At 42.2% G+C, this 121,930-nt stretch overlaps 1 protein-coding gene across 1 annotated transcript; it reads left to right on the top strand.

Annotated features, from left to right (window-relative positions):
* Positions 1 to 24,917: 24,917 nt before the first annotated feature.
* On the top strand, positions 24,918 to 113,747 carry LOC126101006 (alpha-tocopherol transfer protein-like). The gene is made up of 7 exons (XM_049911672.1): positions 24,918 to 25,018; positions 60,412 to 60,550; positions 65,977 to 66,136; positions 76,285 to 76,543; positions 82,313 to 82,423; positions 94,568 to 94,670; positions 112,669 to 113,747. Exons 2-7 carry the CDS (start codon positions 60,412 to 60,414, stop codon positions 112,818 to 112,820), a joined length of 924 nt encoding a protein of 307 aa, XP_049767629.1. The 5' UTR covers positions 24,918 to 25,018; the 3' UTR covers positions 112,821 to 113,747.
* The last annotated feature ends 8,183 nt before the right edge of the window (positions 113,748 to 121,930 follow it).

The following is a 121,930-nucleotide window of genomic DNA, read 5'->3' as shown; positions in this document are numbered from 1 at the left end:
GCAACATGCGGTCGCGCATTATCCTACTGAAATGTAGGGTTTCACAGGGATCGAATGAAGGGTAGAGCCACGGGTCGTAACACATGTGAAATGTAACGTCCACTGTTCAAAGTGCCGTCATTGCGAACAAGAGGTGATCGAGATGTGTAACCAATGGCACCCCATACCATCACGCCGGGTGATATGCCAGTATGGCGATGACGAATACACACCTGCAATGTGCGTTCACCGCGATGTCGCCAAACACGGATGCGACCATCATGATGCTGTAAACAGAACCTGGATTCATCCGAAATATAACGTTTTGCCTTTCGTGCACCCAGGTTCGTCGTTGAGTACACCATCGCAGGCGCTCCTGTATGTGATGCAGCGTCAAGGGTAACCGTAGCCATGGTCTCCGAGGTGACAGTCCATGCTGCTGCAAACGTCGTCGAACTGTTCGTGCAGATGGTTGTTGTCTTGCAAACGTCCCCATCTGTTGACTAAGGGATCGAGACGTGGCTGCACGGTCCATTATAGCCATGCGGGTAAGATGCCTGTCATCTCGACTGCTAGTGGCACGAGGCCGTTGGGATCCAGCACGGCATTCCGTATTACCCTCCTGAACCCACCGATTCCATATTCTGCTATCAGTCATTGGATCTCGACCAACGCGAGCAGCAATGTAGCGATACGATAAACCGCAATCGCGATAGGTTACAATCCGACCTTTATCAAAGTCGGATACGTGATGGTACGCATTTCTCCTCCTTACACGAGGCATTACAATAACGTTTCATCAGGCAACGTCGGTCAGCTGCTGTTTATGAGAAATCGGTTGGAAACTTTCCTCATGTCAGCCAGTTGTAGGTGTCGCCACCGGCGCCAATCTTGTGTGAATGCTCTGAAAAGCTAATCATTTGCATACCACAGCATCTTCTTTCTGTCGGTTTAATTTCGCGTCTGTAGAACGTCATCTTCGTGGTGTAGCAATTTTAATGGCCAGTAGTGTTTTTGGCAGTGCCCTGTTGATTCAACATTTACGCAGGATGAACCGGAAGTCCCCGAGAAAATAAGGGACCAGCCGTTTCCTATAGCTCGTTATAACTGTGATTTATTTCATTTGTTCCGCCAGCCACTTTTGTTTCTTAAAAATACCTTCATAAAAGTGATAAATGCTATAACATGTGATCACCAAACTGTACAATAGGAAAACGTAGAGTGATGCGTCTATGTACAGATTCAAGACTGCTGCGATGTGTTTGACGGCACTGGATTTTGGGTTCACTCCCTTTCCCTGTATACTATTCAAGTATGCCATCAGTGAGTTGCGAAGCCGCATCTCGGGGAATGCAGACTTTCTCAGCCTTTTAGTTTGCGTCCTACACTGGCATGTAAACCTGAATAATCAATGTATCCACAAACTGACACTCTAATGCGGAGGTCATCCATTACAGACGGGAGCAGAAGCTCAGATTTACGGAGAACGAAGTAAGGAATAGGCCGTGACCTTTCCAAAGGAATCATTCTAATGAAGCGATTTAGGGAAGCCATGGAAAATCTACATCAAGACAGCTAGACAGTGATCAGATCCATCGCTGTGTGGAATACGAGTCTGTTATATCACGATTCCGCCACATCGGCCTGTTCCATGCTACGTAATTTTCTGCGCCCTGTGCGTGTCTGGAGATTTTCTATCCAGCCTCAAAATCTAGCTAATATTCCACAGAACGTATTTTTTTTAAGATGTTGACGCGATGTTGCATTAAACGTCTAGTCTTAATACCGATTAAGACTTGTTTTTCAATCCGTGACATTGAGGATATCACGTGCGAAGGGGGCGGCTTAAGTTTTTCGTGATCGATATTTTAGAAATTCCTATCGATTTCCAGAAATGTAATATTATTCCAAGTATGACGCAATTTTTCATCTATGAATATGTTCCACAAGTCTGCTAGAAATAGATGTGAATTATATACGATGATAGTTCTGTGGATCAGTTTTAGATCTTTTTCTTTTTAGTAAAAATGTGTGATCTGTGTTCTCTATTTCAATCACGGGCAGCACATCTGTGCTCTAGCGGAGTGTGACAGAATCCTTCACTGGACTATGTTCACAAATATCCACAGACATAGCGTAGGCTACTCCAGGAAAAGAACTTGTGTATCGTCAGAAAACCACAAACAAAACTGAACGCACACGGTGTGGAGTAAGGGTTTTTGACCAGCGGTCAGTGCCAATGCTCTGCTTGAGGCGATGTGGTTTTCCCGGCGGCGAACGGTTCACCTTCACCGAGCTCAGCGCTGCGGGCTGCAATTAGCTCCGGGTTAAAAAACTTTCTGTCCGGGATCTGCTTGCTCACGTAATGGTCGCTTCCCGCCGTTACAGGCTCGCAGGTGCGTCACCTTCAGAGAGATCAACATTAGACGTTACGCAAGTTCAACAAGAAGTTGGCCTTGTTGGTCGTCCATATATTACGGTAGACGTTCTTTCTTCAACCTATAAGGATGTCATTGTTTGATTATCTGTAGGAAACTATGAGGGGTCATATGCTAGGCATACCCACGTTCCCAAGTAGCGCTAAGGTACGGTAATTACTGTTTATAGACATACACACGTAAGCAAAAAATTAAAGACCTCTATCGACGCTTGTTAATGTTGTCGCTGCCGCGCTTGCGTTTGTGATGGTCTTCTCTCCGAAGACCGCTTTAATGCAGCTCTACACGATAGCCTACCAAGAGCAGGCCTTTTCATATGTGCATAACAGCTGCAATCTATATCCACTTGAACTTCTTACTGTATTCGAGCATAACCTCCCTCCACAATTTTACCCCCACACTTTTTCCATTACCAAACTGCAAACGATATGATGCCTCAGAATGTATCCTGTCAACCAGTCATTCCCTTTAAGAAAGCATTGCCACAAATTTCTTTTATTCTCCAATTTATTTGGTACGTCATCATTAGTTATTCGATCTACCTATCTAATTCTCGGTATTCTTCTGTACAAACACATGGTGAAGGCTATGAGTCAAAGGAAATAGGTACCACCCTTTTAAAGGAACTATCCCGGCATTTGCACATAGTGATTTAGGGAAACCACAATAAAGCTAATTATGGATACGTGGACGCGGATCTGAACCATCGTCTTTCCGAATATGTGTCCAATGACATTCTAAAGTGTTGTCTGCAAAAAGACAGAACAAAGATGCAGAAAGTTTATGTTGGCTTATTGACGTACAAAAAACATCTGTAAAATGACCAATGTAAAATTCGTAACTACAGGTGTCATCATAAATGCATACAGTAGTTGTGAAGGCGAGCAAAATGTGCACTGAATACAGTAGCAGTCGTCATAGAAACTATTGACTTTTTAAGGACCCTATTTCTTATTTGAAAGCCAACTGTCAGCTCTGTCCGCACGGGAAACCAACAGAACAAAGTATACCCACTCAACCCAAGGAATTTAGTATGCGATTTTATCGGGTCAGGTTGTGAATCTGAGATAATGTTCACTGAAACATAATTCATTTGCTACCTTGTGAAGATTATTGCTACGGGTTTTTCTGTCGTTTCTAATCCATCGGGAGAGAGCCAGCCACTTGTGCACGTAATTGCCTTATCTATTTTCCACTACCGTGTGATGCAAGTCCTCCCTTCAGGAATATATACAGATGCCGTTCGCATATTATAGTATTTTCGTGGGCGGAAGAATAACAGTTTCGAGAAGTAGTGTATAAATTATAGCAACTAGGAACTGATCCCTGTGATAAAACAATATTAAATAATGTCAGACTAACTATTTTTGTCTTTGAATCTGACTGCAAATTCCTTTTATCAACTTTGCTAGCATTTCAGGCGTATCCCGTTTTGGGTTCAAAATGGCTCTAAGCACTATCGGACTTTAACATCTGAGGTCATCAGTCCCGAGGCAGGATTCGAGCCTGCGACGGTAGCAGCAGCGCGGTTCCAGACTAAAGCGGCTAGAATCGCTCGGTCACAGCGGACGGCTCCCGTTTTGGAGATAATTTGCTTATCTGCACACAGTCATATGCTTGATGAGTATCCAAGAATGCAGCAAATAATCTTTCTTCAAAAACTTTAAGTACGCCAGTAGACAACAGGGTTAAGTTATCTACTGTCGCCGGCCGGAGTGGCCGAGTGGTCCTAGGCGCTACAGTCTGGAACCACGCGACCGCTACGGTCGCAGGTTCGAATCCTGTTTAGTTAGGTTTAAGTAGTTCTAAGTTCTAGGGCTCCGGCCGGCTCCCGTTTTGGAGATAATTTGTTTATCTGCACACAGTCATATGCTTGATGAGTATCCAAGAATGCAGCAAATAATCTTTCTTCAAAAACTTTAAGTACGCCAGTAGACAACAGGGTTAAGTTATCTACTGTCGCCGGCCGGAGTGGCCGAGTGGTCCTAGGCGCTACAGTCTGGAACCACGCGACCGCTACGGTCGCAGGTTCGAATCCTGTTTAGTTAGGTTTAAGTAGTTCTAAGTTCTAGGGGACTGATGACCTCAGAAGTTAATTCCCATAGTGCTCAGAGCCATTTTTTTTATCTACTGTCGCTTTGCCTTTCCTGCAATCAAACTGAGACTGGAAGAGTGTTCTTGACTCCAGCCACCATACTGGAATATCCTTTACTAATCGTTCCAAGGTTTTCCATTCACAAAATGATAGTGCTATTGGTCTAGAAGATTCTGCAATTGAAGACTCTTCATTGGCATTCAGTATAGGAATAACAACATGTGTTTTTCAGTCTGTAATCAGCTCATCCTGGCAACGTAGTTGATTCACTATTTGCAATAAGACAGTTGGAGCTTTCAGAGGCACCTTCCTGTCCATTGAATAGTGTACGTTGTCAACACAAGTCGTTTTTTTTGGAATATGCATGCATTTCTGGTTCACCTAGCACACTTCGTGGCGCTGTTTTACCTACAAATGTTTCTAACACGAAATATCATCTGTTATTACAGCTATTCTTAGTTGTTTACAGCGAAAAGCTTATACTTTCTTCCATACGTCCGTCATACGAGATCTCTTAACAAGCCAAGAACAGTAAACTATACAGGATGCTCTCTTTAAAAAAACGCTTAATTTCGGCATCAATGCGTTTTTGCTTCAAGTGATTATCCAACGTCTGATGTTTCTCGCACTCCGCTGATTCTAGACGCCTTCAAGCTATTAGTCTTCAACGTCCTGATTCCACCGAACCGTTGGGAGCTGGTTAGTTCTTATTTTTTCCTATATTCTGTGGAATGAAATATGTTGCAGCACTATTTATAATATCCAGGAATGAATAATATTTTTTTCTGAAATTTTTTGTCTTACGTCCACCCGGTGTAATACTTTTTTTTGTTATTAAAGTACATTACGATCAACATCCTTTTTCAGATTCGATATGTCTCTGCGTTGTTGCACTACTGAACTACTAAAATTTTACAGAAAATACCCAGTTTCAGTTCAGTCGATGAGTGACCTGAGCCCAGGGTATGAATTTTCACGCTACAGTAGTTGACAAATGAAAAACGCAGAGCCGGCCGAAGTGGCCGTGCGGTTAAAGGCGCTGCAGTCTGGAACCGCAAGACCGCTACGGTCGCAGGTTCGAATCCTGCCTCGGGCATGGATGTTTGTGATGTCCTTAGGTTAGTTAGGTTTAACTAGTTCTAAGTTCTAGGGGACTAATGACCTCAGCAGTTGAGTCCCATAGTGCTCAGAGCCATTTGAACCATTTGAAAAACGCAGCGCGGAGTGGCGGCGCGATTTGAGGCTCCATGTCACGGATTGCGTGGCCACTCCCGCCGGAGAGTCGAGTCCTCCCTCGGGCATGGGTGTGTGTGTGTTGTTCTTGGCATAAGTTAGTTTAAGTAGTGTGTAAGTCTAGAGACCGATGACGTCAGCAGTTTGACCCCTTAGGAATTCACACACATTTAAAATGAAAAACAAGGCGACCGTAATGTAATATCAACAACTGAACATTTTCATAGCGGTAAATCAATTATTGTTACCGATAGACTATCCAGTATTATTCAATTGTTGCCGTCTATGTTTCCTAATAGTTCGGTTCCACGTGTGTCATTCATTTCATACACTCACAAATGTTGATGTGCGTTATTGCCACGTAGCAAGAATGGAAGTCACAACTGTCTGAAGAGATTATTCCACAAAGATGTGCTTCTTCTTCTACAAGGAGGTCGACGGAATGCAATTGTCCTGCTCTTGTTTTTATTACCGCAGCAATTCGCTCGATGAGAACTGGAGGAAGACTTCATGAAAGCGAATCTGTTACAAAGGCGAGCCCTCCTCCTCCATCTTCTCGATCCTTTCTTAAAATCTCATGTTCTCGAAAGTAAATATTTAGCAGTATTTACATCGGTGCCTTCATATATTGATACATGTGTTGCAGATGTATATGTGACATTACTATATAACGACTGGCATGTCAGAGGTTCTAAATTGATGCTGAAGCTACTAATGCGCCTGCAATGTGTGGTAATATCAAGGACAAGGAGAAGGAAAATTCTATATTGTATTCGGATGCAAAATAATTAAAATATACAACTTCGAGAGTTATTTCACGCGGATAAAATAACAAAACAAGACAATATGTACACATTAATTTAATAACAATGACAGCAGTAAAAAGGCAAGGTAAAAAGTTATAAAAGTTGTTTGCAATAACAGAGAAACGACGTGGTGCAAAAATTTACACAATTACACAATATGTAATGAAACGATGGACAGTTTATAACCTTGTATCATAGACGACAGGTGGTCTAACGTAAAAATATGCTACCAGCGGTTAAAACGACGCCACATGATGAATCGAGTAATAGTATGTACGACAGAGTACCTCATAAAATAGCTAAATTTATGAAGCTTGTGAACAGAAGCAGTTTGTTGCAGCAATGAGGTGACAGGGTGCAAGATTTATGTACACATCAAAAAAAGTTATGCACCACCCTTGTTCCCAGAACTCCCGAAGATAGACGCTGACTGTGGATATTGTATGACAGACACACTTCCTTTGACTGTTCTGAAATGTCACTAAACCCGCTCAAAGATATAAATAACCATGCATGAGCAGTGCCTATTAGACGGAGGAGTCCGACAGCCGATCAGTTCTAGTCATTCCACCATGAAGGAGGTATATGGTTCGTGTTGTCTGTAGTTCAACCATGCCCACTCGGTCAATACCGCGGTTCGCTCGCGTCCGCATTGTTACTTTGTACCAGGAAGGGCTCTCAAGAAGGGAAGTTTCCAGGCGTCTCGGAGCGATGTTGTTCGGACATGCAGGAGATACACTGAGAGAGGAACTGTCGATGACATGCCTCGCTCAGAGTTACTACTGCAGTGGATGACCGCTACCTACGGATTATGGCTCGCAGGAACCCTGACCGGAACGCCACTATGTTGAATAATGATTACGTGCGGCCACAGGACGTCGTGTTATGACTCAAACTGTGCGCAATAGGCTGCATGATGCGTATCTTCACTACCGACGTCCATGGTGAGGTCCATCTTTACAGCCACGACACCATGCAGTGCGGTACAGATGGGCCCAACAACACGCCGAATGGACTGCTCAGGATTGGCATCACGTTCTCTTCACCGATGAGTGTCGCATATGCCTTCAACCGGACAATCGTCGGAGATGTGTTAGGAGGCAACCCGGTCAGGCTGAACGCCTTAGACACTGTCCAGCGAGTGCAGCAATGTGGAGGTTCCCTGCTTTTTGTGACGGCATTATGCGGGGCTGATTTACGCCGCTAGTGGTCATGGAAGGCGCCGTAAAGGCTGTACGATGCATGTATACCATCCTCCGGCCGATAACGCAACCATATCGGCAGCATATTGGCGAGGCATTCGTCTTCATGGTCGACGATTCGCGCCCCCATCGTGCACATTTTGTGAATGACTTCCTTCAGAATAACGACATCGCTCGATTAGAGTGGCCAGCACCTTCTCCAGATATGAACTCTATCGAAAATCCCTGGGATAGATTGAAAATGGCTGTTTATGGACGACATGACCCACCATCCACTCTGAGGGATCTACGTCGATTCGCCGTTTGGAATGGAACAATCTGGGCCAACAGCGCCTTGATGAACTTGTGGATAGTATGCCACGACGAATACAGGCGTGCATCAATGCAAGAGGACGTGCTACTGGGTGTTAGAGGTACCGATGCGTACAGCAATCTGGACTACCACCTTTGCAGGTCTCGCTGTATTGTGGTACAACATGCAATGTATGATATTCACGAGCAATAAAAAGGGCAGAAATGATGTTTATGTAGATCTTATTCGCATTTTCTGTACTGGTTCCGGAACTCTCGGAACCGAGGTGATGCAAAACTTTTTGATGGGTGTATAACGATCAGTACAGAGTGTTCGGAAACACCTCTTTACAAACTCATAGGTTTTGTAGAGAGGAGTGAGTACAGAATATTTTAAATAGGCATACATGTCCGGAAACATACCGTTTCCGTACTACGGCCATTTGAAAACATGTTTGCTAGGTAGGTAGGCAACAGGGTAGTGATGTGGTGGTGTGGGGGGATGGGAGGCGCTTACGTCGGATTGTCTGATATCATTTGACGTCTATCGTACCTGTCTCACCTGGTTCGAACCTCATTCGCGTTCCTGGGGGTGGTAGAGCAACATGATTGACAACACATTTGCAGGATACACCGACATGATCCTTGTGTACGGCGAAGAGGATGGTAATGGAAAAACTGCTCGTCGCCTTTGTGAATGTTGTTATGCACAACGTCCGACTCCGTCGCATACCCTTTTCGCCACAGTTACGCAACGGCTTCGAGAAAGGTGTACCTTCACCGTAAGCAGGCGTGCCTGCAGTGCTCCAAGGAAAAGTTGCACACCCGAACTGGAAAGACCCGTGGTGCACCACGCTTCCTTTTTGTTTCTATGGTTATTACTGAGTGGAGCTGTAAGGCAAATGATGTGCTTGCGTCACGCCTAATGAATTACTCGAAAAAGCGGTCGTGTTGCCATCATGTTTTCAGAATGGTTGTAGCACGGAAACGGTACATTTCCGAACATGCTTCCAGTTCGCAATATTACCTGAAGTCCTAACAGTTTGTAAGGAATTCCCGAAGACCCTGTATACAATCAAACGATGGTCTGGTTACAATCTAGTATCATGGCCTGAGGTCGTCCAACGTAAAATGTTCCTTCGGTGGCTTAAAAAGCAAGGGGATAGCTGCATAGTCCACTCAGTTTAAAATGGTTAAAAGTTAACACATACGTGATTTTACTAGGTATTAAAATGTAAAGATAGGTTATTCAGCTGATGAAAACATATTCAAAATCTTCATGACCATATTCCATATTAATATGTTTTGGTTGCTATTATCAAACCCTAGTTAATTTTAAAGTACTTATAACCTAAAAAGTTACAAAAACTAAGAAAGACATATGGCATAGTGGACCTGAAAAACCATGTTAAGCGACAAGACGAATCTTAACCAGTGGATTTGGTTCAGACAGCAATAACAATCTAGGTTTATAATCACCTCTCCGTCCATCCTATTTCCACTTTAGTATGTTTGGTGCAATTGGCTCTTACATTTTGTAATTTGTATTACAGTCACAGAAACTGGTGCACAAATGAGCCAAAACAAGTGGGTATTGCATTATCAACCTATCCCTCATGAACGTGCACAAATCTGTAAAAACACAAACTTTCAATAAAAGCACATTGCGTTGGGAGACCTACCTCACCATCATATTGTTCACATTTCCTCATCGGTCGGTCTAAATAGGCATAATTAGGCATAATTTGTCTCGTAATTTAATTATAGTTATTTTTCAGGTTCAAAAAGTGGTTCAAATGGCTCTGAGCACTATGGGACTTAACTTCTGAGGTCATCAGTCCCCTAGAACTTAGAACTACTTAAACCTAACCAAGCTAAGGACATCACACACATCCATGTCCGAGGCAGGATTCGAACCTGCGACCGTAGAGGTCGCGCGGTTCCAAACTGTAGCGCCTAGAACCTCTCGGCCACACCGGCCAGAGCATTATAAATGTTGTCGCATGATGTTAGGCCACTATTTTTTTCCGATTTAATGGAATATAATCCTATATACTTTGAATACTGCACGGACACAGGTGTAGAATGTTGTGCAGAATGAATGGAGTGTTCCAAAGATAGTCTACGTCATTTGTATGGCAATATACCCGCATTCCTGTCACAGCCATCTATTCCCGTATTTGCTTATGTAGCCACATTACAGAGCAACTGTGCAGAGGCCGACTGGTAAGTGAAAAGCTACTGGCTACTGCTTGGTGTAGCGACAACAAGAACGCGCCTGACAGTTTGTTCTTCATGAGAACTTACGATTTTACTTTCCCAAATAGGACTGTCGAATCAGCCGATGTTCTTTTTCGTTGGCGTATTTTATCTTTCACACACACACACACACACACATTTATTTACTGGACAGTGTTAGCAAAGACAAATGTTGAGAACTTGGACGTATCATAGTAGGATATATATAGGTATAACGAATGCTGATTCAGCGCAATGCACTTTTAAAGTATTTTCTGGAACACGTTGAATACTATAGGAGAGCGACGTTACTAACACTCGTCATTTATTTTTTTATTATTCCAACACACATCCGTATCACTGCAACAAATCGTCTTTCTTGGGAAAGGAAATATTCAAGCACGCATTGAAAAATTACCGCACTGAAGTAATTTCGGATGGTATCCGTCGTAAAAGAATGACAAATCTACTGCGGAGTTGCACCAATCGCATTTCTGAATGCCACATTTTATTTCTAACACAGACGGAAAACAAAAAACCGCAACAGCAACAAGGAGTTGTGCGACATAAACGAAATTTGGTAGGCGTGTCTCTACATCTGAAAGATGATGTCTGTTCAAATTTCGCACAGATTGCATAAGTGGGGCCTATTACCGTCACTATGAGGATGCGAATCAGGTTTGATTTAAATACACACTGTAACGGTCCTGATCGTTAGTTGCCTTCGATACTGGATATAACGAACTGATATTACTCAAGAATTCTACATCTACATTTATACTCCGCAAGCCACCCAACGGTGTGTGGTGGAGGGTATTTTAAGTGCCTCTGTCATTACCTCCCTTTCCTGTTCCAGTCGCGTATGGTTTGCGGGAAGAACGACTGCTGGAAAGCCTCCGTGCGCGCTCAAGTCTCTCTAATTTTACATTCGTGATCTCCTCGGGAGGTATAAGTAGGGGGAAACAATATATTCGGTACTTCATCCAGAAAGGCACCCTCTCGAAACCTGGACAGCAAGCTACACCGCGATGCAGAGCGCCTCTCTTGCAGAGTCTGCCACTTGAGTTTGCTAAACATCTCCTTAACGCTATCACGGTTACCAAATAACCCTGTGACGAAACGCGCCGCTCTTCTTTGGAACTTCTCTGTCTCCTATGTCAACCCGACCTGGTACAGTTCCCACACTGAGGACCAATACTAAAGTATACGTCGAACGAGTGTTTTGTAAGCCACCTCCTTTGTTGATGGACTACATTTTCTAAGAACTCTCCCAATGAATCTCAACCTGGCACGCGCCTTACTAACAATTAATTTTATATGATCATTCCACTTCAGCTCGTCCCGTACGCATACTCCCAGATATTTTTCGGAAGTAACTGCTACCTGTGTTTGTTCCGTTATCATACACTCCTGGAAATTGAAATAAGAACACCGTGAATTCATTGTCCCAGGAAGGGGAAACTTTATTGACACATCCCTGGGGTCAGATACATCACATGATCACACTGACAGAACCACAGGCACATACACACAGGCAACAGAGCATGCACAATGTCGGCACTAGTACAGTGTATATCCACCTTTCGCAGCAATGCAGGCTGCTATTCTCCCATGGAGACGATCGTAGAGATGCTGGATGTAGTCCTGTGAAACGGCTTGCCATGCCATTTCCACCTGGCGCCTCAGTTGGACCAGCGTTCGTGCTGGACGTGCAGACCGCGTGAGACGACGCTTCATCCACTCCCAAACATGCTCAATGGGGGACAGATCCGGAGATCTTGCTGGCCAGGGTAGTGGACTTACACCTTCTAGAGCACGTTGGGTGGCACGGGATACATGCGGACGTGCATTGTCCTGTTGGAACAGCAAGTTCCCTTGCCGGTCTAGGAATGGTAGAACGATGGGTTCGATGACGGTTTGGATGTACCGTGCACTATTCAGTGTCCCCTCGACGATCACCAGTGGTGTACGGCCAGTGTAGGAGATCGCTCCCCACACCATGATGCCGGGTGTTGGCCCTGTGTGCCTCGGTCGTATGCAGTCCTGATTGTGGCGCTCACCTGCACAGCGCCAAACACGCATATGACCATCATTGGCACCAAGGCAGAAGCGACTCTCATCGCTGAAGACGACACGTCTCCATTCGTCCCTCCATTCACGCCTGTCGCGACACCACTGGAGGCGGGCTGCACGATGTTGGGGCGTGAGCGGAAGACGGCCTAACGGTGCGCGGGACCGTAGCCCAGCTTCATGGAGACGGTTGCGAATGGTCCTCGCCGATACCCCAGGAGCAACAGTGTCCCTAATTTGCTGGGAAGTGGCGGTGCGGTTCCCTACGGCACTGCGTAGGAGCCTACGGTCTTGGCGTGCATCCGTGCGTCGCTGCGGTCCGGTCCCAGGTCGACGGGCACGTGCACCTTCCGCCGACCACTGGCGACAACATCGATGTACTGTGGAGACCTCACGCCCCACGTGTTGAGCAATTCGGCGGTACGTCCACCCGTCCTCCCGCATGCCCACTATACGCCCTCGCTCAAATTCCGTCAACTGCACATACGGTTCACGTCCACGCTGTCGCGGCATGCTACCAGTGTTAAAGACTGCGATGGAGCTCCGTATGCCACGGCAAACTGGCTGACACTGACGGCGGCGGTGCACAAATGCTGCGCAGCTAGCGCCATTCGACGGCCAACACCGCGGTTCCTGGTGTGTCCGCTGCGCCGTGCGTGTGATCATTGCTTGTACAGCCCTCTCGCAGTGTCCGGAGCAAGTATGGTGGGTCTGACACACCGGTGTCAATGTGTTCTTTTTTCCATTTCCAGGAGTGTATAATCACACAAAAAAGGATCCCTCTTTCTATGTATTCGCAATACATTACATTTGTCCATGTTAAGGGTCAGTTTCCACACCCTGCACCAAGTGCCTATCCGCTGCAGAACTTCCTGCATTTCGCTGCAATTTTCTAATGCTGCAACCTCTCTGTATACTACAGCATCATCCGCGAAAAGCCGCATGGAACTTCCGACACTATCTACTGGGTCATTTATATATATTGTGAAAAGCAATGGCCCCATAACACTCCCCTGTGGCACGCCAGAGGTTACTTTAACGTCTGTAGACGTCTCTCCATTGAGAACAACATGCTGTGTTCTGTTTGCTAAAAACTCTTCAACCCAGCCACACAGCGGGTCTGATATTCCGTAGGGTCTTACTTTGTTTATCAGGCGACAGTGCGGAACTGTATCGAACGCCTTCCGGAAGTCAAGGAAAATGGCATCTACCTGGGAGCCTGTATCTAATATTTTCTGGGTCTCAAGAACAAATAAAGCGAGTTGGGTCTCACACGATCGCTTCCTGTAAGGCGACAAAGACGTCATTATCAACTTCTCACTGACTTTGAACGAGGTCGTGTTATAGGTCGTGTTATGGGGCCATGTATGCCCCCTGCGATACTGCAGAAAGGCTTAACAGAGATGTAGCCACTATACGTGGTTGTTGGCAGTGGTGGTTAGGCGTGGTCACCCGAAGACCGGGCTCCGGACGGCCACGTGCACTACCGGAGGGAAGAGCGTCGTGTACGGCATATGGCTCTGGCGCACTGTACTACATCTTCAGCAGCAATTTGAGCATCATTTGGCACCACGGTGACACAACGAACTGTTACAAATCTGCTACTTCAAGGACAGCTCCGATCCAGACGTCTTGAAGCGTGCATACCACTGACCCCAAACCACCCATGGTGTCAAGCGAGACATCACTGGGATGTAGGGTAGAGGTCTAGTGTCGACAAGATTACTTGGCCAGCTCGATCGCCAGACCTGTCTCCAGTCGAGCACATTTTGGATGTCATCGGACAACTCCAGCGTCATCCACAACCAGCATTAACTGTCCATGTATTGGCCGACCGAGTGCAACAGACATGAAACTCCAGCCCAAAAACTGACATCCGGGCCCCGCTCAAGACAATGTATGCTCGTTTGCCGGCGGCGGTAGCCGGGCGGTTCTAGGCGCTTCAGCCCGGAACCGCGCGACTGCTACGGTCGCAGGTTCGCATCCTGCCTCGGGCATGGATGTGTGTGATTTCCTTAGGTTAGTTAGGTTTCAGTAGTTCTAAGTTCCAGGGGACTGATGACCTCACATGTTAAGTGCCATAGTGCTCAGAGCCATTTGAACCATTTTTATGCCCATTTACATGACTGCATTCAACATTCTAACGGTTAAATCGGTTACTCATATACCAGCATTTCACATTTACAATGGCCAGTCTCGCGATTACATTAACCTGTGATCTTGCAGTATTATTCACTTAAATATGTAACCTAGCTAATGCATTTTCGAAATTTCGCTACTCCACATTAATAATTTTTTTTGTGTTGCGATTTATTTTTCCGTCAGCGTACTAATATCGTCACATCACTACATTTAAAAAGAATGGTCTTTTCCGAAGAAATACCATTCGTTATAGCGACGTTTTTTGGGTGACAACGAAAACAAAATGACAAGGCTCAAACGCAGGACGATAATTACTTCAACTCTGCTACTACACGCGGTTGCGCTAACGTAGCTGATCGAACACTGGCGCTCTCGTATGGTTTCCGCAGCTCGTGGTCCTTTGGCTAGTGTTGCAGCCTCTGGATCACGGGGTCCTGGGTTCGATTTCCGGCCGGGTTGGGGATTTTCTCCGCTCGGGGACTGGGTGTTTGCGTTGTACGCACCATTTCATCATCACTCGTGAAAGTGGCGTGACTGGACTGTGTAAAGATTAGGAATTTGTACGGGCGCTGATAACCGCGCAGTTGAGCGCCCACAAGCCAAATATCATCATCATCATCTCGTATGGTGTTCAATGGCCATGTAAAATTTTAAATCTTCTTTTCTTGAAATTGCTTAAAAATGGACTCTTATTAGATCAGCGTACGTTACAAGTATGTATTAAAATCATGCGAAATACGAGCAAAATTGGTGACCGGGTGAACGTTCGCTGTCTGCCCAAGAACTTCCGAGACTGAGTTTGTTCCTGGTGTCCAAGCGACAGCAGCACATAACTGAAGTTGCATTTGGAACTGACAACAGTAAACAACAGATGTGCGTTCGACCAGTCAATTGTGAGTAAACAACAGATGTGGGTCCGATGAGTCATCTGTGAGGAGGTGTTAAGTAATGGACGTGCGGCTGTGCGGCGTCAGCGTTGCTGTGTCATAAATCGCAATAGACCCACATCTCTAAATCAAGAGTTCAAGACATTCTCCCGAAAATTTTGAAGAACGAAAAGTATTTGCAAAGTTCGGTCCTCACACATTGACTTCAGAACAAAAATAACTATGCGTTGACGCCAGGTGTTATTTATTTGAAATGTAAAATGCGGACAGTTATTCTTTGGACAAAATCATTACTGCCGACAAGACTTCGTGTTAGCGATATGAACCTAGCACAGAAGACAAAGTGCAGCAACTCACACGAAGTGTCAACGCTTGGACATTACAAATGACATTCAAGGCAGTGTGACGAGTGAGTAGAAAACATCACAAATAAGACCCTTCCTGACAGTTTCATGTGGCTATATGAACGTTAAATGTATTGCACTAAGGTAGGGGGGACTCCGAACCCCTGGAGGATTAAACCAACCATATTAACTTTTCTCTGTTTTTTTGTTAACAAAATCTCGAACCTTTTTGGACAGAGGGGGTATGCTTCCATTATCAGTCTCATAATTTGGTACTGTATGGCTGGAACCGGGGTACCGCAGCAATACACGGCCTGACAAGGGGACCGCGCCTACACGTTATCCCCGATTTCGTCCAAATTTATGGTATACGCAGGGCGTAGGCTGAAATGAAAGTGACAGAAATGCAAGCTCCAGAGCGCCGAGGGCTTAGAAAAAAAAAATACATCGTTTTTGGCCCCTACTGGGCGTGGCATGAGCCATATACCCTGAGGTGACCAAAAGTTACGGGATAGCAATATGCACATATTGTATACAGATGAAGGCATAATGACTTAAACAAGCTACAAAAGGGTGGTGAATTGGTGGAGCTGTTATTTTTACTTAGGTGATTCATGTGAAAAGGTGTCTGACATTATTATGCCCGCACGACGGGAATTAACAGACTTTGAATAAGGAATGGCAGCTGGAGCTAGACGCATGATTCATTTCCTTTTGGAAATCGTTAGGAAATTCAATATTCCGAGATCCACAGTGCAAAGACCGTGCCGAAATACAAAATTTCAGACATTACCTTCCACCACGGGTAATACAGTGGCCAATGGCCTTCATTTAACCACGGGAAGCAGCAGTGTTTGGGTAGATTTGTCTGTGTTAAGTCAAGGAAAACTACGTGAAATAGCCGCATTAATCAATGAGGGACGTACGAGAAAACGTATCCGTTAGCATAGTATGGCGAAATTTGGCTGGAAAACCATCACCTGATCAGATGAGTCGCGATTTCATTTGGTAGGAGCTGATGGTAGGGTTAGAGTGTGGCGCAAACCTCACGAAGCCGTGGACGCAAGTAGTCAAGAAGGCACTGTGCAGCTGGCGGTGGCTCCGTAATGATGTGGGCTATATTTGCATGTAATTGACTGGACCCTCCGGTCCAGCTGAACCGAACGTTGACAGGAAATGTTTATGGTCGGCTAATTCTAAACCATGTACAGCCGTTCATAGGCTTCCTGTTCCCAAACAACGATGGAAATTTTATCGATGATAATTGTTCGCGATTGGTTTGAAGAACATTCTGGACAACTCGAGTGAGTGACTTGACCACACGGATGCCATCGAATATTGTTGTTGTTGTTGTTGTTGTTGTGGTCTTCAGTCCTGAGACTGGTTTGATGCAGCTCTCGATGTTACCCTATCCTGTGCAAGCTGCTTCATCTCCCAGTACCTACAAATTGGTGATCCCTTGATGCCTCAGAACATGTCCTACCAACCGATCCCTTCTTCTGGTCAAGTTGTGCCACAAACTCCTCTTCTCCCCAATCCTATTCAATACTTCCTCATTAGTTATGTGATCTACCCATCTAATCTTCAGCATTCTTCTGTAGCACCACATTTCGAAAGCTTCTATTCTCTTCTTGTCCAAACTATTTATCGTCCATGTTTCACTTCCATACATAGCTACACTCCATACAAATACTTTCAGAAACGACTTCCTGACACTTAAATCTATACTCGATGTTAACAAATTTCTCTTCTTCAGAAACGCTTTCCTTGCCATTGCCAGTCTACATTTAATATCCTCTCCACTTCGACCATCATCAGTTATTTTGCTCCCCAAATAGCAAAACTCCTTTACTACTTTAAGGGTCTCATTTCCTAATCTAATTCCCTCAGCATCACCCGACTTAATTCGACTACATTCCATTACCCCCATTACCCTCGTTTTGCTTTTGTTGATGTTCATCTTATATCCTCCTTTCAAGACACTGTCCATTCCATTCAACTGCTCTTCCAAGTCCTTTGCTGTCTCTGACAGAATTACAATGTCATCGGCGAACCTCAAAGTTTTTATTTCTTCTACATGGATTTTAATACCTACTCCGAATTTTTCTTTTGTTTGCTTTAATGCTTGCTCAATATAGAGATTGAATAACATCGGGAAGAGGCTACAACCCTGTCTTACTCCCTTCCCAACCACTGCTTCCCTTTCATGTCCCTCGACTCTTATAACTGCCATCTGGTTTCTGTACAAATTGTAAAAAGCCTTTCGCTCCCTGTATTTTACCCCTGCCACCTTCAGAATTTGAAAGAGAGTATTCCAGTCAACATTGTCAAAAGCTTTCTGTAAGTCTAGAAATGCTAGAAACGTACATTTGCCTTTCCTTAATCTTTCTTCTAAGGTAAGTCGTAAGGTCAGTATTGCCTCACGTGTTCCCATATTTCTACGGAATCCAAACTGATCTTCCCCGAGGTCGGCTTCTATTAGTTTTTCCATTCGTCTATAAAGAATTCGTGTTAGTATTTTGCAGCTGTGGCTTATTAAACTGATTGTTCGGTAATTTTCACATCTGTCAACACCTGCTTTCTTTGGGATTGGAATTATTATATTCTTCTTGAAGTCTGAGGGTATTTCGCCTGTTTCATACATCTTGCTCACCAGATGGTAGAGTTTTGTCAGGACTGGCTCTCCCAAGGCCGTCAGTAGTTCCAATGGAATGTTGTCTATTCCGGGGGCCTTGTTCCGACTAAGGTCTTTCAGTGCTCTGTCAAACTCTTCACGCAGTATCGTATCCCCCATTTCATCTTCATCTACATCCTCTTCCATTTCCATAATATTGTCCTCAAGTACATCGCCCTTGTATAGACCCTCTATATACTCCTTCCACCTTTCTGCTTTCCCTTCTTTGCTCATCGAATATTTCCGGGACATAATCGAGAGGTCAGTTCGTGCCCAAAATTCTGCACCGCCGACACATTCGCATTTACGGATGCCTGTAGACATCTCGGCTCATTATTTCTGCAGGGGACTTCCAACGACTTGTTGAGTCCATTCCACGTCGAGTTGCTGCACTACGCCGGGTAAAAGCAGGTCCGTTACTATTTTAGGAGGTATGCCATGACTTTTGTATCCCCCGTCTATGTTGACGCGATTCCCAGGCAGCGGTTGGCGCAGCGGAAAGAGCAATTCGCAAGTCGTAGGGTCGAGTGTCTATAGGAATACTTCTTCATTTTCAAGTTTTACGTTATTTATAGTGCAAATAAACCGATGTGTACCGTATTTATTAATACCTTCCTAAATTGAATGAAAACGATAGGCAAAGGTAATTTAGGGATTGCAAATAAATTTCCAGGAAGCGATTGTAACTCATAGGTCAGAACTTTTTAAATAAAATTAGATACTTTTATTATTCTGCAGTTTATGATTAACACGTTCTGAAATGATATTAATTGTGAAAACAGGGGAAGCAGTAATTTTCTCGGCATCTTGCAATGTTTTAAAGGGCCATTTTTCGTAGTTACATAATTGTTTTAGAGTTCCAATTCGAAAACTGACTTCGTTAACATTCATAAAAGGTTCTTCCTCATTGAACAGTTTGACAGCAAACCGCGATTAACAAACTCCTGTACGGTCGAATTATATTCCTCACTTGGAAAGTTATTTCCCGGGTACTCTTGAGTGCTGTAGGTACAATTCTTTCCTGGATACTGATTTGCAATCGCAACTTTCCTTCGCCTTTCCATTTCAAGCCTTTTTTTGAAAATATAAATAAATAGAATACACTGAGCATTATGGTTTGTATGCAGCATATGTAACGTAAGAACTGAAAATTTTTAAAAAATGGTAGTTTCGCTTACGGAGACGACTGCATGGCCGTCGTTCCGGACTCTTTCCGCTGCGTCAGCCGCTGTCTGGAACTTACGCCAAAATAAATGGCAAGATACGCGCCGAAAATCTTATTTAGAAAAAGCTATTGGTCATCTGGCGCTACCACTTCTGTCACTTTCTGGTCAAGTCCTGCATTTATCATAAATTTGTACGTAATGTTTGATACGTGGGATCGGTCCCCAGGAAGGCCAAGGAAGACCTGGAGAGACATTCAACCCAAGTCATCATGATGCCATCCAGGCTAGAGAACATACTCTGCAGACGGAGCGAAGATAATTGAGATCGGCGAACACCGATTGAAATACTGTCCCGAGAATCTACATTGCGTAGTTGCAAGTGAACATGGAAGTGTATGTAGGCTTTAAGAAGTAACAGTGATGTGTGGAATGACCTGCTTAAGCGGAAACGTTGCTGACGTACTGCCGGACTCCAAAGGAATCCACCAGACTATGGCTGTTGACCGGAATACAATGAGGGCGATTACAGGTGTGGATTTCTTTTCTTTATTGTTATTTAACACCTTACATAAGGTGGGCTGGCAGCAGCATACTACGCTGCTCTTCAGCCACAAGTTTTACAAAAGAAAAACAATGGAGACACAGAATATACAGAACAAAGTGGGGGGCAAAAAACAGTAGACACAGTAACGAAAAACACGTAGCCGTTCACACGCGAAGGCAACTAAAGAAACTGTTGGCACTGCACACGGACACTGATGATGGAGACGACACGTGAACGATGGAGCGTGGGCGGCGAGAAACACTGAGGCACAAACACGACGGCACACACACTAAAACGATCGCAATGATCTCCGGCGCGCGAATGTCCACTTAACGTGTGTGTGTCCGGGGACCTGCCAAGAGGGGAAGAAGGTGGCGGGGGAGGGAGAGGGGAGAGCAGAGATCCCAATGGCAGAGGAGATGGTGGGGGAGTGTAGGTATGGGGGCAGGGGAAGCCTGGGGGAGGAGGAGGGAGAAAGGGAGGAGCGAGGGAAGGGGGACAGAAGGGAGAGAGGGTGCCCATAGGAACAAATACAGGAAGTGGGAGGGGAGTATAAAAGTTGGTAGGAGGGGTAGATGGAGGGGAGGAGGGCATCATCAGGGAGGGGGAGCTGGTGGAAGCCACCTTTGGAGAGAGTAAGGAGAGAAATGGAGAGCAGGTGGGCCCGCAGCAGCAGGTGGGTGCAGGAGAGGATAGGAGAGACAAGTGGATGAGGAGAATCGAGTTCATGGGAGGTGTAGAGGATCCGTATCCATTTGAGGAAAAGGAGTAGGTGGGGGAACGGACTAAGGTCGTACAGGATCCGCATTGGGAGGGGAGATGGATGCGATAGGCGAGGTGAAGAGCATGGCGTTAAAGAATCTGAAGGGATTTGTAAAAGGTAGGAGGAGCGGAGAACCAGGCAGGGTGGGCGTAGCAGAGGGTAGGGCAGATGAGGGATTTATAGGTGTGGAGGATGGTGGAGGGGTCCAGACCTCATGTACGGCCAGAAAGGAGCTTGAGGAGATGGAGTCGGGAGCGTGCCTTGGCTTTGATTGTCCAGAGGTGGAGGGTCCAGGAGAAGCAATGGTCAAGGGTGACGCAAAGGTACTTAAGGGTGGGGGTGAGGGCGATAGGACGTTCATAGATGGTGATATAGAAGTTGAGGAGGCTGAAGGAAGGGGTTGTTTTGCCTACAAAGATCGCCTGGGTTGTGGAAGGATTGACATTAAGCAACCACGGGTTACACCAAGTGGTGAATCGGTCAAGATGGGACTGGAGAAGGTGTTGGGAGCCCTGCAGGGTGGGGGCGAGGGCAAGGAAGGCGGTGTCATCGGCGTACTGGAGAAGATGGATGGGAGGTGAAGGCGGCAGCATGTCAGCCATATAGAAAAGGTATAGAAGAGGGGAGAGGACGGAACCTTGGGGCACACCGGCGGAGTGGTAGAAGGTGTAGGAATCTTTGTTATGGATGGTGACATAGAGAGGACGTTGGGAAAGAAAGGACCCGATCAGACGGACGTAGTTAATAGGAAGGGCAAAGGTTTGGAACTTGAACAGGAGACCGGCATGCCACTTACAGTCATAGGCGGAGCGACGGGAATTAAAGTGTTCGGAGAGGGGATGAGTGAGGTGAAGGAGAAGGTCAGCGGTAGAGAAGGACGGCCGAAAGTAACGGGAAGGAGGCGGTGCTGGCGGAGACGCTGGTGGATGGGTCGGGTAAGGATGGATACAGGGGTGGAGACAACCATCTACAATTAAATGCACAAAAATAAAAGAACAAACGGAGAACAAATTCTGTAGTGTCTGAAGTAGATTAGCAGCTGGGTAAGGATTTAACTTAGGTTTGTAGTAGTATATGCAGGGTGGTCCATTGATCGTGACTGGGGCAAATTTCTCACGAAATATACGTCAAAAGAAAAAACTACAAGGAACGAAACTTGTCTAGCTTGAAGAGGAAAACCAGATGGCGCTATGGTTGGCCCGCTAGATGGCGCTGCCATAGGTCAAATGGATATCAACTGCGTTTTTTTTTAAATACAGCCCCCCATTTTTTATTACATATTCGTGTAGTAGGTAAAGAAATATATTAATGTTTTAGTTGGACCACTTTTTTCGCTTTGTGATAAATGCCGCTGTAATAGTCACAAACATATGCCTCACAATTTTAGATGAACAGTTGGTCACAGTTAGGTTTTTTTTAATTAAAATACAGAACGTATGTACATTTGAACCCCCCTCCTTTCCTCCATCCTTTCCTGGGCTCCCTCTTCCCCCCCTTCCATCCTGTTTTCTCCCCACCAAACCTGTTCCATCTCCCCTCCCGAGTTCTTTTGTATTCCCCTCCTCTGCCTTAACCACTCCCTGTCGCATCTGCCCTCTTATGGGTCCTCATCCTCCATCAGCTCCTTTCCTGCCTCTGCCCCTTCGCTTTTCCTCTCCTTCCCCCCTTTTTTATTTTCCCATCATCTGTCCAGTTCCCCCCCCCCCCCCCCCCACCTGCTCTCGGCTGTGGTATGTCACATTTGCCGACTTTTTCGTGCAGTGTTCCAGTGACTGTTCAGTGTTGTTCGTCTTTCTCATGTGCGAACAGAAACCATGCTGTCGCTAGGTGTGAATTTTATGTCTTTTGCGAACGGAAACCAGACTGTCGCCGTGTTTTTTAATTGTCTGTCTATTGTTTCGTATGTATTTTATTAGCGTCATCATCCCTCTGTTCATTGTTTTAAGTTCCACGATTTTTTTCGCCATGTTACTCTTTAAGTCTCCGATTTTATCGCCTGTTTTTTTATTATTTATTCTCTTCATCTTTTTAACAAAGTCTGTAGGCTGAAGAGCGGCATACTAAGCTGTTGCCAGCCCGCCCCCCCCCCCTTAGGGTGGAATTGAAATTAAAGAAAAAAAAATACGTTTGAACATTTTATTTCGGTTGTTCCAATGTGATATATGTACCTTTGTGAACTTATCATTTCTGAGAACGCATGCTGTTACAGCGTGATTACCTGTAAATACCACATTAATGCAATAAATGCTCGAAATGATGTCCGTAAACGTAAATGCATTTGGAAATATGTGTAACGACATTCCTCTCAACAGCGAGTAGTTCGCCTTCCGTATTGTTCGCACATGAATTGTCAATGCGCTGACGCATGTTGTCAGGTGTTGTCGGTGGATCACGATAGCAAATATTCTTCAATATTTCCCACAGAAAGAAATCCGGGGACGTCAGATCCGGTGAACGTGCGGGCCATGGTATGGTGCTTCGACGACCAATCCACCTGTCATGAAATTGCTATTCAATATCGCTTCAACCGCACACGAGCTATGTGCCGGACATCCATCATGTTGGAAGTACTTCGCCATTCTGTCATGCAGTGAAACATCTTGTAGTAACGTCGGTAGAACATTACATAAGAAATCAGCATACATTGCACCATTTAGATTGCCATCGATAAAGTGGGGGCCATTTATCCTTCCTTCCATAATGCCGCACCATACATTAACCCACCAAGGTCGCTGATGTTCCACTTGTCGCAGCCATCGTGGATTTTCCGTTGCCCAATAGCGCATATTATGCCGGGTTACGTCACCGCTGTGGGTGAATGACGCTTCGTCGCTAAATAGAACGCGTGCAAAAAATCTGTCATCATTACGTAATTTCTCTTGTGCACAGTAGCAGAACTGTACACGACGTTCAAAGTCGTCGCCATGCAATTCCTGGTGCATAGAAACATTGTACGGGTGCAATCGATGTTTATGTATCATTCTCAACACCGACGTTTTTGAGATTCCCGATTCTGGCGCAATTTGTCTGCTACTGATGTGCGGATTAGCCGCGACAGCAGCTAAAACACCTACTTGATCATCATGATTTGTTGCAGGTCGTGGTTGACTTTTCACGTGTGCTGAACACTTCGTGTTTCCTTAAATAACGTAACTATCCGGCGAACGGTCTGGACACTTGGATGATGTCGTCCAGGATACCGAGCAGCATACATAGCACACGCCCGTTGGGCATTTTGATCACAATAGCCATACATCAACACGATATCGACCTTTTCCAGAATTGGTAAACGGTCCATTTTAACACGGGTGATGTATGACGAAGCAAATACCGTCCGCACTCTCGGAACGTTACGTGATACCACGTACTTATACGTTTGTGACTATTACAGCGCCATCTATCACAAAGCGACTAAAGTGGTACAACTAAAACATTCATATTTATTTACGTATTAACACGAATACGTAATAAAAATGGGGGGTTCCTATTTTAAAAAACGCAGTTGATATCCGTTTGACCTATGGCAGCGGCATCTAGCGGGCCAACCATAGCGCCATCTGGTTTCCCCCTTCAAGCTAGACGAGTTCCGTTCTTTGTAGTTTCATCGTTATTTGCTTATTTCGTGAGATATTTGGCCCGGTCACTATCAATATATATAATTTATTATCTTCCAAGTAAATGTGATTTGTGTGGTCTATTTTAGATTTTCAGATAATAGGCTGTAATTGTGAAGAATAAAGAAATAAATAAAAATAGGCGCCGTCCCTTTATGAGCTGTGCAGTGTCTGCATGGAGAATTGGAAACTGCACGGGGGTCGGCAACACTGTAATTGCGAGCACTGCGTGGCACCCTGGGTTACTGCAGTGTAGTTAACGCACAACTACCGCAAATCATTTCCGGTCCGCCCTCTTGCCCAGGTCGAATGCCGGTATCGGTCACATGGCCAGCAGCAGCACCCATTACGTGCCGGAGATAAGGCGCGGTCGCCTATCGATATGTAGTCATCTTCACTTCTCTGTGCGATAACGCTGGCTCCACTCGAGCTCTTAGGAAGACTGTCTTCAGGTGTGTTTCTGGAGATAGCCTCTGCAGCAAACGCAGGACGTATCACTCAGGACACGCTACAGAAACAGAGAGTGCTTAAGGTGAGTTGCGACTTGTACAATTTGCTTCATAATGACACAGACGACTAGATGTTCACGTCTAGTAATGCTTCATGAGATTTTGGTCATGAAACGATCTTCAGTCTCATGTAGCTAGTGATCTCTGCCACACCTGGAAGTCTAGGACCAGCAGTCTGAGTATGTCGGTAAAGGTTCTCGTACTTCTCCTAATTTTAACGTGGCGGACTCGAAGGGAAACGTAAAACATAATAGCTGCAACTCTGCTTCTACATTAGGCTAGTACATGGGATGTTACAAATTTCAGGAGAACATCGAAATGAACTGTTGCAAAACTAGTGTGAAAAAGGTAGCAGCCCCACAACGTCAATTCTTTCATAATATTGTCAACATCTAAAGGAAAATGATGATACCAATCGGTATGTTGAATGAAAAACACCGTTTGAATCACTAGTTATCTTTTATTAATAATGAGTGGTTTTCATCTGATTATCATATCATCTACAGATCTAAACTGGGAAAAGAAAAAAATGAGGTGTGACAATATAAACATTACATATGTGTAACACTACAAATAACACAGATCATCCAAAAGACGCCACAGAATCAGTGAGAGCTCAAGGTGAGTTGCGACTTGCATACTAAGTTTGATCCTAACGTTTAGATGTTTACTTCCAGTAAATATGTAAATAACATATTCGTACTATCGGTATGTAGATTATACTTACTGATAATAAATGGAGATAACAAGGATACATAAACAATTCACCAACTATTAAACAGTTTCCACCCAAAAATAAAATTCACAATCGAAACAGAAGACAACAAATTCGTCATTTTCTTACACCTAAAATGGACAATGATAATAACCAATATATATCTGAAATTTTCAGAAAACCTACTAGAGACATTATCTTCAGTAAACATTCATGCCACACCAGGCTGCATAAATGTGCAAACAATAACACTTATCGCTGGAAGAATAAGCAATACAAAATGAAATTACAATATTACAATACACAGCAACGACAAAAAGTCCATCCAAACGTAGTACTCAAAAGCTACAAAGACCATATTCAACGTAAATCAGATAACATACATGAAGACGAAATATTGAAAAGAAATGAAAAAACTACATCCAAATTGACATATGTACCAGCAACATACGTGGGGAACATATCACACAAAATAAACAGCTTCTTAACGAATACGAAAATACAACTAGCATTTCACACTACTAGTACCTTACCAACGAAGTAGGTATCACGAAAAAGCGATGGCCCTATCTTTTCTAATTCGGGTATTTACGATATTACCTACGATGACTGCTACAGTTTTTAGATCGGACGAACAGTTTTAGTATCAAATTTAAACAATACACTAGAGATTACGAAAGCAACCAGTAAAGTTTATGCCTACACTTAAAAAATGAAAATCATCGACTTGACATAACAGAAAACGCTCTGAAAATTCTACATAGGATAAAGGTCAAACCATGAACATTTTGGAAGAACTGGAAATCTATGCACAGACAAAGATATATCTGAACGACATCCTAAACGGACAGACAGAACTCGACCAAAAAATTACATGGAAAACGTTATTGACATTACAAAAAAAGGAAAGGGATAAACACAACACGATAAACAAAAGACAACAGACAACATTAATATCGCACATCCACATTATGCACAATACTTCTGACAAAAACTGTCTTTGACTGCCTAAGATAAAATTTACTTGTAAACATAAAACGCCATTAAAATGATCTGTCATTTTACAACTGACAAAAAATACCACGAAATTTCACCGTTATTCCATTATTCTTCTACATAAAGTAAATACGTGTCCTATTAAGAAGATTGTACATAAAGAACTTACGTTGCAAGATGATTTTTGGACCCCAATACTTCTAGATATAAGTGTAGTATTATAAGATAAAATCTCAGAGTACTATTGTAATAGGCGTAGAATAAAATGACGTATAACCGTAATGTCAACAGGAATATTTGATAATAGAATATATGCCGCAACAAGCTAGTCATGAACTTACGTAATCAACAAGAAATAAGGAATTTGCAGAGAATTTTGTCAAAAGTATAAAGAAGAAAATACCGACAATGGTACTATAAATAACATCAACACATTATCAACTTAATCATACCTAGAGTTGGAAGGGACCGTTTGTCAGTAGTGGTAAGAACATGACATAAAACTAAGTAATAACAAGCACAGGATGCGATGCACAAGTCAGTCACCAGTACATTGATAGAGAGTAAAAAAGATTCTTTCAGCTTAAAATAATGTGAATTGTCTAAAAAATAGAGAGAATTATTAAAATAAAGAATATGTCAGCAAAATAAATTTCAGCATATATAATGTGAAACAAGATAAAAGTAGAAATACAAATCTAGGAAAAGAACTTAACAGTGAACTGGACAATTTACGTTTTCTGTTTCGTAAAATAGAATGTGCTAACTTATGAAACATCTAATTCGCATTATTTGAGTCCTCCGTCTTTTAAAACGCAACTTGCACTTGTGTTTATTTAAGAAAACCAAAATACTCAGGAATCTTAATTTAGTCTAAGATAAAACTGACACAATGACTCGGGTCATAAAAGCAATTATGAATTTTTGCAAACAGTAATACTAAAAATTCGCAAAGAAGCTGCAAGATAGAGGTGTGGGGAAACAGTGTGGCCCCTAGGGTGCACCACACTTGACTTTCGAGCGAGGCCTTAATATGTTTATGCGTGTCGCAGCCACAATCTGCGTCAGCCACAGACCATCTGTGAAACCCGTCCATGTTAGTGTAACGAAGGAGCACTCCAGGCATTGTATATTTACTGGAGAACGACATCGGTAAACGTTTATCTACCCACAACCATACAATCACTGGTATCGACAACAAGTGACGATATCTTGATGTGCTTGGAGAGTTTAAATTTTATACTGACAAAAGAAAGGAATCATAGAAGAATGTTAATGAGCAAAATGAATTTTCCCGCAGCACTTATTTTAATATTTGCAGTATATCCACTATAAATCGATAAAATAGGTACTGTATTAGCCATACCTTAAACTACGGTTCCTATAATTCGTAATATCAAATGTGTCGTAAGCGTTGCAGCCGTCTCTTGAACATACTCCATGTGATCAAAAGTATCATGACACTTGGCAGAAAATTGCTTACAAGTTCGTGGTGTCCTCCATCGGTAACGCTGGTATTCAGTATGGAGTTGGCAAACCCTTAGCCTTGATGACAACTTCCACTCTCGCAGGCATACGTTCAAACAGATGTTGTAAGGATTCTTGGGGAATGGCAGCCCTTTATTTTCGGAGTGCTGCACTGAGGAGAGGTACCAATGTCTATCGGTGAGGACTGGTACAAAGTTGTTGTTTTTGGTCATCAGTCTACTGACTGGTTTGATGCGGCCCGCCACGAATTCCTTTCCTGTGCTAACCTCTTCATCTCAGAGTAGCACTTGCAACCTACGTCCTCAATTATTTGCTTGACGTATTCCAATCTCTGTCTTCCTCTACAGTTTTTGCCCTCTACAGCTCCCTCTAGTACCATGGAAGTCATTCCCTCATGTCTTAGCAGATGTCCTATCATCCTGTCCCTTCTCCTTATCAGTGTTTTCCACATATTCCTTTCCTCTCCGATTCTGCATAGAACCTCCTCATTCCTTACCTTATCAGTCCACCTAATTTTCAACATTCGGCTATAGCACCACATCTCAAATGCTTCGATTCTCTTCTGTTCCGGTTTTCCCACAGTCCATGTTTCACTACCATACAATGCTGTACTCCAGATGTACATCCTCAGAAATTTCTTCCTCAAATTAAGGCCGGTATTTGATATTAGTAGACTTCTCTTGGCCAGAAATGCCTTTTTTGCCATAGCGAGTCTGCTTTTGATGTCCTCCTTGCTCCGTCCGTCATTGGTTATTTTACTGCCTAGGTAGCAGAATTCCTTAACTTCATTGACTTCGTGACCATCAATCCTGATGTTAAGTTTCTCGCTGTTCTCATTTCTACTATTTCTCATTACCTTTGTCTTTCTCCGATTTACTCTCAAACCATACTGTGTACTCATTAGACTGTTCATTCCGTTCAGCAGATCATTTAATTCTTCTTCACTTTCACTCAGGATAGCAATGTCATCAGCGAATCGTATCATTGATATCCTTTCACCTTGTATTTTAATTCCACTCCTGAACCTTTCTTTTATTTCCATCATTGCTTCCTCGATGTACAGATTGAAGAGTAGGGGCGAAAAGCTACAGCCTTGTCTTACACCCTTCTTAATACGAGCACTTCGTTCTTGATCGTCCACTCTTATTATTCCCTCTTGGTTGTTGTACATATTGTATATGACCCGTCTCTCCCTATAGCTTACCCCTACTTTTTTCAGAATCTCGAACAGCTTGCACCATTTTATATTGTCGAACGCTTTTGCAGGTCGACAAATCCTATGAAAGTGTCTTGATTTTTCTTTAGCCTTGCTTCCATTATTAGCCGTAACGTCAGAATTGCCTCTCTCGTCCCTTTACTTTTCCTAAGGCCAAACTGATTGTCACCTAGCGCATTCTCAATTTTCTTTTCCATTCTTCTGTATATTATTCTTGTAAGCAGCGTCGATGCATGAGCTGTTAAGCTGATTGTGCGATAATTCTCGCACTTGTCAGCTCTTGCCGTCTTCGGAATTGTGTGGATGATGCTTTTCCGAAAGTCAGATGGTATATCGCCAGACTCATATATTCTACACACCAACGTGAATAGTCGTTTTGTTGCCACTTCCCCCAATGATTTTAGAAATTCTGATGGAATGTTATCTATCCCTTCTGCCTTATTTGACAGTAAGTCCTCCAAAGCTCTTTTAAATTCCGATTATAATACTGGATCCCCTATCTCTTCTAAATCGAGTCCTGTTTCTTCTTCTATCACATCAGACAAATTGTCACCCTCATAGAGGCTTTCAATGTATTCTTTCCATCTATCTGCTCTCTCCTCTGCAGTTAACAGTGGAATTCCCGTTGCACTCTTAATGTTACCACCGTTGCTTTTAATGTCACCAAAGGTTGTTTTGACTTTCCTGGCTGCTGAGTCTGTCCTTCCGACAATCATATCTTTTTCGATGTCTTCACATTTTTCCTGCAGCCATTTCGTCTTAGCTTCCCTCCACTTCCTATTTATTTCATTCCTCAGCGACTTGTATTTCTGTATTCCTGATTTTCCCAGAACATGTTTGTACTTCCTCCTTTCATCAATCAACTGAAGTATTTCTTCTGTTACCCATGGTTTCTTCGCAGCTACCTTCTTTGTACCTATGTTTTTCTTCCCAACTTCTGTGATGGCCCTTTTCAGAGATGTCCATTCCTCTTCAACTGTACTGCCTACTGCGCTATTCCTTATTGCTGTATCTATAGCGTTAGAGAACTTCAAACGTATCTCGTCATTCCTTAGTACTTCCGTATCCCATTTCTTTGCGTATTGATTCTTCCTGACTAATGTCTTGAACTTCAGCCTACTCTTCATCACTACTATATTGTGATGCGAGTCTATATCTGCTCCTGGGTACGCCTTACAATCCCTTATCTGATTTCAGAATCTCTGTCTGACCATGATGTAATCTAATTGAAATCTTCCCGTATCCCCGGCCTTTTCCAAGTATACCTCCTCCTCTTGTGATTCTTGAACAGGGTATTCGCTATTACTAGCTGAAACTTGTTACAGAACTTAATTAGTCTTTCTCCTCTTTCATTCCTTGTCCCAAGCCCATATTCTCCTGTAACCTTTTCTTCTACTCCTTCCCCTACAACTGCATTCCAGTCGCCCATTACTATTAGATTTTCGTCCCCCTTCACAGACTGCTTTACCCTTTCAGTATCCTCATACACTTTCTCTATCTGTTCATCTTCAGCTTGCGACGTTGGCATGTATACCTGAACTATCGTTGTCGGTGTTGGTCTGCTTTCGATTCTGATTGATACAAACAACCCGGTCACTGAACTGTTCACAGTAACACACCCTCTGCTCTACCTTCCTATTCATCTACATCTACATCTACATCTACATCCATACTCCGCAAGCCACCTGACGGTGTGTGGCGGAGGGTACCTTCAGTACCTCTATCGGTTCTCCCTTCTATTCCAGTCTCGTATTGTTCGTGGAAAGAAGGATTGTCGGTATGCCTCTGTGTGGGCTCTAATCTCTCTGATTTTATCCTCATGGTCTCTTCGCGAGATATACGTAGGAGGGAGCAATATACTGCTTGACTCTTCGGTGAAGGTATGTTCTCGAAACTTCAATAAAAGCCCGTACCGAGCTACTGAGCGTCTCTCCACTGGAGTTTATCTATCATCTCCGTAACGCTTTCGCGATTACTAAATGATCCTGTAACGAAGCGCGCTGCTCCCCGTTGGATCTTCTCTATCTCTTCCATCAACCCCATCTAGTACGGATCCCACACTGCTGAGCAGTATTCAAGCAGTGGGCGAACAAGCGTACTGTAACCTACTTCCTTTGTATTCGGATTGCATTTCCTTAGGATTCTTCCAATGAATCTCAGTCTGGCATCTGCTTTACCGACAATCAACATTATATGATCATTCCATTTTAAATCACTCCTAATGCGTACTCCCAGATAATTTATGGTATTAACTGCTTCCAGTTGCTGACCTGCTATTTTGTAGCTAAATGATAAAGGATCTATCTTTCTGTATATTCGCAGCACATTAAACTTGTCTACATTGAGATTCAATTGCCATTCCCTGCACCATGCGTCAATTCGCTGCAGATCCTCCTGCATTTCAGTACAATTTTCCATTGTTACAACCTCTCGGTACACCACAGCATCATCTGCAAAAAGCCTCAGTGAAATTCCGATGTCATCCACCAGGTCATTTATGTATATTGTGAATAGCAACGGTCCTATGACACTCCCCTGCGGCACACCTGAAATCACTCTTACTTCGGAAGACTTCTCTCCATTGAGAATAACATGCTGCGTCCTGTTATCTAGGAACTCCTCAATCCAATCACACAATTGGTCTGATAGTCCATATGCTCTTACTTTGTTCATTAAACGACTGTGGGGAACTGTATCGAACGCCTTGCGGAAGTCAAGAAACACGGCATCTACCTGTGAACCCGTGTCTATGGCCCTCTGAGTCTCGTGGACGAATAGCGCGAGCTGGGTTTCACATGACCGTCTTTTTCGAAACCCATGCTGATTCCTACAGAGTAGATTTCTAGTCTCCAGAAAAGTCATTATACTCGAACACAATACGTATTCCAAAATTCTAGAACTGATCGACGTTAGAGATATAGGTCTATAGTTCTGCACATCTGTTCGACGTCCCTTCTTGAAAACGGGGATGACCTGTCCCCTTTTCCAATCCTTTGGAACGCTACGCTCTTCTAGAGACCTTCATAACGAATCCTACACCTGTTATACCATTTTCTGCTGCTTTTGATATTACCCGATACTCATCTGACCAGAAATCCTTGTCTTCCTTCCACTTCACTTCACCGACCCCTACTATATCTAGATTGAGCTTCTGCATTTCCCTTTTCAGATATTCTAGTTTCCCTACCACGTTCAAGCTTCTGACATTCCACGCCCCGACTCGTAGAACGTTATCCTTTCGTTGATTATCCAATCTTTTTCTCATGGTAACCTCCCCCTTGGCAGTCCCCTCCCGGAGATCCGAATGGGGGACTATTCCGGAATCTTTTGCCAATGGAGAGATCATCATGACACTTCTTCAATTACAGGCCACATGTCCTGTGGATACACGTTACGTGTCTTTAATGCAGTGGTTTCCATTGCCTTCTGCATCCTCATGTCGTTGATCACTGCTGATTCTTCCGCCTTTAGGGGCAATTTCCCACCCCTAGGACACAAAGTAGCTGTTCCAAAACATCCCAAAAGTGTCCCGTAGGAATCACGTCAGGACTCCGTGCAGGCCAGTCCATTAGAGGGATGTTATTGCCATGTAACCACTCCTCCACAAGCCGTGCATTATGAACAGGTGCACGATGATGTTGAAAGACGCAATCCCTATCCCCGAATTGCTGTTCAAAAGCGGGAAGCAAGAAGGTGCATAAAACATCAGTGTAGACCTGTGCCGTGATAGTTCCACGCAAAACAAGGGGTGCCAGACAACTCCATGAAAAACACGACCACACCATAGCACCACCGCCTCCGAATTTTACTGTTGGCACTACACACGCTGGCAGATGACGTTCACAGGGAATTCGCTATACCCACACACTGCCATCATATCACCACATTGTGTGCCATGATTCGTCACTCCACACAACGTTTTTCCACTGTTCAAGCGTCCAGTGTTTACGCTCTTTACACCAAGCGAGGCATCGTTTGGCATTTAGCGGCGTCGTGTGTGGCTTATGAGCAGCCGCTCGACCATGAAATCCAAATTTTCTCACCTCCCGCCTGTCTGTCATAGTACTTGCAGTGGATCCTGATGCAGTTTGGAATTCCTGTGTGATGGTCTGGATAGATGTCTGCCTATTACACATTAAGACCCTCTTCAACTGTCGGCGGTCTCTGTCAGTCAACAGACGAGGTCGGCCTGTACGCTTTTGTGATGTACGTGTCCCTTCACGTTTCCAGTTCACTATCATATCGGAAACAATAGACCCAGGGATGTTGAGGAGTGTGAACTCCCGCGTGCAGACGTGTGACACAAGTGACACCTAATCACCTCCCATTCTGCTCTCTCACGATGCTTAATGACTACTGAGGTCGCCGATATAAAGCACCTGGCAGTAGGTGGCTGCACAATGTACCTATTATGAAAAACATATGTCTTTGGGGGATGTCCGGATACTTTTGATCACATAGTGTACATGGCTACATGCCAGACAGGTACCTTCAGGGGACACTGCCTAACACTTAAGTCCATATTCGAAGAACAAATGTCTCTTCTTCAGAAACGCTTTTCTTGCATTGTCAGTTTACAGTTTATATCCTCTCTGTTTCTGCTATAGTTATTAATTTGTTATATGTCCCACAGACCAGTTGAACATTTCTTTTATGGAAGTGATGTGGAACGAGTTAGTTCTAATTAGAAATTCGTGTATTAGATATGGAACATTGTCCCATATAAATGATTTTGTGTTAGATTTAAAACTTATCTTGCTACATATCAGACATTTTAGCTCATAATGCGAATGATCAAAACTTGTTGTTTCTTCATGCTGAACTCCTTTATGAGCTACTGTTAGTTTTAATAATGGATAATAAAGCTCATTATTTTCTCTCGTGTTGTAGGTGTGGGCATCACTACTTCATTAAAACTGTGGCGGATTATTTATGACAAATTTCATTAGCGATTATATGTATTATGATGGTTCAGTTGAAATGCCTAACTCCTTGAAGAGTTACCTACAAGATGACTGGGCATGAACACCACACATTACTCTTACTGCTTTGTGCAATCAGTACTTACTTTCTAAGTTAGTATTTACACCAAAAACTTGTTTCATAAGACATTATTGAGTCGGAATATGCAAAATATGCAGGAGATTCATTCGTTAGTTTCCAAGACTAGTCATTATTCCAAGAGCAAATTTAGCTGAACTGAATGGTTTGGAGTCCGCAATACGCTTCTTCCAGTTCGAGTTTTCATCAGTATGTACACCCAAAAATTTGGAGCATTCTAATCTACTTACTGCATCCTGCTCATGTGCTACAGCAGTTGTTGCTATGATTCAGTTAGTTGTACAGAGCTGAACGTAGCGTGTTTCCTAAGACTTAAGTAAAAGTCCATATTCAGAGAAACACTTAATAATTCTTCGAAAAACTTCATGAACTATCTCTTCTGGTGCTTTCTCTATAAACGGATTTATTATAACACGAGTACCGTCTCCAAAAAGTATCGATTGTGCTTGTTGAATGTTAAGTGGAAGCTCGTTCACGCATATAAGGAATAAGAGTGGATTCAAAATTGAACCATGTGGGACTCTCTTTGTAATTTCTCTAAAAAATTTTCCCTTTCAAACATTGTTTGAATTATTCAACACAACTTTTTGCTCTACGTCTTTTAAGTATGATACAAACCAGTTGTGTGTACAGCCATCAATTCCATAAAACTTGAGTTTTTCTAAAAGTACGACATAAACTAGTTGCCTTGGAAAGATCACAAAAATACGAATTGGCGATATCATTGTGCTTAAGGCTTTTAATATTTGGTGGGTGAATGCAAAGCCAACGACCTTGCCGCATTGGTAGTACCGATTCCCGTCAAATCCCCGAAGTTAAGCGCTAACGGTCTGGGCTAGCAGTTGGATGGACGACCATCCGGTCTGGAAAATGGGGTGCACTCAGCCCTTGTGAGGCTAACTGAGGAGCTACTTGACTGAGAAGTAGCAGCTCCGATCTCGTAAACTAACATATGGCCGAGAGAGCGGTGTGCTGACCACATCCAGAGACGCCTGTGGGCTGAGGATGACGCGGCGGCCGGTCGGTACCGTTGGGCCTTCATGTCCTGTTCGGGTGGAGTTTAGCTTAGCTTTTAGGGTGAATGTACAAACATCGTTCTCTGTAGAGCTGTCCTTCTGGAATTCAAACAGTGATATGCTAAGTAAATTGTTTCTACTTAAATGTGAGACTACTATTCAATACATTACTTTCGCAAATATTTTGCGAAAAGACGTCACTAAGGAATCTGGACGATCATTGTTTAAAACTGTCGGCATATTTTAATGGTTCAAATGGCTCTGAGCACTATGGGACTTAACATATGAGGTCATCAGTCCCCTAGAACTTAGAATCACTTAAACCTAACTAACCTAAAGACATCACGCACAACCATGCCCGAGGCAGGATTCGAACCTGCGACCGTAGCAGTCGCGCGGTTCCAGACTGAAGCGTCCAGAACCGCTCGGTCACACCGGCTGGCCATATTTTAATCTATCTGAGAAAATTCCCTGCGCCAGAGATGCATTACATATATCACTGAGGATATTACGTATTAAGATGGAGCAACTTTTCAGAATTCGGTTTCAGATTCCATCAACATCACATGAGATTTTGTTTTTTAGAATTTTTTACATTTCATTATTTTCAGCGAAGAATATGGATGCTACTTCTAGTTACTTCATGTTTTGTGGAATGACCATTCTAATACATTCTTTTGCTTCTCCAAACAAACCATGTAACCTTATTTTTATTTTTATACTCAGGAAGTGATTTTTGAGAGTACTCGCTACTTGTGAATTATCAGTCACATTTTGTCGTTTAGTTTTACTTTTATGGTATATTCTTCACTGACTATGCTGTCTCCCGTTTGACAATATCCTATATACTATTCAGGGACGCTCGTGAAATGGTAGTATGGGAAAATCTCCACTTCATCGCTACTTCGGAGATGTTGTGTCCCATCGCTCGTGCGCCAACTATAACACCACGTTCAAACTCACTTAAATCTTGATAATCTGCCATTGTAGCAGCAGTAACCGAACTAACAACAGCGCCAGAGACTTGTTGTCATATATAAGCGACTGCAACGCCATATTCTGCCTGTTTAAGTATCTCTGTATTTGAATACGCATGCCTATACCAGTTTCTTTGGTGATTCAGTGTATGTTTTATCTTATTATCCGCATTATCGATTTCTGTAAGGACGTGCATACTTCTGCACGTTTTAATGACGTTCCTTATAATAATACGGTATTTTTGTAATACGCAAATAATGTCGGATCTTGGCTTATTCTTGCCTTCATATAAATTTCACCCTTCCTATTATAAGGTATTTTAATTCGTTTTGTTATCCATGGCTCACTTGTTTTTTAATGAATTTTTTTGATTAATTTTTAAGAAAGCTACTGTCAAATATTGGCAAAAACTCACTGTGAAATAAAATGAATTTGACTATAGCATTTCTTTCTGTATATACCTCATCCCACACCATCACGTTTACCATATTTTTAAAACGCTAGACCCTGTTCTCATTAATAAGCCTCACCGCTTGTAAGAATTTGGGTCAGGGCTGTAAGACGCCACATTGTCTATTTCCTTTACTTGTGGCATCCACATAGCAGAACTTTGTATTTACTCCACATCCGTTGCCATATCATCCTAGTACGGATCTGTAACAGTAGACTAGTCTAGACACAGACGTTCATATGCATTTTATGAGGAAACATGTATCTTAACCAAAATGCAGTTCTCCTGTACCCTACCAAAATCCGAAATCTGACATATGTACTCAGTCGTTATAATTGAAATCTGAGGTCTAGTGTGGCCTCCAATTATCGTATGGCAGCAAAACTGTGTAGATATGTTAATGCGTTAATGGGAAACCGATTTGTGCTGGAAAATAAATTTCGTCCCCTAGTGGCCACCACGTGCAAATCTGACGCTGTACGCTGTTTGTCCGACGGTATGGCATCCACGCTGTCAGCTGACAAGCCGCAACTCAGGTGAACAGTATTGGTAGCGAGAAGAGAGACCGAGAACGGATAGTGAATCTCTTTTATGTGAACAGCAGAAACTATGGTGTTGCATTGAGAGCATCGCGATCTGAAAGGTCTGAGGAGAGGTCCGGCGTCATTAAATGATTCAAATAAGATGACAAAGAAATTCGAAAACACGGCTGAGCTTGGTGTGGCACCTGGAAGAGGAATTGTTCTATTCCGCTGGATGTTATTCACGAGGTTGTTGCTGTAATTGACCATGCAACTCGTGCCACGCTAGTGCTAGTTCTCATGAAATATCACGAGAATTGTCCATCCCATCGTCAATAGCACAGAAAGTTTTGCGGTCTATTTTACGCCGATACCCGTACAAGATCCAGACGGTACAAAAAATGAAACCCCATGATCCGCAGCAACGTCCTGAATTTGCTCTTCGGTTTCTGGCACGAATCGAAATTGATAAGTGGCAGTGGAGTGACGAGGCACGTTTTACACTACAGTGTGCAGTGAATACATGGAACTACCGGATTTGGAGAACTGTTAAACCGCGTAATTTGCACGAAGAGTCTCTGCACTCGCCGTATGTTGTGGTGTAGTGTGGATTCACAAGCATCTTTATTCTCGTTCCGTTCTTCTTTGAAGATGAACTTCGTCAAAGCTGAACTGGGAACGTATATGATGTTTGCCCTGTGTCGAATGTTTTCTCGCTACCTTGAATTCTTCGTGCTGTAACTCTACGTAAGTAGTTTTATTATTCAGCAGGTTACAAAAGTGACACTCGTCGCGCTTTTGTTTGGCAACACATGCCCAGAAAAATTAAAATATTTTTTATATTTGATACGCAATCGCATCCACCCACTTCCGCAGTGCCCAGTACGTAGCAAAAAGCCAACCGTTCTGAGATTAGTACAGCTGAGATTACTTTAACTATTATTACGTAATTCGGCTAGACTTTAGCGACTGACAGCGACTTGAAGAGTCAATAACACCCACGGTTTACGTGTAAACACAAGGCACCAGCATTATTACTTTCAAACCACGTATACGTAACAGCTTCAATTACGTATCGTATTATCAAAACTACTGCTTTATTGGCAATTCTATTATTCGCAAAGACTCTCAAAAACCTTTTTACTTCTTATAGCTAATCTATTCTCTGTAAGAAATCACTGTAATTAATACAAAATAGTACCTTAAATTTAATTAATCAAGTAAAATGTTAAGGGCTCGTCGGATTATTCTTATATACTATTACTGATTGCCGAATATATTGAGACCATTGTTAATATAACTCGGATTAAATTGCTTTAATACATTTTGTATGTAATTATTTTTTGAGTCCTGTACTGTAGCGTAAAAATATATATTTTCTTTTGTTGACTCAAATATATAATAAACTTTCTCATTCAGATGCCACTATTACGTAAATAGCGCCTCTGGTCTAGAATTCCTAGTACTAAAGTATTAACGATAATTTCATTTAACTTTATTTTTTATCTCGCTTTGGATTTACTTCCTATTAAATCTGGCCCTTTTTCGCGTTAGTTTGACGTAACACAAAGAATAATTATTACCTTTGATTCAAAATTCTGTTACACATCACGCGTACTCGCAGATAGTTTCTCATATGTAAATCACTTTCAAATAGCTAGAAACTGTACGTGGAATTTGGTCGTATTGATATATTTCATCAAAAAAAAGTTTCCAAATAACACGATGAATATCCACACCATTTAAAATCTTTTGCTTCTCATAGCATACGTTAATATACTTGGTTGGGTGGTTTGGGGGATTAAAGGGACCAGACGTTAATATACTCTCACTACGAAACTAGGAGACAGGTTTTTGAGTTTTACTTCCTTTACTAGTCTCACCTATCTTTCTTTCTATTTGATAACAGCTCAGTTATCATTTACACACTTCGCACACACGTGCGATCGAGTGACAAGACAACTACGTCAGGTCCAACGGAATCAAATTAACAAAAATCCAAAAAAATCTACGTGTCACCAGCACTATAAATACTGCAATTGAATGGTAACTCGAAATTCAACCATTTCAGGCGTTGACAATGTGTGGTCCCACTACTTCAAACAAATTACGGAAGTCACTCGTCAGTATCTCTTCAATAGTCTTAAAATGGTTACACAGTGCCTCGTAATATGGTTCGAACTTTTCTGTTTTCTGACCTTCAATTCCCTTTATTTACACGTTGGCGTGGATGACAAACTTCACATAGCAAGCTGCGTGCAGTAGCAAAATAAGACAAAGTTCCCAACCTATTAGCCGTTAGCGATTGCCAAACAAAATATGAATTACATCGACACCTCCGCTCGGAAATCACAATAAACCTACAACCAACAACCACCAAATAATCACGAACTCTACCACCTCAGATTCGGCCGGCTGATTTGCTAATACCCTTTCTCGGAACTGTAGAACGAACCCCTAAAGTCCAAATAAACTAAATACCAGAGGAAATATTCAGCCTCACAAATACACAGCTTTTCTGCACCAGTTTCTAACTCAAGTAGGCGACCTCCCTAATTCATGTAAATGCATTCGTGACTTAATCAATCAAATTCTAAAATGCGGAGTTTCTCAGTTAGGAACGCTACTAAATTTCGCAGATCGTACAAATTTCGGAGCGAGCTAACTCCCACATCTCTCAACAGTTACACTTACCGATGCGGGCAAACTATTTCCCAATATTATCTCCCGTCGGACAATCTGCTGCGTCGTGTGACAAAACGGGGACTCAGCTAACTGTCTGACAGTGTCAGAATCTCCAGGAACCGTATCACAAACAAAATGCAACAGTTTTTTGACTTCACAATAATTTTCACATTGTAGAAAATGGATCTCTCGGCATCGTATAGCAGGTAGATATCTGCGATGGTGGACATCTCTGGACTCTGCCGTTCCCGCTGCCCGGTCTCTGGTTTACTGCACATCTAATGGGTTTTGCAGCTATTTGTCGATCTGGATATCTACAACATACATAGAAAAATGCTGAGACAACAATTACGTCATGATTACATTAAAACCATTCGTATTTCTTCCCTATAACTCACATGACATAGCACACATGTGGAGGCGGGAAACGTCTTCCAATGTATGTCAAATTTGACGCCGTACAAGAAGGAGTACACCCAGAGGTCCTCCCATGTGTAACGTGACGTCTGCGTGTTATCGAGGCTTCCTTGTACAGTATGTGATTTCCGCTTTGGAAGAGCGTAGCTGCATGGAAACCACTGTTTCCATGCAAGATAGGCAACATCTCATGTCACTCGCCCAGTGAAAGATCTGCATAATGCAACTTTCCACGAACTTGTTATCACTAGAGGTTTTCCAGATGCATGGCCCACGAGATCACCCGATCTGAATCCAAGTGACTTCTGGTTGTGGGGATATCGAAAATAACGCGTTCACCAGGGACACGTTCGGTCTCTACCTGATCTGAAGGCCAGTACACAGGAACACGTCGTCTTACGACTGTACTACCTCGTCGACGTCTCCGATGGTCATAGTGAACGAATTGTATCAGCAACGATTAATGATAATATTAACATTATGCCTTTCTCACTTGTTTGAACTTCTTCGCCCACGTCCCGTTCCTAATTCATTACACATGCTAACATTTCTATACGTCTTTCTTGCAATCGCAGCTCCAGATTTTCACCTGGTGACCAAAATTGGACTTAGTTTTTTTTCCAGCGTACATCGTTTTCCCATTAATGCATTAGAATATATACTGAGTTTCGCTGCCGTACGACAATTGCAGCCCACACTGGACTCTGTGAGTTGATGCACTTCAATTATAACCACCCGGTATTAACTTCGACTGAGCCTGTGCGATTATTGTGCTTCATATATATTTACGGTTGTAAAACTTGGACAATTGGAAGAGAAGAGAGAAGACGGCTAGAGGCCCTGGAGATGTGGTGCTATAGATGGATGATAAAGTTCAGCTGGAGAGCCAAAGTAACAAATGAAGAGGTGCTTAAAAGAGTACAGGAAACCAGATCTCTGTGGAGGCACATCCGAACAAGAAGAGACAAACTCGTAGGGCACATCCTACGACACAACATCATTGGGACAATAACAGACAGAGCTACTGAGGGAAGTAATCGGCGGGGACGACCAAGGATATCATACATGCAACAGATCGTAAATGACGTTGGATGTAACACATATGTGGAAATGAAGAGGAAGGCAGAGAGAAGAGAGAAATGGCGCTCTGCTGCAAACCAACCTCAAGTTTGAACACTAAAAGAAAAAGAAGAATATATTTACTGCCCGCTGCTGAGGTCGAGCGGTTCTAGGCGCTTCAGTCCGGAACCACGCTGCTGCTGCGGTCGCAGGTTCGAATCCTGCCTCGGGCATGGCTGTGTGTGATGTCCTTAGGTTAGTTAGGTTTAAGTAGTTCTAAGTCTAGGAGACTGATGACTTCAGATGTTAAGTCCCATAGTGCTTAGAGCCATTTTAACCATATATTTACTACAAAGTATTCAGATGCAAACTAATTACTGTTGTGAGTACGTCACCATGTATTCGAAAGCTACATCTGACGTGAACATTCCTTTAGATTGGCTAATTTGTGTAAAACGAAACTGTATTGAAGAGAAATTAGTGCGAGCTGGGAATACGAACTTTAAGAACTCGTGGGCTACGGATATTTTGAAATGTGGCTTTAACTTTTCTACAAAGGAGGTAACTGCCTTGTCACGAGATGAGGCACACTATATCGTGCGACAGGAGACTTATCTGCTGAAGTCCAGTGCAGATACGTGGCCGTCGCCTCGCCCTTCGTGCTACGTCCTCCGCTGTTATTGTTATATAACTTCTTCTTATCGACCGGCGGGGAAAATCATTAAGAGCCTGACTCAGCAAACAACTGAGTACTCCTGGCCGACGTAGTGCAAGGCTGACACCTGAGTGACTGCTACTTGCTTCTCCGTAGGGGATACTAGTAACCCACATACGAAAGTATGTAAAATTTAATTTTTTTGAAGCCATCAAAGGTGTTCCTTCCGTGTAACATTTGTATGAAATGGCCTATAATATAAAAACGGTCAGTAACGAACTCCTATCACGGCCGTCTGTTCAGGATACGAAATGTCGTTGAACTGCATGCACTCTCTCTCATAAGCACTGTCGTTGAACACAACACTATGGTTTCAAGATACGCAATACACAATCTCTACGGCATCGACACCCCGTGACATCGAGAGAGCAATGTATGATGTCCTACGCAGAAAAGTGGGATCCTAAATTTCTCGTTTGGCGCGCTGAAGTGTTTCTTGAGCAACCAGAGTAACAGGCAGCTATGCATTGCCTGTGATGAAAAGTCATATTGAAAGCTATTTCTCTGAAGACTGTCGAATATCTTACTTACATTACATTTCTGTTCGCTTGTCAGTATTATCTCGATGGTTCTGACCTTCCTGAATCAACATTGGCCAACTACTGATCACGTGAATAACTCCTTATAATTCCGTTCTCTTTGTTTCTGCTTGGTTTCTCTCGCCCCCTCTCCTAATTGTTTCTAATAGAGTAATGTATCTGCTTTCTAAAATACATGGTGTTCGGAAATTGCCGTTACAGTCATCTAGTACTTGTAGAAGGGAGTGAGTACATAATATTTTGAATAAGAATCCATGTCCGGAAACGTCGTTCAATGACGCTACAGAGCGTCAAAGTTGTAGGCACCGGCGCATGTAAACGTATCTATATACAGTGTGATTCTGTCATGATGTCACAGACTTTCTAGGATGATGGATAACTGTATCAATTTGAGATAAGGGTCCCTGGACCAGAAACGAAAGAGTCGAAAATTATAAGCGAAAATCGTTCTGATACCTCTGACTGTGGAATACATGAACAGGAACTGTTGTTGCTAGGAGTGTCAGATATTCAACTTTCAGAGGTGCTAGTATGTATCAAAACAAGAAAAAAATGTTCAGTAAACATGGGCTCTAAAATGCATACCTGGGGGCTATTGCTGCAGATTTCAATGTTGGGCCATCAGCAAGTGTCATTGTGCGAACCATTCAATGAAACATCATCGACATGGGCTTTCGGAGCCGAAGGCTGTGTACCCTTGATGACTGCACGACACAAAGCTTTATGCCTCGCCTGGACCCGTCAACACCGACATTGTACTTTTGATGAATGGAAACACATTACCTCGTCGGACTAGTCTCGTTTCAAGTTGTATCGAGCAGATGGACGTGTACGGGTATGGAGACAACCTCATGAATCCATGGATCCTGCAGGTCATCAGGGGACTGTTAAAGCTGGTGGAGACTCTTTAATGGTGTGGGGAGTGTGCAGTTGGAGAGATATAGCGGAAGACACAGAAGTGAGCTACAACCGGATCGAATACGAGCAGCAGTTATGCAGGCGTACCACAAATAAAATATTTATTATCATTATTATTTTGTTACGATATGTGCAACCAAACACCTGTCAAATTAACATAGTTAGAGGTATTTTCAGAAAAGAATGTGTGACCAGAACTCCTGCTGAATGTGGTTTCGCAGCGAAACTGCTGGCAAAGCACGGAGTGTTAACTTTCCTATTGTACTCTGCCAAACAGTTCTTATTATTACTCACCCAGTGTCCAACTCCACATGTACAGCACATCCAGTTGGTACTATTGGAGTATTCAACTGTGCTAAACAACGCATGTTTCCATGCAGGCGAATGTGCTGCTTCATTTTCACTTTTAGCTCATGGAACGTGCGATCTATAACAACTTATGTGTAGTGCTTTATTTATTCTAGCGAACACATCGATACCCTGATAAGCTATTCAGTGACAGCAACTTCAAACGATTTCAACTCATTCTATCTACTGCATTAATTTCGCTGAAAATTATTAACGTCGCAGTGTGTGGTGCAACCACATCGCTTTCCTTGTCGCTGTGGACTTCTGATCACTTGACGATTCATCCAGTCGCCAATGTAATGAGATCATCAGCTCGCAGATTCCACGATTTCATTGCCGAAAAGAGGGAGAGACACGACTCTTACGAGTCTGTGATAACAGAATGAAACCATGCATGATTATCTTGTTCAGATCGAAAGTTGAATCGTAGCAATGACGAGCAGCGTGTAAAAGTTAATTTTAAAGACGAATATTCAGTTTTTCGTCAACAGTCACAAAGTAGTAAAATTTAAACTCCTTGACAGCAAAAATTCTACTGTCATTTTCTATCCTATACTGCCTACAAGTTTATGAACACTATCTAATCAAAAGTATCCGGATACCTGGCCGAAAATGACTTATACGTTCGTGGGGCCCTCCATCAGTAATGCTGGAATTCAATATGGTGTTAGCCCACCCTTAGCCTTGATGACAATTTCCACTCCCGCAGGCATACGTTCAATCAGGTGTTAGAAGGTTTCTTGGGGATTGGTAGCCCTTTCTTCACGGAGTGCTGCACGGAGGAGAGGTATCGATGTCGGTCGGTGATGTCTGGCACCAAGTTGGTGTTCCAAAACACCTTAGAAGTGTTCTATAGGATTCAGGTTAGGACTTTGTGCAGGCCAGTCCATTACAGGGATGTTATTGTCGTGTAACCACTCCGGCACAGGCAGTGCACTATGACAGGTGCTCGATAGTGTTGAAAGATGCAATCGCCATCTCCGAATTACTCTTCAACAGTGGGAAGCAAGAAGGTGCTTAAAACATCAATGTAGGCCTGTGCTGTGATAGTGAAAAACAACAAGGGGTACAAGCCCCCTCAATGAAAAACACGACCACACCACAACACCACCGCCTCCGAATTTTACTGTTGGCACTACACACGCTAGCAGATGATGTTCACCGGGCATTCGCAATATCCACGCCCTGCCATCGGATCGCCACATTGTGTAATGTGATTCGTCACTCCACGCAACGTTTTTCCAATGTTCAATTGTCTAATGTTTACGCTTCTTACACCAAGCGAGGCGTGATGTGTGGCTTATGAGCAGCCGCTCTACCATGAAATCCAAGTTTTCTAACCTCCTACCTAACTGTCACAGTACTTGCAGTGGATCCCGATGCAGTTGGGAATTCCTGTGTGATGGTCTGCCTATTAAACATTAAGACCCTCTTCAACTGTCGGCGGTCTCTGTCAGTCAACAGACGAGGTCAGCCTGTACGCTTTTGTGCTGTACGTGTCCCTTCACGTTTCCACCTCACTATCACATCGGGAACAGTGGACCTAGGGATGTTTAGGAGTGCGGAAATCTCGCGTACAGGCGTATGACACAAGTGACACCCAATCACCTGACCACGTTCGAAGTCCGTGAGTTCCACAGAGCGCCCCATTCTTCTGTCTCACGATGTCTAATGACTACTGAGGTCGCTGATATGGAGTACCTGGCAGTAGGTGGCTGCACAGTGTACAGTCGTGGACAAAACGAGCGAGACCTCTAGCCTTTTCGTTATGCTGATCCGCACAGCTTTAAAGTCTGCTACACAGCATAACAGGCAAGGCGACGAAGTGCTACCAACATACTATGCAAGTTCGCTCAGATGAGGTGCTGAGATAGCTAGCACTGGAGAAACTCGCGCTTCGAAGACGCCACAACATCGTCTGCCACCACTTCGTGAAAAACGAAATACCTCAAGTATAAGCCAATGTGTTGTATTAGCATATATGTGACTATGACTTGGATCTAAAGTGTGGTTATGGATAGTATGTATACTCAGATTGCGAATCTAACATCATGAATAAAGACAAGGGGAAATGAATTAGGCGTCCTTCCTCTTCCGTAACATCAAATATATTTTAGTTATTCTTTCTTAAATGAAATTCGCAGAAAATCATGCACCAGAAGTGAATAACTTTTTAGTAGCACCAGCTTGCCGGCGCGGGTTAGCCGTGCGTCATAGCGCGGACCGCGCGCCTCCTTGCGCCATCAGTTGAATCCTTCCCCGGGCAAGGATGTGTGTTAGGTTTGGTAGGTTGAAGTAGTTCTAGATCTCGGGGACTGGTGACCTAGCCAGTTTGGTGGCATAGTTCTTAGAGTAATTTTTTGACCTTTCGCGTAAATTTGCTTTACATAAACGGCCGTATCTTTAGATTGCGCTGACATAGCTCACATTTTTACACCACCAAGGGACTGTATACTGCAGGAAGTGCGATACATTTCCGCTTACTATGTCCACCCGTACTCGAGGTAATCGGGTTTTAAGGGTTGGGTAGACAGATAGACGATCAAGAAAGCGAGACTAGTAGGGTTCCATTTTTACCGATTTACGTGACGCAATCCTAACAACGAAAATAGCTACCACAGTTACTGAAGATGACGGCCGCATAATAATATCCCCCACTCTTTATTCGAAATGTTCCAGTTGCAGTCGATACATGAGCATATTAATCGTAGCTACGCTTTCGATCCAAATCACGTTTACAGGAATGCAAATAAAATCCATTTGCCTATACACATGGTAATTCAGATCCCACTATTATTGTCACCGCGTTGTAGATGTGGGAGCATTCCCATTACTAGCTTCCTTAAGGAACACTTCGGCTAATGAACGTTTTCTGGCTGTGGCACGTCTAATGGTGAATTCGAAACATTGTAGAATACGTTTGGCAGCTATGTCGCCGTTTATTTCTTGGGGTGGTGCAGAATTATCCTACTAAATTTACTCGCTAATAACAGTTTTCGTGCCGGCCGTGGTGGTCTCGCGGTTCTAGGCGCGCAGTCCGGAACCGCGCGACTGCTACGGTCGCAGGTTCGAATCCTGCCTCAGGCATGGATGTGTGTGATGTCCTTAGGTTAGTTAGGTTTAAGTAGTTCTAAGTTCTAGGAGACTGATGACCACAGCTGTTAAGTCCCATAGTGCTCAGAGCCATTTGAACCAACAGTTTTTGTTATTTCGATAAACATCCCGAATGATTGTACATAAGCGGTGACAAAAAGGTACACAATTCATGTTTTTGAGTCCAGAAAGCTCTGTGCAACAGAAACTGCAGATCATTTTGCCATTTTCATTGCGGAATTGCCGGTTTATTCATGTCTGGGGTAGGCTAATAATTGAGGGCTGTTTGCCTGGGCTGTCTGCTAGCGTAGTGAAAGGTGTTTGCTACTGCATGGAAGGTCTGGTTTGTTTTCGGTTCTAATCTCGATGGAGGCAGCTAGACTATCAGTAAAGCAATTTTACGAATTTCTCGCGCCCCCAATACGTTGTTTTTCTACCTTTATTCTGTTCCGGCGCCCTAGTATGTCAATGTGAAACTCTTGAAGAAATTCATACTTGTTACTGCCTACTTTTTCCGCTTCTGTCAACAATTGAATTGACTTAAGTGTGGCACTGAATGATTTTTAACTGAATTTCGTTATGAATCTTCACTCATTGCTAAATTGGCACACTTTCATGGTAGGTCGACAACGGTAATCCAGTACGACTGGTCTACGTTGACACAGACCATTTCGCGGCCGAATGCGCATAATATTTTGCTAATTCGTAACGATCTGGGATACTATGTCTTACTAAAACAGTTATGTTATCTCGATAAGCTGCAATTCATTTTTATTGGTACAGTTCATACTAATTAGCGTTTCTTCTTTCATTTATATTTTATAGTTAGGTGTTGTGGTTAAGACACTAATCAGCATTGATATAGTCTTACACACGGTTGCTGGGTGTTGTGTGATGTCCTTAGGTTAGTTAGGTTTAAGTAGTTCTAAGTTCTAGGGGACTGATGACCATAGATGTTAAGTCCCATAGTGCTCAGAGCCATTTGAACCATTTTACACATGATTGAAAACAGTCTGACAAATTTCGGATAGTTTCTCAATTTCACGCCTGTGCATAGTATGTTGGTAGCACTTCGTCGCCTTGCCTGTTATGCTGTGTAACAGACTTTAAAGCTGTGCGGATCAGCATAACGAAAAGGCGAGGGGTCTCACTCGTTTTGTCCTCGACTGTACCTAATACGAAAAATGTATGTTTTTGGGGGTGTCCGGATACTTTTGATCACGTAGTTAACATTGCCTCAGTAATATAGACACATGTGAAGATATCATATACACTGTCCAGACACATCAATTAGATCACCTGTCAGATGTCTGAAGAACCACCTTTTGCAGCCCGAACCGGTGCGAGACGTGCAGGTTAGAGAGCCAGTGAGGTTCTGGAAGGTACGACCGAGATGTGGAGCCATGCCGACTCCAATGCCTTGGCCAGCTGCGCAAGGTGTCTCCGTAGAGGATTCATGGCGTGAACAGCTCGCCTGAGGTGGTCCCACAGATTCTCCTGGGAGTTTGCTGGTCAGGGGAGTACAGTGAACTCATTCTGGTGCTTTTCGAACCATGCACGTACACTACGAACTGTGTGACATGTTTCATTGTCCTTCTTGTAGATGTCATGGTGTCGAGCAAAGTAAACTTCACATAGGGATAGACATGGTCTGCTTATCCACTGTACCTCCGGAATGACGAGATCACCAGGTAATGCCACGGAAAACTATTGCAGGATGTTTGCTTTCAGACATTTCAAGACGTACACGTCAACTGCTGTCTGTCCCGTGGAGCATAAAATCTTATTCATCTGAAAAGGCCAGCTGTTGCCAATCAGTGGACGTCAATTTGCAATACTGGCGTGTAAATTCAAGCCTTCGAAGCTGATGAACAGAAGTCAGCAAAGGTACGTTAACCGCGCGTCTACTGTGGAGGTTTATGCTCTGAAACTTTCACTGAATGGTCGTTCAGGAGTCGCTGCTTGTAGCCCCTAGGTTTATCTGGGTGGTCAGTTGCTCACCAGCAACACATTTATTCGTCCATACACAGCTCCGCAGTCGTCGTTTCCCCTGGTCATCTGTGGCCCGTACTGCATCACAGTTGCCTCGACACCATTTTTCCATGCACTGTCTACGTAACCACAGTGACTCGCGAACAGTTTAGAATCTTAGCTGTTTCGAATTGCTTCAACCCTTGACCCGTAAGCCAATGGTCATGGCCGGCCGCTGTGGTCGAGCGGTTCTAGGCACTTCAGTCCTGAACCGCGCTGCTGCTGCGGTCGCAGGTTCGAATCCTGCCTCGGGTATGGACGTGTGTGATGTCCTTAGGTTAGTTACGTTTAAGTAGTTCTAAGTCTAGGGTACTGATGACCTCAGATGTTAAGTCCCATAGTGCTTAGAGCCATTTGAACCATAAATATTTACGCAGTTAGCCAGCTACTGATCTACTACAGACACTACAGAATTTGTTCTCCGTTTGTTCTTTTATTTTTGTGCGTTTAACTTGTAGACGGTTGTCTCCGCTACTGTAACCTCCCTCATTGTATTCCGGTCAACAGTCTGCGGGATTCCTTTAGCGTCGGGCAGTACGTCAGCAGCGTTTCCGCTAAAGCAAGTAATTCCACCCATCACTGTTACTTCTTAAAGTCTACACTTCCATTATCACTTGCGACAGCGCAATTTAGATTCTCGGGACAGTATTTCACTCGGTGGTCGCCGATCTCATTTATCTTCTTTCGATCTGCAGAGTACGTTGTCTAGCCTGGATGGCATCGTGATGACTTTGGTTGAATGCCTCGTGAAGTCTTCCTTGGCCTTCCTGGGGACCGCTTCTATTTCTCATCAAAGATTTCGTACAAATTTATGATAAATGCAGGGCTTGACCGGAAATGGAAGTGGCGGAAGTGGGAGCGCCTGATGACCAATAGCTTTTTCTAAATAAAATTTTCGCCGCAGGTCATGTCATTTATTTTGGTAATGGTTCCAGAAAGCGGTTGGCGCAGCGAAAAGAGTCCAGAACAATAAAATATATATATATTTTTAAATTTCCAGTTCTTACGTTACATATGCTGCATACGAACCATAATGCTCAGTGTATTCTATTTATTTATATTTTCAAAAAATGCATGAAAAGGAAAGGCGAAGGAAAATTGGCAATTGCAAATCAGTATCCAGGAAAGAATTGTACTTACAGCACACGGGAAATAACTTTCCAAGTAAGGAGTATAATTCGAGCACACAGGGCTTTGTTGATAATGGTTTGCTGTCAAACTGTTCGACGAGAGAGAACCTTGTATAAATGTTAACCACGTTAGCTTTCCAATAGGAAGTTTAAAACAACACTGTAACTCTGAAAATGCGCTCTTTAAAACATTGCAAAATGCCGAAAAATTACTGGTTCTCCTGTTTTTACAATTAATATCATCCCAGAACGTGTAAATCATAAACTGCAGAATAATAAAAGTATCTAATTTTATATACAATGTTCTCACCGATGAGTTACAGTCCCTTCCTGTAAATTTATTTGCAATCCCTAACTTCCCTTTGCCTTTCGTTTTCATTCAATTTAGGAAAGTATTAAGAGATACAGTGCATTTCGGTTTATTTGCGCTATAAATAACGTAAAATCTGAAAATAAAAAAAGTATTTCTATAGACACTCCACCCTACGACCTGCGAAATACTCTTTCCGCTGCGCCAACCGTCCGTAAGTGGTTACAGCATGTTGGCGTCGGACACAGTAATGTGACTGGACCGTGGTGACTGAAACAGTTATAAACTAACAGTAAGCAAATGGATCCAAGAATATTTTATATTCTACAAATTTTAAACACTGAAGCTCTGTGCCCCTCACTGTGTTTATATCACTTTTCATCACAAAGTAGTAAATACTACAGACATCGAAGCCTAGAAGAAGTACGAGCTGCAGCGTTAAAGCCAGGGAACGCGGGAAATGTATGGTATTCATCAACGAGTTCTGTGGCTGTCTCCTAGAAGTCAGAAGCTACCGGCACACGTTATTGTTCCGCTGTCACTCTGTTCGTAGGCTAGGTCGACGACCTAAGAAAAGAAGGTTCTCTCGTACAGCAAAGCAAAGCATTAATAACAGTTGTTCAGGTACGACGGCCAACCTGAGTCTAGGAGCTTTTGCGCGTTCGTTTAGGTAAATGATGGATGGTCCTCAGTCTCCGCCTGAGAAAATGCGATACACAAACAAAAAAAATGGTTCAAATGGCTCTGAGCACTATGGGACATCTGTGGTCATCAGTCCCCTAGAACTTAGAACTACTTAAACCTAACTAACCTAAGGACATCACACACATCCATACCCGAGGCAGGATTCGAACCTGCGACCGTAGCAGTCGCGCGGGTACACAAACAGTTAAGAGATGGTAACGTACTCAACATAGTTTACAGGACTGACAGATAGATGGCGAGCACCACTTCCGTCCTTTAGGTTGACCGACGATTGTGGCGGCAGTGAGAGCATCCGGCCACAAACTTAAATAAAAGTAAATTTGCAAAAATCGTAAAAAACAGTGGACCCCGTGCGACAGGACCAACGCTAGGAAAGGGCGAGGAGGTTTCTGGAGGAGTAGATTAGTGTTAAACGCCCCGCCGACAACGAGGTTATGAGAGACGGAGCACAAGCTCGGATTTTGGAAATTTGTGATAACGTCTTATGGGACCAAACTGCTGAGGTCATCGGTCCCTAAGCTAACGCACTACTTAAGCTAACTTCAACTAACTTACGCTAAGGACAACACTCACACCCATGCCCGAGGGAGGACTCGAACCTTCGACGGGAGGAGCAGCGCGGACCGTGACAGAACGCCGGTGACCGCGCGGCTACCCCGCGCGGCAAGCTCGGATTAGGGAAGGCTAGCGGCCATGCCCTTTCGAAGGAACCATCTTGCGATCTGCCTTAAGCGATTTAGGGAAATCTCGGACAATCTAAATCAGGATGGCAGGACGCGAGTTTGAACCGTCGTCCTCCTGAATGCGATTCTACTGTGCAAACCATCCCATTGCCCCACTCGGTAAGTAGTTTTCTCTCGATTACGTAACATATTTGGTTTATAGTAGTTGCAGATTAACTAGATAATTTTAGATGCTGTTTTACAAGGACATGCTGAAAAGTAATGTCTCCGACATTTTGTGTGCTACCTCTTAAACATTTTTAAATAAAACAAACGTTATTAACGGTCTACATATTTGTTCTGCATATAAACATCTTTATTCCTCTAAATAGTCACCCTGGCGAGGAACACTTTTCTCCCAACGAGAGACCAGTTTGTTGATACCGTTTCAGCAGATGCCCTGTTCCTTAACTTCAGGGAGGCATTTGACGCCGTCCTGCGTTGCCGTGTAGTGAAAAAAATACGAGCTTACGAGTATCGGACGAGATCTGAGACTGGTTTCACGACTTCCTTGCAGACAGAACTCAACACGGCGCACTTAACTGAATATCGACAGATGTAAAGCTAATTTTCGGAGTTCCCCCAAAGAATGTGACAGGACCGTTAGTGTTTAAAATGGTTCAAATGGCTCTGAGCACTATGGGACTTAACATCTGTGGTCATCAGTCCCCTAGAACTTAGAACTACTTAAACCTAACTAACCTAAGGTCATCACATACATCCATGCCCGAGGCAAGATTCGAACCTGCGACCGTAGCAGTCGCGCGGTTCCGGACTGCGCGCCTAGAACCGCTAGGCCACCGCGGCCGGCGTTAGTGTTTACAATGTATGTAAATGACCTAGTGGAAAGCGTCGGAAGATCTTTAAGACTGTTCGCAGATGATGCGGTTGTCTATAAGGAAAGTATCAACGCAAGAAGACAGTATCGATTTCCAGAATGACCTGCAGTGGATTGATGAATAGTGCATGCTCTAGCAGTTGACCCTGATCGCAAATAAATGTAATATATTTCGCATACATAGGAACAGAAATCTGCTACTGTACAACTACATTGCTGATGACAGTAACAACCGTAAAATATCCAGGAGTAACTATCCAAAGCGATCTTGAGTGGAACGACGACATAAGAGAACTCGCGAGAAACGCAGAAACTACAGTGAGGCTCATAGGAATAATCTTAATGTATGTAACCGATACATGGTGGCCCGTGTAGCCGAGCGGTTCTAGGCGCTTCAGTCTAGAACCTCGCGACCGCTACGGTCGTAGGTTCGATTCCTTCCTCGGGCGTGGATGTGTGTGATATCCTTAGGTTAGTTAGGTTTAAGTAGTTCTAAGTTCTAGGGGACTGATGACCTCAGATGTTAAGTCCCATAGTGCTCAGTGCCATCTGAACCATTTGAACTGATCCACGAAGGGAGTAGCTTGCGAGGCTCTTGTTAGACCGATTATAGAGTTTTGTTCATCCCTCTGGGACGCTTACCAGGTAGAACTAATAAAAGAGAAACAGAAGATGCAACGAAGAACGGCAAGTTTCGTCACAGGATTGTTTAGTCGGCGCGAGAGCGTTACGGACGTGCTCAACAACCTGCAGCGGTAGGAGTTACAAGAGAGGAGTTGTGCGTCACGGAGAGGTTCACTGTTGAAATTCCGGGAGAGCGCTTTCCGGGAAGGATCCAGCAACATATTACTTCCTCCCACAGACGTATCACGAAATGACTACGACGTGAAGATTAGGGAACTTAGAGCAATACAGAGGCTTATCAACAGTCATTCTTCCCAAGTGCCATTCGTGAGTGGAACAGAGAAGAGGGAATCAGTTAGTGTTGCCAGAAGTACCCTCCGCCATACACCGTTTCGTGGCTTCCGGAGTGTGATGTACCTGTAGACTTTGTTCACAGATAAACTACCTCACCTCTGCTTGCAGCACTTCCTGCCTATCACTGCGTAGTCCTCGAAGGTGTTCTTTAAGTTCTGGAAACAAATTAATATAGGATGGGGCTAAATCGGAGCTGCATAGCCGGAAGATGTTCTATACCTGAAAGAAAGTGCCTATCAGTACTAAAAGTGCTAAATTAAACTACAATAACGATTTTTATATATTCGTAATGAATAGCACGTATTGTGCGATAAAGAAAATCGTAGTCCGTTGGTTACCTCCTGAAATTAACTGGTGTCTCATATTTGAAAGTTAGTGGGAAAGTAAGATACTCCTCTTAGCCACGTAGAAACGTAGAAAAAATATGAACTAGTTTCAGCGAAATAACGTTAAATGGGAGGCAAATGTGAAGATCAGAAGGGGAGATGGTCTAATGATTGAATAAATCAAACAGATGACGACATACAACTAGAGACTAGACTTGTCCTCCACAAGGTGAAATCCCGTGGAAATTAATCTCCATGATTTAATTACGATAACTAAAGCCTAAAGGCCTATTCAAATCTAATCTCCTGACGATGTTGGCAAAAGAAGTCGGAAGCTCGAGGTCGACATATCTAACGCGGCAAGAACTTTGAAGAATTTATGCGAAAATCTCCCCTAAAAAATTACGATCTCAAGTGAACTTTGTAATTTATCGTATACATGTGTTGTTTCCTGCGTACTTCTGCACTGTAACTGCTGTTGCAAACGAAATAAAACAATATGCAGAACAAAAGCTTAATGATCTCGTGTCTGAGGCAACTGTTGCAAGGGAAATAAACTTATATGCTCACTTGTCAGCCGACCTAATCTTCTTTCCTAGTTCTGACAACTGTTACAAGTAAAATTCACATTTCAGGTTACTGGCACGACACCAAGGTTTTTCAGTTTACTCTGCTATTATGGATAACAAAGTATCAGGCATTTCCTGACCAGTCAGCAACTTCATTTCTTCAAACAAACTCATGTTGCCAGCATATAGAATATATTTTCCAGCCTACTTCCTAATCGTTTGTCATTTACTTTTTTCAGTTCTTTTCGGAAACTATTCGGAGCAAATTGAATTTCTCTCAGTCTCGGCAGGAACTGACGTGTATCACACGGTAATTACACTGCACAATATACTGAACGAACCTCAAAATCTTTAAAGTTCTGTAGTCTTCTTCAATATATTACGCAAATCGTCTATACAGTTCTAAGATAGTATTGTGCAATACTGAATATTGCATTCAGCATGCAGAATACAGTATAATAAATATTGAGCGTGTGATGGCCTCTGTCTCGTTGATGAGGAGTTGTAAGAGATGGACCACAAACTCGCGTTGGGGAAAAATGAGAAAGGAAAGTGTGTGTATCCTTTTCAAAGGGACCATCCAGGCATTCAATTTCACTGCCTTAAGGATAAGACGGATACCATAAACGTGAATGGCTGGATCGGGATTTCAACTGTCCCTCTCCTGGATGTGAGTTGAGCGTTTTACCAATGCGCCACCTCTCTCGGTACACGTCTCCATAAAAGCGACACGAAAAGTTGTGAAAGTGCTCGATACCGGTAGGTAATTTGCGTCAAGTATCATGAAATTGGTTATTTCGTAGAATACTTTGAAATCTTCCTCCAGATCAGTGACATTTGAATTACAGAGATAGAAGAAGTTATAGGAGAGGTTTAATTCGCTTACAGAAAGTGAAGAAGAAAATAATACCCAAACAACAGCACCATGAACCACCAGACGCTTCTGTAATGCGTAATTGTTTTGTATCGACAATCTATTTCGGTCAAATCAGTATCTTCAAGGCAATTTGGTTTTTGCGAGAGTAGTTTGAAAAGTCCTCGAAATCACCACCAGACGTCAGCGCTAGCGCAACGAGGTTCCCACGAAATAATACACGAACACTGAGGTGACAGAAGTCATGGGGTACCTCCTAACCTCGTGTCGGACCTCCTTTCACTCGGCGTAGTGCAGCAACTCGACGTGACATGGACTCAACAAGTCTCTATAAGTTCCCTTAAGGAATGTTGAGCTATGCTGCCTATATAGCCGTCCATAACCGCGAAACTGACACGAACTGACCTCTCGATTATGTCCCATATCTGTTCGATCGGATTCACATCTGGTGATCTGTGTGGTTAAATCACTTGCTCGAATCGCCCAGAACTTTCCTCAAACTAATCGCGAGCTTGTGGCCCGGTGACATGAAGCACTGTCATCCACAAAAATCCCATCGTTGTTTGGAAACATGAAGTCCATCAATGGCTACAAACGGGCTACAAGTAGCCGAACATAACCATTTCCAGTCAATAATCGGTTCCGTTGGACCAGAGGAGCCGGCCATTCCGTGTAAACACGGCCAAAACCATTATGGAGCCACCATGTGCTTCCACAGTTCCATGTTGACAACTTGGGTTCTTGGCTTCGTGGGGGCTCCGCCACACTCGAACCCTGTTATCACCTCTTACCAACTGAATCCGGGACTCATTTGATCAGGCCACGGTTTTCCAGTCATCTAGGATTCAACTGCTATGGGCACGGACCCAGGAGAGGCGCTGCAGGCGATGCCCTGCTGTTACCAAAGGCACTCGGGCCACTCCTCTGCTGCTACAGCCAATTAACGCCGCATTTCGCCGCACTGTCCTAGCACATACATCCGTCGCACATCTCATACCTATTTCTGCGGTTATTTCACGCAGTGTTGCTTGTCTGTTAGCACTGACAGTTCTACGCAAACGCCGCTGTTCTAGTTAGTTAAGTGAAGGCCATCGGCCACTGCGTTGTCCGTGGTCAGAAGTGATGCCCGGAACTGGTTTTCCCAGCACACTCTTGACAATGTGGATCTTGGAATATCGAATTCTCTAACGATTTCCGAAACGGAATATCCCATACGTTTAACTCCAATTACCATTACGCGTTCAGAGTCTGTTAATTCCCGTCATGCGGCCATAGTTACGTGGGTAAAAATTACAGCTCCAACACACTGTCCTTTTATACTTTGTGTACACGATAGCATCACCATCTGTATATGTGCAAGTCGCTTTCACATCACCTCAAGATGATCGCTTGACCAAAGCCGGTACTCGATGAATAAATACCAACTGCATCAGCTTTTGGTGGTTGGTTATATTATTCTTCAATTTCATTGAAGCTGTGCAGCGTTGTTTACAGAAAATATTTTGAACGAGAGGATAGTTCTAGTCTGCCAACGATAAGGTAACGTAATGTATGTGGCGCAAGATCGTGGTCGAGCTGTTGGCTTCACTGTAGGTGGGGAACAGCAATTCTGCGCCACGGCAGTAGGAGGGCCAGGTAACAAGCCTACTGTCCTGACCCCTTTTACCACCGTAAAGAAGCTCGGTGCACATTTGATAAAAGGACGAGCAGATCTGGAGCTGTTCTGGTGGGACTGGAACGAGGAAAAATCCCTTCCTCTATCCAAGATCGAGTTAGGAACCTCCGTAGCCAGAGTCGAGTGCTCAGCCTGCTAGACCACCAGAGCCACCGTTCTGCCCATGGTGTATAACTAACTCTAGAAATAATTAGAAATTCTGTTTCACACTAACTGGTTTACAAAAGGCTTTCGGCTCTGTTAACCGATAATTTACGACTAGTCTATTGAAGAATGTGGGCTTTGACGTAAAAGAAGATACTTTCGATTTTATAATAACCAGAAGAAAATAATAAAAGTGACCGTAAAAATGAAGCTCAGATAGAGAAGGCAAGAGGGTAACGTAAGAGTAGCAGCTTTAGGTCAGTACATATAAAATAGGGCACTAGGGCCATATCCGTTTGGAGACGCTTTTGACGTTTCCCGGTAATATGTATTTTTAAAAATGTCTTTCTCACCTCCCTAATTGCCTGGCATCAGCAGTGATCAGCCGACAGGTCGACATAGTCAAACACAACGAGAAGGCAAAATACCTTTGTGTCACGTTAGGCAGAACGCTGACTTCTCATAAACACCTTTCCAGCACAGCTAAGAAGGCACAAACACTGGTGAACCTGGCAGATAGTACACCAGTTGTACACCCTGGAGCAAACTATTGCGCACCAGTTTGGCTCAGCAAAGCCCATTTGAAGAAAGGTGACATATTTAAATGTATCTCTGAGGACCACTACTGGCACAATCAGATCTAAACCTATATACTGACTTCCAATACAACCGACCATCTGTCCGTCTCACCTACGTCGAAAGGCTGTTTTCTATAACCTTGGTAAGCAAATTTCTAAAAGTCAGTCGACCTCTCCTTACGAAAATTTACTCTTGGCATCTAGGAAAGGCCTCAAATGCAGAACAGCAGCATATGAAGAAGAAGTCCAAAATCTCTCCACTGAATTCAACTGGGGTGCACAGCTCAATAGATTCCGAGCTGGGGAAGGTACGTCAAATACAATTTGCACAAGTGGGTAGCAGATGTTTCCCTGGTGGATCAATAATCTGCATGAAGCATCCGACGAGGTGCTCAACTGGATCCAGTCTTTCAACATCCGAGTATAGCCTTGGCGCGTTGAACGTTTATTTAATCTGCATAGTTGCACATACGATGTACTTTTTGTCGTAATACAATTTTGATGTTATAACTGATGCATACGATAGTCATAATAATAAAAATTCTAAAAAGAGATATTTGTTAAGTGTTATAACGAGGTATTGTACTGTCGCGCTCTATGGAATTTCTACGTTGTTTACACGGTTATTTTGTCCCATTTTAATTCCGTACGTAAGTAATATAAGTGACCAATGAGTGCGACGGTTGAAAGGTCATGGATGAAACGATTTTCGTCACACCTGTGTCATGACAAGTCGCCGTCGTTACCAGAGCTACAAGAGGCACTACACACTACAGTACAGGTGCCTCTAATATGTCACACGAGCACGCTGTTTGCGTCCGTGGCGTTAACTAGATGCGAACGCAGGAGGTTCGAATACGAGTCCCAAGTCTGGCATACATTTTCTGTGGCTAGTAGGCACACCATATTCACTATTTAGCTTGGTCAATATATTCGAAAAGTTAGCACTATCATCAACTCATGTCAACGAAAGCGCTAAGTTCTTGTATGATGTTCGTGGCATTATTCATAATTTCCTTGTGGTGATGTTCATGCCAATATAGCATGGGTTAGTAACTTCGTTCACGTTTTTCTAACATACTTTGGCCTACTCCAACCATTATCTTTTGTGTCAAAGCTTTCTAGGTGTTGTATCTAACCACATGGCTCTCTCGTTTACGGCGATAGAGAGCCATGTGGTTAGATGTTGAACACCATAGGCGACACCATTTGAGAGTTTTTTTTATTTTAACGACTATGTGGAGATGCACCTTGGAAGACACGGCTGCAATAAGGTAAGTAGCCACGATGTTTTAATTTTATCAATTTTATTGTGCCTGGTGCATGTTCCATTTTAATGAGTTTTAACAGGTTCTTTTACTTTTTATTATTCTGATGATGGAAGCTTGACTTCCGAAACGCGTCAATCTTAGTGTTTTACACTATAAACATGTGGTTGAGCCGATATATTTTTTAACATTACTACTGAGGAAATTTAGAGAACCAGCATTTGAGGACAATTTTACTGCCGCCAACTTACATTTCGCGGAAAGACCACAAAGATAAGATAAGAGAGATTAGGGCTCGTACAGAGGCATATAGACAGTCATTTTTCCCTCGTTCTGTTTGGGAGTGGGACAGGGAGAGAAGATGCTAGTTGTGGTACGAGGTACCCTCCGCCACGCTCCGTATGGTGGATTGCGGAGTATGTAGGTAGATGTAGATGTATAATACCAGTCGTAGTGCGCCCATATTATAATCAGTGTACACGATTCTCAAAACTGCAATCAGTAGCAAACTTTGTAGTTTCATTGAACACTTTTCAGAGCAGTCTGTAAGTCAGAGTCAGGAAATTCATAGAGAGCTGCCTATATTTCACTTAATGTACAGTGTCAGGTGTAACTTTACATATCAGATTTCTCCTTGAAAAGAGATTAAACAGAATGAGCCATGCCTGCTCACTGCACATAACTTGCCTATAAAGTGGGTTACCTATTATTACAAGTGAGTATGGTCATAGAATTGATTCAAATGTTCATTTATTCTTTCATTGCGCAAAGTAAGCTGTACCTCCTCTTCTATACGTTACTTCCTTTTAAAAATTACAGTCAGGTAGTCTTACAAATCGTTTTTAGGAACTAAACTTTACGTCAAAGAGTGTATTTATTAAGGGCATGTTTCTGGACATATATTCTCATGTACTCCGAATACATCAGGAGGTAGGCAGCTTACAAATTGTTATTCATCCAGATCCTTTATTGCATGGCAAGGTCGCTTTTCATACTACTGCGTCTTGTAATTGCGCTTTGCTGTTTCATACACGCTCCTATGCTTGTTGCAGATGGGTTACCGAGAGCTAAGTCCGGAGTTGCTGGCAAGAGCCCAGAAGGAGTTGAATGAAGACCCGAAGAGAAGGGACCAGGACATCCAGCACATCAAGGACTGGCTGAAGAAACAACCGCACATCAAGGCTCGTATGGGTGAGTTGAAACTGAAGTATCTATGGCTGATGAAGTGTACTTCAGGCTGATTAGTTGGTTGACCACCATATTTACGCGGAATATTTCAGCGTCAATATGGACGTAAATCTCCTCTGTAAAAACTCAGCTACGTCAATAAGTTGCCCATGTAGAGTGTTAGATAAAAGGTAACAAACAAAAAATCTATGTAAAAATAAATAAGATTGGAACTTGTCTATATCGAACAGCTGTGACATGTTATTGAAATCTTCTTTGTCAAGAGCTGTGGATGGAGATGCAAGGCCGAAAAGTAGGGTTTAATTTGGATAGTAACTTTGAAATTCGCAGCAATATTGCTGCGACGACCAGAGACACAATGGACCAGTTAAGTACATCACGAGAGTAAAATCAGCTACAGCGATAGACGAAACAGTGGGGTTACCTACATGAATTCCCTGTAGCTGTATCGAGGCTCCAGGAGACTCTTTCATTTTCTAATAACGCCGCATCCAGATGCAGGCTATAATTTTATTTTAAGAATAACCATTTGTTATCGGAAGCAAAGAACCCAGTGCCAGCCGTCTACTTCGACAGCTAGAGAGACTCCACACGCAAAAAATCTGACTTCAAACAGTGTGTTATTAGTAAAAGGTTAGCGATCATGATTGTAATAGACGATGATCACCAAAGGCAAAAACTGTCACCAAGAAGGGTATGTGTGTGTGTTTGGTCGAACTGATAAACCATTCCTGACGACCTACTTGAAAGACGAACAGATAATATCTAGTTCAAATCCGACAAAAGTAGAACGAATGTGGTTTAAGTTCAAAGACATCATAAACGGAAATATAGCTGAATACAGACGAAGTAAAGCAATAAAAAATTACAAAGACCCACCTTGGTTTAAGGATAATAAACGGAGAACTTTTCGAAAATAACACACTCTCACTACAAAAGAAACTGCACTGACACGACAATACAAAATGTAATTACAACTTGAGCATCTGCAAAAGGGTGACGTATGGAGCTTTCAGCGATTTCCCTTTCTGATCCTGGCGAAAGATCTGTGACAGAATCCTGAAAAAAGCAATCCATATGCGAAGTCAATGAGCGAAACCTAATATCCCATTCATTCTTTGGTGGATCAGTCTGGTGTTGAAACTGAAGACAGCAGACATAAGACCAAATTCTTAAATCTGCTTTAAAAATGCATTCATGTATGGGAATACAACCAGGCCAATGTTAGGCAGCCTCACACACAGACACAAACGAGAGATAGTGAGATAATTTCCCGCTGTATTGAACAGTATGAAGCCTCCTCAGGGCGAGAAAGGCACCAAACTTCTTCAGATTTTCTCTTAATGTTTCACTGAAGACTCAGGAATTAGCGCCTTTCCTGCCTCATATTCGTGATAATTCACAGTACAGCAAATATTCCATCGACTCTAAAAAAAAAGAGCGAAGCACATTTCTCTCTGAAAAATGCTAAAAGAACGCATGCACAGAATTACTGACTAATATCGTTAACATCCGTCTACTGCAAGATCCTAACGTATATTTTAAACTCTAATATTACGACATAGGGTGAGCACCAGTATCAGACCGTTCACCGACGAAACTGTTTACAAGAAATTATCGTCCTTGGATGATCATAACAAAATGCAGAAATATTTGGACTGAAGTTCCATTTAGTTTAATGAATGACAGGTCTCGCTAAACATTGTTAAGGCGAGATAAGTCCTACGACAAAGACACTAAGACCGACAGTACCCGATTGCAAGATTAGTCATCATCTTCTGTAGTCTGTCTCATTATTTAAATATTTAGCGATATGGAATGGAAAACTCAAGTGAAATTAGTAGTATTTGGAAGCAATGCGACGTTGTTCTCGCCAGACACTGTAAAGTAAATTTAGCGAACCGGTATTCCAGAAAGAGTACGCAACAGTTCTGCTACCACCACTGCTTTCGTTAGGTGAGTATGATGAAAATGAGTGATTAGGTTGCACGCTGAGGCATGTAGGCAGTCACCTTCTCCGCGCTCCATACGCGAATGGACTAGGACAGAAAATCACTATTGCTGGGACGTTATAGGGGGTATATCGAAGTGTTTGCATCAAAGGTACAGATATGATAGATCACGTCATGGCGAACAACTGTTTTTAGACACAAAATGTTCTCTGACACTCCGTGGCCACGACAGGCGTCCTTTTGTACCGGTTATGCCTCTGAGAGGCGCTAGGGAGTAGGCACTCTTTGGCGTGTGTGTCTTGGGTGTTGCTTACAACACAGTCTGCTCCTTATGAAAAGGGGGTGGGCTAGCAAAATTCAGTTCATCATTCGCTTCTAATTTATCTTTCTATGCTTTGAGACATTCATTGTTAAGGTTTTCATCTTAAATCTCACACTAAGAGTTTACTAGAGTAGTAGGCAGTACACCTGGTAACACCTGCTAGTTCGGTGAAACCTCGTCGTCTAGGGCCGATGAATGCTTCGCTGGGAAGCGTCAGCGAACATTTTGTGCTAAAAAACGTTGCTGCCCACAGCGTGATCTGTCACCCCTAGACGTTTCAAGCAAAAACTTTGAAACACCCTCTACACATTTGACCGAAGGAAGAGGTGCTTATATGCGTTACACTCATTTCTGTTTGATCACTTTGATTAGAAGATATCAATGATATCACTTGGACTTTCCAGTTATTTGACATGCATGATTCTTTTCTGTAGAAGACTCTAACAGGCTTCATCCACCTGTTTCTGAAGAACTGCCGCTACCAAAGAAAACGTGCAGAACTTGGCTTCTTTATACACATCACGCGTTTCCATTTATTTATTGTAATTGTAAGGGGCGATCAAAAAGTTCCCGTTCGAGGACGTACAGTCCAAAATCTGTATGGCAGTCAGATAAAATCACCGTGGGGGTTGAGGCAATCATCCTACCGACGCTCCAGGTTAAAAACATCCGTTTGATAAAACACCGTGTCCTGCTGCGTGAAGAAGTCCTTAACTGGCCGCTGCACATCTTCGTCCGACAGGTACCCTGAAGGGCCTTTTTTAAGAGAACGAAGGTGTGATAACCACATGGGGAGAGATCAGGGCTTGAGTTGGCGTAACTTCTGAGTTACTGTACATGCTGTATGGGGATGTGCGCTATCATGAAGCAGAACTACTCCTCAGCGCCCGATTCCATGACGGTGCTCTTTGATAGACATGCTGCCCCATACAAATTCTTCATTTTTCGATGGATGTCTACAGGTGTTTGTACTTGACAACCATGGAAACAATCACAGCATGTTGGTCCTTTCTGGACGTATCTGGTAATAACGTCGCCATAGCGCACGTTTCCCCATTTACCGCACGCACGTCGGAAAGGCACGAAGGCCGCACTAATCATTCGCACGCTGCAGAATATATTGGGGCATCAAGGATTGCCCAGTCTGAAAATAGAAGTTCAAGCCATGCGGCTACGCCTTCAATAATAAAAAATTAACATTAAAAACAATAGCTTTTTGGTTGTCATATATTTTTCTGCTTTTAAATGATTTAAAATATGTATGATAATTTTTTTCTTTTTTTTCCTCTTTCTATATTTTTTTATTTTATTTTACTTTTTTTTCGCTCACACATAAGGATCCTTTCTTTCAGGAGTGCTAGTTCTGCAAGTTTCGCAGGAGAGCTTCTGTAAAGTTTGGAAGGTAGGAGACGAGATACTGGCAGAAGTAAAGCTGTGAGTACCGAGCGTGAGTCGTGCTTCGGTAGCTCAGTTGGTAGAGCACTTGCCCGCGAAAGGCAAAGGTCCCGAGTTCGAGTCTCGGTCGGGCACACAGTTTTAATCTGCCAGGAGGTTTCATATCAGCGCACACTCCGCTGCAGAGTGAAAATTTCATTCTGGAGACTGTACCTTGTTTAAACGAGTTGTAAAGGCCTCATAAAAAATTGAAAGTTAAGAGAAATTTTTAAGAGACTTGATAGGTTTATCATCTAGGGTTATGTCTGTAGTAACCAGCCTCTCTGAAAAGTGTTAAAACGTTGTAGCTTTACATAAGCAAAACTTTAAAACTTTTTCGTCATTCAACTCATTGTTTCCTGAAACTGATGACACGTCACTAGAAAAACAATTTTCTATTCTTTTCTGTGTACTAAACACAGTCAGTCAAGGTGTGGTGCACAGTAACTGATATACCACAAGAAGCAAAAACCACAGCTTATCCTCCATACTGGAGATGGTCATGTGTCATAGGGCAGTGAACAATTGCTAAGTCCCTTTAGAGCCACTCCTTTCCACCTAAGTAACTGGGATTCTGTCCTCCGTGGCCTTGTAGTAGGATTCACCAATTGCTTTCCCAACTGACACTTAAACGTTCTTCTAGGGTTTGAGGCGCTGTGTAAATTATCATCATCGTTAGATTCCGAGCGTATCGCAATAGCACTATAAGGTGGGATCCACAAATCAAAACACCCGAAGCCACCATCTACCGACATTTAAGCGTTAACTTCATTCTGCAATCTTCACAGTTAATCCTAAACAAATATTTTCAGACAACAGATAGGAGAGCAGGAGAATGATGATCAAAACAACTCCTTATTGTTCTTACACCGTGCAATCTAACTTTACTGAACATGATAGCTCAATATCTTCCTGTTGTGTTCAAGGCTAAAATGGTTCAAATGGCTCTGAGCACTATGGGACTCAACTTCTGAGGTCATCAGTCTTCTAGAACTTAGAACTACTTAAACCTAACTAACCTAAGGACATCACACACATCCGTGCCCGAGGCAGGATTCGAACCTGCGAACGTAGCGGTCTCGCGGTTCCAGACTGCAGCGCCTAGAACCGCACGGCCACTCCGTGTGTTCAAGGATAAATGCCTTTGAGACGACTAGAGTATTTATTATTTGTTTAATTATCTGTCACAGATGCATACAACCTTTAATGGCGACTACTTTCGTAGCTGAGCGTTCATTCCTAAACCATTCCCTGCATCTTTAATATTCGATTGTAACGTAATTCCAATGGAACAGTCCAAACACTTGTTCATACACCGGGTCAACATTGCGTTATTAGACTATTCGTTCACGTATTCCACCCAAGCGAAATCTGTAAACCTGCAGACTAGCAAGGAACTGGTCTGCGGTATGGGACATGTATCTCTCGGCATATGACAGCAGCAGACTTTGCTTGCAGACGAAGACCGAGCGGGGTGGCGCAGTGGTTAGCACACTGGGCTCGCATTCGGGAGGACGACGGTTCAATCCCGTCTCCGGCCATCCTGATTTAGGTTTTCCGTGATTTCCCTAAATCGCTTCAGGCAAATGCCGGGATGGTTCCTTTGAAAGGGCACGGCCGATTTCCTTCCCCATCCTTTCCTCACCCGAGCTTGCGCTCCGTCTCTAATGACCTCGTTGTCGACGGGACGTTAAACACTAATCTCCTCCTCCTCCTTGCAGACGACCAGTGGCTGCTGACGTTCCTGCGCGGCTGCAAGTTCTCGCTGGAGCGCACCAAGGAGAAGCTCGACATGTACTACACGGTGCGCCGGCACCTACCAGAGCTGTTCGCCGACCGGGACCCCTTCTCTGCCGACATACAGAAGGTCCTCTCAGCCGGGTAAGCGACCGTCTGAACAGACCTGAGGGAGAACTCTCTCACTTTGCTCCCTCTGGATGAACAGTTTAGCTCCACTGTAAGTACTTATAACTAGCTCCCATTAATATCACATGTGCCTCAGAACATACTTAAACCTCTCATTAATATCGTGGCCAGCAGTGAGCAAAAATCTGGAGCCGTACCTTATAGCAACTCTGCTCGAGAGAAAGGACAGGACAATGTAAAAATACGGATACTACTATGTAAGTGCTACACTTACATACCTACACATCTGATGATTTGCTCATAATAAGAATAACAGTAGTATAACAGTTACATGCCACGTTAATTACGAGTTATAAGTCCTACGGCTAACTATTTTCTGTAGTCAAATTCAAAACTTGTTCAGTTTTACAGGAAAAGCCTTATTTCATCAATTACGATTTGACGTCATCGTCTGTTCCTAGTATAAACTATGGAGTAATAGCGGTGGGTTAGAGGTAAAACGGTTTCTGTCCTGCGCAAGCATTCACCGAAAGGCACAAATGCTATCCCGGAAGCCTAGGATTTTACTGACAAGAGTCATCAAAATGTAACGATATTGTAGTTTTTACTTCAGTAAGGAATACCCCACGGTGTAATTTAAGGGCTCCCTTTCCTTGTCTCCTTCTCTTGTATCACAGATCAGAAATTTAAATCTAGATTTGGGGATTCTTATCGGTTTTCCTCTACAGATTTTAATTAGTAAACGAAACCTGGTGTTTATTCCCCATACAAAAATGACGTCACTTAGTTCACTTACGACAGATATTTATCCTTAAAAGATTAATTTTATATTTCAGGAAGATTTTAGACTGTAAATTAACTTTAACCTACGAGAAAATTTTCAATTAGAAAATTATTTTCATTTTAAAAGAAGACTTTTGGTTTCCACTAACGTCCTGGTTGCTAATATTATTTTTTTTCTCCAAATAGGTTGTATGTTTCAAGAAGAATCTAATTTTGCTACTAGAATTTTAGTTTTGGGGACTTCTTCTTAAAAAGGTTTATGATTTCAAGAATGTTTTAGTTAAGCCATCCGCTGAAGACGACGGAATACATTCTGTCAACAGTAAGGTGGACTAGAAAAGGAGCTAGTGGGCAAAAACCACGATAGAATGGCTTGCTGGGTAGCAGACTGCAAATCGATGGGCCTGCGGATAAATCCTCAGTCAGTCTTAGGATATTTGTTTGTCACTTACTTCTGTCGTCCTGGCTATGATTTGTGTGTGTGTGTGTGTGTGTGTGTGTGTGTGTGTGTGTGTGTGTGTGTGTGTGTGTGAAACATAGCAAGTAACACTTCGAACTGACTGTCTGAGTCTCAAAGGTCGGAAAAAAAGAAGGGCGTGCTCCCACAATGTAATAGGGCCATCTCTAGAAAACCACTGCGACCTTCATCTTTGAAATAAAATCTTAGCAGATTACAATTTATACAATCGGTCACATTTATCTTTTTTCATGTGTCAGTAACTTTCTTTCTATAATATTTCAACTATATGGTGACAGTGTAGATACGCTTAAACAGAAACCTTATACTTTGCTTATGCAGTGATGACACACAAATAAATAGTTTCGTTTGTTCAGAAAGTTTTACTGCAGCAGAACGTTTTAGTGGTTGCTATTGAATGTGTGACTGGTTGTGTTTCTGGAGAAACAAGTTTCCTACTTCAGCAGATATATTCTTTATGACAACGTATATACAACAAACTTATATAATAACGTCAAGCCACTCCTCGCTTGACAGAATAAAAATGTTTATCTCGTTCGTGAAATTAGCATCTACAGCCAGGGAAACTTTACAGTACAGACATAAGTTTATCAGTACGGCTATGTGCACAGCAGCAACTAACATAAAATCTCAATATCTTCTTCATCCACATCTAGCATTAAATGTTTCGGATGTTTAATGTTTTGACAATACTAGGCTCATTAAAAATAATTATTAATCATAATGTTTCCAAGGAAAAGGAACCTCAAGTTTTAACGTTCCATCGATGACAATGTCATTGGGGACCACAGATCACAAGCTCTGATTGCGGAATGTTAGCAAAGAAAATAAGTCGTACCCTTTCAAAGGAACGATCTGCGCATTCGTCTTAAGTCATTAAGGTAAATCGCGGAAGACCTAAATCTGGATATCTGGTCGGGAATTTGAAGCGCTGTCCTACCGAGTGCGAGCCCAGCATGCTAATCACTGCACCACTTCACTCCGTCGAATGTCTCGACTAACACCTCACTTCAAAACTCACTAACAATAGTTCCTTAATATTGAGTTACCATATTTCAAACACTTGCTGACCATAAACAATATAGTTGCTACCATGCACCTGACGCGGCTTCCAAATCTGCCTTTTAAAGTACCAGTTTATACTTTACCAAGCAGCAGCAGCTCCATTAAAGGCATTAGATTTCTGCGTAAGAGCGAAATGTATCTCTTAGCTCAATCCGCATACTGAAATTTCTTGAGATCAGTCGCTTAGTAACAGCAAAAATCTTGCGTAAAACTATGTATGAGAAGAGTTTGATGTAATTCAAGCCTGATTTTTGTTCTTTAACCTCCGTCCATTCAGCCAAGTTTTTCGATGACAAAATACCACCATGTGAAAATAGGTTCAACAGATACGGTACATGTTTCGAAAGTTTAGTTTATTTTTTGGGCCCAGATTCGTTAAGAGTAACAGGTGGAGACGGATTAAGAAACTGCCCAGCAATTTAATTTGTTCTTCTCCTGGAAGTTGGATACAAAGGTGTCTGTATTGGTTTATACTTGAATTTTAGCAATTTTCCTTTACAAGGATGTACGGTTTCTTCAGAGACTACACTATTTCAGCTCTGCATGTTGCGAATTGTACAGCGTTCTCGCGTCTATTTACCCAGTTGTTACATATACATCTGTTTGAAAAGTATAGTGACTTTTAAACAACTATATTTAGCTTCTGTGCTTAAGAACTGGTTGTTCAAACTTAAACTTTGTATTGAGAGTAAAATACTGAAATACTGCATAGTATTCCTGTTAATTGCCCCTTTGTTATACCAGTTAGCACATACCCTCACTCTACAAATTAATAACGTTCTTCCCAGTGAAATCAAACAAAACGGTAGACTCGAAAGTTTCGTCTTGTAGAATGAAAACCACCACTTGGTATTCTACGTGCAATTTTGAATCATAACAACTTCCGTACAAGTTGCACATTAATCATTATAATGTATATGGCGACCAGCACACTACCGCCCTCCCAAAGGAGCCACGATTTAAAATTTATTTCATAAATATCACAGCATTGCGTTATGTGCATATCATCTCCACCAAGAATTTGAACTTTTTGGAGATACACTCTGTAAAATTCGTTGGAAACTGCTCCGATGTCTTTGTGGGAACATCACTACACAAGTAAGACACGGCTGCAAGACACGATTGTCAACACAGCAGCACTTAGGAATTTGTGTCAGTGTGCTGAAAAAGAAAGCGCCAGTGGGTAAAAGGCTACTGCTTATCAGAAATGACGTGCTCTTATTCCTATGTAGCCTAAAGAGCTAACGTGGCCTGCTAAAAATTTTACATCTGCTGTCTTACCTTGCAGCCACAAATCAGTGATTTGCAGTAACATATTCACGATACAAATCCTTTTTCTTACGGTATATCTGCGCAGCAGTACTTGAGTATTTCATCATGTTCTGAAGAGTTGTATTTTCCAATCTTTTCAGTTGCTCGCCATCAACTTTTACACACGAAACCAACACGTTATCAGTACCAACATGGCACAACTTTCTCGAATATAGGACGTCTTTTACAAGAAGGAGGCGAAAACAACTTTCATTCTTATGTATTACCATTTGCACTGCATTTTACTTTCATATATTCAGCTTTCGACTCTTATTTCAGTTCACGTAATGGCTTGATAAATACTAGTCGAGTACTTCGCTTGAGCAGTCTTAAGTTTTGTATTGTTTAAGCTTAGTCCCGATCTTTAGGATATTCTCCGCTGGGAGACTTTAAAGATGCAGGGCAAAAGCAGTGAAGCCAGGCATCACTGTCGGGAAATCAAAAAGAGTACTGTGAAGCTTACCTGCTGAACGCTTGGTGTCATGGGGACCAGACGACGTTACCAGGAAATTCTTCGGCATTTGTTGGCGGGGTCACAGTGTGAAATGATTAACTATTGTTTAGGTCACTACCGCAAATAGTGTGTATCGGGATATATGATACTGCTGGAGCAATTCAACGTGAAGTTTAATATACTGACATCCCTCCTGCTCCTCTAACCCCTTAAAAGAACCGTAAACAAAATTCGTCGTGTGACTGAGATGAACTTCTTTACTGATTATAATTAACGATGGGATTGTACTGGCCGACACTGGCGATTCAAAAGGGAGTTGCTTCGTGCATTTTTGACGTGCTGTATGTTGGCGGTCAGGACGAATCACTAAGTTGTTTTGAACGATTACCGCTCGCTTCCGATTTACTCCTTTGCATTTAGTTACGTCCGACAGTACTTCTCTGCGTCGAATTCATAGGAAGATCATTGCCAGACTGTATTCACTTGTTTGGCAATGACGACATTTACTTTTGCTACCTTCCTTGATTTGATGTTTGGGATTTCATACAAAGGAGTCATCCCAAAATAATTATTTGAATGTTAAATGAAACACAAACTGTTAATCTATGCACAACGGATAATGCTAGGGAGGGCTCAAGTAACCGAGGAAGTTAGCGGATATTTGTCTTACAATCAGACACTGTCTATCTTTCAACTGACTTTACCAAAAAATTTTATTCATTGATTATAATTCATCAGTTGGAGTAACTAATCAGAATTCGTATCAGGAGTGATTTTGGGGCTTAAATTATTGACTACGAAACCAAATATTCTCAGCTGAATATTCAGTTTATTTAAAAAACAGAACATCATTTACTGTCTTTTTTTCGCGCTAATGGCACCAATGTCCAATATATCGGTCTCGGAATTTAAAATATGCATGGGAACAGGAAAGGAGTATTGTGTTACTACTGTTCTTTCTATTGCTCTCACATGATCATCATGCTCGTCATTCATTCTCATTCTCCTGGAAATGCTTTTAATTAAATTGCAACCGCACGTAGTTACTGGCACTATTTGATTTTGACGGGAGCACGCGATGAACTACCGTAATGTGGACCATGGGGCTAAACAGATAAAAATATTCTTAAATTCCGCACGTATAAAATTTATTAAATCCTACTAAATTCTTCACGTGCACTTATTTGTCCTAATATGAATTTCAACAAGAACGATTATTTTGCAATGATTCTGCAGCCCACACCACTGTGGAAGACAAGGCGGTACACAGGAACTCACCTTAGTCGATCGTTCTTGAACAATAATCAAAACTTTACACGAGACACACGCAAATTATAGTCTGAACTACCTCAAGAACGTTCTTTGTTCATCGATTTGGGCACCGAACTCCATGTCGTTAGTCGAAAATCAATGGCTCTTAAATTTATGTGGATCGTTCTGGGTTTTATCACAAAATTAAATTTCACACGCATTTCCTATCTGAACCTCGCTAAGGACGCAGGTCACGTCTCCTTGCAGAACTACTCACGCGGCAGTGTAGAGACAATGACCAGCAGACCAGAAATAAAAAATTAGCAAAGAATTTCGCACGGCAGTCCACTTAAGTATCTCACACAATTCGTACCCAAAATAGTACTATAATCTCCACTACCTTTTGCTGTACAGTGGCGACAACATGCTTATATCAAACACATTGTGCGAGGCCCATGCTGCAAAGAAAATTCGATGACTATTTCGCAAACTACTTTACGTTAATTACACAGGCCAAAGATGGAAAAACTTTTTTGTTGAAAATACCTTATTCTTAAGTTTTTAGGGTGGGAAATCAAAATATGCTACCTAAAAAACTGTATCACTCACCATTTCTTCACACTTTTCAGTTCAATTTATTAAATTAAGCCATTTTTAAAGAATTTATCAGCTTTTTATGTAGTCAAAATAATTTAAAAAGGAGGTATAGGAATTTAGATGACGTTGGCAGCACTGCTGAAAAACATTTCCTGGCAAAAAAGGTCGATTCTATTTTTGTGTTAACAGATGGTGTTTTGTTTACTGTCAACATAACCTCTCTTTCCTGTTTCCTGTACATATGCCCAGTACAATGTCTAATCGTGGTTGTAAAAACTCTGCTGACAGTTTTTCTTATATTTTTGGTGAATTTGTGATTAAAACAAACCAAAGAAACATGACAGACTTCGTGAAAAAGGTTTATCTATCTAACTTTCGATCTAAACTTGGTGATCAAGACAAATCTTGGGCGCCAAATAAGGTATGGTATGTGTGTGTTGAAGATCTGAGAAAATGGTTCAAAAAGGAGAAAAAAGCCTTTAGATTTGCTGTTCCTGTGATATGGAGGGGGCCAAGAAATCATTCTGATGATTGCTACTTTTGCAGTGTTGATATTACTGGTCATGATTCGAAAAACAAGAAGTTAATAAGCTAGCCTAACCTTCTGTCCGCCATCCGACCAGTAGGGCATGGTGTAGATTTGCCGGTTCCTGAACCATCAGATGATTTAAATTCTATTCCAACAGAAGTATTTTCTGATGTACTATCTGATATATATGAACCAGATGATGATGAATTCCACTGTAATACAGAAAGTCTAGAGCCCAAATTGTTTACTCAGACCGAGCTTAACGATTTGGTTTGGAATATAGGCTTAACGAAAGAAAAAGCTGAATTGCTTTGCTCTAGATTAAAGGAAAAGAATTTATTGGCAGTTGGAATCAGCATAGACATGTATAGCAAGAGAGAGCAGCAATTTTACAAGTTTTTTCAAAAAGAAGGTGATTTAGTGTACTGCTCAGACATTCCTGGTCTGATGAATGAGTATGGTATTGAATACAAAAAGGAAGACTGGAGGCTGTTTATTGATTCATCCAAAACTAGTGTAAAGGCTGTATTACTACACAATGGTAGCAAGGCCGCTGGAACACCAGCATGATGGGGTACTACTGTTGGTCACTTCACCGAGTTCAGCAAGCGACTCCTCGTAGAAGAAGCTACACAAGAAGCTTCAATGAAAAAAGAGAAAGAAAATACAAACCAATTCCAGCTGACAAGTGAAACCTCTATTAACACATATCATTGTTTTAAGTAGCTTCCTGTAAATACAAACCATGCTAATGTTGTAACAAAGCGTTTCATTAATTTCCCTGTTTACCGTATGGCATAGGATTTTATACTACATAATAAAATTCATATTGCTCGTAAACTATGTCTGATGCAAGAAAAACTAAGGCTAGGTTTGGATTCAGTTCATAAAAATCTTTGAAGATCAGCTATCAAAGTAAAAAAAGTTTTTCTAAAAATATTTTTCGTTGTCCTGTGTTTTTAAAGGCCAGATAATTGATGGCAGAATTCAAATAAAATCAAACGTGGTGAAGGTACCTCGACATCGACTTTGTATTACTGTATTCTACTGTGCTCCATGCTCTCAACAAAATACCAAACTTCTAACCACTGAGTTTATCTGTAAAAGTACTAGAAAAGGTGTTCGCCACATAACACTGACTATAATTTTGTTGACAAGGAACGGACTAGCAATCTCAACCTCATCCTCCTAAACTTTCGAAACTACTTGACGGAGCCCAGCACAGCTTCCGTTCACCCTCTGGCCAGACCGGGAACCAAATGCCGAAAAATGGCGGAGCGCCCCAAACGGTCACTCTGCTCTTCCCTGAGGGCTATCCTACCAACCCTCTAAGACTCTGCTACTACAGGTGCATCTTTGTCCGCTCCTCACAGTAATTAGCTTGTCACCAAAATCTAGGTAAAGCATGCATATCTTTTCCACTTTTCCACAATCAAAACAAACACTCGTTCAATAATTTATAGGAACATAATAAGGATAAGGGAAAAGATTTACATAGTGAAATAATTAAATAAATCAATACAGTGGCGTCCATGACTTTTCCAGAGGCTCACTGTACCATACCATACTTACAAGAATGACTAACCACTGTCACAGGGTACAATGCGACTCAGTAATGAGGCGGAATCATTAGTTTCGTCTCAGTTTGTCTTCTGCACGTAACTGGTCAACATCGGGAACGCAGCCTGTGCGTATGCTCGATAATACAAATCGATGGAAACCATCCTCATGTTTGAATGCATCGAAATTAAGAGCAGTATCAAAAATAGGGATAATTTTAGGACTTTTCTAATTAATTTGCATTAACTGCTCCAGTATTTTACACTGCCTGGCATAAATAGTGAAGCATCCTGAAGAGGAGAAAGAAACGAAAAGGCCGAGAGGGTATGTGCTGTCACCTCAGTGATTCCAAAATTGAGTCAAATTAACAACGAACTTGCTGGTATGAGCCCTTTTAGCAGTACGATGTTGCACGTCATCTGGCCTGGATGTAAGCACTGATTCTGTTGAAAAGGGGGTGTCTTAAAGCTGTTGTATCCACTCCTGAGACTAGCTGGCCCACAGCCGTCATAACTGGTTCATGGTATTCTGGATAGTAGCACTAGGGCGGAGTTGGCGTCCAAGGTGTTCCTACGCATTTTCTATCCGGGACAGATCTGGGGATCTCACTAACCACGAGAATACCTCAGCATCAGTAAGGAGTTCATGGAGACAAGTGCCATCCATGAAAGAACATTGTTCTGTTGAAAAATGGCACCACAACAGTGTCGCATGAAAAGTATAATAAGAGGACGTAAGATGTCCGTGACGTACCGTTCTACTGACAGAATTCATTCAGTATCAGCAGTCACTAGGAATCATAGCTGATGGCTCCCTACACTATCACAGCCGGAGTAACACCGACGCGCCTCTTCAGAACGATGGAAGAATGAGACCTCTGCCCAGGTGGTCGCCATACTACCCAGCGATGATCATGACGAGCATTGCAGAACCGTCATTCACCACTAAAAACAATGCGACGTCATTCATCAACAATACATGCTTTCTGTCCACGGCAGCGCTCCGAACGCTGCCGTTTGAGTTTTGGCGTTGACACAACCAACGCATGGGACGATAATTTCTAAATCTAGCTCTTATTAGTCTGACCAATGGAATTGGATTACACAGAATGTTGCAGAGATTCCATCACTTGTTCTCTGGTGGTAAGAGCGGATGTAGAGGGGTTAAGATGAGCCTGGTGCACAATACGGCGAACGTCCCTTGTGGTAGTCAGAGGCGGTCGTCAGGAGCCTTAACGACGAATATGGCTGCCCTCACGTTTCAGTGTAGTCCAAGATCTGGCCACTGTCACATCCAAATGTCCCACAAATATGGATATTGCACGTTTTGACCAGCCAATCAAATGGAGACCGTCAATGAAGGCCCTTTCAAACTCTGCCATATGCTGACGGTGCTGTCTCATACGGATAGAAGACATCTACGTGTCCTTTACAGAGACCACTCAACATATGACGCTGTTCACGTCCCTTATATACCCTACCAGGTATGATAGCAGTATTGAATACGAAGAACGCTTATTTTCTGTGCATGCCGTTCTACCAGTCACAAAAAATTGCAATTCTCCCGTAATCATTTACATACGCGCCGATGGTATATATATGTACGAAGTTACATTGTCATCCAACTATATCTTCTGCGTGTTTCAATTTTTTTTGTCAGGCAGTGTATCTGCGTCCTACAGAAGGCTACTTCCCGGATAGTCAAATGGTTCAAATGGCTCTGAGCACTATGGGACTTAACTTCTGAGGTCATCAGTCCCCTAGAATTTAGAACTACTTAAACCTAACTAACCTAAGGATATCACATACATCCATGCCCGAGGCAAGATTCGAACCTGCGACCGTAGCGGTCGCGCGGTTCCGGACTGTAGCGCCTAGAACCACTCGGCCACACTGGCCGGCTCCGGATAGTCCATGTTGTACACTGACACCAGAGATTTTTGAGGTTAACTTCGTCAAATGTAATTCTTTACATTCCATAAACCATCGTTCACAGTACTCATTGCGAGTAATCTCTGGGAAGTGGAAATAAGTCAAAGGTGTATATTTTATTTAAGCATAATCAAATTCGTGTAGATGATGCCCATGATGAGAATGTTGTTGCCTGCTAATAATTACCACTGTGCATATCTCCAGGGTGTTAACGAAACTGCCACAGACAGATGCCCAGGGCAGGCGTGTGATCCTGATGAACGTGGGAAAACTTCCGGCCGGAACAGTTTCCACCGAAGCTGCCTTCCGGACCAACTTCCTGGGACTCGACATATCACTTCTGGAGGACGACGAAGCCATCATCTGTGGTCAAGTGGTCATCCAAGACATGAAAGACATCACGCTTGGCCATATGACTGCCATTACACCCTACTTCATGAAGCGTGTGGCTACCTGCTTCCAAGTAAGTGAAAGTGGCTATCTTCGGACAGCGCGTCTGTATATTCGTGTCGAGTACCATTTGCATCGGTCACGTCCAGTGGTCCCTGGAACTTCTTACACATTATATAGTTTGTTTTACAGCACTATTTTTATATTAGCTATAATTTCCTGTCATCTGCCTTTTCTGTATTGCCTCTACAGTTCCCGCACTCCATTCCTTCTTAGTTTTACATCTTTTCCGCCTCCCTGGAGGTCCCCATATCCGTAATTTCTAAGCTATTCTACACGGCTATCCATAAAACGTGCAACGTCATGATGACGACATGCACATGATTTGCAATTCATTTCAACGGCACACCCTTGGGCGGGAATAACACCATCTACATTCTAGATATAATGAAATATTATACAACCTGTTCGGAAACTGCACTTGAATGGTAGCAGTCTTTGAGAAGATCGTGTAATGCCTTGTATGTGGAGGAAGAACGTCATCCACAGAGGTCCGCTAACCTTTTCGCCTCATAGGCTACCTGCCAATTTTTCTGTTTTGGGTACTGCCCCTGCCTTACTGACTTTTTTTTTCAAATTCATCAATTTCAGATTTGTTTCTGGCAGCTGGTACAGTGCTACTTACTTTGCTAGGTTTCACTGTAGAAGCAAGAGTGAAAATGTTTTTAAAAAGTCGAGCGTTATACATTTATTAATTTAAACAACACAAAATGCAGATCTGTTACAATTAACAGACAGATGCTTTTAGTGGGGATTTGAGTCAAACCAGAAGTTTTATTAGCAAATCTGGCTTCAATTTAGTTATGTTTAACCTTAAATATCCTCGGCCACAGATTTTCAAGTTTGCGAAAAGGAAGGAAGAAAGAAAGAAATAAATAAATATTGGCAACCCAAACTGAGCTGAAAGCCTTTCTCATGATAGCTCATAATACAAGGTAAGTAAAGGTATGTCTCTCTGAAGCCAACTGCTGATATCCCTTTCTAAACTGTACCTTCGGTTCTTCTTGTTTTTTTTTTTTTTTTTTTTTTTTGCTTATTCCGATCAGTTTTCTTATAATATATCACTGCACGAACTGGTAATCCACTGTGATATTTCTATATTTAAACACCTATATTTAAACACCTTCAAACCTAGTTTCAAAGTCTCTGTGAATGTTTTGCTTCATCAGTTTCATTCTAACAAGAAAAGCTGAAATTATAGTCTTTGTTTTTGTCAGATTTAAACTCGCACCTTGTAACTGCAAATTAACCTCATTAAATTTGGGATGTAAATCTGTTAAATAAGCAAGATCTGTTTTCCATTTAATTAAATATTCTTTCAAAATTGGAATTTCAGCATCTAGAAACAGTCTCAAAAAGCGAGAAAAATCTTATCAAACATCAGCCTTTTGACAGCCAGCGTACTTCCGTGTGAAAGGGTAACTGATCACAGTTCTCGTCATTTTCTTCACATAACTGTCTACATCACATAGAATTCAACGCGTGACTTCGAATTTTGTTCCCTGCGTTAATGTCAAATTGAAAAGACTGATGCAGTGTACCACTCAGATTTTTAGCAGCTAAGGGTTTCGACGGATGACGCAGTTTATTGCAAGCACTCTGGGTACCTTTTGTTTAAACTGACTTGTAAATCCACGATAGCGCCAAGATATGTCAGGTGCTTCATCTGCTGCCTCTTAGACTGTTTGATAAAGGGATCACTTAGCCTATGAAATTATCTTTGACATCATTAAATACTGATTGACCTTTGGGGTCTGTTGCCAATGTTCTCGCGATGATAATTTCTTCCTAGATTTCTTATCCTACAACAAAACTAATATACTCCAACAACAATGCTTCATAATCAGGTGAAGTTGATTGGTGCTCAAAAGAATTCTTTTGAGTATATCATAAACAGGGTTGTGTGGAACCGTCTTTAAAATTTGTTCAGTGGCTGATAAAATTAACTGATCTCCGACAGTATGTGGTTTTCAGATTTTGCTATAAATGGCGAGATAATGACGGTATGTTTTTAATAATTCCCCAGTATGTTATCATCGACGGCGAGTGTTCATCAGAGACAAGGATCCAGAATGAGATTTTCACTCTGCAGCGGAGTGTGCGCTGATGTGAAACTTCCTGGCAGATTAAAACAGTTTTAATCTGCCAGGAAGTTTCATATCAGCGCACACTCCGCTGCAGAGTGAAAATCTCATTCTGGAAACATCCCCCAGGCTGTGGCTAAGCCATGTCTCCGCATATCCTTTCTTTCGGGAGTGCTAGTTCTGCAAGTTCGCAGGAGAGCTTCTGTAAAGTTTGGAATGTAGGAGACGAGATACTGGCAGAAGTAAAGCTGTGAGTACCGGTCGTGAGTCGTGCTTCGGTAGCTCAGATGGTAGAGCGCTTGCCCGCGAAAGGCAAAGGTCCCGAGTTCGAGTCTCGGTCGGGCACACAGTTTTAATCTGCCAGGAAGTTTCAGAGACAAGGATATCGGCAGGAGTGCCCCAGCCCAGAGAATCGCGATAGGACGGTTATTAGTGTCTATGTAAATGATTTGGCGGGGAGGGTGGACAGCAATGTGATACTGTGGCGTACGGTAAAGTGTCGAAATTGGGTGACCGTAGGAGGATACAAGATGACTTAGACAAAATTTCTAGTTGGTGTGATGAATGGGTGTTAGCTCTAAATGTGGAAAAATGTAGGTTCATGTGGATGAGTAGGAAAAACAGACCCATAATGTTCCGATACAGCATTAGTAGTGTCCTGCTTGACATAGTCAAGTCGTTTAAATACATGGGCGTTACGTTGCAAAGCGATATTAAATGGAACGAGCACGTCAGGATTGAGACAGGAAAGGCGGATGGTCGACTTCGGTGTATTGCGAGAATTCTAGGAAAGTGTGGTTCATCTGTAAAGGTGACCACATACATGACACTAGTGTGAGCTGCTCTTGAGGACTGCTGGAGTGTTTGGAATCCGCACCAGGTCCGATTAAAGAAGGACTTCGAAGCGCTTCAGCAGACCGCTATATTTGTTACTGGAAGGTTCGAACAACACGCATGTGTTACGGAGCTGCTTCGGGAACTCAAATGGGAGCCCCTGGTGGAAAGGCGACGTTCTTTTCGAGGAGCACTATTGAGAAAATGTAGAGAAGCAGCATTTGAAGCTGACTGCCGAACGAATATACTGCCGCCAAAACATATTGCGCGTAAGGATCACAAAGGCAAGGTAATGAAATGTAGTATCAAGAATTGGATCAACAACCTTTATTGTAGCAATCATCATATCATTGCAATTACATGAGAAAGAGTGGTTACAAATCGAGCAATTATATTCAGAGCTAATTTAAAGTAATATAAGAAGTAATATAAGAAATTAGGGCTCATAAGGAACTATTTTCCCTCGTTCTACTTGCGAGTGCAACAAGAAAGGACTACCAGTGGTACAGGGTACCCTCCGCCACGGACCGTAAGATGGATTGCGGCGTTTCGATATAGATAGTTTCGTAAGTCATGCCCTTCCACTAACATAAGCGTATACCACTCTTTTCAACATTTATCTCCATGCTCTACACCTAGTAATCTTCCACTAATTTTCTAAACATTTAATTTACGTTCTTTCGTCTTCTTCATTACCAGCTACAATCAGCTGGTCGTCTGTAAACAGTAGACTATATATACTCCAATTTCTCACTTTAAAACATTTTTTTTTTTTTGTCATGTGTGTTTAGACTGCCTTTGGTATCGATTGGCCAACATAAAGCTATCTCGGAAATTGGGCACCCCCTGAAACATTAGTATTAATATCAGACAAAAGCTGTTCAGCGTACCGATAACAATTTTTTGGTGAATTTTGTAGCGTGTTGTACGAGTTCTCATATCCGTAGAGTCTCAATCAGGTCTCATCCCAAGAAAAGAAACACTTAAGTTCCACATGTCCCGATGCCGTTCATTCATAAACCTCTTGAGTAACTGAACACAGACAGGTTAGCCTGAAAGATTTATTTTACACAAAACAGAAAATTTATAAAGATAAACAACCAGGTCCTTTTTGATAACACTCTCTTTCGACACTTTTAATCCCACTCGCACAGCTAACCAACATTTGATTTTGCTGGAGTTATTTCAAGGCTATTTTCAACTTGAGAAAAGTTTTCTGTCTTCAGACGCGTTTCATATAGTTTTCTAATGATGTCTTATCTGTTTAGCTGACGTTGTCACTAAATACCGACATTATTTATCTTAGGCAATTTTGTTGTGACCACACCGTAGCAATATCATTTCTTTCTTGCCAGTGCTAACATCTGCATCCGTATATCTCCTCGTCCAACACCAGGTATAATCTGTAATATACACATCAGTCTTTATCACTTCCAGCTGTTTTCGTCTTTACTAATTCCACCACCACTACTGAAATGCATGACATTTATCGTACCGCTTGTCAATTTTCTGCCGAAGTTTATCTTTCTTCTTTATCTTTGCTTATACCACACGTCTTTAACTATTATTTAAATACTCATCGCCACAGAAATCGTTACACCTAGACGGACAAAAGTGATTGGCAGTACCGTTTGCCAGATAGTTAAAGATCTGTAAGAACAATAAGTAAGAGTCAATTTGTTGTGTGTAGGCCACACATGTATTCCCCTATGCATTACACCTCAGAATAAGACATGAAGACATTATGTTGACCACCAAATTCGTATTTCTAGTTACTTTGGGCAAAATGCTGTCATTCGTCGGGCGTGAAACATAAACAGCTGAGGATAGCACAAAAATTATGCCGGTTGGTGCAGTGCATTTCGAATTTCGTAAACCCATATGTACATGAAATACATGACGCTTGAAAATCTGATTACCATAGTTTTATGTTATTCTAAACTGTTATGTTTTGCGCCTGTAAGATATCGATGTTTGCCGAAACAAGTTACAGAAACATAGATACAATCATATAGCAATTCTGATTGTAAACACAATGTTGATTTCAAACATTAAACAGTGGAAGTTTTGGAAAACAGTCTAAGGCAGTAGTTTCTGTGTGCTCTCGGACCACCGTGATCATTCCTGCGACTGAACTTTCTCACGTAGTTCTAGCACATTTACACGTTTATCAAACATTTTGGCGTTTGCAATCACCTGGGAAACAACACATTATCGAGATATAAAACTGCTACTTTATGGAGATTTCCAGGACAGGAGTACGGTACTACGGGCGATTTTTTAGCTTTCGCCGTGTGTGTGGTGGGAGATGAACAGAGGAGATGCAGAGTTATTTCTTTTCTGCGTGAACTTAGAGAACTGAACTGAGACGAGATGATGACGAATGACAGCACACTGAGCAAAGCATTTTCAGATTTCTTATCGTTGTCTTTTAGTGATATTCACCCTGTTTGTGACTTGTTACACTGTCATGAACCAATCGAGATCTGAAGTTAGCTTCTAAGGGTCCAAACCGCCGATGTCTCTGAAATAATTAACCTGTTCTAAATCACAAACTGTAACTATTTCTCTGCAACTCAGTATGTCTGGTATGGTTATGCATTATTGTTCTGACTACTGCAGCAATGTAACCTGTGATTCATTTGTAAGTTTGTGCACGATCGCATTTATTTGTATGTGTGTAACTTGTGCAAACAGTTGTAAATACAGGTTGAAAGGAGTCAGCTTTGCATTGGAAACTGCTAGATCTTTTCTTTCCACTGAACAGCTAACAGCACCATAGTGCTGCTGAATTAACAAACTATTTGCAAGAGATAACAATCTTGACTTTAATGGGAGGCTAATGCTTTTTGTGGCTTTTTCAGGAGGCCTACCCTCTGCGACCCAAGGGAACGCACATAATAAACGTTCCTCCTGGTGTCGAGAAGTTTATTAGCCTGTTCCAGAGCTTCATGAAGGAGAAGCTGAGACGAAGGGTATGTATAACTTCAGTCTTGAACTGTTTTATCCATGTCGCATATCTACATAGTGGCGATCAGCCTTCAAACTGACACGAAAGGAAGAGCTAGAACCCTTCATATTATATCTTCGATTTTTATGAGGCTAAAACTTTTTTCCAGGGGTCGTACATATCCTCAGTGGCTCTTAGTGAAAATTTTGAGTTTATTCGACATGAAAGTCACTTCAGTGAACAGAACTAATGCTTTGATATTTACGCTGTCCACCTGTCAAAAGCCTGAATGTCAACGCTTTGCAGGGCGGACCGCTATGAGACTTGCACGAATAGAATCAATGAGGTTCTGGAAGATACCGACAGGGAAGTGGAGTCACAGCGACTCCAGTGTTGAGACCATCTGCGCTAGGTAGTATGTTGTATGTTAACTGGGGACCTAGAAACGACGGAGAGGCTCCGTCCCCACCGCAGCCGCAGTGGCCCGCGACCCCACGAAACCTCCGCCGCTCCACACCAAACCCAGCGTTAATGTGCAGTTCGGGCCCCGGTGGACCCCCCCGGGAACGTCTCACACCAGACGAGTGTAACCCCTATGTTTGCGTGGTAGAGTAATGGTGGTGTACGCGTACGCGGAGAACTTGTCTGCGCAGCAATCGCTGACTCAGTGTAGCTGAGGTGGAATAAGGGGAACCAGCCCGCATTCGCCGAGGCAGATGGAAAACCGCCTAGAAACCTTCCGCACACTGGCCGGCTCACCGGACCTCGACACAAGTCCGCCGGGCGGATTCGTGCCAGGGCCCAGGCGCTCCTTCCCGCTCCGGAAAGCCGTGCGTTAGACCTCTCAGCTAACCGGGCGGGCTGCGCTAGGTTTCTCGGCTGAGGATCCATGGTACGAACAGACTGATGGAAGTGGCCCCATTGATTCTCTATTGGGTTTAAAACCGGGATGTCTGGTGGCCAGGAGGGTACGGTAAACACATCCGATGACCTTCTAATCACGCACCCACACCACAAGCTGTGTGAGACGTTGCATAGCCCTACTGGTAGATGCCATCGTGCCGAGGAAAAACAAACTCAAATAGGGGTGGACATGGTCCCCCAAGGATAGATGCAGACTTGTTTTTACCCACTGTGCCTTCCAGAACGACGAGATCACCAAGGGAATGCCACCAAGACACCCTCCAAGCTATAGCCCTCCCTCCTCCAGCCTGGAGCCTTACTATGATTTTTGCAATGTGTCTGATTTCAGACGTTTCACACCATACACACCAACGGCCATCTGTCGGATGGAACATAAAACGTGATTCATCTGAGAAGGCCACTTGTCACCACTCAGTAGAAACCCAGTTGTTGTACTGGCGTTCAAATGCCAGCCTCCGTCGCCGATGAACAGTAGTCGGCATGGGTGCACGAACGAGACGCACGCAGCGAAGACCCATACGCAGCAACGTTCGCTGAACGGTCGTTGAGGAGACCCAGTTGATTGGCCTTGGTTCATCCGGGAGGTCAATTGATCAACAGTTGACATATATTCACTTGTACACATCTCAACAGCCGACGTTCACCACTATGGCACGTTGTGCTCCACAGTTGCCTCGGTGCCGGTTTTAGATAGCGTCATTTCGCCATGCGAGGTGTACGTTAACCACGGCGGCACGTGAATAGTTTACAGACTTAGCCGCTTCGAAACTGCTTCCAGCCTTGGCCCGAAAGCTAAAGATCATGCCCTCTTGGACGTCAGATAAATCGCTCCATTTCCACATTAAGACACCAACTGCACTGTTTTCCACGTCCCCCAGACGCGTGTAACATATATCCCACTGCTAGTGCTTCCACTCGCAGTCTGAGTGGTTATTGCACGTTGATGTCGAACATGGGCGGTAGCCACATTAATATCGCTGGAATGACACTACCAACATATGACGGGTTATACTGAATGTAACTAGAGTCCTGTCACTTAAAAACGTACGAATGTTATCAACCCGAGTGTTCTGCTTCGTGCTTTGTGCTTTAATAGGCACGACCCTGTTGGAAGAGGTGTACCGTTGTCTTCCTCCGACCTTTGAAGTAACTTACGCGGCCACTTAGTGGGGTCCTACAGCTTAACGTGGGCTCCGACCCACGGGCCAACGTATCTTTTAACTTTATTCCCATCTCACAAAGAATACGTCGTGAGAATTCCAGATTTGTACAACTCAGGGATTCGACCACTGGTTTCCTGTTTCTCGTGCCCATTAGGCTATTTGATTTCGTCTCCAAGCACGATTCTAGCTTGCATTGCACGATTTGAGAACGAAGGCCGTCACCAGAGGCGCACCCTCGAGGTGTGTGGAAATAGCAACACGAGGAAAACAGAATCAAGGGAGTACTTGGCTTATCACGCCACAGAGATATACACTGGACTAAATTCACTGAAATGAAATAAATAGAGTGAATGAAAATGAAGTCAATAGAGATGCGTTATTATAAAGTGATATCAACGAAAACCATACAGAAATTCTGAACGTGCATCGTAATAAATATATCATGTCAAATGAAACGTTGTCATAGATTTTTGACACTGCATACTCATTACATTTCACGTTCCGCATATCTGAGTGGTTTGCAATGACATCATATTAGTAAATATATTTATTTATTGCATAGTTTAGTCCACAGCATGAAACTTGTCGTAATATGATATTTTAATTTGAAATCTTCCAAGTGAACTGCTAATAATTTTATTATGTTTCGTACAATACGCCTGTTTCGACAATACTGTCATTGTCAAGCACACACGCGAATATTATATACGTACAATGAAATTCATTTTCTTTTGCGATATTTGTATATGAAGTTAATTGTACATGTATACTTACATTCAGCTGGGCGAAATATACATCCACCACTGATGAATCTTTTTGTCAATTATCGATTTTTTTATGATGGTAAAATATTTGGTAGCTAGTTGACAGTTCTCGATGATACTATATGCTTACAAACTGGTTATATCTAGTCAGCGGTATTGTTTGAATTCATAATACTAGAAAGACTCAATATGTGCATACTACAAGAACTGGGAAAAAATATTCGCACGACATACTAACCGGGCAGACCAACTTCCAACATAAATATTGCCTAGAAAATTTTATTGATATTCTGAAATAAAAATAAACAACTAAAGATAAAAAATAAACAACTAAAGATCACATAAGCAACTAAATTATATGCAGTCAGACAATACCGCTGACTATATATAACAACTTTGTAAACGTACAGCCTCATTGAGAAATGTCAAGTAGCAGCCAAATTACTATGTGAGTTTATTTTACCATCATAAAAACATCGACAGTTGACAAAAGGATTCGTCACTAATGCAGTCTGTACGTCTCGCCCAGCTATACGTAAGTGTACACGTTCAATTGACTTCATATACAAATATTGCGAAAGTAAATGAGTTTTACCAGCTGTTATATCTGCAGGTGTACTTGAAAATGGTAGTACTATCGAAATAGGCCTACTACACAAAGAATAATAAAACTAATAGCAGCTAGCTTTGAATATTCATTTAGTGAATTTAATTCAGTTGATACATATCCTCTGTGACAGGGCAAGCCACGATTCTCCTATGACTGCGTTCCCTCAACCGTGCTATCATAACATACAATGTGTGGTATTTCTTTGCAGAAATCATTACAGGAAAAATTGAAGATATTCAAAATCCGCGTCAGACCTGGATTCATGCTCAAGTAATTCTCATATATCCTACTGGTTAAGGCGACTACTTGCAAAAATCAGGAGACAAGGGTTCTAGTCTCGGTAGGACACAAGTTTTCAGCCTCCGCGCATACATCTTTCGATAGATTACGGTACGACAGCTTTTACTATATCTTTATGTCGTAGGGATAACACCCTCAGCTGTATCTGTATGTCTTACTTGATTTGAAATTGAGTCTGACGTTACATTACACCATTTTCGGATCCTTGAATTCAGTAAATATATATTTGGTCATAAAACGTAGTGTAAAACGATCTAAACTTACTTTTAAAACTGGTCATTCATTGACAGCATTAAAATAAAAAAGCTACAATTTCTATACGTACACGTGTGTGTATGATCCCATTCTAATGGAAACACATCCAGCATGTCGCAAACACACTACCCGACCTTACATTTCAAGTTTTTAATACTGTGATGATCACATGCACATACCTGGAATTATTTTCTTTGAATGGAGTTAAGCAGATCTGTATTAAAAGTAACTTAAGATAATTTAATACTGCATTTTTACATGAACTATGAACCGTGGACCTTGCCGTTGGTGGTGAGGCTTGCATGCCTCAGCTGAACAAACAGCTGTATTGTAGGTGTGCTGCAACAACGGACGGGTATCTATTTTTCCCGAGGACATACTGCTCTACTGTGTGGTTAAATGACGGTGGCATTCTCTTGTGCAAAAATCCCAGAGGTATCATAGTCTCCAGGCGGTGATTACTTAGGAAGATGTCGTCATCAGGAGAAACAAAACTGGAGCTTGGAATGTTAGATCCCTTAATCGGGCAAGTAGGTTAGAAAAAGGAAATGGATAGGTTGAAGTCACGCGTAGTGTGGCTTAGCGAAGTTCGGTGGCAGAAGGAAAAGGACTTACGGTCAGATGAGTATATGGTTATAAATACAGAATTAAATAGGGGTAATGCGGGAGTAGGATTAATAATAAATAAGAAGATAGAAATGCGGGTAAGCTACTATGAACAGCACAGTGACTGCATTACTATACCCAGGATAGATACTAAGTCCACACTCACCACAGTACTATGAGTTTATATACCATCGAACTCCGCTGATGATGAAGAGAATGAAAACATGTATGATGAGATAAAAGAAACTATTCAGATAGTTAGGGCAAAGGAAAATTTAATTGTGATGGGGGACTAGAATTCGATAATAAGAAAAGGAAGAGGAGGAAAATAGTGGATGAATATGGACTGGGGGAAAAAAATGGAAAAGGAAGCCACCTGGTAGAATTCTGAACAGAGCATAGCTTAATCATCGCTAACACTTGGTTTAAGAATCGTAAAAGAAGATCGTACACGTGTAAGAGACATAGAGACACCATAAGTTTTTAGATTGTTTAAATAATGGTTATACAGAGATTTAGGAACCAGATTTTAAACTGTAAGACATTTTCAGAAGCAGATGTGCACTCTGATCACAATTTATTGCTGAGCTATAGATTAAAACTGAAGAAACTGTAAATTTAGGAAATTAAGGAGGTCATACGTGGATAATTTGAAAGAACAATGTTGAGAATTTTAGAGGGAGCATTAAGCAACGACTGACTATAACAGGGGAAATTAATACAGTAGAGGACGAATGGTTAACCTTAAGAGATAAAATAGAGAAAGCAGCAAAGGAGCAAATAGGTAAAAAGACAATGCCAAGTAGAGATCCTTGGATATCACAGAAGATATTGAATGTAGCTGATGAAAAGAGAAAATACAAAAATGCACCAAATTAAGCAGGAGAAAGAGAACAAAAAAGTCTGAAAAATGAAACTGGAAAGAAGAGCAAATTGGCTATCACAAATGGCTAGAGGAAAAATTTAAGGATTTAGAAGCATATTCCGCTAAAGGAAAAATAGATACTGCCTACATGGACACTAAAGTGGTCTTTGGGGAAAAGAGGAGCAGTTGCTTGAATATCAAGAGCTCAGCTGGAAAACCAGCAAGGGAAAGCTGAAAGGTGAAAGGAGTATACAGAGGTCCTATGCAAGAGAGGTGAACTTGAAGGCAATGTTATAGCAAGGGAAGAGGACGTAGATGAAAATTAAATGGGATCTACAGTACTGCGAGAAAAATTTGACAGAGCACTAAAGTCCTAAGTCGAAACAAGGTCCCGCGGAGTAGATGACATTCCGTCAGATCTACTGGTAGCCTCGGGAAAGCCAGCCATAACAAAACTATTCTATCTGGTGTGCAACATGTATGAGACAGACGAAATAACCTCAGCCGTCAAGAAGAAAGTAATAATTAAAACTCCAAAGAAAGCAGGTGCGGATAGGTGTAAATGTTACCGAACAATCAGTTTAATAAGCCATGGCTGCAAAATAATAACACGAATTCTTTACTAAAGAATGGAAAAAACTGGTAGATGCCGACCTCGGGCAAGATCAGTTTGAATTCCGGAGAAATGTAGGAACGCGCGAGGCAGCACTAACGCTAGAACTTCTCTTAGGACATAGGTTAAGGAAAGGCTAACCAAAGTTTATTGCGTTTGTAGACTAGAGAGAGCTTTTGAAAATGTTGACTACAATACTCTTTCTGAAATTCTGAAGGTATCATGGGTAAAATATAGAGAGCGAAGGACTATTTACAACTTGAACAAAAACCAGATTGCAATTATAAGAGTCGAGGGACTTAAAAGGGAAGCAGTGGTTGAAAAGGGAGTGAGACAGCATTGTAGCTATTCCCCGATGTTATTCAATCTGTACATTGAACAAGCAGTAAAGAAAACCGAAAGAAAAATTAGGGGAGGAGTTAAAGTCCAAGGAGAAAAAATGAAAACTTTGAGATTTGCCGACGATACTGTAATTTTGTCAGAGACAGCATAGGACTTGGAGGAGCAGTTGAACGGAATTGACAGTGTCTTGAAAGGAGAATAAAAGATGAATATCTACATCTACATCTATATCTATACTCAGCAAACCACCGTGAGGTGTATGGCAGAGGGTACGTCCCAATGTACCAGTTATTAGGGTTTCTTCCCGTTCCATTCACGTATGGAGCGCGGGAAGAATGATTGTTCGAATGCATCTGTCCGTGCAGTAATTATTCTAATCTTGTCCTCACGATACGCGGTATGAAGGGGGTTGTAGTATATCCCTAGAGTAACCATTTACAGCCGGTTCTTGAAACTTTGTTACTAGGTTTCCTCGGGATGGTTTACGTCTCTCTTCAAGAGTCTGCCATTTCAGTCCCTTCAGTAGATCTGTGACACTCTCCAATGGGTTAACAAACCTGTGACCATTCGTGCAAAACAAGGATAATGGAATGTAGTCGAATTAAATAATGTGATGCTGAGGGAATTATATTAGAAAACGACGCACTTAAAGTTGTAGATAAGATTTGCAACGTGGGTAGCAAAATAACTGATAATGGCCAATGTAGAGCACATAAATGGTAGACGCAATGGCAGAAAAAGCATTTCTGACGGAGAGAAACCTGTTAATATCGAATACAGACTCAGGTGTTAGGAAACCTTTTCTGATGTTATTTGTCTGAAATGCTGCCATGTGTGGAAGTGAAATGTGAGCGATAAACAGTTTAGACAGGAAGAGAATAGAAGCTTTGGAAATGTGGTACTACAGAAGAATGCTGAAGATTAGATATGGAGATCACGAAAAAGATGATGACGTGCTCAATAAAGTGGAGGAGAAAAATATTTGTAACACAGTTTGACTAAGAGTAGGAATAGGTCGATAGGACACATTCTGATACATCAAGGGATCACCACTTTAATACTGGAGGGAGATATGATGGATAAAAAATCGTAGAGGGAGCCCAAGGGATGAATACAGAAAGCATATCCTGAAAGATATACACTGCAGTAATTATTTGCAGATGAAGAGACTTGCACAGGATAGGGTAGCTTGGAGGACTGCATCAAACCATTCTTTGGAATGAAGACCTCAACAACAACACGATAAAAGAAAAGTATAGTGTTTTCTGGGACCCGAAGATTGTCAAATGTAACATCGAAATCGTTTATAAATAAAAGAAAACCTTTAAATGCAGTTAACGGTATCATCCCTACTAATAAAGGCAAACTTCCAATTATCACGACGAATTAATTACTCTACTTGTTCAACACATCTGAGCGCTTTTTACTTTTATTACATGTCACTGCATTTTCATTGATTTCATTCCCAATGACCCATTCATGCACTTAATTCAGTTCATATTCCTTCCTTATCTGTGACTCCTACCAGATCATGTAATATTCACAAACGGTAATGTAATGCCTTTACGTTTAAATATTTCGTGCCGAAATACGGAAGACGGAAATCAAAGTACGTCACTAGCTCCATTAATAACACAATGACTCTGTGACACGGTGGGCAACGTACAAAACATCGTGCATTTCCTTAGCGAAGCACAGAAGCTAGACAGAGAAAACAAATGTCACATACCAGTGGCCAACGGAATGTGGCTAAAATGAGAGAGTTCGGTTGAACAACTTCATACCCAGCCCCGACACAAGATATAAACCATTTTGCACTTTACTCCAAAAATCTTGAAAGAACATGAGGAATTTTTAAATCTCCAAATATAGAGAACGTGAGATACAATTGTCGATCAGCTCTTCATTAGGCACACGTTTCCGTAGCCACTGCTAAGTGCCGCTTCTAATCGTGTAAACAAAGACTTCGTTGGACTGTGAGTAACTGGAAAAGAGTGATTTTGAGCGATGAATCACGCTATACCCTGTGGCACTCGGATGGAGGGATTTTGGTTTGGCGAACGCCTAGAGAAAATTACCTGCCGCCATTTACCGTGCCAACAGTGAAGTGCGATGGAGGTTGTGTTATGGTATGGGAGTTTCTTTCACGTTTAGGGTACATCCCCTTACTGTGCTTCAGAAACGCCTAGAGAAAATTACCTGCCGCTATTTACCGTGCCAACAGTGAAGTGCGATGGGGGAGTTTCTTTCACGTTTAGGGTACATCCCCTTACTGTGCTTCAGAAAACGCTAAATTCGGAAGGATATGAATACATTTTAAAGCATTGTGTACTACGTACAATAGACAAACAGCTCGGAGAAAATTCAGGAATATTATTGTTCAAAAAACCAAAAATTTAAGACCTGACATTCCACTGTATTTGATGAGTTCCGACTTAATTTCATCCACCCCAGCCGCTTTATTGCACTGCAATCTATTGACCATTTTTTCCACTTCCTCAAATGTGATCCTATTTCCATCATCATTCCTATCCCATTCTACCTCGAAATCTGAAACATTACTGATCGCATTTTCACCTACATTGAGCAACTCTTCAAAATATTCCCTCCATCTTCCCAAGGCATCCACAGAATTCACCAGCAGGTTTCCTGACCTGTCCAAAATACTTGTCATTTCCTTATTACCTCCCTTTCGAAGACTGTTAATTACACTCCAGAATGGTTTTCCAGCAGCTTGACCCATAGTCTCCAACCTGTTTCCAAAGTCTTCCCACGATTTCTTCTTGGATGCTGCAATTATCTGTTTGGCTTTGTTTCTTTCTGCAACATAACTTTCTCTGTCTACCTGGGTTCTGGTATGTAGCCATTTTTGATACGCCTTCTTTTTCCTTTTACAGGCTGCCTTGACTGTATCATTCCACCAAGCTGTTTGCTTCTTCCTACTTTTACACACTACTGTTCCAAGACATTCTTTAGCCACTTCTAGTACTGTGTCCCTGTACCTTGTCCATTCCTTTTCCAATGACTGTAATTGGCTACATTCAACTAACTGGTACCTCTCTGAGATCGCTGTTATGTACTTGTGCCTGATTTCCTTATCCTGAAGTTTCTCCACTCTTATCCTCCTACATATGGACCTGACCTCCTGCACTTTCGGCCTCACAATCCCAATTTCACTGCAGATTAAATAATGATCAGTGTCATCAAAGAATCCCCTGAAAGAATACAGAAAAGATTGTAACAACTACAGAGGTATCTCTTTAATCAGCGTTGTGGGTAAAATCTTCTCAGGTATTGTTGAAAGGAAAGTGCGAGTATTAGTTGAGGACCAATTGGATGAAAATCAGTGTGGGTTTAGGCCTCTTAGAGGTTGTCAGGACCAGATCTTTAGCTTACGGCAAATAATGGAGAAGTGTTATGAGTGGAACAGGGAATTGTATCTATGCTTTATAGATCTAGAAAAGACATATGACCGGGTTCCTAGGAGGAAGTTATTGTCTGTTCTACAAGATTATGGAATAGGAGGCAAACTTTTGCAAGCAATTAAATGTCTTTACATGGATAGTCAGGCAGCAGTTAGAGTTGACGGTAAATTGAGTTCATGGTTCAGAGTAGTTTCAGGGGTAAGACAAGGCTGCAACCTGTCTCCACTGTTGTTCATATTATTCATGGATCATATGTTGAAAACAATAGACTGGCTGGGTGAGATTAAGATATGTGAACACAAAATAAGCAGTCTTGCATATGCGGATGACTTAGTTGTGATGGCAGATTCGATTGAAAGTTTGCAAAGTAATATTTCAGAGCTAGATCAGAAATGTAAGGACTATGGTATGAAGATTAGCATCTCCAAAACGAAAGTAATGTCAGTGGGAAAGAAATATAAACGGATTGAGTGCCAAATAGGAGGAACAAAGTTAGAACAGGTGGACGGTTTCAAGTACTTAGGATGCATATTCTCACAGGATGGCAACATAGTGAAAGAACTGGAAGCGAGGTGTAGCAAAGCTAATGCAGTGAGCGCTCAGCTACGATCTACTCTCTTCTGCAAGAAGGAAGTCAGTACCAAGACTAAGTTATCTGTGCACCGTTCAGTCTTTCGACCAACTTTGTTGTATGGGAGCGAAAGCTGGGTGGATTCAGGTTACCTTATCAACAAGGTTGAGGTTACGGATATGAAAGTAGCTAGGATGATTGCAGGTACTAGTAGATGGGAACAATGGCAGGAGGGTGTCCACAATGAGGAAATCAAAGAAAAACTGGGAATGAATTCTATAGCTGTAGCAGTCAGGGCGAACAGGCTTAGATGGTGGGGTCATGTTACACGCATGGGAGAAGCAAGGTTACCCAAGAGACTCATGGATTCAGCAGTAGAGGGTAGGAGGAGTCGGGGCAGACCGAGGAGAAGGTACATGGATTCGGTTAAGAATGATTTTGAAGTAATAGGTTTAACATCAGAAGAGGCATCAATGTTAGCACTGAATAGGGGATCATGGAGAAACTGTATAAGGGGTGCTATGCTCCAGACTGAACGCTGAAAGGCATAATCAGTCTTAAATGATGATGATGATGATGATGATGATAATATTCCTGAAATTGACTGACCATCCAGGGACCCGACCTGAACTCAACTGAACACCTTTGGGATCAGTTAGGACGTCGACTTCGCTCCAGGCCCAGCGTTCAAAATCTATACTGTACCTGGTTTGAGCTTCTGAGGAAGAATGGACTGCCATTCCATCACAGACATTCAGATACCTCATTGAAAGTGTGCCCAGCAGAGTTCAAATTGTCATAAAGGCGAATGGTGGACACAGCCCATACTAATGTCCATATACTTTTGATGAGATAATGTATTTTAAGTCCACTTACGAACTTCTTTATAATATCAGTACTGACCAAAACTCTGTCTCCACAAAGTATGTACCGACAACTATGTATAGATAAACAATGTACACTGTAACTAAAATCAACTTATTGTGTTTCTTTGTTCTGTTTTTCGGAAAGCAGAAGAAGGCGTTACGTAAATGAGTAACGCATTCGCTACAGTATGAGTTGGAATTCCACAGCAATTTATTTCAATAGGATATAAGAATGCTGACAACCGAATCTAAATTCTGAAATTTAATCTAAAACTGACAGCTTCTGCCTGCCCCCAAAAATAAAATAGCTGTTAACAATACAATTCTTTAAAATAGTATCTCATTAGCAGTTCCCTCTGTAGATTATCTGAATGGCTGGTTTGGAGGATTGCAGAGCTCTATGCTACAGTAACTCAAATGCATTCGAGTGGAAAACAAATAATTATTTTCGTTTTCCCAATGCCCATAAACAAAATAAAGCGTATTATGTAAGTAACTAGGGAAATTTCTCAGGAAAACTAACAGGTTTTTATTTATTTTTTCTTGGAAGTTATTGTTTTCATCTTGTAGAATGCTGACCGGCACCCACTCATGTATGTCTGGATTACGTAAATTTATGGATTTACAGAGCAGAGAGCAGTGTTGCACAGTTACGTAGTTCACACTACCTGCTTGTTTTTCTACTGATGTATTAATGGACTATTGGAAATATCACACAATTGCAACATAAACAGTTTGTTAACGAATAATATGAACACAAATTCTAGAAGCAAATAACATCGATAAAACTGAAATTTGAAGGAACACGAGAGATACTCGGAAACTTGATTAAAAACAGATATATTACATGCATACTGTGTTTCAGGTGTTTATTCACTCGAGCATGGAGACGCTGTACGAACATATTCCGAAGAAAATCCTTCCTCAGGAGTACGGCGGGGAAGCGGGTCCGATCGAGGAAATGCAGAGTAAGTACAAAAGATCGTTTAACTGTATTACACTGAGCTAGTTCGTAATGAGCTCAAATGTTCGAATGGCTATAAGCACTATGGGACTTAACATAGGAGGTCATCAGTCCCCTAGACTTAGAACTACTTAAACCTAACTAACCTAAGGACGTCACGCACATCCATCCTCGAGGCAGGATTCGAACCTGCGACTGTAGCAGCCACTTGGTTCCGGACTGAAGTGCCTAGAACCGCTTGACCACAGCGGCCGGCTCGTAATGAGTGATATGCAACGTTACTGTAACTGACTGAAGAAAAAAAAATGTATTTCTCAGAGATGATTAAGATAAAAGGCATTGAACATATACTAACCTAATCGATTGTGGATTGTATAATATACCGGGTGTTTGTCCTAACAGTCGTCAGGCGCATTTTGTCCGGTGTTTCGAGAGATATTTGCAGTTTCGTTTTTGCAGTACTTGAATGGAGTCAAACCAGACTAATACTGCTCATCACGTATTCCATCGACGCCCAGTGTCCATGTAAAAGCTTCGTTTTGTTTACCATTACAAACAAAATTATATTTAAAACGGAATTTTACGGGCCCTTTCGACAGAGCGGTCCGACATTGGTCACGTGCGATATTTATTTTGTCGATATTTATTACGAGGGACAATAAAACACGAAGTACATCAATTTCTCCAACAGCGACTTGGCAGCGCTGCTGCATGGCAGCCGTAGTCAGCAACACCCAGTGCACTATCAGGTCGCGCTGCAGGAGTACTGGTTATACTTCGTGTTTTACTGTCCCTGTTAACAAATGTCGCACTAGACCAATATGGGGTCGCTCTATCGAAAGGACACGTAAAATAACGTTTTAAAATTAATTTTGATTCTAACGGGAAACAAACCGGCTCTTCCCGTCGACACTGGACGTCGCATGAAATACGTGGCGACAGTATCTGTCTGAGCTGACTCCAGATACACACTGCAGAAACTAAAATGCAAATACAGGGTACGGCAGCCTTTATAGCGTAATTTGACTTGGGTAGTACAATGACGTACTGCAGGAATGCGCGCCAGCTTGTGCCGCATTCGTGTACTAATGAGCTGCCATTTCGAGTGTGACAGTGATATGGAGCGGTGGAGTGCACAGCATCGTGCCTTTGTTGTTGAAAGTTATTCCAAGAATAACGACTCTGTTGTTGCTACCCAGCGTCTATTTCGCCAACGTTTCAACTTGGGACGTCATGGGAAAGTTCCAGATGGACGGACCATTGTGAGGTGGGTACGTGCATTTCGAACAACAGGTTCTGTTTGCAGTGGCAAACCGGGAAGAAGTGAAAGAACTGTGCGGACATCAGAAGCCGTGGAAAATGTTCGTGCTGCACTATTTCGTAGCCTAAAAGGTCTGCTCGTTGTCATGCGCAAACTGTGCATATGCCCGATCGCTCATTCAGGAGAATATTGCACGAAGATTTCTATTTTCACCCACATAAGCTGCCGATTGTTCAGGAAATTACGCCTCGCGATTGGGTTTCACGTGAAACATTCTGCTTAACCATGCGTGATCTCCTTCGCCAAAATCCACAAATGTTGCACACCATTCTGATGACAGATGATTTCGAGTTACGTGGTTCAGTGAATAAACAGAATATACGTTATTGGAGTCATGTAAACCCGCATGAACTGCAGGTCAAGCCCTTGCACAGTTGTCGTGTCACAGTGTGGTGTGGAGTTGCTTCCTTTGGGATTATTGGCCCTTACTTCTTTGAGGATGACATCGGTGCGGCTGTAACTGTCACCAGTGAAAGCTACCTAAAGATGCTGTAAGACTTCGTTCTTCCCAAATTAAGTATGGTCGATGTGGATGTGGAACAAATATGGTTTCAACAAGACGGAGGTACCTCGCATACAGCCAGAATTTGCATGGATTTCTTGCGAGAGACATTTCCCGGCAGAGTAATTTCCCGTTTTGGTGACATTTCCTGGCTGCCTCGCTCACCTGCCCTTTCATGTGCAGACTTTTTCCTTTGGGGCTACCTGAAGCAAAAAAATGGTTCAAACGGCTCTGAGCACTATGGGACTTAACATCTTAGGTCATCAGTCCCCTAGAACTTAGAACTACTTAAACCTAAATAACCTAAGGACATCACACACATCCATGCCCGAGGCAGGATTCGAACCTGCGACCGTAGCAGTCCCGCGGTTCCGGACTGCAGCGCCTAGAACCGCAAGACCACCGCGGCCCGCCTACCTGAAGCAAGAAGTGTTCCGAACACGTTGTACCACCATTCCTGAGTTGAAGGATCGCACCAGAACTGCCGTCGGCAATGTCCCAGGGAATACGTTACGCCGAGTTATGGAAAGTTTCCAACGCCACCTAGATGAAAGTGTTGTGCAAAGGGAGCATCATTTGACACGAGTCATATTCAAAAATTAATCCACGACAGGGACAATGACTTACACATTATTAAATGGCATACCTTTAACTATTAATTGACGTAAAAAGTAATAAATAAATTACAGTTACTGCCTGGTGGTGTGTTTTTAATATCCTACTATGAACGCTGCTGCACCCTGTATATGCCGAAAATCCAGAGAAAATGCGACTGACGGCTCTCGGGAGAGACACGCTGTATAATACAGCGCTCTAACAGAAATAGTAAAATTTGGAGGGGGTGTAGTTTAAACTGAACGTCCAAAATTATTTACGCGATGTCTGCAGCAGAAGACAATTCACTAATATTACAAAAATTGCAGTTGCCCTGTTTCACAAGAAAGGAGACACAGGAGACATACTGAAACTATTGACCTATCAGCCTCCTCCCCGCTACGTTCGCAATATTCACTAAAATTATTACCACACGCATTGAAAGATCATTGGACTTCAGTGAAGCAAAGAAACAAGCTAGCTTTAGAACTGATGTGACACAACCGACGACCTGCAAGCCATGTACTAAACTACAGAAGTGATCAGTATGTATGTATGAATTGCAGCTTTGTCTGCAATACATAGATACTGAGAAAGCTTTGATTTCAACTATAACAGGACGTCTGCCAAATAGCCCTTGAAAAAAAAAGTATTGAGTCACCCGGTGTTAGCGCACTGAAGAACATAAATGTGAGGGCTACACATTCAATTCAACTTCGTCACCGGCCGCTGTGGACGAGCGGTTTCTAGGCACTTCAGTCCGGAACCGCGCGACCGCTACGGTCGCAGGTTCGATTCCTGCCTGGGGCTTGGATGCTTGTGATGTCCTTAGGTTAGTTAGGTTTAAGTAGTTCTAAGTTCTAGGGGACTGATGACCTTAGATGTTAAGTCCCATAGTGCTCAGAACCATTTTAACCATTTTGAATCAACTTCGTCAACACGGAGGAAGTTAACTGCTGAAGGAAAGAGCAGAACTAACAGTGAGACCAATTGACTAGATGATGATCTTTTCATTTAAGACATCTGAACGTGATGGTTGAGTCGAGAGCAAAAGACGAAACCAGATAATTAAAACTGGGTAGCAATGCTACCCCTAATAAATATAGTTTTGGAAACCAAAATTAAGGAGGACATCCAAAGTAAGCTAACGGTGAAAGACGACATTTCCACTCCAAACCTCAAGATACAATTAGAATGTGGCTACTTATTTTCGAAATACAGTCAGCTCTCGATAATTCTAAGATCAAGGGACTTCAAAAAAATTTCGAATAGTCAACACCTCGATTTAAAGGAAGTTTCACTGATAGAGGTGGATGGAACCATGTGAAGTCGAAATAAAGGTATCCCCTACAAAAATAAAATTACAAAAAATCACAGTAGTTTCAATAACATTCGTATCTTTTAAAAGGATAAGTAAAAAGTAACAGCTACAAGAGAGACTAAAAGGAAGTTGATTTCGTTTTTCTATTTCATTAATTATTATACACACTGCGTGCCAAAAAAATTGAAGCACCCAGAAGCGGAGGAGGAAAAGGATTGAAACTTCACGGCTTGAGAATATGTGGTGTTATTTCAGTGATTACAACAATATCGAGTCAAATTTACGATGAACTTTGCAGTTTGCGCCCACTTATCACTAGGACGTTGCACTCCTCTGACCTGGATGCGCGCACTGATTCCGTTGGGAAGCATTTCATATATCAGTTGCATCCCCTCCTGATGTAAGCTGCCCCTTATACCCTGGATATTTGTAATGGGACGGAGTTGACGTCCAAATGGCGCCACACATGTTCTAATGGGAACAGGTCTGCGAACCTTGCTGGCAACGGGAGCACCCCAATACTACATAATGCAGCCAGTTCACAGAGACGTTCGCCGTATGTAGACGTGCATTGTCCTGTTGAAAAATAGTACCAATGTACTGTCACATGAAACGTAACACATGAGGGTGCAGTATCTCCGAGACGTATCGTGTGCCGTCAGAGTTCCCTGAACCACTACCATCCTTGACCTAATGTCATGCCCGATGGCTCCCAACACCATCACGCCACGAGCAAGAGTACTATACCGCTCCAAAACATTGGCAGAATGGGCCCCCTGCATGTTTCCATACTCAGGGACGATGCTCATCCAAGACAGTACAGAACTGGGGTTTATCGCTAAACACAATGCGACGTCATGATCCTTGATCATGACCCCACTCGAAATGGGGCCGTTTATGTTGTGGTGTTATCGGCAGCCTACGCGTGGGACGGGAGTTCCTCGGGTTACTACGACCAATGTTGCGGGATGGCACAGAATGTCGCAGGGGGTCTGTTAATATGTAAGCTTTTTATGTAATTTATCTGTATATGAAATGCTGAATATTCTTTTTCAAAAACGTTCTCTGGTTGTAACGTACCTGCTGAGCAACAATGTCTGTTGGTTGGCCCTGTATTACGCTTGTGAACAATGTTGTGAAACAAAACTTTAATCTTAGTGAAACGCTGAATTTTAAACAATGGCAATGAATCTAATTAAATCCCAAAAGAAATTAGTCGTGTATTCAGGGAAAACTATGTTACAAACTCAGTACTGAAGCACGCCATGAAAGCTACGTAACATGAAGTGGAATATCTGACTTGAAATATAAGAAAATAAAAATACTCCTCAACTCGGAAGAAAATAACTGTTGTGATTATCTTCAATGTTCACTCTAAATGAATCTGATTACTTAGCACAACAATTAAAAATTCTGGCCACGTACTGTTTGCTTACAAGAATGGAAAGACAGATCTGCCCTGAAATAAAAGTAACTTACCTCTTACTCAGCATGCTATTTTGTTGCTGGTGTACTGACGTTCCCGAAAGCAAATAGAAATCATCAAATGCAGCAGTAAAGTATAATCTACTCACTACAAAATTTTTCTTTGCTCGTCAGAAACAAACTGTGGCTGCGTGTGTCGTAACGTGCAATGCGCACACGACAAAAAATTTAAAACTCTACTAAGAATGCTGGAGAACAGTTTTTACTTTAAGAAAAAACGTTATTGAAAAATTAAACTCTAATTACTGTCAAAAAAGGACTGTAAAACACGAGAAGATTCTAACAATTATGAAATTCACTTATTACAAAAATTACAGACATCTAAACCGACAGTGCTATTCATGACATGATGAAAACAAAATTTCCGAAAATACTCAAGTTTTATTTTGGCAAGGAATCAGTGGTCTTTCTTTAGCACAGGGACTTCCAGTATGCTTGGTCAAGCGCATTTTCTGTTCTAGCCAAAGCTGAAAATATACCAGTCTACTTCCATTCTAAGGATCTACTAGCCCAACGTTCCCAGTGACGACTTTGCTTTTTCTGGTGTAATAGATGCATTGTAGCTGATTTTGTTACTCCTTGATGAACCTACATTTCTTAAAACTGTTAGAAATCTTCATCAGAGTAACATTTTTCCAAGCCTTACTAGCAACGGCCATACTGTTATTTTGGGCCTTAGTGCTATCTAACACCATGGTCAGAACTTCTTGAGGTGCAAAGTTTTATTGTTTTGAATTATTCATTTGTAAAATGGTTTAATTTCGATGTGGTCGTCTCAGGAGGAATAAAATCACATTATATAAATGTTGAGTGTTGTTATGAACTTCGCAAATCTCCAGAAGAAAACAGGATTTTCCGCTTCTAGTTTTTCGTTTCTTTGTTCAGCCTCTATGGCCGCTCACTGAGCAATTCTGTTGTCATCCACGTCTTTTTGAGGCAGCCATAAGACATAGAAACGATTTGATACTCATGGAACATAGACTGTTACCAGCTTTCACTATTAGTTCGAATTATCGAATTTAAAAAAAAAAAATGTGTTTCCACTTCGAAGTATGCGGTCTTTATAAATGTTTGTATCATAATTTCTTACGTCACGATTTCATAGACGCCTAACTTATTTATTTATATATCGCATAGACGTATATATAAATAATGTTAGTCATTTTGAACATAATGAAGTCATCGAACATTTCAATGAAAGTACGTAATTCGTCACATGATTAAAAAAACTGTTTAGTGTGTGAAGCACCTCTGAAGATGGTAACTGCTAGCCGAAGTAACTATTTTTATGTGTCTATGCGATCGTGACGTAGTAAGTTATTAAAAGTGTTAGACAGTCCTCTGTCTTCGAAATATAGTGTGTCTGGGGGCGGTCTGTCAAGATAATCGCTTCGATGTATCGATTGTACCACAACACACAGAATTTCTTCGATTCATTAAGGTTCTTTCAAGGAACCGGACAACTAGTTCGATTTATCGAGAAATTCAGTTCATAGAGGTTATAATCAGCGGGAGTCTATTGTAATTAACACAACACAAGATTTTATTTAACACACACTTCTGCGACTTAGACAGAAATGTGCTAACAGTGACTGATTATTCGTAACAGTGGCTAACGCCCTTCCCGGATATTCCTCATAAATTCCGTTGCTGGAACTACCGAAATTTGCTAGCTGCGAGACGAGTTCACTGTGCCGTGACTCAGAATTCCGTCATCTCATGGCGTCAGGTCACATGGCCAGATGAGTGAACAGTTCTCAGGCCCTTTGCACAGATTCCGTATCTTAACAAGTTTGTTTGTCTGTTTCAGCATTCGTTAGGTGGCTTGAAACACACTTACTTCCCGTTATCGTGTGGGATACTTTACAACTATCAGTTCCACACAGCCGGTATCTAAGGTCAAGTTTCCCCGCTTTGTCTCGGGATCCTTTTGTCGATTTCATTATCCGGTAGCTTTGCGCCAAGAGGCTCAAAGTGTTCATCAGCCTAAGTACTTTTATCTCGAGCAGCACAACGTGACATACAACAAATAGCAGAGATAATTTGGAAGCTTAGTTCTGAAAATAGAAGACTGCTACTCCAGCGAGCGGTTCTCAAAATGCGGCGCCTCGTGAACTGCCATTTGTTGGAGGCAAAGGGATCTCAGTGCGCTGTAGTAAGAGAGTCAGAAGCACAGACAAGCCATGGCTACTTATTCTTTGACTGCTGAATCGGGTGAAGGCATTTTTAGCTAAAGTTTTTCCTGCAAGAAGGTGGAGGAGTGTCTTTCTCTTCGTGCTGTTGTCTATTCTGGAAATTATTAAACGCGTTCACAGAAAAAACTTGTTTGCTGAAGGAAATTTTTAGATAATGATGGACGCTGTCCGCGAAATCGCGTAGCTCGGAACCTCCGAGAAATATCACCTTCTCTGGCTCACTGCATCACCGTTTACTGAAAGCATATTTCTGTACGATACCTGACTCGGAAAATTATTTTTTTCAAATTAAATAAGTAGAGAATTTCCTCTTTAAAGTTAATTTTGTGCATTTAAGTTAATTCTAAATATTTCTAATTTATTTTCTAAAACTACGCTGACACGATGTTTCCTCAAAAAAACTGTCACTGAAAGTTTTCAGTAATTCCCAGAAACTAATTATACCCGTAGAAGATATTCCAACAGTAGACTTAATATGGTACTACAGGCAGTTCTTTTCGTTTGAGACGTCGTGTTTCAAGAATTAGTTAATATTTTTGTTGTTGCTTTGAATTCTACATCTATTACTCTGCATACCACTGTGAAGTGCATCATAGAGGATACTTCCCATTGTACTACTTGTTATTCTTCCCGTTTCATATGAGTATGGTGCGCGGGAATAATTAGTGTCAGTTCAGTGCAGACTGTTTCAGTAATTAGTTTTTAAAAACAAGAACCTTTAGGAGCGTACATACTTAACAGACTAGCGACAGTTTTCTGTGACAATCCTAGTTGTAGTACTTGTTGTTATAAAACTGTGCGTAAGGAGACATCAACTCCCACGTTCAGTGCAAAGAAGCTTCGTGGTTTAATAGCCGTGTTACAAAGCTGCTACGTAAACGAAGAGACCCTCGTCACATGTTCAAGAATAGACAAAACCTATCAGACAAACAAATGCTGAAAGAAGCGAAAATGAGCGAAGGAGAGGGATGAGATAAGCGTTTAATGACTTTTAAAGTAAAATTTTGTCAACCAAGCTGACTAAAAACCCTAAAAGGTTTCGGTCTCATATAAAATCAGTCAGCGGTTCGAAATCACCTACACTGTCACTCATTGACCTCTCAGGCACCGAAACGGAAGATAACAGAGAGAAAACCGAAATACAGAATTCAGGCTTTCGAAGTTGTTTCACCGAGGAAGATCGTCACACGGCCCCTCCTTTCAGTCAGTCAGTTGTACGAACGTCGGAATAGCAGATATTTGAGATAACCGATCTCACAATAGAAAAGAAACTTCAGTTGCTTAGCAGTGGAAAGGCATCACTAGCAGATGAGATACCTATAAGATTCTACAAACGTTATGCGAAAGAACTTGCTCCCCTACCAGCAGCAGTTTATCGTCGTTTGCTGGAGCAAGCGACTGGAAAAAAGCTAAGCCGCTCCTGTTTTCTGAAACAGTCGTAGCGCAGACGCACATAATTATAGGCCAATATCTTTGACGACAATGGGTTGTAGAATTATGGAACATATTTCTTTTATGCTCTCGAATTATATAGTTTTTGGAGAAGAAAATCTTTTCTATAAAAATCAACATGGATTCGCAAACAGAGATACTGCAAAACTCAATTCCCTCTGTTCCTCCATGACATCCGTAGCGCTGTAAACAACGGCAATCAGTTTGAGAGCTTGTTTCTTGACTTCAGGAAGGCATTTCATATCGTCCTGCAGTGCCGTTTATTGAAAAAAGAATACAAGCTTACCGAATGTCGGACGAGATTTGTGACTGGATACAAGACTTCCTTGCAGACAGAACTCAACACGTCGCTCTTAACGGAACAAAATCATTACGTGTATAGGTAATTTTTTATATATATATATATATATATATATATATCATTTAGTAGAAAGCATCGGATGCTCTTTAAGGCTTTTCGCAGACGATGCTGTTGTCTATAGCAAAACTACGATGCCATATGACAGATATGACAGTATCGATTTGCAGAATGATGTGCAGAGGCTCTGTCAACTGATCATGAACGTAAATAAATGTAACATATTGCGCGTACAGAGGAAAAGAAAGACGCTACTGTACAGCCACACTGTTTTAAAAAATCGCTGGAAACAGTATCTGTCGTAAAATATCTAAGAGTAACTATCCAGATCGACCTTAAGTGGAATGGTAAATGGAAATAAGAGTTTGGCGACATTGGCCGGGAGGCCCCTTGCGGGGCAGATCCGGCCGCCTTGGTGCACGTCTTATTACATTCGACGCCACATTGGGCGACCTGCGCACCGGATGGGGATGAAATGATGATGAAGACAGCACAACATACAGTCCCTAAACGGAGAAAAATCCACGACCCAGCCGGGAATCGAAGCCGGACCCGTAGGACGGCAATCCGTTACGCTGACCACTTTATTTTGCTCGTTGGTGATCGTTGTGTTTCGTCGTTGCGGACGTCACAAGACATCCGTTAAAGTTCGTTTTTTTTGTGTCCGTCCACTCAGTTTTTTATTACAGAGGCCAACCAGCTCTCTGACCGAACACGCTGAACTACCGTGCCAGCTGTAAAAACGTTGTGATTACGAATCAAAGACGCTACCCCTGGCCTACGTGGTATCATACCACTCAGCTATCGAGGCGGACACCTTAACTGGAATGACCACATAAACAAATAGTGTGAAATTCAGATGCCAGATTCTGATTCATGGCAAGAATGTTAAGGAAATGTAATTCATCCACGAAGGAAGTGGCTTACAAGGCGATTGTTCGACTGCTCCTTCAGTGCTGTTCGTCAGTATGGGACTGATAGAAGAGGCAGAGAAGTTCCAACGGAGAGCGGCGCGTTTCGTCACGGGATCTTTTAGTCGGAACGAGAGCGTTACAGAGATGCTCAACAAACTTTGTAAGTAGGCTGTTTAGGTTTTCAAATGGCTCTGAGTACTATGGGACTCAACTGCTGTGGTCATAAGTCCCCTAGAACTTAGAACTACTTAAACCTAACTAGCCTAAGGACATCACACACATCCATGCCCGAGGCAGGATTCGAACCTGCGACCGTAGCGGTCGCGCGGTTCCAGACTGTAGCGCCTTTAACCGCGCGGCCACTTCGGCCGGCCTGTTTAGGTTTTTATGTTGGTAACGCCACGTAGCGCTCTGTATGAAAATCACTGACTGTGCTGTGTGCAGTCTGTGGCTGGTTTTCATTGTTGGAATTTTTGCTATTGTAGTGTTGGGCAGTTGGATGTGAACAGCGCGTAGGGTTACGCAGTTGGAGGTGAGCCGCCAGCAGTGGTGGATGTGGGGAGAGAGATGGCAGAATTTTGAGAGTGGACGATCTGGACGTGTCCATCAGAAAGAGTAAATTTGTAATACTGTATATCATGAACTGATATAGGCCTGTATATGATGGCTTTTGAACACTATTAAGGTAAATAAATTGTTTGTTCTCTCTCAAAATCTTCCATTTGCTAACGGTACCTATCAGTAGTTGGTGCCTTCAATAGTTAGAATCTTTTATTCAGCTGGCAGCAGTGGCGCTCGCTGTATTGCAGTAGTTCGAGTAACGAAGATTTTTGTGAGGTAAGTGATTCATGAAAGGTATAGGTTATGTTAGTCAGGGCCATTCTTTTGTATGGATTATTGAAAGCCAGATTGCGTTGCGCTAAAAATATTGTGTGTCAGTTTAGTGTTGATCAGCATAAGTAAAGAGAGAAATGTCTGAGTACATTCATTTCTGCTCAGCTGTTTGAAAATCAAATAACGTAAGAGGTTTACCAGCACAGTAATTCATAAATTTTTCTAAGGGGAGGTTTCAACGTCAGTGGCAGAAGCTGGAGGCGTTGTGCGGCACGGAGAAGTTTACTATTGAAATTCTCATAGAGTAGGACAACATATTAGTGCTGCCACATACAGCTCGCGGAATGGCCATGACGAGTTAATGCAGAGGCTTTCCGCTAATCATTCTGACCTACGCCACGTTTACGAGTAGAACAACGAGGGGGATAACTTAGATTTAAGTGCGGAATGTATGGGCAAAGTCGTTCATCCTGGGGAACTAGTTCACTGGTGATCGCTGTTTTTTGAGAACCGTTCATTTTTACTAGTTCACCGTTCATTTGTGCTTGGTATACGGTTCTTATGACAAATTGAAAATTAGGAACATAGGTGACTGAAGATGGAAGGCGCCAAGAAGGGTACTTGCCTCCACCCTGGAGCACAGAGTTTTTATTCATAACACTTGTAATTTTCGTGATTCTGCAAAACATCTCGTTTAGCCAATTGCTGCGTTATGTGGCTCATCGCAGTGAAATAATATAAGGTGGTGCACGAAAAACTGGCCCCGAGTACTGCTCGCCAATTACGCTGGAACTGTTGACCGCTACGAGCAGAATAGTTAAAAATGAAATAATTAGACAGTGAAGAAATAACAAATAAGCTAATGCAAACAACAACTTCGAAACAATAGGTAGGCGACGATGAGCAATCTAGTACTCGGGGCCGATTTTTCGTGCGCCACTCTGTACCACTGAAATACTGTTGTAGAAGTTTCTCTTTACAAAATGTGACACCAGACATTCTATTATGGAACTTCATTCGGTTGTAAGTGGGTCTGCCTTCCATAACAATGAACATGCTCTTTTACCTTGAATCAAAAAAAGACGGAAAATGGCCACTCGTGTGTGCCGTGCCGACTTCCTATGCATGTGTAATAACAGAAAAAAACTTGCCTTATCACAAATATTTCTTCTGCTGTTCATCGAAATAGTGGAGGAAGCTGATACGCCGTTTTGTTAACTGAAAAGGTGTATGTATTACATACCACGTAATTTTATGTAATTTTCGTAATTATAAAATACATTTTAATTATTGGTCATGGACGCTGAATAGAATTCGGAAAGAACCAGAAGTTCAGAGAATGGGCATGCACAGTGAACGAAACGACAACTCTATACTGAACTAACTACTAGCAGTCGGCAGTGCAACTGCGACGAGTGGCCACGCGAAGGAGGACGAGTCCGGCCGAGCGAGAGCGAGATAGATGGGAACGGGATCGAGGCTGGAACGAGACCGGCCGACGTGCCGTTGCGGGAACGAGACCGACCGTTTCCCGTTCCCGAGAACTACAAGTAGAAATCCGCGACCGAAGTGAACTATGAAAGTCTGTTCCCTAGAATTCGTTCATCGCTCGTTCCGTTAATCTTGATGAACCGTTCGTTTGGACAGGTTAGTTCGCGAACGACCATCTCTAGTCGTGAGTGCGAGATTATATCAATTATAGCACGCAGAGAGACATTTAAACAATCATTCTTCCCGCGCCCAATACATGAATGGCACTGGAAGAAGCCCTAATACCTGGTACATTGTTAAGTACCCTCTCCCAAGCAGTTCACAGTGGTTTCAAGAGTATAGATGCAAGCCAAGATAACAGATGCATGCACAGAGGAACAACACTGACTGCATCCAATTATTTGCCTGTAAAACAGATCGACATTGGCGCCACTTGGGAAAATTCATAAAGTGTTGCTACGTACTGCAAGATCAAAGAGACATTCAGTGGACCCGTTCTAAAACTCACTTCTCCTTTGCATTATACACTGTCCAGATACATCAATGTGATCACCTGTCAAAAACCGGAATAATCAAATTTCGCAGCGCAATATACCCCGAGACGTGTAGGAAGAGAATCATTGAGGTTCTGGAAGGGACCGACAGGTATGTAGATCCATGCAGATTCCAATACTGTGGCCAGAGCTGCGCTACGTTTTTTCGATTGAGTATCCATGGCGCATATAGCTCGATCGAAGTGGTGCTGCCAGCCGGAGCGGCCGAGCTGTTCTAGGCGCTTTAGTCTGAAACCGCCCGACCGCTACGGTCGCAGGTTCAAATCCTGCTTCGGGCTTGGATGTGTGTGATGTCCTTAGGTTAGTTAGGTTTAAGTAGTTCTAAGTTCTAGGGGACTGATGACCTCAGCTGTTATGTCCCATAGTGCTCAGAGCCATTTGAACTATTTTTTTGAAGTGGTGCTACAGACTCTCGATTGAGTGTAAATCTAGGGCCTCCTCCGTGCCATCCAACATAGATTTAGCATTGACTATACAAAACTTAACTCACACGTTTCTCACATGACATACTGAAAGCCTTGGATCAAAGCTGCCAAGTGGAATCGGTGTTTATCGATTTCCGAAATGAATTTCGCTCCGTTCCACATCTATGTTTATTATCAAAAGTGAGATAGTATTTGGTAGGAACAAAGCAGCAAGTTATCTTGAATGTAGAGTCATTGACAGATGTAGAAATAACTTTGGGTATGCCACAGGGAAGTGTGTTGAAAACCTTGCTGTTCACTTTGTGTATGAATGACGTAGTGGGCAATTTTGGTATTAACCTCAGACTTTTCGCAGATGATGTAGTTATCTACGATGAAGTATAGTCAGAACAACACTGCAGAAATATTCATTTATACCTTGATAACATTTCAAAGTCGTGCAAAGCTTGGCAACTTGCTTTAATTGCTCACTAATGTAAAATGTTGCACTTCACAAAACGAAACTCCTTTATACCGGGTGGTTATAGTTAAAGTGCAGCTACTCACTGAGCTTCAGTGCAATTACCCTAATAGTATCAAAATGGTTCACATGGCTCTAAGCACTATGGCACTTAACATCTGAGGTCATCAGTCTCCTAGACTTAGAACTACTTAAACCTAACTAACGTAAGGATATCACACACATCCATGTCCAAGGCAGGATTCGAACCTGCGACCGTAGCAGCAACGCGGTTCCGGACTGAAGCGCCTAGAACCCCTCGGACACAGCGGCCGGCCCTAAAAGTATCACTAAGTCACAGTTGCAATCAGTAAACTCATACATATACCTTATAGGACATGAAATGGAATGATCACATATATGGTAAAGGTGGTGCCAGACTTGTGTTTATTAGTAGAGTACTAGGGAAATGCAATCAGTCTACGAAGGAGATTGCTCACAAATCACTCATGGAGCCCTTCCTAGAACATTGCTCAAGTTTGTGCGACCCATGCTAAACAGGAATCACGGGGGATATTCAACTTACACAAAGAAGGGTAAAGCGAATGGTCGCAGGTTTGTGTGACCCTGGGAGGGTGTCACAGATATGCTGAAGGAACTGATTTGGGAGACTCCTGAAGTTAGACATAAACTATCCCAAGAAACCATACTTACAGACTCTCAAGAACAAGCTGTAAATTATGACTCTAGGTGTGTACTACACCCCCCCTCCCCCCCCTCCCCCCCCCCCCCTCCACACACACACATTACGCCCGTATGGATCATGAGGAAAACATTAGATTAAGTACAGCAAGCACGGAGGCATTTAAATAATCGATCTTCCCACGCTCCATACTTGAATGAAACGAGAAAAAATGCTTGTAATTGGCACAATGGAGCGTATCCTTCGCTGTGCACTTCACAGTGCTTTGAAGAGTTCAAATGTTCAAATGTGTTTGAATCCTTAAGGAACCAAACTACTGAAGTCAACAGTCCATAGACCTACACACTACTTAAACCAACTTTTGCTAACAACAGCTCACACGCCCATTCCCGAGGGAGGACTCGAACCTCCCGCGGGAGGGCCGCGCCGTCCCTGATATGGTGCCTCAAACCACGCGGCCCTTCCCGGAAATAACCGGCCGGCGTGGCCGAGCGGTTCTAGGCGCTTCAGTCTGGAACAGCGCGACCGCTACGGTCGGAGGTTCGAATCCTGCCTCGGGTATGGATGTGTGTGATGTCCTTAGGTTAGTTAGGTTTAAGTAGTTCCAAGTTCTAGGGGTCTGATGACCTCAGAAGTTAAGTCCCATAGTGCTCAGAGCCATTTGAAGCATTTTTTTTTCTTTCCGGAAATAAATATTTTGCAGTGTTATTGTGTCGTTCTAGGCCTCTCACTTCCGTGCAACATACTGACACAATATTATTGTGTCAAAAATACTAAGTGTTTGAGAGCAGCCTTAAAATAGCCTTTTCCAGGAATCCCGTCGAGAAGGGTGTCTGGGATGGGGAAAGATGTAACTTTTATTTAAGAATAACTCAATGAAATGACTTGATACTACAAAAGGTTAGGATGCCTAAGTTAACTACGAAATACAGTGTTTATGTTACATGATTGCGAAATAAGCAAGAGATAACTGTAATTGATTCTTTAACGTGACGCTCACGTCATTTCTCGCTCATGAGTTCCCGTGTTTATCCGCCTCGATAAATGCTATGTAGTGCACAACTGATACATCTGACAATTGCCATCTGAGTAAATCCTTTTACACTGCGTGGTTATAATTAAAGTGCAACTACTCACAGAGGTCGTAAGTGGTTTATAATTACCATACGACAGCGAAAGTTGGTACAATGCTAATATGTTAACGGCGAACCAACTTACGCTGGAAAAAATAATTTGCCGCTGTACACTGTTTCCATGACTGTATGACATCCAACTGTCATTTCACAAGCTATAACGTGAGTGAACAGTATGGCTATCGAGAAGAGAAACCGTGCGCTGTTAGTGGAACTGGAGAGGCCCGATGTCATTAAATGGTTTACAGGAGATGATAATGAAATTCAGAAATACAGGTAAGCTTGCTGTGGCAGCTGGAAGAGGAGGGCGTCCTATACCAGAGGAGGATATTTGCGAGATTTCTGTTGCTGTCGTGAGAGCTGTCCATTCCGTGGTCAACACTACGAAAAGTTCTATGCTCTATTTGACACTGGTACCTGCATAAGATCTACGAGGTTGCTATTACCGCCATGAGAACTGTTCAAATGAAAATGGCTCTGAACACCATGGGACTTAACATCTGAGGTCATCAGTCCCCTAGACTTAGAACTACTTAAACCTAACTAACCTAAGTACATCACACACATCCATGCCCGAGGGAGGATTCGAACCGGCGACCGTAGCAGCAGCGCGGTTCCGGACTGAAGCGCCTAGAACCGCTCGGTCACAACGGCCGGCGAGAACCGTTCATTCCATGGTCAAGAGTACAGAAAGTTTTGCAGTCTATTTGACACTGGTACCCGCGTAAGATCCAGACGGTGCGGCAAATGAAACCACAAGATCAGCAGCAAAGTTTTGAATTAGCCCTTGGGTATCTGGCATGGATCGAAGCTGATAACATGTGGCTGGGTAATATTCTATGAACTGAGGAGCCCCATTTTACACTACAAGGTGCAGTGAATATACAGAACTACCGAATCTGTGGTACTGTTAAACTGCATGTTGTGCGCCAAGAGCCATTGCTCTCGCCTTATGTGACGGTGTGATGTGAATTCAAAAGCCCCTTTATTCTCGGTCTGTTCTTCTTTCAAGAGAATATACTCAGAGCAGCTGTGAGGTGTACCTTAACGTCTGCGCATTATCAAGAATTCCTCGTACAGCACGTGATGCCTGCCCTGGAAGAGCGCAACTGCGTGGGAACCACTGTTTTCATGCAAGATGGGGAAACGCCTCATGTCTCTTACCCAGGGAGAGAACTGATTAACGCAACGTTTCACGAAGGTGTTATTTCTAGAGATTTTCCAAATGCATGGCGTGCAACATCAACTGATCTGAACTCATGAGATTTCTGGCTCTGGGGATACCTAAAAGAACGCATTTACCAGGGGCAAGTTTGGCCTCTACCTGACCTGAAGGCCAGTATACATCAACATGTTGCTTGTATTCCTCCGCAGCTAACGCGACCAACTACCGATAACAGAGCGAGGTGGTGCAGTGGTTAGCACACTGGTCTCGCATTCAGGAGGACGACGGTTCCAATCCGCTTCAGGCCATCCTGATTTAGGTTTTCCGTGATTTCCTTTGAAAGAGCACGGCCGATTTCCTTCCCCATCCTTCCCTAATCCAACCTTGTGCTCCGTCTCTAATGACCTCCAACTACTGATCACATCAACGTCTCCGGTGCTCATATTGAACAAATTACGTAAGTGGCAGTTAATAATTAAATCAACGTTACGCCTTTCTCACTTGTTTGTCCTTTTCTGCGCACGTCCCAGTTCTAATCAAACACATATGGATACATTTCTATACGCTTTCTTGCATTCGCAGCTCCAAGTTTGTACTTGGGGGTCAAAAGTGGAACTAATTTTTTTCCAGCGTAAATTGTATTTACGTTAACGCATTAGAATATCTACCAAGTTTCGCAGTCATACGATAATTACAGTCCACAATGAACTTCTTTGAGTAGCTGCACTTTAATTACAATCACCCAATACATGCCGCTCCTTGCCCAAAACTTCATCGGCTCAAGCTGTAAACTTTACGTTGATATAATGATATGTAATAAAATAAAGTAAAATAGTAGTTATTTGTGACAGGACACATCACAGCCTTTTTTTCACATATGTCATTCCCGTTTCCTTCGTAGCTACTCTGATGACCATTGTGAAATATTTGTTTTTCTTTTTAAGTCCAGGTTGTTCGTCCACGTAATTTTAAGGTCTCATTTCAGAGTTATCTCTCCTTGTTGTGACAATATTTGGCACGTTTTTTTGTGCTAGAGATATTACTAGGAAACAACAATGTTTTGCTGTCGTGTCTCAGGTTTACTACCCACTATGTGACGACTCTGCTTCATTCCAGAGGCCTGGAAGGCTAAGGTGGAGAGCTACAGCAGCTTCTTCAAAGAGGACGCACAGTTCGGCGTGGACGAGTCGAAGCGGCCCGGCAAGCCCAAGACAATGACCGACCTCTTTGGATTGGAGGGATCCTTCAGGCAGCTATCAGTTGACTGAAATGCCAGCGGACGTGCTCTCCCACACACCCCATCGTGTTCGTGCATCGTCTACTATTCATCAACACAAACATATTTTAACGAAGAACTCAGGAGTTGAGGGCACACCTGCTATGTACACGAAAACGACCTTACTTGAGCAATCAGACTCGAAATCTTACTGATGTCAAGAAATTTTTCTTTCATTGTCAAATCGCATGGAGGTGAGAGGAGGAACAGGAAAAAACGGGACACAGTCACCATTTTCTCGCTGAATCGTCTCCTATTGACAGAATTTAAAATTTTCAATTGAACGTCCCACCAAAAATGTTTAGTTACAATTTATTATGGGTAAGCTTAGTCGAAATTACTTTCACTATTGTCTAAGCTTTCTGTTTTCGAAAATATCTCGATTGTAAAAACTTCAGAATATACTGTTAATGTAATGATAATTTTGTAGTTTTTAAGTGCCACAACTAAATCTCGTGATCAGTAATTTCCTCAACTTCTGTGTACTGTACAAAGCTCTGTTTGTGCTGGTCACCATTAAAACTGGGTGAAAGGTAGCCTGTTTAAGCCCTTTTGGACATTAAAATTGGAAGGTTGAAATTTACAAAACAAAAGCTGAAGTATTCAGATCACATGGCCTTCACAGTTTTTCAGAAAAGTAACAATGTAACTTCAGATGCTGTTTTGCAACTGCCCTTCTGACTAACTTGTCTGCTAGAATGAAATTTTTTTGATGTGTACTACATCCTCCTGATTTTCCAGAGAAGTTGTGGGATATTTTATAGGAAAATATAAATGCCAGTTTAGGGCAAAACCTAAGCAGTTGGACAATAATTGGCATTAGGTTCTTTCCTAGTGAGCTGCTCACTTGCTTGTCTATGGCAATGTGATTGTTGTGTTTCATTTCTGTTGCATCTTCTGCGTATGGATGACAAAAGCTGTGAGCACCTGCAATATGATACAAATAAATGGTGTCAGTATTGAATTAACTCGTTTTTTTTATTTAAGTTTTTTAAATGTATGTCACCGAAACAAATCTTTATGTGTAACTTATTAGCCATTCTTTTGGTAAATTATCTGAATATCTAGATTCAGTTTGCAACAAACCAAGAAGCAATATTTTTTTATAAAGCTACATAACGAGTAATAATTTATTTTAAATCAAACTTAATATTTACAGGTGTAGGAATATATTTTCTTTCAAAAATACTGTCACAACCTACTAATCTGATGAACTGCAGCTATATAGTAAAACTGAGTAGACAATAACTTTTTCCAAAGTATCAGCATTCTTCCAGATTTCAAATACTTACCTAGGCTTGGGCAACCATTGCACTGTATCTGGAGTCGCCCTACTCCCCCCTCAAGGCTGAGGGGCCCAGGGCACCAAAAAGAATAAGAAAAGAAAACCAAGAAAAGCTTAAAACATAAACAAAAAATGATAAACTAGTCAAACTGAGCAGACATAACACACTTAGTTAAAAGACCTCAGAAAGTCACTTGTAATTGAATTTGAAATGGTTTCAATTTCTTGATACATTCAATGAAGATATTTATTGCACACAATACTGAAAGCTAAGTTTGGTAACAAATGGGAACAACTGATAACCTTGATCATGTCGAACACCACAACTGGCACTAATGTTAATGAGTATGAAAACCACCTCAGCTCTTTTATTGCACATTTGTTATGCTACTATTGGTTTTGTTCATAGAACATCTTCAGGTCACTGAGCTGTGCTGAAGTCATGACACAAATGTTCCAGTTGTTATATCTGATGTTAATGTCTTTGCCATGCACTCCCTTGCAGCAGTCATGCGTGTCTACATCTACATAGATACTCTGCAAATCACATTTAAGTGCCTGGCAGAGGGTTCATCCAACCACCTTCACAATTTTCTATTATTCCAATCTCGTATCGCGAGCGGAAAGAATGAACACCTATATCTTTCCATACGAACTCTGATTTCTCTTATTTTATTTTCGTGATCGTTCTACCCTATGTAGGTGGGTGTCAAGAAAATATTTTCGCATTCGGAGGAGAAGGTTTGTGATTGGAATTTCGTCAGAGGATTCCGTCGCAACGAAAAATGCCTTTCTTTTAATAATTTCCAGCCCATTCTGTGACTCTCTCTCCCATATTTCGCGATAATAAAAAACGTTCTGCCTTTCTTTGAACTTTTTCGATGTACTCCGTCAGTACTACCTGGTAAGGATCCCACACCGCGCAGCAGTATTCTAAAAGAGGACGGACAAGCGTAGTGTAGGCAGTCACCTTAGTAGGTCTGTTACATTTTCAAAGTGTCCTGCCAATAAAACGCAGCATTTGGTTGGCCTTCCCCACAACATTTTCTATGTGTTCTTTCCAATTTAAGTCGTTCGTAATTGTAATGCCTAGGCATTTAGTTGAATTTACAGCCTTTAGATTAGACTGATTTATCGTATATACCGAAGTTTAAAGAGTTCCTTTTAGCACTCATGTGGATGACCTCACACTTTTCGTTATTTAGGGTCAACTGCCACTTTTCGCACCATTCCGATATTTCTTCTAAATCGTTTCGCAGTTTGTTTTGATCTTCTGATGACTTTATTAGTCGATAAACGACAGCTTCATCTGCAAACAAACGAAGACGGCTGCTCAGATTGTCTCCCAAATCGTTTATACAGATAAGGAACAACAAAGGGCCTATAACACTACCTTGGGCAACGCCAGAAATCACTTCTGTTTTACTGGATGACTTTCCAGCAGTTACTACGAATTGTGACATCTCTGAAAGGAAATCGCAAATACAGTCACATAACTGAGACGATATTCCGTAAGCACGCAATTTTACTACGAGTCGCTTGTGTGTTGTTGTTGTTGTTGTTGTTGTTGTGGTCTTCAGTCCTGAGACTGGTTTGATGCAGCTCTCCATGCTACTCTATCCAGTGCACGCTTCTTCATCTCCCACTACCTACTGCAGCCTACATCCTTCTGAATCTGCTTAGTGTATTCATCTCTTGGTCTCCCTCTACGATTTTTACCCTCCACGCTGCCCTCCAGTACTAAATTGGTGATCCCTCGATGTCTGAGAACATGTCCTACCAACCGATCCCTTCTTCTAGTCAAGTTGCGCCACAAATTCCTCTTCTCCCCAATTCTATTCAATACCTCCTCATTAGTTATGTGATCTATCCATCTAATCTTCAGCATTCTTCTGTAACACCACACTTCGAAAGCTTCTATTCTCTTCTTGTCTAAACTATTTATCGTCCACGTTTCACTTCCATAGATGGCTACACTCCATACAAATACTTTCGGAAACGACTTCCTGACATTTAAATCTATAGTCGATGATAACAAATTTTTCTTCTTCAGAAACGCTTTCCTTGCCATTGCCAGTCTACATTTTATATCCTCTCTACTTCGACCATCATCAGTTATTTTGCTCCCCAAATATCAAAACTCCTATACTACTTTAAGTGTCTCATTTCCTAATCTAATTCCCTCAGCATCACCCGACTTAATTCGACTACATTCCATTATCCTCGTTTTGCTTTTGTTGACGTTCATATTATACCCTCCTTTCAAGACACTGTCCATTCCGTTCAGCTGTTCTTCCAAGTCCTTTGCTGTCTCTGATAGAATTACAATGTCATAGGCGAACCTCAAAGTTTTTATTTATTCTCCATGGATTTTAATACCTACTCCGAACTTTTCTTTTGTTTCCTTCACTGCTTGCTCAATATACAGATTGAATAACATCGGGGATAGGTTACAACCCTGTCTCACTCCCTTCCCAACCACTGCTTCCCTTTCATACCCCTCGACTCTTATAACTGCCATCTGCTTTCTGTACAAATTGTAAATAGCCTTTCGCTCCCTGTATTTTACCCCTGCCACCTTCAGAATTTGAAAGAGAGTATTCCAATCAACATTGTCAAAAGCTTTCTCTAAGTCTACAAATGCTACAAAAATTGGTTTGCCCTTCCTTAATCTAGCTTCTAAGATAAGTCGTAGGGTCAGTATTGCCTCACGTGTTCCACATTTCTACGGAATCCAAACTGATCTTCCCCGAAGTCGGTTTCTATCAGTTTTTCCATTCGTCTGTAAACAATTCGCGTTAGTATTTTGCAGCTGTGACTTATTAAACTGATAGTTCGGTAATTTTCACACCTGTCAACACCTGCTTTCTTTGGGATCGGAATTATTATGTTCTTCTTGAAGTCTGAGGGTATTTCGCCTGTCTCATACACCTTGCTAACCAGATGATAGAGTTTTGTCAGGACTGGCTCTCCCAAGGCCGTCAGTAGTTCTAATGGAATGTTGTCTACTCCCGGGGCCTTGTTTCGACTCAGGTCTTTCAGTGCTCTGTCAAACTCTTCACGCAATATCATATCTTTCATTTCATCTTCATCTACATCCTCTTCCATTTCCATAATATTGTCCTCAAGTACATCGCCCCTCTATAGACCCTCTATATATTCCTTCCACCTTTCTGCTTTCCCTTCTTTGCTTAGAACTGGGTTTCCATTAAAGTTCTTGATATTCATGCAAGTGGTTCTCCTTTCTCCAAAGGTAGCTTGTGTGGTACAGTGTCAAAAGCCTTCCGGAAATCCAAAAATACGGAATCGAACAGAAATCCCTTGTCAGTAGCATTCAGCACGTCATGTGAATAAAGAGCTAGTTCTGTTTCACAGGAACGATGTTTTCTAAACCCGTGTTGACTATGTGTCAATAGACCACTTTCTTCGAGGTAATTCTTTATCTTCGAACACTATATACAGGGTGTCGGAAAAGTCTTTCCCTGATTACATAAATTGATAACTCAAGCTAGAAGTAAGATACCAATATGAAACTGGTGTCTAATTGTTTACAAATTATCAAAGTTTTTTTCACACATCAGTAAACTTCCACATGAGCACCCTTGGTAGCACGTAGCACATCTAGGCGATATTCAATTTCCGTCCACACATTAGCCAATGTCACTGGAGGGATCGATTCAACGACTGTGGTTATCCGTTGCCGCAGGGTTTCCAGATCTGGTACACGTGTTCGGTAGACCTCGTTCTTGACATAACCCCATAAAAAGAAGTCTAATGGGATTATGCCAGGAGAGCGTGGAGGCCAAATCGTTGACCCGTCACGACCAATCCATCACCCGGGAAAGGTCATATCGAGATAGGCACGGACGTCCAAACCCCTATGAGGCGTTGCACCATCTTGCTGAAACAAGACATCGGGGTGATACTGAAGCAGCTGAGGAATAGCATACAGTTGCAACATGTCCAGATACACTGCAGATGTGATGGTAGCCTCAGCGAAGAAGAATGGCCCGATAATTCGATCGTGCAATAGCGCGCACCAAACATTCACCTTTGAACTGCCTCTGGTGCACTCCATGACCTCGCCAGGGGTTTGTGAACCCCAAATGCGCACATTATGGCGATTCACTACTCCACTGACAAAAAAGGTCGCTTCGTCGGAAAAGGCAATTCATCTGAGATAACCATCATCGTCCTCGATACGTGATAGCATTTCGACCGCAAAGTCACATTGACATTTACTGTCATTGGGCAACAAGGCCTGAACGATTTGCACTTTGTATGCACGAAACAATAAATGCTTATGTAAAATGTCATGGAGAGAGCTTCTTGGCATCTGTAATTCACGTGAGGCTCTGCGCACCGATTTTTTCGTACTTCGCAGAAAAGACTGCCTTACAACTTCCACCCTGTCTGCTGAGGTTCTTGGTCGACGAGGCCTCGGAAGGTCAGCAACCGATCCTGTGTTCTTGAACTCATACCAGGCTTTAATGCTCTTGACATCAGGTGGATTCCTTCCAAATGTTGTCTGGAAGTGTCTCTGCACTGTGGTTGGTGATCGTGTCTCATGGTACCATAGGACACACTGTGCCTTCTCCTGATTGATTAACATGGCTTCTTGGGCACTGCATCTCATCCACTACTTACGTACTGCGAACCTCAAACAGAAAAAAAACTTTGATAGTTGTAAACAATTCGACAGAATTTTCATATTTGTATCTTACTTCTAGCCTGCGTTATCAATTTATGTAATCAGGAAAAGACTTTTCGGACACCCTGTATGTTCTAAAATCGTGCTGCATATCAACGTTAATGATATAGGACTGTAATTTAATGGATTACTCCTAATACCATTCTTGAATATTGGTGTGACCTGTGAAACTTTCCAGTCTTTGGGTACGGATCGTTCGTCAAGTGAACGGTTGTATATGATTATTAAGTATGGAGCTAATGCATCAGCACACTCCAAAAGGAACCTAATTGGTATACAGTCTGGACCAGAAGACTTGCTTTTATTAAGTGATTTGAGTTGCTTCACTACTCCGAGGATATTTACTTCTACGTTACTCATGCTGGCAGCTGTTCTCGATTCAAATTCTGGAATATTTACTTCGTCTTCTTTGTGAAGGCATTTCGGAAGGCTGTGTTTAGTAAATCTGCTTTGGCAGCACTGTCTTCGATAGTATCTCCATTGTTATCGTGCAGAGAAGGCACTGATATTTTTGTGTGTGTGTGTGTGTGTGTGTGTGTGTGTTATTGCTGGAAAAAGACTAGTGCTCAAAAGCTAGTGTGAATGCTGTTTTTTGTTATGTACTTTACCATTACTATTAAAATATTTATAGCTTACGTGACTCATATGTGACTACTACTATTTTCAGGTAGGGTTCGTATCTTGGTTACTGTACAAATAGTCTTAATTTGTTGGAATCTCTGGGTCCCAGAATTACAGATAATTTGTGCTGTAATAAATAATTTACTAACCAAATTATTCACTGTGGTAACAGAGAAATAATTCACAGTTATTAAAATGTACTAGCATATACAGCTACATGAGAAGTGAAACAGAAATAAAGCTGCTGCTATAAAAAAGTGTTGCCTTATTAGTTATAATAAATTCCCTATGGTTTTATTTTCCACTGGTAGGAAATCATAATATTTAGTTGATTATGTCAATATAGTATTCATGAAAAATATGTAATTAGCTTCATATAAAGTATTGGTAAGAAATGAGTTTCACGCAGTTTCTCATTGACAAATTCACACATCTTTGAAGGCAGATCTCACAAGGAAAAGGGTAAAATTAGGAAATGCTACAACAGAGATCAGCCATTTGTGTCACCATTGTATATCAACAATAATGGCCATTAATGTCACATAAGTTATTTCGTGAATAAAAGACATTCACAATTTTCCTTACATCTTCAAAATGATAAGAGATGTCTGTTTCAGTAGTAGTCATTACAAACAATTGGGTTTCTATTCTTATTTTACTACATACTTTATACATACAAGGATTTTCAATTTGAGAAACAATATGTGTAATGATGTTGTGATTTGTCCTGTGACACTACCAAGCAATAAACCTCCAATGTAATATTCAAGCCTGAGAAAAATTAACAATATATAAAAAAAAACCAGTTTTCTCTTTATTCATTCATTCATTTGTCTCTGTCATCAATAACTATTTATTAGTTGATACACTCTGCCAATGTTCATGCAGACGTTTGAAAATAGTATTTGAGTCATACCAACAAGGCCTCACTCAAAGCATGACATGCACACAATACTGACATGCACTGCATGACAAGGACACCAGCACATTAGGTTTTTTTGCAGGGGGTGTGAGTAAGATCTGCAGCCATGGAGTATTTTTAATATTTTGGAAGACAAATGATGACTCTTAAGTAGCCATAAGAAAATTCCATTGCTGACCATGTTTAAGACTTATATAATGCTGACTTCTCCTTCATTTTCTTCAAAGAAGAAAACCTGACTACACTATATGTTTTCCTTTACCTGACAGCTATGGGAAGGGGCACCCCCCCCCCTTCATCCGAGGTATGTATATCCTTGCTCCATGAAGTTGTGTACCATCTGCTGAATTCAGTGCTAAATGACACACAAGTGAACAGGACTACTACGTTCCACTTTCTGTGTACTGGTACATTGCTCAAGCTCATATCGACTTATGCATATTAAGGTATATACAAGCCATCAAAGGGCAAACTTCAGCTCTGATACAGTTAAACTATAGCAATAAAACTTTAACAATAAAAATCAGCAGTGTGTGAGTAAAAGAACCATTAATGAGTAATACATCCACCCACTCTTGTCAAGGGAAGTTGTTAATTGCTTCTGGACATAGCTCCTCATCAGCCTGGAATCATGTGCAAATTTTGGTCGGTAATAAATTAGGTACTCTACCCTTCATTGCACTTTGTCACATTCTTGACTTCAAGTCCCAAAAACATTTTGTACAAGTCATAAGTATTAATACCCTGCACAAGTCTCCCTCTGTTGAGGGGGACTGATAGCTTAAAATTATTTTCTCGGTGGTTTTGTAGTCCATAACTGGCAATCTTTTGCATGGCCTACATATGAAACCAGCCTACATATTTCAGCACAGAAGCAGCTCCTCCTGGTAAGGGTTTCTCCTAGGTCACATCTCTTTGTGTGACTCTGGTAACAGCCTGTTTGGAAACAGACTCACATATTGCCTGGAGAGATACAGAGATACTGCCAAAGCAGCAAGATGGCACTCTCTGGACTTGGTTCTCAGACTGGCAATATGTATTTTCTCCTCCCTCCTTCTCCTTTACTACTTTGTAGGCCTTGATCCATCTCAACTGTGCCATAATGATCCCTCCAATGGTACACCACAACCCAGAGTACTGTGCATGGCAGAGGGTTCCCTATACCATTACTGGTCATTTCCTTTCCTGTTCCACTCACAAATAGCGTGAGGGGAAAATGACTGTCTATACGCCTCCGCGTGAGCCCTAATTTCTCGTATCTTATCTTCATGGTCCTTACGAAAATGCACGTTGGTAGTAGAATCATGTGGCAGTCAGCTTCAAATGCTGGTTCTCTAAATTTCTCAATAGTGTTTCTCAAAAATAACATTTCCTCCCCTCCAGGGATTCCCATTTCACTTCCCAAATCGTCCCTATAACACTAACATGCTTTTCAAACCTACTGATAACAAATCTAGTAGCCCACCTCTGAACTGCTTTGATGTCTTCTTTCGATTCAACCATGTACAGATCCCAAGTAAGTCATTGAAGTGGCATCATCCAAAAAGACTTGCTCTAGGCTGT

The sequence above is a fragment of the Schistocerca cancellata genome, chromosome 9 (genome assembly GCF_023864275.1).
Source record: "Schistocerca cancellata isolate TAMUIC-IGC-003103 chromosome 9, iqSchCanc2.1, whole genome shotgun sequence".
Lineage (NCBI taxonomy): Eukaryota > Metazoa > Arthropoda > Insecta > Orthoptera > Acrididae > Schistocerca > Schistocerca cancellata.
The sequence above is the reverse complement of the archived record's forward strand: the minus strand, read 5'-3'. Positions and strand labels throughout refer to the sequence as shown.

What these genes read in the sequence shown, in the direction of transcription:
- LOC126101006 (XM_049911672.1), top strand. Translation starts at nt 60,412, where the DNA reads ATGGGTTACCGAGAGCTAAGTCCGGAGTTGCTGGCAAGAGCCCAGAAG. An exon ending in GCACATCAAGGCTCGTATGG is followed by an intron (nt 60,551 to 65,976) that starts GTGAGTTGAAAC and finishes TCCTCCTTGCAG; the next exon opens with ACGACCAGTGGCTGCTGACG. An exon ending in TCCGATCGAGGAAATGCAGA is followed by an intron (nt 94,671 to 112,668) that starts GTAAGTACAAAA and finishes GCTTCATTCCAG; the next exon opens with AGGCCTGGAAGGCTAAGGTG.